Genomic DNA, 144,179 nt, shown 5'->3' on the forward strand with positions numbered 1-144,179 from the left:
TTCTAAGCTTTGCACCACTACTGTACTCTGCAAAGCACCACAGAGGACAAGGCTACAAAAGCTTTTATTTATGTATTTATTCATGCGAATGAATATTATATTATTATGAGAATAGTAATATATTGTAACCTGATTCATTATTCTGGAATCTATCTAGATACTGTATTACACTGTACATAGTAAACTATGTTTAAAACTATATGTGTGTATTGCTCACCAGTGTATGTGAATAAACAAACCGTTGCATGATGACAAAGAAACATGAGTATTCACCCGCACTCTGTCACTTTTTCTACATTTTGTTAATTATTGCCATTTTACAAATAAATCAACATCACATGTGCATAAGTGTTCATCTCCCCTGCTCATGCACAGTATGTTTCCGTGGATCCTTCTTGAGCAGTTTCCACATCTGCAGTGAATTCTATTCATTGGATATGGCACACAACTGCCTATAGAACATCGTAGAGTGGGAAAATATGCAAAGGCACTGGAGTTGTACAAAACCTGTACAGTATAAAAATGATTCCTGTATCTGGATCAATGTGAACATGACTCCTGCATTTGTATAGCCCTTAATCACAAAAGAGTCTCAAAGGGCTATTCAGCTGTAGTCTGAAGTGTAACATGCTGACTGGAACTTGTTAGGATTTCCTACGCAAGAATGAATTTGTGTCGACAATGTGATGGTAAACAGACGGATAGTGAGTAACGTGTTGACAGGTTAGTTTCTTTTCGTGACAATTATTTTGCTGACAGGGTAGGGTTTCTATTAGCAGTAATGTAGGGATCTACATGTCCAAGAGTTAGAGATGCAAATACGTTCACACCACACTGTTGCTAACTGGTTCAGGAGGCGCTATGCACCCAGCCAGTTTCTGCAAAGATTCGGTCCAAATGTCTTTTCCCACCCTAAAGAGCCAACGGATGATTTAAACGCTCACAGATCCACAAAGGCAAGTCAGACTCACGTTCACAGTTCAATCAATACTTCTCTTTCTTTGACCCCTGTGTCAAGGTCATGCATACTGCAATAGCGCTTGCCGGCATCCAAAGGGACGGTGGCCGGTTATGGTAGGTAGGGGCTTAGAGATGGTTAGTTATGAAATCGTGGCTTTCAATATATCTACGTCATGATCGTCATTTTAATCTCCAATATCATAAAAACTGTCTCCTGAAACATTGGTGCAAAGTGAGTTGAGGGATGATGGCTTGGAAAATAAAAACTGTTCTAAATGGCATCTCTAGGATTCTGTAAATATGAAGGATCACTTTTTCATTACAAAGAGCACAGAGGGATGTGCACTTAAGCCCCATTATTAAACCCACAAATGATATTTCATGTTTGTGCCCAACTTATGGTGGTCACGTTTCAAAATGTTCCAAGAAAACAGTGTTAATGGTGCCTAAAAGCAGCAACACGGTAATTTCGGCTCAATTATGACATTTAGTGGATATACAAAGTTTACACATCCCTGTTCAAATGCCAGATTTTTGTGATATAGAAAAATTAGCCCAAGTTAAATAATTTCAAAACTTTTTTCACCATTGTGAGTTATAACCTGTATAACTCAATTGGGGAGGGGGGAGTGCACACTATTTTGTGTGCAGGGGATTTTTCTTCATTGCCCCAAGTACTTTTGCTACCTCAGACGCAACCCAAGAGCTGTTTCAGAAATTCCAACTCATTAGTCGTGTTTTAGTTCTCCTGCTCTGCGACCTGTTTCAGGTGTTCTATTTCTTAGCTTCACGAAAGGCTCTAACTATGGAAACATACTGTATTTCAGAGTGATGCAGAGGAACCACGTTGTAAGAAACATACAAATATTGTTAAATTAACTCACCAAAATGACGACTGCTATTGTCTGCTAAAGCTCCATTTTTGATACAGCTAGCTGTTGTATTTAGATTATTATTATAATAATGTATAGCCTGGGGCACATTGGAAACATATTGTGCCCCCCACACCCCACAATTTTAACTTACTACATTACTAGAACAGCTTAACTCTATTTTGGGTTCATCGAAATAAGGGGAGTGTGTTGAATTTCATTTCACATGAGTTTTAATGTGATTGGTTATTTCTGAACATAGCCACACCCTTAATGTAATCATTTAAATAGCTCCCATAGTGCCCCTGCGTTAGTGTACCTAATGAGTGACGTTTCCTCTCCTTCGTCTTGTTCGCCAACTCGCGTTCTCCATCTTTTCGGCCCTCGTCAGCTTCCGTTCGATGACGTAGGGTCGGCTGACGTGTACAGGAAGCAACACACACAGTGGGCTGATAACGCTTCACAGTATTTTTCATGACTCTTCATATAAATTACTCACACAAAGACTGCGAGACAGCGTTAACGTCAAAGTAGCACAATGAGGCGCGCCGGCTTGGGTAAGTCAAGCCCGTACTTATGTTGACGTTTTAAGAATATACATGATTTCTGCGTAGGCTACCTCGCAGGTGCCTTGCTAATAACGTGGAAAGTGCTTATTGAGGGCCCACGTTTATCTCATTGAGTCAGATTCCACATGTGTTTGTGAAATTAAACAACAACCCTACTCATTGTTTAATTTCATCAAGGTGACGGAGCATCTGGGAACTATGTAGCAAGTGGCTACAGTGTGTACGAAGAGGAAAATGAACTTTTACAGGAGGGACTGAGAGCCAAAGTCACCGCTTTGAAAAGTGTAAGAACGTCAAAACTCACAGTTTTCAAGAGTTCCGTGCTATGCGTCTCTTAGATGTTTACTTTTTGTGCCAATTTCGTACTGCAACTTTGACTTTTGTTTGCAGTTGTCCATCGACATAGGAACGGAAGTGAAGTACCATAATAAAATGCTGGATGAGATGGTGAGTTTTTAGCTTCGTAACCAAAATAAAAGCACGACTGATTGGTCCACATGAAACTCATAACTCTGCATGCGTTATTTAAGGAAGGTGGTGGGAAAAAGTTAAGTTTACTCATTTGTAACTCAAGGGAGACATAATGGAAAATATTATGTTTCCAGAGAGTCTGTTCATCCATCAATTGTAGAATTAAACAACCAAGTAAATCTTTCGCTAGCTGCCCATTTTCGAAAATGTCTGTGAGGGAGCAGTCGTGAATTTTGCTCCACCGTGATGTCATAATTTGGCAAATTTATGTAATATTGCCTCCACATGGAATTTCTTCACACATGCCTTGGTGGCTAAACAGAACTCGGCTGTTGGATTCACAGTTATCAGCGTTATCTTCGAAGTCAGAGGACTACGAAAATTGTTAGAACTAAAGACGAGAAGCTCGGAGACACCAATGATATATTAGGACTATTTATTGAGTCTTTGTTTTTTTATAGAGTAAATTATTGAAGTGTCAGTGAAATAAATGGGGGAAAAAAACTATTATTAACTATTAAAACTATTGGGAGTTGATAAAGCGTCCTATGAACTTATCAACATTTTCAACGTTGGAGAAGCTCAAATCAGCAGCGCGCTCGTCCGGCTTTTGTTCTTTCCACATACAAATGCTATACATATTTTACAGGAGTGATTAATAAACATCTTGAAGCAAGCAAGCATATTTTGTAAGTGAAGCTGTTGAAGTTGTTTTCTAATCAGACATTACACAGTTCAAGCAGGCAGTAGGTTGTGCTGGTAGATTGTTACTCTTGACCAGTGTCTAGCTGTGTGAGTTGAATTGTTTGGCTTGAGGATTTCTTTTGTGCCCAATTTCCACACTAGGACACGGACTTCGACTCAACAGGCGGCCTGCTCGGCGCCACCATCGGCCGAGTCAAACAGCTGTCCAGAGGCAGTCAGACTAAACTGCTGTGCTACATGCTGCTCTTCTGCCTTTTTGTCTTCTTTGTACTCTACTGGTTCATCAAGTTGAGGTGACAGCTGGATCTTGTCGGACTTTGAATGGCCCATCACACACCTCAGAATAACTTAAGTTAGCTGAAAAACTGTGTGATATGATTCATGAAAGTGAATGATTTACATCCCCAAATAAACACTGCTGACGTTGAAAAATTAGATGCATGTACAGGGACTGATGTGACGAGATTCAGCTTCGTACCATAGAAGATAAGTCGATTACGAGATGAGAAATGCCGTAGTTGACAAATTGAATAATGAGTGCTCTGTATGTATTCGAATCGGTTTATTATGCGACCTGCATAACATTGAATGCAAAGAAGTTCTACAATTCTCTGAGAGACATTTAGTTCAATTGCTTACAGGAATTAATGCGTATATCACAGACTATGCCACATATGGAGAAAAGCAGTGTAAATAAACTGTTAGATATATTGTAGAAGTTATCATTTATTTGCTTAGCTTGCATTAGTATTATGGACAATGTTTAGAAAGAAAGATGTCTCGCCTTCAAGAAGATGACTCAGCAGGAATCATCTGAGAGAAGGACGTGGCCGGGACGTGGCAGGTGCCATGTTTTCACCTTGAAACCCTACCCTTAGTGTGTTGTGTCTTGTAGCTTAGTACGTTATGTCTTGTAAACTTAGAAACCTCCCTATTTTCAAATAAATGCAGGAGCGACGGGAGAGATTGTTTAGAGCGTGTTGAGAGGCTGTAACCTGAACAATCTCCCATGCGCCCTCCTCATGAGTAAAATGACCAACGTCTTCATTCCTTTTGTGTTTATTCATTATAATGTTTGGTGAGATAAATCCAACATAAACTGTTTATGAACTTTTTACCCAATAAACAGGTGTTTCCTTCAGTTAACACTGATGCTTTTTTTTTTTCTTAAAACACAAAGAAAAAAATGTCACCATGGAAAACATTTTCCAGGGATGAAAATATTTGCACAAAATCGATGCAAATTGAAAGCCTTAAAGTTCACTGACGTATTCAAACATCACGTTAAATATAAGGTTTTCTTATGACCATAAAGTCAAAACGACCCGACTTCTTGTGATCTCTACGTAATAGCACTTAGGTGATTGGCTCTGTTGCTCATCAAAAGGAGTTCAGTAGATCATGTTATCAAGCTAATTGATGAGAAAGTCATTGCTGACATCATTTCTTGGGTAGCGTGTCCATGAATTTGCAGATGATGCCGAGCATGACCTCGTCAGCCCCTGCGCCAATTGACATTAACCTGGAGTCCCTGTGGAAAAGGCAACGTTAATAAAAAGGAAGTTTTGTGTTATCGTGTACGCTGCCACGCACCCTTCTAACTACATTCGTGCCCCATCACTAGATGTCAGTACAAATCAGGCCCACATTTACTTTTCTCTATAAAGAGCTTCTCACAAACTGCATAAAGCCCAACGTTAAGGGCCGGGCCCCACAAAAAGGCATATATGGTAGTTAGCAACCACCTATAATAACAGTTGCCTAGCAACATGAGTTAGTGGCTGTTTTTTTGGGGTATGAGTGAGATAAGAAGCGTAAACAAGGTTGCTACAGAATATGCTGTGGGAATCAATGTCATAAACCAGTGGCTCTCAAACTTTTTACACCAAGTACCACCTAAAAACAAACCTCTCTCTCCTAGTACCACGATGATGACCAACATTACAGTAACATAGTTGGCCTAAGTGTTCATCAAAAACCAAGGCAGAGATTTTATTCCTAAAAAGTACATTTATTCTTGTAAGCCACTTTAACAGTGTTAATCAAAGATGAGGCAGGTTTTATTGCTAAAAGGTATATTTAATATTGTAAACCATCATGCACTTTTAACATTAACACTGTGGTTCAACATAGAATAATAATTAAAAAAATATTTTCAACTAAAATGTACTGCGCCTAAATAAATGTATATTTAAAAAAGTTCTTAAAGATTAAATTCAAATGTATTACATGTATATTTAAATACAACTGAACTGTTAAGTTAATTTATTTATATTTAAAAAAAAGTTTAAATAGGATGTATGCATAGCTACAAGCTACACTAATGTGTGTAGTTTTAAATTGAATTTGTATTTTTTTTTTTTATTTTATTTGTATTTAATTCAGTGATTCTATTACATACCATGAGAGGGAGCCCCATTTACCACACTTTGTCACCTATTGCCTTAAGCTATCGTACATAAATACACATTTGTATTTACATAATATTAAGGGCACAGCTTCAAATTTCCTAAAAATACATACCTGTAGAACCTGCTGACCAGCACATCACTGGTGAAGCCCATGCCTCCCCAATACTGAAGACAGCTGTCACTCACTTCTCTGGCCAAACGGCCCCCCTTCAATTTGGCCATGGAAGCCATCTTGGTGACATCATTTCCTTTGATATACAATGCTGAAACCAACGCAAAACATAGATATTCAGGTCTTTTCTTCATTATTTGAGATATGGATTGGAAGGTAAATTCCACCTTACCTGTGGCCTGGTAGAGGAGAGCACGCAGCAGCTCCACCTCCGTCTGCAGCTCGGCCAGCCTGAAATGGACCGCCTGGTGGTAGAGGACCGGCTGATTGAAGATCTGCCTCTGCCGAGTGTAGTCGATGGTCTCCTGAATGATGATGTCCATTGTGGTCAGGACTAGAGGTTTTCACAGACATTAGGGGAGAGATATGCAGTTATTTTTCGCAAGAACATTCTGCTTAGGACTGGTTTCCTTTATTAACAGTTTGAGCTCAGACGTTCCCAGCAATGCCCCGAAAGTCTGCCAATAAAAACATTATGCTCAGTTGTAGTTTAAGAAACACATCTTAGTATTACTGCAGAATTTTTCTTTCATAAACACACCTCTCAACTAAAATTCCATCCTGAACCATTTCACTTTTGCTTCTTTTTTTTTGCTTCCTTCAGATAATATTTTCTTCATTATCTGACGCTTGTCAAAATTAAACGCAAACAAACCTCCTTACACAAGATTAATGTTTTGACCTAAGTGAACTGAACCTCCTTGTTGATTTGATTTGCAGCGCAAAGGAAACCATCATAAAATGTACCACTGACAGTAACATAGGTGGGAAACGGATGACGTAAGACTAAAGGACAAATAGAAAGAAAGTGATGAAAGATGAGGAGTAAAGTTCTCTCACTATTGGCCACAGCCCAGAGCCTTTCTTCTTGGAACTGCAGCATCTGATAAGTAAAGCCCATGCCTTCCTGGCCAATGACGTTCTTGCAAGGAACTCTGACGTCCTCGAAAAACACTTCAGCCGTGTCTGATGACCACATGCCCAATTTGTCGATCTTGCGGGCAATGTGCACTCCTAAAACGGGGAGGCGAGAAAAGACAATAATCAGCCCCACGCCGATGACAACTTGTTTTGATAGTGCCTTTGTTATACGCTGATCCTACCTGGCAGGTTCATGGGCAAACAAATGAGGGATTTGTTCCTGTGTGGAGGGTCGCAACTAGTGTTGGCGAGGAGACACATCCAGTCCGCCTGGGTGCCGTTGGTGGTCCACATCTTGCCGCCATTGATCACGTATTCATCCCCCTTTCTCACCGCCTTGGTCTTAATGTCTGGATCAACGTGAGGTGGAGCATGAAAAGACGTGATGTTAGAAGGCGCAATGAAGGGTGTATCTCTGCTTTTCTTTACGGTTTGAAGACGATGAAACAGGAACCTACTCGACACATCAGAACCTGCCCCGACTTCGCTAACTCCAAGGCAGGCAACTTTGTCCCCCAGGATGCTCGGAAGCAGAAACTCTTGCTTGAGCTCAGCTGAACCAAACCTGCACAAACAGTTGACAAGTTACTCTTTTGGTTTCTGAAGTCAACAAGACTGACATTCAGGCAAAAAAAACAACAACACTGAATATTAAGACAACTCTGGCCTGCTTAAGGCAATTATAGCTGAATCCATTTTTTCAATGTTCTCTTCTTATTTTAACATCGTTTCGGGTAAAAATTCTTCCTCTAATTATACTCATGAGACGGTACTTGTCTATTTCTATGAGCTCCATCTCATGTCACTAGAAGTCACTTTATTGCAAGAGAATAAATAACAGAAGGCAACCGAAGGGAACATGTTCACATATATAGTTCATCATATAACAGTCTGGGGTGAGGGGAGGTTAATTAAGGTTCAAACAACAGGCTGTATTTTCAAGTGCACCAGCAAAACATGAGACCCATTAATCTGCACAGTTGCTAATTTACACACAATGCAATCATACTTGTGGCAATCACAACTCTTTCACAGCTACGTTTTAGAGATGGTTGCTAATATGGTTTTAATCTCCATCAAATTTGGTCCAGTTTCTGTGATACAGGTGTTGTACTTGTTGCTTGGAATACATCCTATGTCTATGTATGGAAACATAGCCTGGCTCCTGCTCTATCAGTGTTGTGAAAGAAAAGAAAAAGACAAAGCTGACATAGAGTGTTGTGATCCTTGCAGTAAAAGAAGCCAGAGTTAGAGGCAGATTAGCTCCACGGCGAAATATGCATCACCACACAGACAATGCCAAAGTAAACTGTAGGTGGATGATGAGAACAAAGGATTTAAGCCGTGCAATGCAGGAGGTTTATGGAATTGTTACCTGGCCAGTGCAGGCGTGGTCATGTCGGTCTGAACGCCGATGGCCATGGGGATGCCTCCACAGCGGATGTGACCGAGCTGCTCGGACACGGCCACGCTGTAGCTGTAGTCGAGCCCTAAGCCGCCATACTCTACCAAAAACGAAATACACACAGTTGAAAATTGTCATAGACATATAATCTCTTAGTAGACATATTGGACCATTCACCAAAGCAATTTATGTATGCACCCATCATCATTAACCATCAAGAAAAGAAGATATAGTTATGCAGGAAACCACTTCCCACACACAACACTGTTAAACATAGACTTTTAGCAGTAATTTAGAGTTGTTACGACAAGTCAAAGCATCATTGGGATTATGCACATATGTGAGACTCATGGTTACCTGCAATTTGTAGTAGTTTAAAAGAAGAAAAATCTAAATGTGTATTTCTTACAAAGCGCTCAGGTCCTTATGGACTTAAATAGTGTGAAATAAAAAAATCACCTTCAGGCAGTTATCAACGTCCTGTTCTTTCAAGCCATCATCGTTAAAGCACCTCGCATACAGTAAACAGCCCGTTTTCTTACTAAACAAACAACCTGCATTTACACAAACACACTGTATTACTTCTAAGGGATAGTTTTGTGCCTGCATCTCACGGCATTAGCTGGATTTAACTTTCACAATATACACTCTCTTAGATACACGAGCGCAATCTAATTAAAAAAAAAAAAAATATGCTGTTTTGTGTATTGAAGGCTATTGTGCACTTTGTCTATCTACTGTTATGGCTGGTGAGTGCATTTCTCTCAAGCTACCATGCACACTTCCACACCCCGAATAAAAACAACGCAACCAAGCACAAATTGACATCATAATCTAATGCTGGCATGGCAAATATAACCTGGCACTAAAAAAAAGTGACTGAAGCCATCCAATGCATGATGGACATTAGCACTGACTGACAATGAACAATTCGGGGCAAATTTACCACGCAGTTCTGCAACCAACCCTCGCATAAGTACCACCCGCCTGACTAGTTATTTAATAATGAACACTGTCAGGGATAGAAGGATAATGGGACAATAGGGAAAATTGGGGACAGGCATAAGAGTGAGCGATAGTAGGCCAAGCGAATTCAACTGTGGGGGTAGGAAGAGGGATAGCCAAAACTAAGAGGAAACAGGTGCAGCTGTAGCTAGATAGTGCATGCTGGAAGCCCTGCGGTGGATCATGTGGACAGAAGGAAGCGTTGAGGTTTATCCCGCTTAAAACTGAACAGCGGGCTGTCTAGTTGAAGAAACAAGCAAAAGAAAAACAAACAAGTATGCTTCAAATGTCAAATTTCAATCCTAAACCATCATGCTTCTCCTGGGCAGCAGATGTTCCTCAGCGTCGGCTCTCATCTGCTGTTGTCCCACCATCAAACAAATATTCTCCGATGTGAAGTGAGGGAATTTCATGGTGAAGCTCACGCATACAATATCTGCATTGTACTTCATCATTTAATCAGTTAGGGACTGGACTTTTATTTTAGTTTATTTTTTTACATCCTCTTACCAAGACATTGCAGAAAATTGTATGATTCCAACTCAGCGGGAACAGTTTCTGTTCCCGTGTGACCCTAGTGGTCAATAAAGAAATAATGGAGGAGTTCGGTGTTTGAAGAACCGGACTTGACTCAACCCCATCGAACACCTTTAGGTTGAACTAGAACAGAGGTTGTGACCTAAAAGTGGCAGTCGACAGGAATTCAGGGGAGGGTCATAAGTTTGAGAAAAATGAAGAGCAAAAAATAAACATTCAAAACTGACTGGGCTGACCTAAGTCATCAAAACTGGTAAATTAAGTAATTAATAAATGTATTTGATTTGGAAAAGGTAAATAATAAAACCATACGCAGTCAAAGTCACAAATACTACAGTAGAAAGTGAGGATGGTGACCGAGTGGACAAAAATAATAACTGTACCTCACATCCACGTTATTGTACTTAATAATGCCGTCATTTTTTTTATCTGATTACTTGATTAATTGGTGACATAATCGGAAGACTTTCATAGATGCAGCTCTCCTATACAGTTTATCCCCCCCAAGTGTAATTGTAAAGTGTCTCAATACCTTTGTCCATAAAGCATACGTATATATTGCACAACACAATGTGCGAACCAATAACACGGATCATTTGCATGCATCACTATCACAATCGTATCAAATATGAAACGTCACAGTGTTAGTCATGTGTCAGTGGGGGGAGAGGGGGAACCAAACAATGAAATCCATTCGTCAGAGTATTACTAAAGCAGCAATCATACAAGCTTATTTATCGAGACGGATGGGAAACAACTTTGGCTGCCAGTTCCTATCTGTCAACCGGGTTGGCGTTGCCATGGTGTGAAAGACGGGTTCTTCCCTGTCAGGGCAGAGGAAGCCAGGCAGTGCGCCAAGGGTCATCACTGTCTTCTCCCCCGACACGGTTGGCTTAGGAAAACTTCCTGTTCCCGTGTTTTGACAGGTAATGTGGACTTTCCATGCACACGTAAATCATAGCTGGAAAAGTCATAAACGGGCCCTTTTTGAACGGTTTCATCTAACTATATTGTCACAAGTATATTTTAGAGACTTATTTCAACATCATTTATAATTCATAAGCGGTAGCGGTAATGAATGAATGAATGCTCAAGGCCTTAACACAGAAACCTGTGCAAAAATTATTCCAAACAGGGCAAACTCAGATTCATCAATCCCATACTGAGACATCAATGCACCCAGACAAGATTTTTGGGGGGAAGCAACAGGACCTGTCTGCTCAAGACTTTCCATCTAGTTTAAATTAGATTATGTCAAATGTAGGTCATGTCAAAATGCCGGTTGTTTCACAAAGTAACAGTAAGAGAGGAGAGCGCTCGAAGGCTTCAAAACATTTTATCTGCATCCATATTTTTTGCTGGATTAAATTACAAATGAACACTTTGCAATTAGATGTCACAGAGAAAAAAAACAAATGACCGCCTGATATGATACATACATAACATCCTGAGATACTGTATTAGTGTCTGAACATGTTGACTAGGATTTTCCAAGTTAAATACAAATTGCTGGGAAATTGGATAAACAGTTCTGCTAAATTGTGAACTACTCTAATGGAATACTGTACTACATATTGTTACTTTAATTACCTGACATAATTCTGAGTGTCATTGTATAAATATGAATTCAACATCATTGTTACAGTTGCTTTCGCTTGGCTTGTCACCTTGTTTACACCCTTCGAGGTACTGTAGCCACATCTGAGTCCTTTCTACCTGCAGTAGCCTGTATTTGTGCAGATTGCAAATATCTAAAATATCTTGATGTGTTTGTTTTGAGGTGCATCACTTCAAAGGCTCTTTGCTGATAATTGAATTGAGTCTTTGCGCAGTCGCCCCCCAGGTCGTCGCGCTCTAATCCTGTCAACTAATGCTCAGGGTGTGTGTACTCAGCACATTTTAAATCCCTCGCCCGCCCTCTCCACTGACCTGCACACTCCTGGTGAAATCTTCTTCCGCAGACTTAAAGTGTTTGAACTGTTTACGGTTTATGTTGTGAAGTAAAGCAACACATTCATGTGATTACAGTGAAACAAAACAAGCGATTCCCCATAGAAATGCTGCAAAAAAGCTATTGCTGAGCTGAAAGGCTTTGGCCTTACTATAACTACACCATACTGCTGGTTATTAATATCATAGCAAATCCGCAATACCATGCAAATATGCACCTATGAGCAATGTAGTGATGCCATCTAATTGTATGATTGTGGTGATGGCTGACATGCAGACTGGCTAATGAGTTAACGGATTTGTGTTTGGGCGCATAAACCCTCACCAACCCCAAATACATGAAGTGTTTTCCATCCATCCATCCATTTTCTGAGCCGCTTCTCCTCACTAGGGTCGCGGGCGTGCTGGAGCCTATCCCAGCTGTCATCGGGCAGGAGGCGGGGTACACCCTGAACTGGTTGCCAGCCAATCGCAGGGCACATACAAACAGACAACCATTCCCACTCACAGTCATGCCTACGGGCAATTTAGAGTCTCCAATTAATGCATGTTTTTTTGGGATGTGGGAGGAAAGCGGAGTGCCCGGAGAAAACCCACGCAGGCACGGGGAGAACATGCAAACTCCACACAGGCGGGGCCGGAGATTGAACCCGCGTCCTCAGAACTGTGAGGCTGACGCTCTAACCAGTCGACCACCGTGCCGCCATAAAGTGTTTTGTGCCCGAAATTAAACAATTACAATAATAAAAAATATGCATACAAAATCGTAATAAAATGGTATATTGTACTTAGAATGAATAAAAATTGTATTAAAATGTGAACGAATGCATTGAAATGTCCTTTAATTAGTTTAAATGTCAAATCTAATCTTAATTGAATTTATTTATTTATATAGACAGAATAATTCCCATTTTAATAATTTTTTTCCATTGACTATATTACATTTTTACGGAGCCCCCCTGGTGCCAAAGTATGAGAAAAATAAAATTCATTGATAATCCGTTCCCTCAATTTAGTAATCTGTACCCTCAGTTTAGCAAATGTCTGGGGCTCCGTATACCGACGTATATCTGTCAAGTGAAGTAAATTCTATTTGTATGTTATATTCTTACTCGTGTGAATTCTGTGTATAAATTGTCATGTCGTGATATATCCCACATCCCATTTTTTCAACTGAAAGGCAAGATTGCTGTAGTTCGAGGGGGTTGATCATTATATAGCAGTACTAGCAGGACTGGCTACAATTAGCCTGCGTGTTTCCTAAACACAGTACTAAATTGAGGGTATGGATTACTAAACTGAGGGTACAGATTACTAAATTGAGGGTACAGTTTACAAAACTGAGGGAACGGATTACTAAATTGAGGGAACAGATTATCAATGAATTTTATTTTTCTCATACCTTGGCACCAGGGGGGCTCCGTACATTTTTCACGTCAGTATCAACACAAAAAAAACATTTTGAACTTTGTCTGAGTTTAGGAAATGTTGAGTTTTTGCCTGAATTGTGCAGATCTCACGTCGTGAAAGCACGAAGCTTTCTTGTTGCAGAATCACAGTTGCGTGAACGCTTGACTTTCAGCATTTGAAAAAATTCGGAAAGAAATCCTTCACAATCCCCGAATCCATCAGTAACACATCTGCATGCACATGCACATCTGGTTCCACTGTTAGACAACAGCTGTTGAAGGAAGCTCGTGCGATGCGTCAAAGCGATAGTCATTAGAATGCTTGAGAGTCAAAGAAATAAAAAAATAAAATGCAAGGACCAGTGAAAGGCTCCACTGCAGCGAGCTGCTTTTATGGTCCAATCGTCATAAATTACTGAGTAATCATCGTTTTTAAAGTCTTTTTTAGATTAAATGTTTGCATGTGTTATTTATGTTGGCTCCTTTTCAATTCCTAGATATGCTGTTGCACATTAATCATGAAAATGACAAGTGATCCATACAACATACGTCACTGGGATGGAGGCACCAATGAGTAATCGCTCTCATTAATGACTACTTTTTGAATCATTCCCCCTGAATTAAATGTGTCAGAAAATGTCTCAGCACTATTGCAGAGCCATACACTTGTGACGGACACATACAAACACGGCTCCAGTTGACATTTGAAAAGCAGTTTGACTTGTTCAAATATATTTTGCAGTTTGCCAACAAACATGTCTTAACAAGGTTATAGTCATTAAGTCTCACCAACCTGACAAGCGTGGACTGCTAATACAGCCCCAAAAAAATGAAATAAAAAATGTCTCCTAAAATGAAAATGTTGTTTGAAAAATCTGCTTTATCGAAAGGTAAACCTCAAAACATCCCGGAGACACTGAAACCTCATCATGTTTTTTTTGTTTTTTTTTTGTTCCCCCCACAATCCATCTCGTGCAGGGTATCCAAGATCCAGAGATGGAAGTTAAGCTATCCCTTCTGTTTTTTGTATTGATAAGCAATTGTTGATTAACCATGTCTTGACTCAATTGAGGCAAAATGGAGAGTAACACTTGACTGCAATCAGCAGAGGCACTTTTGATTCAGTGTTACTTCGTTTGCGGTCTAAAGAAGGGGACTTACACAATGGCAACTCGCCACAGTATTATTCTCAACATTGGCATGAAAAAAGTGTTCAGAATATTTAGAGTCTCCCATGGTGATATTATAAAAAGATACCAATTAATAGATTAATTGATCGATAATTGTTGTTACTATTCCTAACAACATATTCAAGTGCATCTACTGTAATCAGTGTTACAGCATGACTACATGTACTGTATATCAGGAATCACAGATTGCTGGGAATTAAGAACTGATCATATTGGAGACAGACAAAGTTGCGCATCTCACCAACTGGCTTGTTGACCCCAAGAAAACCAGCATTTCCTAGGACCTTGAAAATTTTATGGGCTGGAAAATTTCCCTCCGCTTCCCACTGATCCACGTATGGGTTGATCTCCTGGTCGATGATCTATGGGAAACAGATGGATTTGTGTGAACATTCAGCGTATGTGATATCTTCATCGTACACGTGTGTGCATAAGCTTTCATTTGACCAACAAATGACCACATTGCCATCCTATCTCTTCTCCTAACCCAAAGGAATCTCCATTACAAGAGGAAAATCACATGCAATGGCATCACATACATACATTTCCTACTGTGTGGTGCACACAACCCCTTAAAGTCTATGTAATCTATCTTTAGCAGCCAGCCGCAAAATGCATTATATATCAATGAATACAGAGCAGCTAGGGAAAATCCATTACACGGTGAATCTATAAAGCTGGTGGTGATGGATACAGTGACAGCATACATGGGTATTCTCCTGTGTGTATACATTTTAAATGGCTTGGCTGGTGACATGCAATACGGCAGAAGCAGATGTGTGATTTGGCCCAAATCCCAACCCAGAACATTGAAGTGTTAAATACATGCTCAAAAAAGAGAGATGTGGGTCAACCATTCAAACAGGTACACGTATGATAAACAAGACACAGGAAAACAATCTACAAGACTTATGTTCTTTCAGTCATCTTGACATACATTTTCTAACAGCATCATGTTCGCTTGTATAACAATTATGTCAAAAACTGACTCACAAACAATGGATTGTAGTCCTCGTTCCATTGAATTTTGCATAATATTCTTCAACCCGGGAAGCAATCATTCTTCAGTAGTAAAGTGCCATCGTGATTCATCTTGTCTTTATAGTGCTGTGAGTCAGGAACCAAAGTCCGACAAGAGCGAAAAGCAGGTGGACAATTTATATTTAAAATTATCTCTGGAGCAGGTAAACTTTGGCAACATGACTCATCTTAGGAATCGGGAAGTGGTCCACAGCTGGAGGAGTGCTTAGAAATGACCAACCTATTTTGAAATTCCGACAGCACTATTTCTGTGGCCACTCATAGGCCACTTTGCTCAACATGACTTCCTAGCATACTACTGTAGGTCAGTATGAAATATTACTGTGCAGTGTCTCTATTTTTTGATTCTTGAGATATCAAACTGGTTATATACACTTTTCAGCTGCCAAAAACAGGATGTTTCGAAAACCTGTACATATATAAAGTCACGTCATACCTTGCTCTTCATATGCCACGATACTGGTTTCCCTTTGAATTTTATCCAAGAGGAACAACTAAATGAATGTAGTTTTTAAAAATGTCTCAAGGTATTAGATAATTGACCTAAGTTTCCTTGTTTATCTATGTTTAAAATTGATTAAAAATTGATAAAAAAATCTTCTTTGGGTCACCAACAAATTGTGAGTTATGTTTGGGTTACAATTTATTAGTAATATTCCCTTCTAAATTCCAAGCACAAATATTTCAAATGCTCAAAGGTGTCCCATAAACTGTGACAAAGCTCTCCATTGTTGTGTTCCTTGCAAAAAGACAGCCTGCTCTCAATGATGACCAATGACGTACATAGAACTGACATTTAGTTGCGATGGAAATCATCAATTAAGCTTCACCCAATAATACGAGGTAAATGAGGCGTCCGCATTATGGAGGATTATGGACTACCTTCTTTATTGTTCTTTCATTAAGCCGTTAAGACAAGTCTGCACTAGCGAGTGAAAGCGTAACCTTGAAAAACCCGGGCTCCCAACAAACCTGCTTTTATACTCGTGAGAGCAAACAGTATAAAACACAAGCAGTGGCTGCCATTATTCTAAGGTTAAGTCATCCATGTTCAAAGTTCAGATCCTGAGGAGGGAAAGGGCGGGACAAACGTGCGCTGGAACGGGAAACATACGGCCCATTAGGGTGGAGGGGGGAGGGGGGGGGGGTGGGGGGGTGCTGTATGGTTTCACAAAGGTTATTGTGGACTATTTGTGTTACATACCAGGATGCTTTCACATCAGCAGAATCGTGTGCTAAGCCAGGGTGAAGAACATTGCATTATCAGGTCCTGCAGAAAGATCACTCTGCGGAGTGTCAGCCAGACATAAAACACAACAGTGACCTTTCCCTTTGAAAATTGTTATGCCAACTTAACAGTTCAGCCTTCAAAAACAAGGCAAATCCAAAGTGGCTCTGAATATATATGCACTTCCCTTTAAATTAATAAAGCACTTCATAGGACCTGATAATACTAGCACAACTAACTGTTAAGAATGTGATTCAATTATGAAACAATAAGCGGTACCCCCATTCCGATTTGATAACCAGCTACCGTAAGAAGCTAACATAGCAGTCTACAGCTGTGGCCTAACTGTTAAGATCATCACCTGCTACTGTGAGGACCCCGGTTCAAGTCACCGACCGGCGGAAAAATGTGGGCAAAAAGAAAAAAAATTATCTTGACACAGCTTGAGAGGATGCGGCAACACAACATCCCCCAGTCCCATGGCTGTGGTGTCCTTGAGCAAGACAAGGATGCCCCAGACTTGTCTTGCTCAAGGACGCCGCAGAGGAATCATTTTGTGTGCATGTGTTCACAACGAATAAAGAGTATTCTTCTACTACTACTACAGTCACTTAGTCCTCCTCATTATCAAATCAAAGTAATTTGTTCACAAAAAGCTTGATACTGTTGAATGAACGGCAATAAACCAAAAAAGGGAAGTAGAAACCTAACAAAATAAAACAGTAAGGTGCTAAACATTGCTTAACAGAAACAACAGTTAAGTCATCCACATGGCTTTTGGCAATCATCTCCGCCGTCTATTATAATATTAAAAAGCTCTGTAACATCAGGCCCAAGTACTTGGACCCGGACCTTGGTCTTTTCTGCTTCGAATTTGAGTCGGCTTACTTCACGGAAAAACCCGGGACACACTTTGAGAATCTGATTCTTCTTCCAATCAAAGTCAGCAATGGCCTGATTATTGGATGTTTCTAAAGATGATCCTGACCGACTATCCTGCATTGCTCAGTGTGTTGAGAGTGATTTTTCCAAAGAAATATTCATCATCTATGATGACAAATGCTTGTGTGTGGTCAAGCCACAGACTCCATCATGGTGAAGTCCACTGGAAAGATAACCAAAGAGAAGTAACTGGTCGTGTTGAGTGTTTGTATAAGACGCCTCCCAAGTCATTCACCTCAAGTTTGCAACCACAATGTAGTAACCAGATAAGCTAAAAGTTAGCCGAGTTTCTTACAGTTCTTCTATTATTCTGTCCTCTTCTTTGTATTTTCCATCAGTCTGGATGCACTGTGGCATACTTCCTATCACAGGTCAGCCCGGGTACTCCATCAAACATCTGGTTTGGCCGACAAGACTGATTATCAGTGGAGATATTCTTTGCGTGGTGTGCTCGGGTACACCACACACTACAAGAGCAGTAAGAACATATTGAGAGTTTTGTGTGGGATCTTCTTTATGTGTGTTCCAGATTTAAAATCCAGTAGATAATCTTCTTTTACCAATCATCCTTTCAGAATAACTGTTACAAAAAAATCCACAAAATGGGAAGAGCTAAGAAATGGTGCAGCAGACAAGACAAAAGTCATTTCTAAGGTAAGTATGTCCCATACTTCATCTATGGATTGTTTTTGTAACACACTCTGCAAACACTTCCGCGCTAATAGCACGTGGAGTGAAAACATTGGCACGGTGCAAGCCTGACCTTGAATACTCACTGAGGGATTTCCTATGACTCAATTTATATACAGTAACAACTTTTAGAAACTCCCATTATGCTACAGACTGAGGATTCTTTTAATAAACCACGCTGCCTCCAGTTCCTTTTCCCAGCCTAACAGCATATTGTTCTGTTTCCCTTCACATTTTCATCCTTCCCATATTCCCTGTGCTAGTTTATTTTCAACCTCCTGGCGTCCTTTGAAGGTTTAGTCACACAGTACGCTTCCCTCCATTTACCGCAACATCTCTGCCGTCTGCCCTAAATTAGGCTGCTGTTGTTATTTTTGCCCGTCTTATCAACGTCTGTCTGCTTTTTAAAATAGACAGTGATTACTGAGGCTTTGTTTTTTGACATTTCCATAACTTCTACAAAATATTCAACTACAATAAGAAAATGGTATACCCTTCTAATACCAGAGAATGAAAGACTAAAGATTTTTTTGTACTACAATGTGATGAAAGTTAAATGAAAGTTAATCTTTCAGCAACAGACAGGCATAGAAACAAATAAAAACCAATGACAGAAAAAATCATTTGTTTTCAATGAATTACCATTTACCATTCCGCTAACTGTAATTAGTGTAAGTCCTGCGCACGTTTCTTGTCAACAAACCGGCCGGTCTCATCTTGTGTTATATATAGCATAGTGTCTTCGTAGCTAGGTTTATATGTTTCGCTGTTTCGATTTCACTTGTGCTTTTATTGCCGTGTATTTGAGGATAGACTTACATATCTTGCAAAGGCCTTTGCAACCAGTCTTATTTTTGGTATTTAAAAAAAAAAATAAAAAATTAAAAATCACCACACGCTTGTTACGACACAGTGTCGTAAAGTGACATGTCGTGATGTTGCTGAATGTTGTGATAGAAATAAAGTTCTTATAATTACATTGGTTTACCCACACTATACTGGACATAATACAGTATATTGGCGACAAAGATGGAGCTTCACTTCGCACCACTGCTCTCGCTCTTCAACGCCTGTCCCGTGACCCCGCTAGTAGTCTGAATAATTTAAGACTAGCGGCAACTGGAAGAGCTGAAGCTGACAAGGCTAACCGCTTTTCTCCTTCACTGCCAGCTTATTTTCGTACTCTCTGACCCACGCAGATAGAGCAAGGCTGCGTCGCCTTGTTGGACGGACCTTTCGATGCTCCACAGAATGCTGTAGTCTGATGATGGCAGCAGGCGGGCGTGTTTCAAGTCCTCTATAAATTGTCCGATTGGAAGACGAGACGCCAAAAACGTTATTAGCGATTAGTTGATTTCAAGCTTTCAACGTTGATGCGGAGTAGATGTTGACTTATCGACGAGTTCAACTCCTACCCAATACGCCACTATACAAGTCTAAAAGTCCAATCAAGGTTTTTAATTTTCCTTAAATATGTACTATTAGAGATATACAGTATATAGTCCCTGTTTACACAAGACAACGACATGCAGAAAAATTTCAAATAGTTACAAATTGAATGTACAAAATACTTTTTTTGGGTAACCTTATGACTTTGTTCTTGTAACTTTGTCTTGTTCTCATACTTAAACGTTTTTTTTCTCTTTACTGCATGGCCCAAATAACAAATGGTATGAATGTCTGTACTGGGGGCGCGGGGGGGATGCTATCACCCATAAATAAAACAAACAGAACCCTTATATACGCAACAAGATCTCTTAGAGCAGATTTCTACTAATAATTCCTGCACCTTCCAAGTCTGACAAAACAAACAAGTTGTGCGCAGCCACCTAAACTATCTGATGGGCACTTTCACAAAACCCAGAGTCCCACGCACTCAACACAACCGTCTATCTGACAGAAAACACAAGCAAACGCAACATACTGTTGCCTCATTACACATTTAGGATGAAGATGTACACTGCATTGATTTAAGTTAGCACTGTGGGAGTGAGACCATCAATAGACAATGGAAAGAGGAGGGCACTCACACAACCTCACTGCTAATGTTAAAAACACTAAAAATAAAATATTTATTTGGATGCAGTCATAGTTTTCTTAAACCACACGCTAGGTGCTATAAAGCACATTAGCTGATGTCTGTTAAGTGGAATGATGCAATATTACATGTTAAACCTGTAAATGGGTATCGTTTGTTGCTGAAAAAGAAACTGTAGTTGGTTTCTGATGCAATTAACTGTACATACTGTACACTCAATGGCCACAACATAGGTACCTATATAAACACCTGTATAAGCCAAAAACATTCAACACAGGTTACAGCACTGAACTATACAGTGAGGGAAATAATTATTTGATCTCCTGCTGAAATTGTAAGTTTGCTTACTATTAACGTCATTATTTGAAAGTGGAAAACATAAAATGACCATCAACTGCCCTTGGTTTGGAACTCCATGCAAGATCCCGCCTGGTAGAGAGAGGATGATCGTGAGAAAGCTACTGTATGGGGGCAGCCTCAAGAATTGCCAATTGTGACCTAAGTCACCAAGAAAACAGTTAGTAACACACTGCAGCAATAACGGACTAAAAGGTTGCACATGCGTCAGCATCTGCTTAACAAGTAACGTGTACAGGCCTGCTTTAAGAATGACTCAAAAAACTTTGGAGAAAGTACTGCGGTCAGATGAGACAAAAGTTGAGCTATTTGGCATCAAATTGTATGGAAGATGGAAAAGAAGTATGAGTATGACCCAAAGAACACCCTCCACACAGTCAAGAATGCATCTGGAAATGCATTTGGAAACATCTTTGGGGAATTTTGGGGCTGTTTTCTCCAAAGGGTACAAAGATGGCTTCACCACATTAAGAAGCCAATGAACTGGCGTGTGACTAGGGTTGGCCATGGAGAATCAAAAACAGATTGGAAGCGGGACTAACATTCCGGTTCTCCCGGAATCGTTAAAATGTAAAAAAAATGGCGGTTACCAGTTTCGATGCCTACAGTCCGCTGAACCCGAAGAAGAAAATGGCAAAAACCAACGAAGAAGTGGGCGAAAACCAACGAAGAAGAACGCGCACGAAGACGTGCTTGTGCCTAATGGCAAAATGCTGAGTTCCGGTGCGAACCCTTCAAAATAAAGGGCTACATTATCAAAACACAAAGTCAAATTAAAACTTGCACGCATAAACCATCTGATGTGATAAAACTGTCGCAAATAACTATTTTAACAATGCTATATTTAACTTTTAGCTGAAACAATTAATGAATATTAAGTCAATTGGGTTAGTTCCACACATATTGTCTTTTATTTCATAGGTTTAATATTGATACTGGTTATAAAGAACCCTGAGTCAAATGTTCATTTTAGTTTAGTTTTAAGAAAATGGATGTTCATAATTTGGACACCCTTTATTTAAACCATGCAAACGTTTTTGACTCAGCCCCCTAAAAGAATCGGAATTGGGAATCGTTTGGAACCGGAATCGGGACCAGAATCACTCAAATTCCAGCGATGCCCAACCCTAGGTGTGACCTGTAAAATATTGGATTAAGAAATTTATTTCCTCAGCAAGAACCACGCTGGATTGGCCAGCATGGCAATGACCCAAAGCACAGAGCAACCAAAGTAGTGGCACAAGAAGAAGCTTTTCATGTCATGGAGTGGTCTAGTCTCCAGACCTCAACCCAATAGAAAACCTCTGGAGGCAGCTAAAACTTCCAAATTTCCAAGCGGCAACTGAGAAACATGAAGGATTTAGACTATCTGTAAAAAAAAAAAAAAAAAAAAAATACAAATAAAAATAAAAAAGACTGGGCCACAACTGTGTGTTTGAGCTGTGTGCAAGCCAACTACAAGAAATATCTCATTGCTGTGATTGCCAACAAGGATTTCTCCACCAAGCCGAGACGCTGCAACAGGGCCCCAAGCTGAAGGGGCCCAGAGAGATAGCTGACATGGGACCAAATCAGTGACAAAACAATGGCTTTTCGACACTGCAACGACAGCATGTAAGGAAACCCCCGCATGGGGCCCTTTTACTAGCTGTTGATGGCTGGTGACAAGACGAGGGCCCCGAGAAACAGCTGATATTGGTCCATATCAATGACACGCTGGGATTTGAGAATCTCCCTCAAAACTAAGTAAAATGAAGGAAACAATTTTATTGATACATTTTTGATGAAGTTTGGTTTTAGTGCTAGTAGTTATTCATTTTATGTCAACTATTTAATAAAAGATATATTTGCTTACTTATTGCCCTGTTTTTCCATTCTGGGGACTCCATGGTCCTTGCCTGGGGGCCCCATGGGGGCTAGAAATCGAGTAATGTTTTTGCTTGGGGATCAAACATTTATTCCAGCCAATAAATACATTTCAGGCAATTTTTTTTTTTTTTTTTTTTTTTACTCGAGCTCTTGTATATGATCTTATTAGATTTGTGCAAGTGTACCAAATGTTGTAACCTGTGAGTGTGTCTTTTCAAAGTGACTGGCCACAGTGACCTCTCACCCACTTTTAATGCTGTGCAGCTGGTTTGCAGCAACGTTGGACACTACATCGTTGTGACACACACGGGCATAAAGAGTCACTAATACAACACCAACATTTGTTTTCATGACACTTAGAGCGTGGTAATTGTCGTTAGCAGCCAGTCATACCTTTTTGAGGGATTCCTTTAGGGCAAAGTGATCTGGTGTGTAGACTAAATGGTCGACCGAAGTCTCTGGGGCGCTGCTTGCGACTCTTTTGGACGACGCGTGGTCAGCAAACGAACGGACGCTAAACGAAGCACATTTAACAAGCGGGTTCAGACGCACAGACCCACAGCGAAGCGCCATTGTTGTTTGGGTTATGACGCGCATGCGCAGAATCACTTCATGGCGCTAAAGCGAATAGTTCTGAATTTCGGAAATATATGTAAAATACAATTGAAAAAATAAATGTTAGAAATATTTGCTTGGATTCACATGGATATACTGCTTGCGAATAATAATAATTTTAATTTTATTATTATTATTTGATCATAATAATAGAGTTTTAATATAATTGTTTAACATTTAATTGAAGAAAGATCATGGGAAAATTATTCTTCAAATAGAATTTTGTAGAACAAGTCACACCTTTTACATTTGTGTCATCATAATGAGTGTAAAGGTCTGCAAAATTAGTCACGATGACGAGTACTGCTAAACTGTAACATTCATTCAGAAATGATTTATGGAGTCAGGCTGAGGTATAAACAAGCACATTTAATGAGAGGGGACCATGTGTGAACATTGCGTGGGATAGTTTTATTCTGTTTACACATGAAAGGGAAGCATTAAACATACCACTTGCGAAAAAACATAATTCCAGTAAACTTAAAAAGATACCCTGTAAGTCTGGCTAGAAGCCGAGGAATATAATTTACAAGGAAGTTGTATCAATTCTTCTGTTCATTATGCCCTTCTAGGGTTCTCAGTCTGCAAATCCATTGTGGGAGGGCAGGAAAAATGTCCTTGGCTGCTAATCGGAGCTATGAAGAACACTTCATGTTCAGTCTAACAAAGGACGCAGCCACCTTTCTCCTTAAAGGGGTTCTTCTCCTCTGAAATGCCTTTGACAAGAGTGTCCTCATCCACTCCGGCCTGAATGTAGTCCTTGATCTCCTCGCAGCATTTAGATGTCTAAAGGGAACACATATCATTTCACACGATCCACCAATTTATTCTACTTTAAATATTCCTCCTGCCTGTCCCTCTCAATAGAGGTCATGGTCATAAAGGATAAAAAGCCTGGGCACATCACACCGAGCAAGCACAGAATTATTCATTGAGTCTGTTAAAAAAAGAAAAACATACCATCCACCTCTCAAGCTTCACCTCAATTTTAAGTTGGTTAACTGCCATCAGAGCCTTGTCCTTGTCTGTCAGGTCCTCCACATTTATGACCGGCATTGTCTAGAAGGGGGAAACGCGTGACCATCGGTGAACTCAGGATGCAAAGGTTTCTATAAATCATAGAAAAGCATCCAGGAATAATCTCTAGAATACTACTCACGATTGCTTGCAGGCAGCAGTCTTTCGATGTCCTGCTGAAGAATCCCTCTCCTCTGCTAAATCTGGTTTATAAAGTAATCTGCATACATGATCCTAATCTCCTAATCTGATTGAAACAAGACCCCTGTGAGAACATGCCTGGCTCTTAAGGATGTTTTTGACAGGAGGATGAATCGTCATCATTTGGGTTTATTTTGGGACTCTTCGTTGTATGATGTTTTAAGGCTGGGAAATATTTTGACCTTCTTGAGAACAGTAATTTTATTTTTGGACTATCTAGATATGAGTCACATGTGGTATGCCATTTTATCATTTTGATAAGAGGGCTAATAAGTCGTTAACCTTCCCCTGTCAAGGTAGACAAGTATTCTTGTCTCCCGAATGGCTGCATGCATGTGCATCAATGTTGTGACATCGAGGAATATCACACATTTTTTAATAATGACATGTAATTAAAAGGTAATCTGAGCAACTTTGTTAACCCAGAGGTATGTGACAAACTGGTAGCCCTTCACATGAATCAGTACCCAAGAAGCAGCTCTCAGTTTCAAAACTATTGGTGACCCCTGGCCTCCTGACTCTAGGTTTGACTTCAGTTTCCACTCAGATGTTGTGAATGGAAATGGTCGTCGACGTCGACGGTATATGCGATGAACCGGCAAGCAGCCCGGAGTGCAGTGTGCTTATCTCCTTAATCAGCCGGGACTGGCTCCAGCTCCATGCAACCCTAAACAGAAAAAGCAGTATCGAAAATAGAGGATGATATGTTCGGATGGATTTACAATTACTGGATAGTATTGGGGGGGTTTGTATTTTGCACTCTCTGAAGTTGCATTTTGTTTTAAATTTGCGCAAGAGACATTTTTTTGTTCTATTGTTTAATTCCGCCATTTTATTTATTAATATTTCAAACCAAATTCAACATGTACACCTCACTTAGGACAAACAAAAAACAAACAAAATGAAGCAAACCTATCACTCAATGTATGTAAGGAAAAAACAAGCAAGAGGATGATAAAAAAACAAAAAAACGTGACAGTAGTCAGTGAATGTTTATGTCTATTACAAAAAATAGTGATGCCAGTTTGTCCCTGCTTTCCAGCACCAAGCATCCAAATAGGTTGCAGCACATTATTAGTTAACGTTAAACATACAACAGACCAGCTATTAAACTAGTTGAAACATAATATAGATGCTTTCCGTTCCATTTTTAAAAATTTGTGTTTTTATCATTCTCCAAATTGAGCACATTTATTTTTCGGGGGAATTGACTGTATATATATATATATATATATATATATATATATATACAATGTATATGTGAAGTTTGCCATCAGTGTCTATAGTTCTTCATTCATTAGATATGTCAAGCTTTTTATAAAATACATGTGCTTATCCATAATCCTGTCTTATTTTTTATCTTATTTTGCGTAGTGGCTGTGGTGGGTGTGGCTCCATGGTCCTTCTTTCCTTGGGGCCACCATGGGGTTTAGAAACCCCCCTTGCATGGAGGAGAACTTTACTTTCTCCCGTTTACTTTCACATGTCTTAAATATGCAATTAGTCGTTGCTTTTCCGTAATGATTGCAACAGCCACGTGGTGTCATCTATGAATTCCGCTTGGCACTAGACCAGTCCCGAGTGCGAAGATCACACTGAGTCACCGCATCTCCGCCCCTGAGCTTCCCCACCCTTGTGGGGAAACAAAAAGCTATAAAACAGGCGTTGGCGCTTGGAGAGTCACAGCAGCAGGGGCACACACGGGAGCACGATGGAGTTTTGCTCACTGGCCTTACTTGCTTTTTTGTCCTCTTTTTACAAGGTGTTGGCGCTGCGCCCTCAAGGTAATACGCACGCAGCGATCATGCACTCGGGCGAACACGCAATGTGTGCACTTCACATGCAGTTGTCAATATTTGGACTAGAGCGTGTGTGTGTCTTGTTGTGCTTGTTTCAGGTGTGTGCCTCCTCCAAGTGGACGAGGGTCCCTGCAGAGCCGAAATGGGACGTTATTACTACAACACCATCAGTCAAAAGTGCGAGCTTTTCTACTACGGAGGGTGCCAAGGCAACGCCAACAACTTCAGGACTTATCACGAGTGCCACAAAACCTGCTTTAGAATACCAAGTGAGTTGGTATACTACGGAAGCGTATTGCATTCACTTGGATTAAAAAAAAAAAAAAAACAAAACAAAAAACCTCCTGTTTTTATGAGTAAAAACAGCTGCACACCAAAAGCAGCTGCACACCATGTGGGTCCAGTATTTCCATCAGTCTCCTGATCGTCTCTTGAGTCACCACGTAGCCAGCTTGAATGCACTTTAAAGGCATTATCTTGTATCCATGGAGCATACCATATGTGTCCAACTGATTCTGGACAAACATTGCTGTATCTAGCCTGATCTGAATGGGCTTTCCTCCTGAACAAACGCAAAGTCAGCAGGTGCCTGCGTAATGTCGACAAACTAATAACAATACCATCTATGTGACTCAAAGACAGGAGTATCTCCCAATGTCTTAAACCCATATCAAAATAAAACTTGATCAAACTGAATAAGCCGGTCATGTTTCTTACTACGGATTCCGCAAAGAGTCACTTGCAGTTCGCAGGTTCTCGCGTGAGTTCGATGTGTCCCGATAACTCAGGAAAAAAATTGTCAGAAAAACAGGTGGAAAAAAATTTGTCCGAAAAACAGAAAAAAATAGTCAGAAAAACAGAAAAAAAATTGTCAGAAAAACAGGTGGAAAATTTTTTTGTCAGAAAAACAGAAAAAAAAAAGTCAGAAAAACAGGTGGGAAAAAAATGTGTCCGAAAAACAGAAAAAAATTGTCAGAAAAACAGAATAAAATAGTCAGAAAAACAGCCCTCAAAGAAATTACTCAGAAAAACAGGAGTTTTCTTTTTTTTTTTATCCAAATGAATGCAATATATATACGTTGTCTAAAGTTTTGTAAACTTGGCGCATCTGCAAATTCACTTTATTGGGTACCCTAGCACAATTTGATGCACGATATACAGCAGAGGGATTATAATGGTAGAACAAAGCCCATCTTTAACAAAGGGTTTGTAGTTTGTTGTTCGTAACTGCACTGCTCTAATTATTTTGGTTACCTTATGACATAGTAATTTGTTTCCATTCATTTAATCAAATGGTTATGACTTTTTTTTCTGATAGGATAACATCAAGGGGAAATTAAAAAACACTGCTCTATATTTTGTGTTACACACACACACACACACGCAGGCAGGCATTCAAAAAGTGTCAGAGTCAAGGGTCACGCCTGGCTGCAGCTGAGCTGGCCGTGATTTGCTCAAGAGCATCTTGAAAGCAGTCGGGAAGCAGACTGGCATCTCTCCTCTGACTATAGTTGCCAGTTAAATTATTGTCAGCAGCAGGACTCAAACTGAGACCCTCTGATTCCTAAGCCCAGAGTTGAAATGTTTATCTTAATACCTCTGAAAATGTCACCCAAATAAGCATTCTTGTCTTTATAAAGGCATAGCGTTCCAAATATTGTGGGCAACCAGTTTCGATTGCGCCAACCTCTTGTTTTTTCTCCTCCAACCAGAGATCCCTCAGAAGTGTAGGTTTCCCATGGAGGAGGGGCCCTGCCGAGCCCTCTTCAGCCGCTATTTCTTCAACATGACCACCATGCGGTGCGAGCTTTTTTACTACGGCGGCTGCCAGGGCAATGATAACCGCTTCCCAGATTTGGCTTCCTGCAAAGAGTACTGCAGCCCACGAAAAAGTGAGTGATTTAAGAGGTCTTGATTACGCACGTTGTGTTGAGTGATTTGATGAACACAGAATATTTCTATTTTGTCTCTCATTTTGCAGCGGTTCCTGTGCTGTGCCTGGACCCTCTGGACAAAGGCAAATGTTCCGCCTCCATACCGCGCTACTACTACAACAAGACCACCAAGATGTGTGAGGAGTTCATGTACTCAGGGTGCGGCGGGAGCAGCAACAATTTCGTCTCCAGGCACAGCTGCATGGACGTGTGTGTTAAAGGTGTGAACTGATAGAAATTCCAGAAATCTTATTACTGATGCTCGGCTATTGTGCATTCAGGGCTCAAAAGCACTTTGCTACTGAGGAAATCCACTTTATCAGTGTAATGCTAATGTGTTTCAAAAAACTTTGTTTGTTTCAGGAGGGAAAAAGAGAACTGGCCGAGACAAAATACGTCGCTTGAGACGAAATCGCATCACTTTCTTGCAAGCATAGACTTAATGAGAGAATATCCCTCGGATTGATGTTACACAGTACACACACATTTCTCTATTTTGATTACGACTGCAACATGTTTCTGTTGTATTTTTGAGACTGTATTTAATGTATGTTTTATATGACTGTAATTGTCTGAAGCACAATTTTGTATAAATATTATCTATTTTATAAAGTATTTTTTTTCAATTTGTTTGTATATTGGCCTTGTGTTATTTTCTGCAAGAAAAGGCCTGCGAAGGTCTGCGCAATGGAACCTCTCAAGTCAAACACAGCAAAAGTGGTACTGTTTGTAGTTCAACAAACATCTGGAAAAATACTGTATGTCTCAAAAGTCAAACAAACACACCAACATGCATGACATCAACAAATCTTGTAGCAAGTTTTTTTTTTGAATACCAAGAGAGTACAAGTGATGACATGTACTGATAACCATAGACCAGCTCAGATCATCCATCCATCCATCCCTCCATCCATCCATTTTCCTTGCCGCTTATCCTCACTAGGGTCACGGGCTGCTGGAGCCTATCCCAGATATCTTCGGGCGGGAGGCGGGGTACACCCTGAACCGGTCGCCAGCCAATCGCAGGGCACATAGATCACATCAAGTTTACTTTTAAAGCGTTTCATCACTAAACACTCTCGAAGGGCTTCACGAGCCCACAGTTCATAAAAATCAATGACATTCCCTGGTCTAGATGCTAATGCGAATGCATTTATTACATGCTGCACCAGTGTTTTCCAACTTTTATTGAGCCATGGCACACAATTTGCACGAGAAAAATCTCAACACAACACCAAACAAAGCATTCCTGTACAGATGGAATGTGGGTTAGTGTGTGTAATACATAGCAAATTGATTAGATTTTTACAAGTCTAGTGCATTTGACAGTTTAGATTTCTCAACTGTGACACATGAGAAATCTCCTATTAATGGAAGGGGGATATTCCCTCAGAGCTCCGATTCATTCCTCATAATATCTGAAGGACTGTGAGATTTTATCATAGCCGCAAATATTTACAGACAATACGAAAGGAAAGTCCTCTCCCTGTTCGACTGGGTATAAATAGTCATATCTGCTCATAAATTTCTCTTGAAATGAAGAAACATCGCAAAGTTATTTACAGATAGGGCATAACGAGACAAGGAGTGTCCCTTCTGCTGCTGAGCTCCTCAACACCAGAATGGTGTTTAAATTGTTGCATGATGGTTTTAGAATCCTCCCATGTAGGGCAAACATTTCCTTCCTGTCTGTATTTTCCTTTCAATAAATATAATGGTAACTGTGTATTCAGGCGCTGTGGGGATGTTATCTGATAAGCCAGCGTGGTTCTCTCTAAGGTTCCAAAACAACTCTACTATTTTAATTATGACGAATAATAAAGGTGCGATTATTGCACCGCTCTGTCTCCCAACTTAAATGTAGTGATCAGAAAAGATCTGGTGTGTATTTGAGGCAACGTGATGACTCGATACCACTTTCATTAGGCGCTGTAGTACATTAGGCAGCAGACTGTTGCCCTCGTTAAGCGATAATTAATAGACACTTGCAATGGGGAACATTTTTCTTATTATCCCAGGCATGATGACAGCTTGCTATCTGGTTGTATGGGTTTATGCGGTTACTCGTGTAAAAAGCATGCAATGACGATGCATCCAGAGATTTTTTACTTAACCATAAAGCAGTTGCCAATTCATGAAATTATATGATAAATGACACATTTGAGAAATGCTTCAGCACACTATGTACAGTACATAGTACTTTTACAAAGGGAAAGACTCCTTGCTACCCCCTGGTGGCACTGTCATTTAATTGCCATTAATAATTACATTTCTTTAAAATTAATTACATTGATTTGAATTAAATGTATTTTATTTCAGTACGCAAACTAAATGTGTAGATAATCATTTATTTGTTTTGTTGAACTGACAGATTTTGTATCCCCTTGTTAGTTTGTACTCCACCATCGAGATAATGAAAAACTGTTCAGGTGTTGACTCATCGCAGCGATTACTTTGAACAATTGGGTTTTGGAGGTGGATCTTTTTTCCTCTTTTATATGCATCTTTCTTTTTTACAGCACCACTTTTTCAGAGTTGTCCCTGCTTTGGCATTAAAAAAAAAAAAAAAAAGAAAAAAAAGAATGAAACCCCCCAAATTGTTCACTAGTTTTAATGGGATGTCAGTCATATTTTGTGTATATATTTTTTTAGCCAATATTCACAGGCGATTTGTTGACCATTTTGTGCAAAAGAGATTTCTGGCTGACCGCATTCACTAGATTTTAAACATCGGTTTGCCCTCAAGCAGGGATATGATCCCAAATGTAGCATCAAAGTTTTCCTAGTATAAATCAGATCATATCAAAGACTAATGATTGATATATTTGGTGATCAAACTATGCACTGTTCTTCACTAGTCACCTGCTGCCATAATCATGTTGTCTACATGGAAAAAGGCCAGCCCATACCGCACCGTTTTACAGGCACATTTTTAAATGATTAAAAGATAGACTTGTTTGTGGTTCCAGTTTAATTTTTAATGCATGAGCACCTTTATGCAGTAGTTATTGAACTTCTCATGAGGCACAACATCCTCCTTAAATCCTAAAGTGATTACACCGTACTTTGCCTTCAGTATTGACGCAGCAATTGATTTCTTTAAGCTAAGTTCCTGCAGTTCCAACTCCTGCATTCTATCTGCTTCTCTGCATTCTGTGGACTTGACTGCAACGATCAGTCTGTTGTTTGTTTGTGACAATATAGCAGACAACCCAAGGCTGTAAACACATCCGCTGCTTTCACTCCGGTGTCGGAATCATTTGTTATTCACGACTGGTATGAAAATGAAAAGTTACAGATGCCTACAACTTCTCTAATCAGATCAGTTAGAGTCACTGGCGCAAAGGACAACTGTTCAGTTAAAAATAATAATAATAACAATAAAAATGCAGATGACCACAACATATCTTGGATTTTCTCATGAATTGTTATTCAGTGATCGATATAAAGAAAGATTACGGTCAAAAGTTCATCCATTTGTCAAAAGGTAAAAAATGACATGTTCTATTGTTCTAAACAGGCGGACACTTCAAGATGACAGAATAGGACTCCCTGAACAAGCAGATAGGAAAAGGGGTGAACAGGTGAGGAAACGTTCTTTTGTCGTGCCTGCAGCAACTGCATTGAACAACAGAGGGGCAGCAAAATGTTTAAGCTCTTATCTACTTTGCCTGGTGAGAACCAGCAGAGATGCAACTCACCACCATCAGATATCTACAGTATATTGCACTCCTTCTTCAGTGGGATCACCGAATGCGCCATGATACGCTTCTCACAAAAAGCTCGAAGAATTTGGGTTTTGCGTGAAATTTCAGGATAAACGTGAAATGCACTACGTATAACCTTTACAGGTAAACGTAATTTGACCTTCTCCACTGAATGTCCAGCTATTTAATGTCTCAGTACTTTTATTTATTATTTATTAATTTTTTAAAGAACTTGCTGTTCTCAAACAAGGAGCTAATGGATGGACGTAGGGATGAATGGTTACTACTGTTCATTTGCAGTTACAAATGTAGCTTTGAAGTCAACCACACTCCACTGGATAGTCCTGGAGCAAAAACAACAACAACAACAATCTGCTAAACAACAAAAACAAAACAGAAGAGTAAATGTATGCTATAACACAACCCACCAGCATGACTGACCAAATGAGTACATTTTCTACAAGGATCTCCTAGCTGGTGTCTGAAAGCCTAGCCAGGATTTCCTTTTGGTAAACAGCTTAGAGAAAGTCCACAAAAGCCTGAGAAACAAACATAATGTGATTGTTACTGTGACAAATTCTCAAACAAAGTGGCGATGACAGCAACGGCGTGGTTAAACTGGGACACGGACATATTCCCCTATTTACCAAAAACACGCATTCAAATCAGACATACTGTATATTTCAAAGGCAAACACAATGAGACATCAGGATGGGAAACGAGACTACATTACACCAGATGTCAGTTTCAATGTACATTTCAAGTTTCATGTCATCCCTGATATCACTTTTAGATCCAGTGAACACATGAAATAACACACGGTGGCAGACGTCTACATATGCAGCAGGCAGCGACAACAACAAAACCTTTCTTGGTACTCATTACAATGCATCTGTTGACAAACACATTAGTCATTGCTTCTGATTAAATCTCAAACCTGAGAAAATACGGCTGCTCTACAACTCTATCTATTTTTGTGCACGTGCATCCACACAGTTAGAGCAAATGACAGCAGCCCAACAACACGATGGCACCTGTTTTCAGTGTTCGCTGTCTCACTGGTGGTTCCAGTTTCTCTCTTCTGCTGTATGGCAATGGTGGAAAGTAACTCAGTACAAATACATAGTTACTGTACTTAAGTAGATTTTTCAGGTTTCAGGTTTTAGTTAGCTCTTAAACAACATTATCTGAACTTGATTTTTTTCCCTTCTTTGAAACAATTGTGTGTATCAAAAACTGGGTACTAGTGACAATAAAACATGTTTTACTTTTTACTTTTGGAGTAGATTTCTGTCTGTACTTTTTAAATTTTTTTAACTTAAATACTGAATCAGTAGTTCTACTTTTACCAGTCTTTTTTTATGAAAGTATGCATACTTGTACTTCAGTACACAGTGAGTACTTTAGCCACCTCTGTGTGGTGTCCCACAAGGTTCAGTTTTGGGTCCCCCCCACCTTTTGTCTATTTATCTGCTGCCTTTGGGTCTGACCATCAGTGGTATCAATAGTCCATCCGCAGACAACTACAGCAACTATATACCCATTCAGTCCTTGCGGTATCCTTTAGCTGCCCAAGCTCCTTGGCTGTGCCATTGCTATTAGCAACTTCCTACAACTGAACTCTGACAAGACTGAAACACTTATTATTGCCCGTGATCATTTACAACCCTTAATTAAAAACAGATTACGTTCTCATCTACGTCTCATCTTATGTTCAGCCCTGTCCATGTAACATTTCTTCCACCTGTGCAACCTCAATAAAATCCAATAAGTAGTCTCCACTCAGGAAACAGAGATGCTCAGTCATGCCTTTGTCTACTACCGCTTTTGACTATGGCAATATTTTTTCTTCCTTCTCAGCAAAACCGTCCGGGATTGCCTGCAAGACACCTAGAATGCAGCCGCTCGGGTACACACACAGTCTCAAAATAATCTCATGTTACCCCTGTTCTCAATTCCATTCTCTACCTAATCCACACATAAATTAAAAAAACAACGTACTATGTCCCAACACCTATTCTTCTTGCTTAAGGTCAACAATCTCAATCTATTAAGTGTTCCACGCACCCACCTAAAAACATGTGGTGACCACGCTTCCCCAACAGCCGCTCCCAATCTGTGGAACATTTTTCCACCAAAGTTTGCAGAGTCGGTGGAAAGACGTTAATAGGATTTAAAGACTTGGCTCTTTAACCATGGTTTTTTTTCTTACTTTTTACTTTCATATCATGTGTGTTTGATATGTATTTTGTGGCCTTTGTCTGTGAAAGGTGCTTTATGAATGCATTTCGCTTGCACCGCATCTTTTCATCACCGATGTGCATGATCAGTCACGCCTCATCTGCCGGCGTCTCCGACACAAAAATAAAAAGGTGTTTCTTCGTGCCAGAAAGTGACACTGACAAAGCTGCCGCCATGCTCCCTCAGCCTTTTCGTGTGCATCATTATTCCCCAGAATCAAAGACGAAACAGCGCAGTTCTCCTCATTGATTCACCCGCCATCAACTCAACAACGAGGCATAATGAGGGGTTTTGGACTACTCTTGGCAGCAAATGTGACTAATCTAAGTGCGGCTATGCCAGCAGGCATAGCTAATGAGATAATGGTGCTGCGTGATCAGAATGACTTTATTGCAGATTTTGTTTGAGAAGCAGGAGTAGCACTCAGTAGAGTGCAGACAAGAAAATCTGTTGGTTGCCATTCTACTTCCTGATTCATGGAGGATGTAAGGCAACGGGAGAGTACCTTTTTTTTTTTTTTTTCCCGAGGGAAGGCGAAACTGTTCCATTGTGATACAAGGGGAAATAATTGATCAATTTCTGTATTGCCAGATTTCTGTTTGACTGTGCATTACCAGCTTACTTCCTGGCTCGTGGAGGACATTGAAGGTAACAAGAACATTCCATTTTTCAGTTTGGGAGTGCGAAAATGGTTCTATTATTTGCCTCAAACGGCAAAAAGAGAAAATAAAATACAACAACAACAAAAACTGTCATTTTTCTCTGTGTGTGTGTCCATCTGGTTTTTAATTACTAGTCTAATTCCTGGTTAGTCGATAAAACAACAGGATCATACCTTTCTTTATTCTTGGGTGGAAATTAATGTTTCCATAGTCGCTGTAAACGCCAAAACAGAAAATAAATTCCTCTAACAAAAGTGAAAAGGGTAATTAGGCTACATTTTTGTTTATTATCCTGTATGTGGCAGGCTTCTTTCTGGTTTATGTACGTAAATGGAAGGGACTACCATTTGCAAGCCGTCAGGAGGGAAGTGTTTCATTGTCGAAGGGGGGGGGGGAAAAAGAGAAAAATTAATTCTACTATTTGGCTGCATTTTTATCTATCAAAACAATATTACTAATCTTTAGACTTCGCCTCATCAAAAAATAGCAAAATGTAAGGAAGTTAGGAGTTAAGAACCAAAGCTGTTTTCCATTTTTCTGAATGTACTATTCATGGTTTAGCAATCAGAGTTGCTCTCTATGTATACAATATGAATGGTGGAAGATGACAAACATTCCCTTATCTCATCATCACGGCTCATCATCCTGGCTAAAGAGCCGGCGCAGTAATAATACTTTATAAATATGCAGCCACATGTCCACCAGCGTGTGTGTGTGTGTGTGTGTGTGCCGGTGTGCGTCTGCGAGAGAGCCTTTGTGTATGCGTGTGCATGCGAGCAAAACGGATTAATGTTACATTTGTGATGACGGACAAACACCTGGTTGTGAAGTCATTACGTTGGGAAACAAAAAGACAGCAGTAAGATGAGATTTTAAATGTTGGTTTAACAGATGTTCTGCTTTTGTCTCTTCTCCAGCAATTTAATTTCCACTATGGAATAGCAGACAACCAAAAATAGCCTGTTATTACACACAATCTATTTGGGGGACTAACTAGACTCTTGTCTTGACTGATGAATTCACACTTGTGAGGAAGATGATTGGATGGCAGTCAACTTGTCATAAGACCCACAGGAATTAAATTTGTTACTTTGTTTACACTATTAATCAATTTTGTGCTTTAGCAAAATGCAACAAAGATGAATAATCTGGAAAGAAATGACCAGAATGACAGAGTTGCTTAATTTCCTTCTCATTTTAGTCCCATCTCATCTTTTACTTGTCACAATGGTGAAAAATATTTTTTCAAGACACGATTTAGTATCGCTGATCAACATCAACTCCAATGCCACCCAAGTCCTTCCAATTTCATGAGAAAATCAGATTCCAGGTGTTTCTTGTCTTTCCTCTGTTGCTTTTAAGCCCTCACCCACACAAAAGAGTGCTTCAGTCATATGTTTGACCTTCAAAGTGTTGAATGCAAAGCCAAGCGCTCGCTGCCATTGGCCAAAACCTGAACTAAAAATACTCAGAGCAGTCAAAGATGGCAAATGAATGTGAGGGTATCTGGGAAAAAAAAACATCTGTTATTGAGACATTGGGACTATCATTTGTGAAAGAGTGATGTCACACAACTAATTCAGCATGATGCTCAATCAATGTATTGTGCGATATTTGACAAATAATTGAAATGGATTTGATAAAGACCTGAGTCACTCGTTAGTCAGTGGATCACACAGCTGGGTTTATCATCCTTGAAAAAGAGCATCCAGCAACAAATTATCTACCAATTATCCGACCATCTGACCCAGTTTCTTAATCCATCGCCATCTATCGATAAATTGAATTACTATCACCGTCCATTTAAATGAACAATACCCCCGTCTTTCCATCCATTAATTGTCTGTAGCGCTTGTCCTCATTAGGGTCTCTTTCCACAAGGTTAAGGAATGCGTTTATGGGGATTTTTGACCAATCCTCCAGAGGCACATTTGGAAATATTGGACGAGAAGGCCTGGCTCCCAGTCGCCACTAATTCATCCCAAAGTTGTTTTATCGTGTTGAGGTCAGGACTCTGTGCGGGCCAGTCAATTTCACTTCCACCAAACTGGAGCTTGGATGGAGCTTGCTTTGTGCACTGTTGTATAGTCATTTTGGAACAGGAGAGGGCCCAACCCGGAATTGTCCAAAATGTTGGATCCTTAGTTCCAGTAAAATGAACTCTGAATGCTTCAGCATAACAAGAGATTCTGGACGATCTAACAGTTTGGGGATCACCACTTCCTGCTCCGACATGAAGCAAGGTCCATTAAGACATGAATAAGACAGTTTGTTGTGTGTGAACTTGACTGGCCTGCACAGAGTCCTGACTTGCAGAACCTTGTGCTCAGAAAAGATGAAAGTGTTACATAGCTGCAAAGGGTGGACTGATATCATATTAAACCCTATGGATTAAGAATCGGATGACACTTAAATTGGCGGCACGGTGGGCGACTGGTTAGAGCGTCAGCCTCACAGTTCTGAGGAGCGGGGTTCAATCCCCGGCCCCGCCTGTGTGGAGTTTGCATGTTTTCCCCGTGCCTGCGTGGGTTTTCTCCGGGCACTCCGGTTTCCTCCCACATCCCAAAAACATGCATTAATTGGAGACTCTAAATTGCCCGTAGGTGTGAATGTGAGTGCGAATGGTTGTTTGTTTCTATGTGCCCTGCGATTGGCTGGCAACCAGTTCAGGGTGTACCCCGCCTCCTGCCCGATGACAGCTGGGATGGGCTCCAGCACGCCCGCGACCCTAGTGAGGAGAAGCGGCTCAGAAAATGGATGGATGGACATTCACAGAAAGGGGGGAAAGCATTCATGTATACACATATACAATAAATGTATTACTGAAAACATTATACGGTAGATGGTGTATCAAAGAGGCAAGCCAGTTGACTTTACATCACAATGTAAATCGTGCTGTTTGTAAGTCATTGTTTTTTAATTCAGGTGTGATGTGGCACACTTGCAATCACTCCAGGCTCCCTGCAGGTTTATTTCAACTAAATGCCAGTGGGCGTGTTCACCGCGCGCATGCACCCACGCACTTACACGCGCATAAACGCTCACTGGGAGCCGAGACGAGGAGGAGCTCCCGTTTCAAGTGGAGGCTGCTGATTGCCGGTGCAAGAGGAGCGGCCAGTCAGGAGCTGTCACAGCTCCTCGCGGCCACACATTGGCGCCCTGCTCCGTGCACGCGGACCCGAAGCTCCTCTCATTGCAAGGTAGACAGACACTTGCAATACAACTGAATAATTGCTTTGCAATTGGGGCTTTTTAATCACTCCGGAGGACAAAAACCTTTGTTTGCGATTTTCTGGGAGGGGACGCTTTTTACCCCCCCCCAAGTGTTCTTGTGGCTGCCATTTGTATCCATTGGCGTAAGGTAAGTCGTATTTCTGTTGTTAAAATGAAACCGAATTCATTTAGTTGGATCATGTGTGTGTGCAACAAAATCCCCCTTTGCCTGGCAAGATTACTAAAATTAGTATGATAATAATTTATCTCCATTTTATTGTTATATGAGAGGAAACATTGTTTTAGCAAAGTAAAAACAGAGAATGTGACTCATCATGCTGTGTCTTATTCATGAAGATGGATAAGTAAAACTTATACAGCATTGTATTGCAGGAATACAATCAACTCTTATTGATCTGGACATAGTTTAATACGGAAATACTGGCGAGACTACTTGATTTCTAGTCAACATAAATAGCTTTTTTCAGAGGTGGAGTGCAATATGTAAATTTGATTATATTTTGAGTGCATCCCTTGCTTTCCAAGAATACTGTAACTAAACTACAAATAATAAGAGACCTTGAGCACCTAGCTATAAGATGAATGATGCAAGCACTAAGCTAAAAAGATCAATAGATGATTTTGACTTCAGATGCCGAAGATGGTATTATGCCAAATCGAACAGCCTGCATGCGTCCACTTTACACCGATAACACAGTTACAAGGTGAGAAAAATGTTAAATTATTCTTTCATGGCTCCACACACAAATTTGGGCATCCCCTGAGGTGGCTTAACCATTTTAACTGGCCGCTGTCATGACATACAACAGGAGTGTAGTCCAAGGTTTCAAGCACATCCCCAACACTTATGTATGCACGATACAGAAGACAATAATAGCCGCAGGCTGTCGTAGGAAGAAAAGAAGGAAGAGGGCGATGAGAGTAATAGCTCAAAATGAGGGAGACATGAATGAGGAGATCCATGGTGACAGGCAGATGAAGATATGTGCAGCGCCCTGCAGTCAATCGGGCCGACTTGCCGACGTGTCTCTCTGTTTTCTGTGCCTCCAAGACAAGTTTGTCATTCGTCGTCCCCGGTCTATCTATAGCCATTCCAAGACAGGTGAATGTGCTCCCTCATTGGAGAGGTCAGAGAAGGACACCTAGAGAGGTCAAATGAAAAGACAACAACAACAACAAAAAAACAGACATGCAGGCTGTTGAGAATGTATCATCTGTGTGATACATTTCAGTGGCACCAAATGTAAGAAATGGACAAATGTGCAGGAATGGTCACTCACACGTACACAGTAATTGAGATACATTACACAGTGAAGGTCAGCAGAGTACCTGGTACCTTATTTCTCCCTCGTAATCACGCTAATGCCGGATCTTTTATTCATCAGCAGTGCTGAATGTCACTCTTCCTGTCTGTGCTGCCATCTTAATTGGCTCGATTGACACACGGCTTAATTGACTCGGTAGCCACGACCCGTTGAACAAATCAGAGCTCATCAAGAACACCACAATGTCGGAACATGCCACAGTAGAAAAGCCCTCACCTTTGACCCCGCCCCCATGCTAATAGGCCATTCTGATGACATAAACACAGTGAACAGCTCACTGATTGTTCTGCAGATGTGTTATTCTATGATAAGAGGACTGCATATATATATATATATATATACACACACACACACATACACACACACAGTGGGTACGGAAAGTTTTCAGACCCCCTTAAATCTTTCACTCTTTGTTATATTGCAGCCATTTATTAAAATAATTGAAATTCATTTTTTTCCTCATTAATGTACACACAGCACCCCATATTGACAGAAAAAAACATAATTGTTGACATTTTTGCTAATTTATTAAAAAAGAAAAACTGAAAATATTCAGACCCTGTGACACTCATTTAACTCGGGTGCTGTCCATTTCTTCTGATCATCCTTAAGATGGTTCTCCATCTTTATTGGAGTCCAGCTGTGTTTGATTATACTGATTGGACTTCATTAGGAAAGCCACAAGTTACAGTTCACAGTGCATGTCAGAGCAAATGAGAATCATGAGGTCAAAGGAACTGCCTGAAGAGCTCAGAGACAGAATTGTGGCAAGCCACAGATCTGACCAAGGTTACAAAAACATTTCTGCTGCACTTAAGGTTCCTAAGAGCACAGTGGCCTCCATAATCCTGAAATTGAAGACTTTTGGGACGATCAGAACCCTGCTCTAGAGATGCAGTTGGGAGATGAACGAAAGTTCTAGAAAGTCAACCATCACTGCAGCCCCTCCACCAGTCGGGACTTTATGGCAGAGTGGCCCGACGGAAGTCTCTCCTCAGTGCAAGACATGAACGCCTGCATGGAGCTTGCTAAAAAAAAACACCTGAAGGACTCCAAGATGGTTAGAAATAAGATTCTCTGGTCTGATGAGACCAAGATAGAAATTGTTGACCTTAATTCTAAGTGGGATGCGTGGAGAAAACCAGGCACTGCTCATCACCTGTCCAATACAGTCCCAACAGTGAAGCATGGCGGTGGCAGCATCATGCTGTGGGTGTGTTTTCAGCTGCAGGAACAGGGAGACTGGTTGCAAGAAAAGATGAATGCAGCGAAGTACAGGGATAACCTGGACGAAAACCTTCTCCAGAGTGCTCAGAACCTCAGACTGGGCCGAAGGTTCACATTAAAATAAGACAATGACCCTAAGCACACAGCTAAAATACCGAAGGAGTGGCTTCAGAACAACTCTGTAACTGTTTTTGAATGGTCCAGAGGGAGCCCTGACTTAAACCCAATTGCGCATCTCTGGAAAGACCTGAAAATGGCTGCCCACCAACGTTCACCATCCAACCTGACAGAACTGGAGAGGAGGGTTAGGTCTGCAAGGAGCAATGGCAGATGATCCCCAAATCCAGGTGTGAAAAACGTCCCAAAAGACTCATAGCTGTGTTAGCTCAAAAGGGTGCTTCTACTAAATACTGAGCAAAGGGTCTGAATACTTATGGCTGCGTGATATTTCAGTTTTTCTTTTTTAACAAATCTGTAAATATTTCAACAATTCAGTTTTTTTTCTGTCAATATGGGGTGCTGTGTGTACATTAATGTGGCAAAAAATTAACAAATGACTTTAGCAAATGGCTGCAATATAAAAGAGTGAAAAATTTAAGGGAGTCTGAATACTTTCCGTACCCACTGTGTGTGTGTGTGTGTGTGTGTGTGTGTGTGTGTGTGTGTATATATATATATATATATATATATATATATATATATATATATATATTCCAGAAGGAATTGTGTGTGTAATGATAAAAGACACTAATAGACATTTTCTAAAGTCTGCTTTGCTATTGAGCAAGTTGAACCTGTTAGTGTTTGTGCATTTGCAGACCTTGTCCATCTGGTATGTTCCTCAACTACGCGCTTCATTCAAAGCAAATGAGCTCCTTGAGACTCTGTTGTCATAATATTGAATTTCATGGTCACCTGTTGCAGTTATTTGAGCGCCCTTATGCCGTTTACGGTATCAAGTGCTGGACAGTGGTCGAAAGTAAAGTACAAATACTTTGTGAGTCTATTTAAGCGGCCGCTTATTCATTGCCTTATTTAAGATGTTTGTTTGATGTTGTCGGCTACCGGAATGAAGGACAAAAAGTGGCTTGTCTTGTGTCAGCGTAAAAACCACAAACCTCCAGGTTCTGGCATTCCAGAAATTTTCCATTTAACCTGAAAAAATACATACTGGTAAGGTATATTTTTTCAGTTATCTAGTTTAGCTCTCCCCCTTGTCATTATTACTATGCAAGTTAATAAAAGAGGGAAACTATTTGGCTTTCCCCCACCCCATAAATCTTAATCATAAATCTTAATCATCCACCCAATCACCGAGAACGCTGTACAGTGAACTCCTCAAGCATTCAATAGATGGTGCCAGAACAGAGCTGACAGATGTGTGTGTTTTTTTAGGCATCTTTCTGTGTGTTAAAGAGAGAGAGAAAAAAGACAAACGACAGCGTTGGAGAGAAAATGTATTGTTAGGGATTATATTCACAATGTTCAAGTGATAATAGCAGAATACAGAATATAATACATTTACTATTTACTGACAGTGCATATAACAATGAACAATCACTCCGCTAAATGGTTATGAAAAATGCATGTAGCTAGGATATGGCTGTGGACATGCGGAAATGAATTCATGATATAACTAGAAGCCAATGCAAAAACCAGACGAATTCAACAAAGAACATTTCTGTCTGTCTACTGATGCAATTGACAAAAACCTTCAAACACAATGGATGCTGCTTATCTTCCTTCTTTTTTTTTTTTTTTGCATCTATTATTTTCGGCTTTTAAATTCTCTTTTTTACTTTTACTTTCAAAGTATCACATTTCTGTGTTGTTTTATCTCATCTCATACCGTATATGAGGGACCTACCTGAAAGGCACAAAGCTGCCTTCTCTTCTTCGATTTTACTTCCTTTGTCGGTCTATCTCAAGGACTGACAACTTAGAAGATTGCAAGGCTCCCATTTGGATTAGTCATACCCCCTTGATGACCAGAGCGAACATGCACCCTTTAATGCCCTACAATGAAAAAAAACTACTTACTTTCCAGTTGTACATGATTAAAATGTGGTAAGTTGATGTAATTTTCCCCTTTTCCATGAAAATCCATCTATCCATTTTCTGAATCGCTTATCCTCACTAGGGTCGCAGGTGTGCTGGCGTCTATCTCAGCTTACTTTGGGCGAGAGACGGGGCACACCCAGCCAATTGCAGGGCACATATAGACAACAAATTAAATATTCAAATAATATATGTTCATTTAACACATTTTAATTGTGCAATCGATGTACTGTACATGTTCGAATTTAAAAAAATTCAAAGGACTTTTTTTTTTTCCATTGAAGGAGAGTCGTGACTTTTTTTTTTTTTTTTTAATGAAAATCAAATTTAAAAAATATTTACTTTAGTTACACTCAAAACTATTAAATCCCCATAGCAAATGATACATATATGCAAATATTAGAAATTTAATTTACAATGGGGAATGACTGCAATTGTATATATCCATCCATCCATTTTCTGAGCCGCTTCTCCTCACTAGGGTTGCGGGAGTGCTGGAGCCAATCCCAGCTATCATCGGGTAGGAGGCGGGGTACACCCTGAACTGGTTGCCAGCCAATCGCAGGGCACATCCAAACAAACAACTATTCACACTCACATTCACGGAGTGCCCGGAGAAAACCCACGCAGGGGATTGAACCCGGGTCCTCAGAACTGTGAGGCAGACGCTCTAACCAGTCGCCCACCGTGCTGCCACAATTGTATATATTAAAACTTATTTACTATTAATTCAAATGGATGATGCCAGCATTCATATAGAATGTGCACAATGCTTCTTTTGACATGATTTCGAGTTGTGTCATTGTGGCGAGTTGGTCAAATGTTCTTCTAAGAGAGTAAAGTATAGCCAATTATGGCCAGGGCGATGAAAACATTGGCATGTGCCAGTCATGGCTCGTTAGACTCGAAATGGTACGCCATAAGGAGGATTATGAGACATTTCTTTAAAAAGGCTTCATTACATGCATTCCCTCTCTTTAATAAGCCATTCACAAAAAGTTAGGTACTTTCGGATTAAATGTCAGGGTGACTATAACTCTTACCGGTAAACTTAATTTGACTTTCTCACCTCTTAATCATGATGTTCATATTTTGACATGAGACCAAGGTGATCAACAGTAACTTAACTATAAAAACAAAGTCATGGCAATCAAATAGAAGATGAAGAATTAAACAGTTTTTGCCACATTTGTTTTTACTCCAATTCAATGGACATGGTGCTGCTCCTTCTGGTGTGCTCACCATGGCCACCCGGGGCAGTATAATATACAAATACAGATAGACATGTAGACAGTCACAGCTTCTGAGTAAGCCACAGTAATATTAGTTGTTTTTTGCTGAGCCCAATTATGCCATTGTTTTTTGTAAGCAATTGGTAGCTTTCCTAAGGCAAAGCTATGTGGTTGTTTTAAATACACAATGTGCAAATGTAGCGGCTCAGAAAATGGATGGATGGATGTGCAATTGTGTTTGTGCTTATTTTAACAGCAAACTTCAAATGGAAGTGGGAATAAAAAAATAATTGTTCACTGTCTGCCAAATTGCTGCTTGTGGTGAAACAAGTTGAGCTCACTGCCATCAAATATCAGCAGTTTCTCCAATGTTTGCTCATAAGTCAAAGCAATCAAACAAACAAAATATGTTTCAAGTCATCACTGTATTGGGGAAAAAGCAGCATGGGGGATATGATGCAGCACGCCTCCCCCCCCCACCACTATTTGTATGTGTTGACATCTAATCCTCAACATGCTGAAAGTTAGTTTCTAGATCTTTCCCCCCCACGTTATCATCACTATTATCAGCAATGACACAAAGTATATGCCAGACGTACCAGTATTGCATCTGTCTATATACGTGCCCCCAAAATGTCCAAACAATTTAAAAATGATCACCTTTTAGTACGTACCCATTTGCTTCATGTGGAGGAAAACATGAAAGGTCACATGAGGAATTGTTTAACACTCAGTAGTGTTGGTTTATCACTGTCAACACAAGAATGTGAAAACTGGTGTTAGAGCATTGTTACTCAGCAAAAATGACTTTTACTCAGAAAGTAAAGAAACTTGCTTGGTATTTTGCAGTGAAAGCAAAAAGAAAGGTTAGGGTGAACAGGATTGGAAGAACTTTAACCACAGGGGTAAATTAAAAATAAATAAATAATCAAGAAGGAGATATTACAGTTGGCGGACAACTAGATGATCATTTTGGCCCCAAGAAATATTGGCGAAAGAGCATAAGTGAAATCTTGGGCTTGTCTAAATTGCAGGAGCCCTTTGAGGAAGGCTTGAATCGAAGGAAGCAATGAATGTTACTAACGTTCCTCCCCCAAGTGCAGATCTGTGTGTGCTGGACATTGGTCATTTTGACTGAGTACACTATCCCAGACGGCATATTGATTTCCTTTGCCATTCAGCTCTCTTTCATCCTTCTTTTTTTTCTTTTCTTTCCCCCGATCATTTAAGTTTGTTCTCGTCCCCTCATTATCGCTAGCAGGGTCAACTGTAAACGCACGTGTATTAAGGATTGTAGGATTGATTTCTCGCATCCGGGGAAACTGCTGAGCTGCCTTTCTAAGAAGTCAGTTGTGGATGACAATGACAATCTCCCAAAAGCAATCAGTATGGAGCAGTAAAGAAAACAAGAAAAAAAAACTGAAGTGAGTCGAGGCCATACCTACAAGCAGCTTCTATATAACTTGTCCTGATTCTTGCTATGTATACAACACTTTCATTTGCAAAAGATTTTGGTGAAATCGTGACAGGAAGGGGCTGGAAAGTAGCATGTAATGACCATAAGTTACGTTTCTACTACATTTCGACTAGATATAGCATATGCATACAATTAATGTACAATGTATTATGACATATTGTACATAAAAAACCATGACTTAATCCTCAGATTCCCAACCATGGTGCCGTGGCAAACTAGTGAGGAACCAGTGGTGCCGACAGAGACCATCCAATTTTGTTTGAAAATGATGAATAAATTACAAATGTATCTTTGTTCATTTATCTATGGCAGTGACATACATTGACTGTCAGAAAAATTAAATGCACTTCCATTAGAAGGCAGAAGGTACAATAAACCCGTGTATCCACCTGTTGCTATTCATACAACAAAATAAGTCCTGGTTTCAGCATTGGGTTCTGTTTAAAAGTCCCAGATTTTACACTGATATGTCAATATGTGAGTAAATTGATATAAGATCATTTTTTTCACTGTTCATAATTTTTGTGATTCTTCTTGGGGGTTGCTGAGTGATTTTTCTAATGTAAACTGGGTGCCTTGGCTCAATCAAAGCTGAGAAACAATCAATCTGGGGTTGCGCCAAGCTCCTTGGTCCACCCTGTAATTCTTCATCCTACCAAATAAAATTTTGGGATATTACTATGCTGCCAATTTTGTGGGAATAGTTTGTAAAAAGAGTTTTTCTGTTCCACAGTGCACAAAGTAAAGTGACTAAGGTCCGACGCCAAGGCATGCGTGGAAGAGGTTGGTGTGGAAGAACTCGAACTCGAGAGCTCTGTCCTCGACACCAATAAAAATCTTTGGGTTGAACCATAACAGATAGTGAGAGAAAATGGGAATTCAAAAAAATAAAATAACATAAAACAAGACAAAAGACCTGCGATTTGCTGGCAACCAGTTCAGGGTGTACCCCGCCTCCTGCCCGATGATAGCTGGGATAGGCTCCAGCACGCCCGCGACCCTAGTGAGGAGAAAACGGCTCAGAAAATGGATGGATGGATGGAAGACAAAAGACAACAAAACCTTGAAGAAAGTAACCCTTCTCTTTATCACTCTCCTTTTCTGAGTGATTTCCACGTTTCTGGTTTCCATCTCAAGGTTAGACAGTATAAAGAACATGTGCTGCTTGTGATTCATACACTTAATACAGCAGCAGTGGAAGATGTTTAGTCTTTATGACCGACTGGAGGAACTCCAAAAGATACTTCAGGGGCTTTCTGTGCCAAGAGATTAATCTGCAGCGTTCCTGCAATGTCCTCCAAAAAGCTTCTCTCTCTCTCTCTCACTTAGCCTCATCTTTTGTTCATGTTTATTCCCATTGATGTGCTTTTCTTTTTATCCCTTATCTCTCGTAATGGTAATTAAAATATTATTGTGGTTGCTAATTTTCTCTCTCTCGCTTTCAACTATTTTAGACTCATTTCCCTTTTGTGGAAAGACTGTTGGATTGCTTGTTTCATTATTATGATAATGATGTTTATAGCCATCCTTTTGGTTACAGTGCAGTCTTGTAATAAGGGCGCACATCAGCCTGCTTTTGCCCATCTTGCCGTCTGTTTGCAGTCAGAAGCCATCCCACCCAGTAGCGTGGACACAGTGGTCTGAGGGGAACTGTAGTTAATGACTTTCGGCTGAGGTCCAGCAACAAAATACTTTGCTCGCTGCTTTCCCATAGCTCTGCTGTGCATCAGTGTCAATGACAGATCAATGGAATTGGGGACCAACGGTGTGAGCGTCCAAATGGAAGCTGAAATCCAAAGCCTTTGATGAGGGCTTTGCAGATCTCTAGTCATTCTGTTATTCTGCCCTAAGTTGTCGCTGCAATAAGTAAAAAAAAAAAAAAAAAAAAACTTTTTATATATATATATATATATTTTTTTTTTTTAATTCCCCCCCCCCCCCTACATCTTATTAAAGTAATACAACATGACAAACAGCTGCTTTTCACCATTTAGGTTCTTTGGCACAATACTGGGGCCCTAGACTTTGGAACTCCCTCCAGGGAGATCTGAGCCAGGAAAACTTAGTGTCTGCTTTTAAATCTCTTCTTAAGAGTCACTTTTATAGTTTGGCCTTTTCTTAATGTTGTTAGTTTTATTCGATTTAATTAAAATTCTTTCGTATTTGTTTTTTTATTTTCCATTCATTTACTTATTTTCTATTGCATTCTAGTATGCCTGTCTGAATTGCTTAATAGTTGTATATTGTTTTATTAGTATTAGTATAATTATAGTAATTTAAGTAATAATAATAACACACTCAAAGCACACATAAAAGGATATAAAAGCGCTGTAAAATTTCAAACTTGGGTCTAATGATATAGTCCAAGGAAGTGATTACATTTAAAAAAAAGAAAACACTGTTGAAAATGATGTAAATTATCCTGCACGATTAAAATCACCCATCACTTTACAGAACACAAAAATGCAGGTGATTATGCAAAGAAGCGATGAAAATGTAATCTATTAAGGAATATCTGAGGGAAAGTGCATATAACATGACATTAAAAATGAATATGGAATAGTAATTAGTGATTACCTCCACAGTCACTGAACAATTACTTCCTAATTACCAAATTACAAATAGCAGTGCTCTCTCATGGATTATTTTACTTGCCGTATTTGCTGCACTAATGATGCTGCTGGCTGAAAAATAAATGCAACAAGCACCTCATGTCTGTTAAATGAAGCATCATGATGTCCCAGAGTCTGTGTGAGGCTATGTACATATTTGGACAAGATTAAGAAACCGTAAATTGATGATTTTCTGACAGTTATTTAATGTGAATAACTTTTTGTCAGTGGGCACATTAGTGGTCTTTGCAAAATGTCAATGCAGCATAAGTACCAGAGAGAAGTACTGATTGTCATCCACCGAAACTGTTGGATTTGTCTGTTATTGTGACGAAAAGAAATCACAAGTACGGTAAGTGGAAAACATGCTATGGCTCCAATATGAACACATAAACTGTAATGAAAAACAACAACAAAACCAAACAAACAAACTAAAAGAGTATTTTAGTGCCATAATGACTTCAATGTGTTGGGATCATTCATGTGTGGTGTGTTCTTAACATAATTATTTAAAACCCATCTAAAATGTCAAACTATATATGGAGGTTTGCATACTGTTTGTTATTTGTCTGTATTGCAGTTTCAACATCACAAAATGTACAAACATCCTTTTAATTTAGTTTGGGTTTAATTTACATTTGTTTAATTTCTCCTGGGTGGTAGCAATTAAAACAATGTGATACATATTTAATGGGTTAATTTTCTTAATAAAACCCATTAAAATGTTACAACAACCATCATCATAAGCCCTCAAGGAACATTCCTTTTTTTCATTTCACGCAAGGTTGGAGGTGGTTAAGCAGCTTTTTCTTTTAAAGAAGAACGGAACCATATTCCCTTCCCACCATCCAGTTCAACAAAGACACTTTCAAATGTGATTTAGTATGAAAGAAAAAGTAAAAGGACCAAAGTTCACCAATAATTAAATGTGTCCATGAAGCAGTGTGTTGGGAATGAGTTTCTTTATAGTGAAACTTAATTTCGATAGAGCTGAGAGATTGTAATCAGCCAGGCTGTGGCATTGGCTGGAGAGAGTATTACGCATGTGCACATCTCGCCACGTCTCAGCTAATAGTGTGGTAATTTTCAGTGTGTTTTGCGGGCCTGCCTTCTTGTGAGTTCTAAGCGGTTGTCATGGATATGACACATGTAATGGTAATGCTGTCAGACACACAAAAAAACAGAGGTGATGTGTGCGTGCGCGTGTGAGTGAGTGTCCATTAAAGAGCATTGTGGCGTACGATAGAACACCTTCAGCAGCTGACCATAAGCAGACGGAACTCATCAAGAGCTTTAACTGATTCAATTATTTCAATACAAATAGTCTTGCGAAGATAATTTAAAATGCAAAATACTGAAAGACACAGTGAGCACTCCTGTTGAGTTAATTTTAGATTGCCAATGCCGTCAGGTTGAGTGGTTAAACAGAGATTTTGTTACTTTCCTTTGCATAACTTCATTCATAAGAAAAACCTCCGCCGCATAGTAATGAAATATCCATGTAACAGATCTTTTATAGTTCTTATATTAACCATCAATAATGTTCTTATAGCACCTGTGGGTTCTATTGCACTGTGTACCAAAAATATCCTCAAAGGAAAATAAAGAAATGGATTTGAGATTTGAACTCAAGATGTACTAAACAGAGGTGGCAAAAGTACTCACACTATGTCTCTGTTTTCCCACATAATTCCCAAATGTGTGAATCAATCATGATCTTGGGACTAATATACTTTCCATCTCCATATTTACGTCATTTTTTAACATCATGCCATATCCGTAGATGTTGACAAAAGTAACAGGCCTATTTTGACAAATTAAGGAGTAGAAAGTACAGATATCTGTTTTCAAAAGTAGTGAGTAAAAGTAAAACATTTTATGATATTTATCTGAAAAATCTACTTCAGTACAGTAACACAGAATTTTTATTTTGTTACTTCCCGTTACTGGCATTAAACATGTTCAGTCATCATGTCAACCTCCATATTACAATAGGATATCATTATACAGGAAAAAAAGGAACATTGACATGAATTAGTTTCTTGTCAACCTGTTCACCATTTGTGGGGCATGCCAAGTTGGGATCATGTGACATGCTTGTAGGTCACTGGACAACTTCAGACATGCTGTCGCCAGTGCGCCGAGGTTATCTGTCCATTTTTGGGTCCATATTTAGATGTATCATGGCTTTTATTTCAAGTAATACTGTACTGAAAGTTAATCATGTGTCCCCAAATGTCAAACCCTTTCTTTGATAAAAGACTATGTCTTGACAACGCAGTGTGCAGCCATCAGTTCCAAACGTAATCTGGGAGGGTCGTGGAAATGAATGTTAGAAAGTTAAGGATTTACAAAGGGTACATTTGTCACAGTCATCACTCGGAACGCCAATCATTAATCCGCGCTTTGCTACAGCCAACATATTGAGCTTTTTTTGTAAATGCAAGGGTGCCACAAGCGTAATAGGGTACGCACACACCTACTGAAAGGCCTTATATAAACACTAGTCAAACATGCTCATGAACACTTGTCAAGCGCTCTTATAAACACTTGTCAAACACTCATACACACATGTGAAAGGCTTGCTCTCATTAACACTACTCAAACATGCTCATGAACACTTGTTAAATGTTCTTATAAACACTACTGAAAGTGAACATAATCGATGTGCGCATGAGCGTGATTGACATGCACTCGTAAATGTTATTGTGTGCCTGAACATGATTGACATGCGTGCATGACTGTCAGTGACATGAACGCATGCTCGTCAGTGACGTGTGCATGAGCGCCAGTGACATACACACACGAACGTGATTGACGTGTGCGTGAGTATAGTGACATGCTCGCGTGACCCCGATTGATTAGTTTATGAGAGCAGTAGTATTTGCATTTTAACTAGTGTTTAAGAGCATTTGATAAGTATTCATGACAGTGTTTGACTCGTGTTTATGAGAGCTTTTCAGTAGTTTGTGTGTGTGAGAGCATTTGAATAGTAAGTGCTAATCTAAGCTAAGCTAATCTGAATAATGTCCCTAACAGCCCCTAATACTTTACTCCTCTGTTTAGTCAGGTTAGATTTAGTCTGACAAATGCAGTCTGAAAATGTACTGAATACATGATATGAATCAGAAATGAAAATCAGTACATCACTTGATATGATTGAAAACAGTTTCGCCACTGCATATTTAACACTTCTTATACATGTACTACTTTTGGGAAAACAAGTTGTAACACCACAAAAACAGATAGTTTCTGGAAAAGAAATGTGTACTTGTGCACAAGAGATGCATCCAAAGTGAGTGTAAGTAAATTTGTTATTCAGAGGAAATAAAAAAATCAGTTTAGTGGTGTACGGAAATAGTTTGAGAAATATATCAACCCACATTCATTCTAAAAAAATAAATAAATAAAATGTGCTCAGGCAGCACCAATCAAAATGGAATTAAAAATGATAATTTACTGTTTTTTTCCCCCAAAACCACATTTTTTTTAGTTATTATTCCTTGACTTTGCCTAGTGATGTAATCACTCAAACATTGGCATGGTGGCAATTATGGCATGCGTGAAGAGTGAGTCGGAGAAATGCGTGTGTGTTTCTGCGTGTTCTGATATTCATCACTTGAACAGGGATTTGGATCCCTATGAAATATCAATTTGTGCCCCACCAGTTTAATACTGCAGAAACATTTAAAAGAGCCCCTGTTAGTAGTGGACCCTTTGAATAGTCACTTTCCTGCCCCTTACAGCACCCCTGGGGATAAAAAACAATCCTATTTTTATTCTATTGCTATTCATAAGGTCTCTGGCAAGTCTTTAGCACTGGCCCATTAGGCAAGTCTGTGTGTGTGTGTGTGTGTGTGTGTGTGTGCGTGTGAACATTATCTAAGTGGTCCTAACAGGACATTAAACAGCATGAATGCTGCTTCCGCCGGATCACACGATATAATACATTTGAATGGAGTAACTTATCACTTTAAAGAAGCGATAAAGGATAAAAAGCCTTAGTAAAATAAATGATTTCCCCTGAAAATAAACAAATAAATAAATAAATAAAATAGAGATTAAATACATTTCGGTCTTTCCAAATGACTGCTGTGGCTGCTAAATCCATCTGCTCATTATTTATGAGCTTCTTGATCCATATCTGTAACACATCCTGGTTTTTAAAAACATTAAATCAGTAAAATGTGATTATAGAAAGGAGTACCAACATCTTGGTACTCCTTTCTATAATCACATTTTACTGATTTACAACATCTACCTGTATCGTTTGTGTGTGTTTGGGTTTGACAAAAGACTTCTGGTTATCGATAACTCTTATCTAATTCATGTAGCAACCTTCAAATTACAAGACTGATAAAACGTTTGTCGTCACTTTGTCCTGAAGTTTTATACATCTAAAAGTGACATGGTGCCTTTTTACGAGACAAAATAGCTTGATTTATAACGCTGAGAATTAAAATCACGCTAAACCGGAAGTAACGCAGGCGTCACTTCCGGCTTACTCTTTTTCCAAATTAATTACATTTTTATTTAACCCTCATATATGCTACACAAGTGTAAAGTTTTAGTTCTTTTTAGATATGTACAGTAACTTACCCAAGTAGTTGGTGTCCTACTAATATTTCTAATATAAAAGAAGACCACTGTTTCTGTGTGCATCTTCATGGTTATGTGTTTAACGATGCAATTGGTTTTATCAGACACTATGCAGAGATGTGTTTAGTGTGGAACACCTTGGAGAAGTTCAGGAATTATGGGGAGGCGTTACCCGAGTTATACCACTGTGGTCATAAGCAGCAGACACACAGCAGGCCCACTGTAAAAGCTTTTATAACTGAGCTACTATTTCCACCCTCCTAGCTTGATTTGTTTGCTCCGTTCCAGTGTACAGAGGTGGTACGTTGGTTTCCCCCTCAGTGCCCATCATGCTCCATGCGGATAAGCCCATTCTCACCGCTGGTTTTCAATTGCCTTAAATTGAAGATTGAGTAGAAGGATTTGGTTGGATGTCTGCCTTCAGGGTCTCTGATCTCCCCCACGGGATTCATTTTCCCTTTGAATATCGTTGAGCCAGAGGGGCTTCTCTTTTATCTCAGTCTTGTACAATACCTCTCTTCTCTGCCAATACTAGGATGTTACACCTGTGGAATGCTTCTCTTCAATATAGTTTTCAGTGTTGTGATATCCTTTTACCGATTGATGGGAAAATGAGAAGAGAAACGATTTCTATGTTGGTTAGGATGGCTCAATTTGTAACAACAGCGTGTTTGTGTTCATTTGGGATTGGGAAAATACCCCTTTCATGCCTGTATCTTGCTGGTTTGTATTTGTTTTTAATCAAACATTTCAACATAGATATTCGTCTTTGGTCTCCAAGCAAACTGTGGTCCTTTTTCAAAAAACATTATATGACTGTGCAGCAATAATCTCGTTACGAGACTGTGACTTTTCCTGTAATGGCAGATGCCATCTGTTGCTTTGATGAGAGTTTGACAGGCAAAGAATGCATTTTTCTTTTCGTTTTTTAATCCCCGGAGTGGGGAAAATACTGTATGTGTTTTATGTCGGCATGTCCTGGAAAATGGAGAGAAATTTGAGTTTGCCTTGATAGATGTCAAATCGTCACACACTGTCTTTAGTCTGCTTGTGGTACATGAGGGGGAGTAGATATCAGTGGTTACCTCACAGATTGGTAATCTTGGGACAGTCAAGTGGATTTTGGTGAGAATAAAAATGGTCAAAGAACAAATTCTCTTCTTTTGACACAAAGTACTTTCTTTTTCCTGCTATGAGATACTTTGCTGGAAATGAACAATGTCAATGTCAGGGAGTCTGGCTTTTAAGGCAGCTGTATTAGCAAATGTCTTTGTTTACCGGTAACAGGGTGAGGAACTCTCACAGAAGGGATTATGCTGTACAATATGGTGAATATGGTTGGGAAAAAAACAACAACAGATGAGTCGCTACATATTGTCCTGTAGCTGACCTGGTGGTCCATTCTCAGTTAAACAAAGCTTATGAACCCTGTCGAATTAAATACGTTTTTATGTGATTTACAGAGTAAAAAAGGTTCAAATCTGTCGCACAATCTTTGTTAGCATTTGTTGTACATAAAAATTCCCAAGTGTCCTCTATCAAGGAAATACAGCCTTATTGTTATACAAAGAAGGTCCTATAGATTTATTAGACATTATCTTCATGTTTGAGTATTCCAAATTGAACAGTGTTTACCACTTCAGACATGAATCTTTTACCTACACAATCTTAGTGGCCCCAGGATTTGCTGACATTAAAATGAATTTGTTACATGTATGCAAATCCCGCATTTCACTTTTCTGCTGCAGCTTGCACAGCAAACAAGACTAAACAGCTGAGCAAGATATTTTATCCATCCATCCATCCATTGTCTGAGCCGTTTTCTCCTCACTAGGGTCGCGGGCGTGCTGGAGCCTCTCCCAGCTATCATCGGGCAAGAGGCGGGAACAGGTTGCCAGTCAATCGCTGAACTGGTTGCCAGCCACCCTGAACTGGTTGCCAGCCAATCGCAGGGCACATAGAAACAAACAACCATTCGCACTCACAGTCACACCTACGGGCAATTTAGAGTCTCCAATTAATGCAGGTTTTTGGGATGTGGGAGGAAATCGGAGTGCCCGGAGAACATGCAAACTCCACACAGGCAGAACCCTGGACCTCAGAACTGTGAGGCTGACGCTCTAACTAGTCGTCCACCGTGCCGCCCAAGATATTTTAATGAAGCTTAATTTGCTATAGCCAAACACAGCGCATAAACACAATATATAAACAACATAAACACCTTTGGACACCAGTCAGTTTTTAACCAAGAAAGGGAGGGATTCTCTTCCTCTTTAAAAGGCAGCAGGTTCTGTCGTTGACTTTTTGTGACCCACATCATCACTCTTACATGTGACACCTTGAAAGGTTCACAATGTGATCAATTTGTGCTGTCTGAGAAGCAGCAGTGTGAGCCAAGCTTTTAGTTGTGCTATATAATAAACCACACACAGCGCTGTGTGCAAGACACATCGCCTGTAAATTAAAGGATGCTACATTAATGAAGCATGTTCACTTTGGCATGTTGCATACTTGATAAATGAGCACACCGAAGGTTGTTTAGCCTATTTGTCTGCTAGCATTGAAGTGTGGTTCGGGACGTGATTAAAATGGGGAAAAGGCAATGATAAGATGTCACCCATTAGTCTGGCAGTCCAGTTCACAATTGATGGACTGTATGCTTGATAAGATCTGAAGCTTGAAGAGAGCCAGACTGAAAGATGAATTTTAAAAAAAGAAAAAAAGGCACAACACCAGCATGGACATTTTAATACTCCATCTGAATGAGGTCCCAGCAGATAACCAAAAGAATGTTTCTGTACTACAACCATCTCTTTCCTTTTAATCCCTTTAAAAACCTCAACTTCTGCCACAAACTTCTGCCTGTCCTTACATTTTTAAATCAAGTGTTTACTTATTCGCCAAAGAGTTCTTTTGTCACAGGTGGCTCACTTTGAGCATCTGGAACACAAAAGCGTACATTGCTCTTCTGCTTCACCGCTTCCAACCACTCTTTCATGCTCACCAGAGAATAAATGACAGGCTTTGAGGATGCTCAAATGCTGGAAGAAAATGTTTTCCTTTAGAGTTCCCTAAAGTAAGACAACACAAATAAAGCACTGTAGCTTTTAATTTTAAGTTCTATTAATCTCCTGGGAAACGTAATAAAAACTACATTTTCAACTCTTGTTGTTATGTTATGTTGTCAGGTATGTTATGCTGGAGGAGATGACTGTCCAGTCAATTTATCCATCTTAACATTTCAAATAGTTTTACTCCCTGGAAATAATCTTACACTGGTCAGCCTTTCTTGCGGTCATTGTTGTGATGGTTACCCAGGAATTGGAATGTTTCTTTGAGACAACATAACACTGCACCTAATAGGCTATTAGTCACCTGAAGATTATGGTTGAAAGACAATCAAGTTCACAAGACAAATGGAAAAGGAGAAAATGACTAAGAGATTAAATGTGATCATTTATTTATTTACTTATTTATTTAATATGTTTTAGCTTTAGCTGTCTAGTAGGCATAGGAACATTAACGAGCAGAATTGCTCCTGCTCACACTATACATTTGCCAGGCCACTTGTTGCTTCATAAGGCTACATTAGAAGTGTGACATAAGTCAATGAAATAAATAACAAGCAGGACATCAGACACAAAAGAAATAGCAAAAATAAAATAATAATAATAATAAAGTTCATGCATATACATTTTGCAATTGCATCACTACTCTGAATTACGTTAAATATTGGAAGGGGTGGGGGGGTGTTGACATTGGTGGGGCACTTCCTCCCCTGCCCCAATTGCAGAGTTGATACTGCCCGGTTGTGTAGTAAGATACATTACTGTAGAAGACAAGAAACAGCAATACAGTACGGTATGTCAAGCTGCAGTGAGTTGCCCAACCGAAACACTTGACTATGCGTCTGGTGAAAATAGGTCTTACGTTAAGTACATGTCACTCAGAGGCGACGGTGATTGCTGAAACCTTTCAGTCAATACAGCTTTAAGGTCCGGCTAAACACACATCATACGACACGCGGGTGGGTGACATCCACAATCTGTCAATGTTCATTCACTCATCAAACTAATCCAAGTGTAGTTCAAGTGTACTTCATCAAAGCCTGGAAAAGTGATGTCACTTTACTTTATCCAGAGTGATGGGGCCGTGATTGTGACATACGAAAGACCCTGCTGCAGCGCTCCCCCCGTCGCTAACACAAATGTGCTGTCACGGTGCATGTCAGCGCACACTATAACGCGAGTAGAAATAAAACGCATGAGTGGCTTTGTCTGCTTTGGTCAGCATAATCAAAGAGATGAAATAGAAAAAGATATGAAAATGTATTGATGCATCTTTACTGTGAATTAGTGCTGTATAGATGAAAAGGAAACGGGCGGGAAAATATCCTACGCTCCAAGCAACACAGTAGAAACGCCTCTTAACATTTTGCAGTGCAGTTGTACATCACAGCAAACTACAACCACAATTATAAACATGACAAATGGGCAATAATAAATGTAAAAGATTTATTGGGTGAAGAGTAGTTTTTCTTTTTTTCCTTGATTTTGATTACTAATTTTGGTTCTGGAACAATAAAATGGACAAGATACTGTACAATTTATCACGTAATCAGAGTCACTCAGTTAAGGAGACAAGGCATTCATTACCATCATTATTTTTCATTCTTCTAAGTCACGTACTTTCCATTTTGCACTTGTTCCCCCAAGTACTTTCCTTTGACTCCTCTTAAGTTTTTGTCTCCCATATGTCCTCTTAAATACATTCCGTCACATTTTCCCATGCATACAGCACCGGGCATAAGGTGGTCTGGGGTCATCGTGTGATATATAAGGAATGAAGGAGAGTAATGTGGTGAGACAGTCCAATGCCGAGGGCCATCTTAGCTCAACTGTCACATGCACAGCCTAATCAATTATTGATAGACCGTGAGTGAGTCATAGTAGAAATGTTCCCAGAGTCTTAAATCCTAACTGCTAAATTTCTCCAATCCTGAAAAGATCAATGCTATCAAGTTACCCGAATCTGGTATTTTTCTGGGAATTCCAATACAACCTTAATGGAGTAAACAATGACCGGACAGGCAGGCGACACAATGGTCTGCGACGTCATGTCTGATTACCTCAAAGCATTCTCTTTGTCATTCTCATTTCAATCTGCCCCTTAGTTTCCTAACAAATGTCTGGCCTCAATCTTTAGTTGCAAGCCATCTTTAATACAGCGTCACGTTCCTTTTGGACATAGTTCCATGACGATTCATCTTTGTATTCACATCCAAGCATTAATACTCTTCATGTCATTTCATACATCCTCTGGTGGAACCTTGATGGCTTTGCTTAAGTATAGACTTGTGGTTTTGTCAGTTAATGTGATGTCATCGATTCTACAAATTCACGTAAGTAAGATGGCGAGGAAGATATTTCACGGTAATACAGTTAGATAATGTCACAACTCCATTATGCTTGACATAGGACGCAATTTCATCTGGCCAAAACAAAAACACAAGTTTGTAGAGTCGCCATGCTTGATTGAGCACTCCAGGGCTCTCTAGATCTACAAGTGTATAATTCCCCTTAAAGCTAAAAACAGAGTCCTGGATACTTGGGTGTGAATAATTTTTTTTTTTTTTTTTACATCTAAATGTGTAGCTTCTCTGACGATTATCTATGCATCCATTGGTTTTCAGTTATCCGGGAAAGATCATCTTATTTAAGCACAAAAACCCGGATTCAACCTCCTGTTTTGCCAAGGTGGGCACCGAGGCATTCCCAGGGTAGCTGAGAGACATCGGTCGTTCAAACATGTCCTAGGTATCCCCAAGGTCTGCTCCCAGTTTCCCAGAACACTTACCAGGAGGAATGCATAGAAGATACCTGAGCCATCTTTGCTGGTTTTCAGATTAGCCTGTCTCTAAGAGTGAAAACACACTCTCAGTCACTACCCAATGCTTGTGACTAAAGTTGAGCGCAGAGACATAGATTGGCTGTTAAAATCTGAGCTTCACCTTTGCGCTCAACTCTTACCAATTAGGCTGTCATTCTCTTATCCTTCCTTCTCCCCACCTGAGGCAGAACCTCTCTGAAAAGGTTTGCCTTTAAAATATCCGAAAATAAGCTTTTTGGGGGCCATCAACTCTAAGTGACCACTTTAATTTGCAGACAGATTTTCAATGCTTACTCTTAATTTGTTTGGTATGTGAAGTAATCATAAATAAAGAATTAAAAATGTGTTTCGTCTGCAATCAGTGAGTTCCTCTATGGATGTCTCTGTAAATAAGGCTAGACTTTTACCCTTCCCGGTGTTTGATAAGCAATCTGCTCAGAAAAGAGATTTTCACAAAATTCATCTGCCAAGGGCAAACCCATTTATATTTGGGGATAGAGGATGCAACATTTTTAAGAAAGTCTTTTGGACAGGGCAGGGGTCTTTCCTTTGTCCTCCTCAGTGCTCTATTATGACTGAGAGGCTTTCAGCCACAAAGATCCTTGTTACTGTCCTTTTCACAGTGACTTACAAGAGTTGCCCATGCTGAACAGGCGGATTATTGGGTCGCCACGGCCAATTGATAACCCCGTGATCATCTTAACGGTTTCCCACAGTATGTTGATGGGCTTCCTATGTCGAAACTGTCTGACATGGAAAAAGTGACCAGAATGTGAATTCTAACAGCGTAAACTGTCAGATTTCTTGAAGCCCAGCATCAGATGATTCATGACTGTCTGCTCCAACTTGTCTCTGTTTGTGCTCCCTCTTTTTACTCGACATTTAACGTTGGCTCCGTTTCTCCCCCTTAACGATAGATACGCTTTGTCTCTGTCTCGCACACACTGAGGGCCTTCAACTTCACTGCTTTGCATTTCAGATTAATGATTCCCACTTAGACTTTTATCCGAGAGGCCATAATCGCGATCTGAAACAACATTATGTTTGCCCAGTCAGTCACTTTCACGGTTCACAAGCAGGTCGATGAACATTGCAATTGTCCTTCTTTTCCTGTTACAGACATCGGAGAGGAAGATATGAAATTAGCCGTTTGCTGCAATTGGATCCTTTGCTGTCTTTCAGTGGTAAGTCAGTCTAATATGCAATCAAAATCTTATCATGGAATTAAATTTTCAGTAAACATGTAATACGTTGTGGTCTAATGACTTTCTTTTCTCAGCAAAAATCTGATAATGGCTATTCACTCAACCCTAATAAGTTATAATTATACAGTAGATTATAACAGGTTTGGAATCAAGAGTGTATGTGTGGTTTGTATTTGTCATCTTTTTAACTTAGACACAAAATATTTAATAGATTATTTCAGGGTGTATGTATATGTCTCACATTATTCAAGTTGAGAGGAGACTAAACGGTTTTTCATTCTTACTGAAGCACACGGTCTAATTCATTTTAAGGATGCTGCCAATTTGAAATGTTACTTAAAAGTTGCATGGTAAATTTTTAACAAAAGGAGGCAGCGGAAGTACGTAACCGGCTGTGCGTGTCTTTCTTTAGCAGAGCAGAATATTCGATTCACACTTGAATGAGATTGCTTGTAAAATAGCAAGGTTTAAGTCAAGGGCACCCATCCAGAATTTAGTTTTTTTAAAGGTGTTCACTGGAGGGAAAGAATATTGTTCTGTCATCTCCATTCTTTCAAGTTTACTGCATTAATGTTTTATTGCCGGATGTGCTTTACAGATTTCTATTTTATTTATTATAATATCATTATTAGAGTTATAAAATGATGTAATAGGAATAAAGTACAGGATGCTCTATAACAAGGAACTGAAATGTTTTTGAAAACAAACATCCTGCTCACTGATGTTGGTTAAAACTAAATTTGAAGCAAATTCAGTTAGTGAATGTTCATCCCTCCATCCCTCAGCACACAATTTACTCATGACACGCAAGTAGTGTAAAATGTAATTCAATTGCAGTGTGATGTGTCCAACTTGAATATTTCCAATATTCTTCTGGCTAAATTTCATGTGAAAAGTTTATTATTGTATTTTAAGTCTCATTGCCTTTATTTCATTGGTAAAAATATTCCTTGGTACTTTTCCCCTCTCAGTCAGCGCTTCAGTTGATCTTGGTGGTGGCCTGGTGGTCGTATGTATGACGTCATTTACTTCAATGTTTGGAGTGACATCATATGTACGGCTGCTAAACCGCTACATGGGACGTCTGCGCACCATCAACAGCTTTGCTCAACGCTTGCAAGATTCCATTCATTCCAGTACAATTTGCGGTCGTCCAAACAGAAGCCGTCCAAAAGACGTTCAAACTGTGTGCCTACTGTGATAAGGGATGTGGAAAATGGCTTCCAATGTGTTCAAATTTCTGAACTATGTGAGAGAAAAGAAGTGCTTGTGATTAGTCCTTTAAGAAGCTTTTTTTTCCCCCTCTCAGACTGAAACTTTGCAAGATAAGTCATAAATAAATGACTTTTTTTTTTCCCCCTTCAGTGAGCTCCATATCAAAATCAGTATTTATCCCTTCAGGCTTTTTCGTCTATTGCTACCTCCAAATGCAAACAATACAGCCCAAGATAAGAGTCCTTTGAAGGAAAGTGGTTTCTTTGGCAAACAAATTGGTGGAACATCATAAATGGCGAATGATGAAAGTTTCAAATCGGAGAGAAATCCTTCAATCAGCTTTGAAACATTCCATTAGACTTTTTAGATTACACAAGAACAGAAATCTCATTATCACAGAGGTGTGAAATTGACACATTTAGATAACATCATTACTGCTATCATTTACATATCAACATGGATACCATGAGGACGCGTTTTCTTTCTGCCTGATCTCAGTCCTTCATGTCGTCTCTATAGTGCACGGTGTCAGCTGGCACCGAGTCTGTTCCGGAATCATCACTCAAGCCGGGAATGAGCAATGAGAGATGGAACGAGGCGAAACAGAGTCAATACAAATGTCTCAATACGGCCAATGGAGATCGGCTGCAAAACAGAAGCGGTGAGAGGCCCAAATTGACTGCTACATCAGGCTGGGAATCCAGACTACCTCCTGATGACATTCACCTGTCAAACTCAAGGCCCATATCCGCCCCTGAATTTTCCCTTGACTTCTGTTCAAAATTGGCTATTTATCATGAAACCGATAACAACCAAATTTAAGGGTAACGGTGTGATATGATGGGGAAATTATTAGTGTTCCAGCACATACTCATTAAGGGACAAGAAGTGTAAGTGCCTCACCATCTAGCCACAGCTTCTGGCTGGAATTTATGGTTAGAGATGTTAACCCTCCAGCCAATGTGAAACGAACTGTGATTTTTTTTTTTTTCTACTTTCCCCAATCACATGGCACTAGAAAACGTGCTCTATGCTGACATGAACTGAGGGCATCTGCCAGTGCCAAACCCTAAAATTGTTGTTTCTGTCCTTAGCGGGTAACTTCTGTGGAAAAATGTGGGATGGCTTTTTGTGCTGGGAAGAAACACCACCGGGTACATCCATAACACAGAGATGTCCCAATCACAATCCCGCTGGTAAGAATCTCACATCGGTTCAAATGAAGTGGAGTTGTTTTTGATCAAGGTCTGTTTACCACCAAGCAACACGTTTGATGTTTTTCTATTGTCAATAATAGTTAAAGGCTGGTGACTGATCTGTACACCAACTTTAGGCATGCTTCAGTTCAGGTACAAACTGCATTGGTAAAGAGTGGAGCTGGACACACTACAGTCACTCGATTGGGTGATGAACCATCGCTTCAGGAACAGAGTGGAAAGAACCCAAGATGCCTTTCCTCCTATCAGTCTTTTCCTCATTGCTGTGGTGCACCTACTAAGTTGAATTAGTGAAGCTTGGTGCAAAGGTGCCTTTAGAATCATGAATCATGGTTTGTACAACTGATAAGCTGTCAAAAAGATGGGGCTACCCTTTTGATAGATGAGCCCTGAACATGTTTGTAGGATATGACTTGAGCATTTCCCCCAGAAAATGTTCCAACATTGGGGATTTTGTTTGTTTGTTATTTTAAATGGACATAGCGATCTGTGTCAAGTTGAGGAGAGTTGTTTAGGACAAGATTGAAGTACGCACTGTTACTGAGGGGTTCTGAACATGAACGGTCGCTATGCCATAGAATATACAGTTTTAGAGAATCCCGTCATGATTTTAGAGATTATATTTTTTTGCTCATAAATCCTTGATGACCCCAGTAATCAATAACACCTTTTTTTTGTTGGAATCCCTTTGCAGGAAACGTGACTAAATTTTGTGACCAATGGGGTAAGTGGGTCCATACAGAGTCCACATGCCAAGAAGCTACAAAGGACATAATCGAGGTGTTTATCTATGAGTTGTTATGGTTCCAAGTACTGAAAGAAGCCGCTACTGTCGTTCTGTGACAAGTGTGTTTTTGCTTAGTCTTTTGGTTTCTTCGTTCCTGCAGGATATTTACAATGTTTCCAAGGATGTTATCGATGAACCAATGACAGAACATATCAGAAACATAGGGAAGAAAATACTTGACAACAAAGAGAAATGCCTGGTGAAAATGAAACAAAATCCACCTCATAATAAAACGGGTACTGTATTTGCAGCCAATGTATTCATAATAATTTGTAAAGACTGAGTTCTGACTTCAGCTTTACAATGCGGCAGGGTTGTTCTGCAGTCATATTTGGGATGGTAGGCTTTGTTGGGATGACACCCCAGCGCAAACCTATGCCACGCAGAACTGTCCTGATTATTTTCCCAACTTTGAACCCTCAGGTGAACGTTTGATTTTATGTCTTCATGTTCATGTGTTTGACACAAACCTCAATGTTATGCAGATATGAAGTAGTTTACATGTAAAGCTGGGAATCTTTTTTCCATCGCTAGGAAAGGCAAGTAAATACTGTGGGGAGGGCGGAGAGTGGTTCCGTCATCCAGAGGGCGACCGATTTTCGACCAACTACTCCCTCTGCACCAACAACTATGAGAAGACATCAAGGGTAATGGCTTGCTCATTTTATACTGCACATTTTATTCAAGGTCAACTCTAGTAATGCAGAACCAACGTGTCACTGCACAATGTGTGAGGACAGCACACAGTTATAAAGTCTGTTAAATAAGTCTGAGATATACTTGCACTTGTAGGTCAAGGTCCATTTGAATTTTATGCACGTAACAGATTGTAGTGCAAATACATTTCCTTTCATTCCAAAAGAAATACAAGAATAAAGAGTAGTTTCAAGAAATACGTTGTTACCAGTCACCAATGAGGAAATTGATTTTTGCTTTTTTTTGTCCGCATTGCTCGACTTTGACGTCACATTTCCTGTCAGAGATTGTAATGTTAAGTCTGAGTGCACCTGCTTATATCCATACCTTTCCAGAGAAATATTGATTTCCCGATTTTTTGTAAATAACCAAAAATAGCTCAGGAGGAATTATACTTTTTTTTAAACATATATAACTTTTTTTCATCCAACAGAAGCAGAAGTTGCTTCAGAGTGAATACAAATGCCTTCTGAAAATGAGCCAAGACCTTTCCTTTAATGAACCAGGTAACCAAGCTGTTGAAATGTTACGATTTAATATGCCTTTTTTGTTATAATGCATGTCACATAGAATGCATGTTTATGTTTATGGTGGTGCCGCAGGGCTCTACTGCAGTCGGAACTGGGACGGCTGGCTGTGCTGGGACGATACTGCAGCAGGAACCTACGCCACTCAGAACTGTCCTGAATACTTTTCGTATGCACAGCCCACAGGTGAGTGGTACATTGTCCTTTTTCAGCTAGCATTTTTAAATATACAATTCTCAGCAACATTAACCCGTGATTCCAAGTCATGTGCAATAGGCAGGTTGAGGTTCGCAGCGGAACCTATAAGATTCAACAGTCTTTACGGGAATACTGGTTAACCTCTAATTTAATTGGACAGTTTTTCCTCATAAATGCAGTGGTGTCATGACATATAAGTGACCCAACCTATATGAGCTACAAGCTGTCGCTAGGTGTGTTTATTTATTTATTTATTTATTTATTTTATTGTGAGCCCAAATTTGAGTTACAAGCGAGCGTCAGATACGCCACTGGATACAAATACACAGGGTTTCTTTCAGCCATTTATTGAATGGGACAGACAGTCACAGTGTCAGGTGTATTATGTGATTGATGAGTCTCTGCTACATTAAAGGGAAAGTCTCATAAGGCTGGTGTGACAAGCTGTGATGTTCATCTTCAAGACCGTGGCACTGAGGAGACGACAGGAGGCACAGCTGAAGTTGGTGGAGATAAAGACATTGACGTTGTCTTTAGACGTCACCAGGGTGGGATTGGAAGATTAGAAAATGAGCGCAGAGGGCCGGCCAGTGTTAGATGTTTTGGAAATAAAGTTAGAGAGAGCGTAGACTTTGATGTTAAAAGGAGATATTGTGTATGTATTTGTACACGATAAGGATGGAGCTACCAGTGATGAAAAAAGCTAGAGGAAGACCTAAGAGGAGGTTGATAAATGTAGTGAAGAAAGGCATGAGGGCAGTTGTTGTTAGAAAAGAGGATGCAGAAAATGGTAAAGGATCACGCTCAGTAGTGAAAGATAAGGTTTCCTGTGATGACATGCATGACCCTGCCAAATCTTTTAGAATACTGTACATGTTGCAAAAAAAAGCTAAAAAGTCAGATAAAAAGTAAAACACACACAGCATTAATCCTTTGCCTGTCTAAACTGAGGTCTCGCAAGGTTTCCCATTGTCCAAATAAGTCTTTTACAATTTTAGAGACTGAAGAATGTTGGTTCAATTCTGAATTATATGACCTCTATGTGGTTTGATACGTTTTTTTTGCATTATTGTCCTCTCTTTAGAAAAGGCGACCAAGTACTGTGGAGAAGACGGACAATGGTATCGCCACCCAGAAACCAACACCACATGGACCAACTTCACACTCTGTGCCATCAACATTCAGGAAAAGCTAGAGGTGACTCATGCATAGGATTACTAGTGTGCTTAATATACAATGTTCTTTATAACTGAGCTTTTTAGGGCATTGAATCGATTGCAACAGGACTGTTCTGGTTCCCGTAGAACAGCGGTCACTAACCACCGTGCCGATCCGTGGCCCAATTGTTTTTTTTTCTATTTTTTCTTCCGATCGTGAAGGTCTGTCAGCACACACCGCCACACACAAAAACTATCCATCTGATAAATATCTGCTTCTCTACGTGCATGAGCTGATCAAGAAGCCTGCTCAGATGTGAAACAAAAGGTCTAAGACAACGAGACCAGTCCAGTTGCGATCCATGTCATGCACCGAGAATGAAGACTACCGGAGTAATGCAAATATTAATAAGCAATACTGAGGCTATTATTGATCAGATTAAGGTCTATGTGTGATGCTGATTGACCACGCAGGGGGCGAGTGCACAACTCTCAGGGGATACGGTGCAAAACTTTGCCGACGAGAGCACAGCGGGGCCCCTGGTGAACCCCGAGGAGCAGGATCTTGGGAGGAATAAAATCCTTGACAGCCAGTATAAATGCTTTGAAAAAATGAAGAGCGATCCTCCTTATAACAAATCAAGTAATGACCTCGCCGCTCTCAGCTTTGGTAGCCTATAAATAACCTTAAGTCAAGTTTTTCCTCACTCTTTGATGCGGCAGGAGTGTACTGCAGTCGGAACTGGGATGGCTGGTTGTGCTGGGGAGATACTCCGGCCGGAACCTACACCTCTCAAAACTGCCCCAATTATTTTGTTGACTTTGACCCTACAGGTACGCATTATGCCAGTATTAGTAGTTATAGTTAGTCAATAAGGAAAACATGTATTTTCATATTTTTATTTGATTGTTGTGTACAGAAAAGGCAACCAAGTACTGTGGGGAGGATGGGCAGTGGTTTCGCCACCCTGACACCAACAGGACCTGGTCTAACTATACACTCTGCAATGAAAACACTAAAGCAAAGTTGAAGGTAATATTGAGGCTGTGAGCAATTAGCAACACTGTAAGAGATTCTTTTATGGGTCTTTCTTCAAGTTACTTATAATGCACTTTTATTTTGTATTTTTTAAATCTAAAACTGACAGGTATTTAATAACAGTGCTGGGAAGTAATGAAATACAAATACATTGTAACTGTATTTGTTGATTTTTCAGTATTTTTCTGAAGACTAATTTTACTGCCCAGATTTGAAAACAGATGTGTACTTTCGAGCACTTTGTCAAAATAGACTTATTACATTTTCATCCAATGTAAAAAAAAAAAAAAAAACTTAACCTAAACAGCAGACTTAAGTCAACCTAAGTTGAGCTTTTGATTGACTGAGAATTTGTGGACTTAAGAACCATAAAGAAACAGGGACAGCATGGTTAAACATGAATCCTTAATGATGATGACGCACTAGTTTCGGAGAATCAAGTTAGTCCCCATCCAAGGCTTTCCTTATTTTGTAGAATTTTGTTTTGATGCACATGCTAATTTAGCTTTTTTTGTTACTCAGTTTACATTATCGAAGCCATGGTAACATGTTTTGATGGCATAGAAATCGATCAAATACTAGTTAGCCATTTCTTTTTTCGACATTTTTTTTCATGAAAATGAGAACTGTATATAATTGACAGTAAAAATACATTTTTACTTTTTTTTTTACCGAATTACGACTACTTAGTTGAGTACTTTTGCCACCTGTTTAGCAATGAACATAACACATTGGATAACAAAAAAAATCATGTCACCCACAGACCTCCATATTTTAAAAATTAAGCTGCTGACTGTTCAACACCAAAAGTAAATACAATATACTGTAAGATGACATGTTTGCCAATGAATTAAAGAGGGACCTTTGTGTCATTTTATTAAAGAACTTGTCCTTCATTTTCATTCCACTTTACACAATGACTGTACCAAAAATAGAATGATTTATGCTTCAGGGAATATCTTTTTCAGTGCTGTGCCTGTAACATTGAATCACTCGTTTGTGTGTTTGTTCCCAGTCGGCGTACATCCTGTTTTACATGGCGATTGTCGGTCACGCCTTATCTATAGTCTCCCTGCTCATCTCTTTGACCATCTTCTTCTACTTCAGGTATTGTGATATCCCTGACCTGGCTCCCCTTCTTTAACCATATCACATTGATCAGTTTGACGCGAGCATCGAAATCTGTACCACCATCGAGATTATGCTATGTCGTAACGTCGAGATGATAATTGGAGCTTTTGCCGCTCATTGCTCGCTATCTTTTGCAAGGACGGGATTTGTGTTGCCGCCACCGTCTTTTAAATTCGCCTGCTTCAAAGAAGATTTTGTTGATGTGTTAGAGGAAAGGTTAGCCATTGTTAATTTTAGCTGACCCAAATCACTGCGCGCTGTTCATGCTGCTTTACTGGCTGTGCTCAATTTTATTTAACTACTTAATTTAATGGCAACTGGGGTAACTTTTGCTGTTCAGTAATACATTGGTAATAGCTCTCCATTGGTCCTGCTATTACTGATCTCTGGACTTCTAAACCTTGTTTGTTGCCGTTTTAAAAGCACCCTCGGTGTGCTGCAAAACCTTCGACACCATCGTGTATATCTTAACGGATGCGGGATCACTAATCATCGGGACCTGCTTGGGGAAAATTAATCAACCTGACAAATTGGATCTCTGCTCGTTTCTGCTTTCTTCTAACTTCAGTGTACTTAGAACAGAAGAATCCTTTCAAGTATTGGAGGCCTGATATGTTATAGGATCCAGATGTGAGGCTTGCATGGGAACGTGTACATCTACGTTGTACAACGTCAAGTAGAAATAAGTCACAAAATGCACAACTGCCCCCGTCTTTACATGCTTCTCAAAAAGTCTACATAAATATATAATACATACAGTATACAGTAGTTACTTCAACAATAACAAAATACGTTTATAGGAGGCTATTTGGGGGAGAGTACATCAGCTCAAGTTTTCACAAGGTTTGCTGTTGTGAAGAACAATTAAATTAATTTGGTTACATGTAACAGTTTTTTAGAAAAGGGCGAGGGCTCATGTTTTTTTGATGACTAACCCAATAAAACAATGCGTGATAGCAGTATCAATTCATTAAATTTATTTTCAGTTTATTGTACTCATGATAATCCCTCAAGTGGAAATTCAACCCACACTCTGCTGTATAGTTGTGTTGCACAACACACAGATTTCACATTTCCTACCAGATTATAACAAGAATAACAAAGTGTGCTCATTTTTAACAAAGCTACTGTGCTTCTTAAACAGAGATGGAACAAGGGAGTGCAAAATGGTAAAAAGCGAGAGGGAGGAATGATTTTGGGAGAGAGGCGGGATACGTCCAGGACTGGTTGCCAGTAAATCGCAGGGTACACATACACAACCATTCACATTGACATTCACACCTTTGGGGAATTTTCATTCAATTAACCTAAGAAGCATGTTTTGGTGACGTGGGAGGAAACCAGAAACTCTGGAGAAAACCCACGCAAGCGCGGGGAACACATAACTCCATGCAACTAAAGGCTCCATCGTTCCACAAACAAAGTACCTTTTTCTGCTAAAAGATTAAAAGGTGAGACCATGGACAGAAAATTAATTATGTGGCTCTGGAAAAAAATAATTATCAAGCAGCCCCTTGGGGCATATTTAAATGTTTTCTTTTTTTTTGGTATTTCCATACAATGATACGTTAACCTGCATGAGTCCTCAATTCAACTTTTTCTTTGCCATCTCACAGCATGCACGCATTGCTCTAGGTTCAGATAAGACTGTACCGTAAATATTTGCTGCAACTGCAAAATGTCGTCCTCGGGCATCATCATGCGGACATATCAGTCCTAATCATTTCTTCACGCAGGAGTCTGAGCTGCCAAAGGATCACACTGCACAAGAACCTTTTCTGCTCCTACGTGCTCAATTCCGCCCTAACCATCATCTACCTGGTCGCTGTGGTCAACAATCCTGAAGTGGTGGACAGAAACCCTGTGAGTTTCACCACGCATTGAATATTGTGATGCAGCACAAAGGATGAAACGTTCGTGCTGCGGCATTTCCACAGTGCTGTTCGATAAAAGAATGCCATTGCTGAAAAAGGAAGATTAGCTCTACCGTGGGAAATTGGTTGACACAATAACTAAATGAGCACACAAGACATGAACAACATGGGACACAGGAAAAGATTAAACAAAACTAAATATAATCTAAACTAAAACACAGACCATGACAGTACCCCCTCTACTTAAGGGACAGATCCCAGACGTCCACAAAAGTCCAAAAATTTCCCACAAAACTGGGCGGGTGGAAGGGGGCCTGGAAGAGGGTTCAGGGTATGCCCATCAGGGTTAGTCTGGTGGCCGTCCAGGACTCCAGACGTGCGGTGCTCGGCTGGGCAGTTCAGGAGCTCGGCCAGGACGCCAAGCACAAGGGTTTCTAATGGGCTGTTCAGGCGGACGGCCATGATGCCGGACCCAGTGGCAGTGCAGGGGCCAGGCAAGAGTGTCGGGTGGCGGCCGCTGGACGAGGGGCGCTGGAGCGGGGTCGGGTGGTGGTAAAACACAGACCATGACAGTTTGTCTATATTTGGAATTTTCCAAGTAGAACGAGTAGAAGGCGTAATTATTTTTCTCCAGCAAAGAGTGATGTTTTAGCTGTGTGTCATTGGACTACGTCTCTTTTTTTTGTTTTGGAAAATCCCTGGATGCTTCTGAGTTATTCAAATCTCCAAGTTTTCTGTGTACTTGATGATAAATCTGTCTTGCAGGAATGCCTCACTACCACGACAGAACATAAATAAACCTTTTAGGAACTAATCCTGTTTGGAATAAGTCAAAGATGTTAGTCAGCTCTCAAAATGATCTTCCCTTTTCTTTTTCTTGTGTTTTTGTTCCAAAAAAATAAATAAATAAATGAACAAATACATTAAGTCCAACACTTGAATGCAAATGTGAGGAGGGGAGAGATTTTAGGAGTTGGCACACTGCCATTACAATCTTTGGCCAGACAAAGACAAGCCTCCTGACAGCACATGCATCTGCGTTTGATACGAAAACCTGCTGCTATAATGTCATCATAGCTTTAGTCACAAAGTGTTTCTCAACAAACTGGAAGCAGTTAGGAAAAGTGTTTTTATGCACTAGTTCCAGTTTTACAAATCTCCTCTCCGCCCTTCATCGAGAGAATTTAATTTGTAAACTTGTTTCAAAATGTGAAACGGGACATTTTTGTCAAGAAAAATCATACAAAGCAATCACATTCATCATTTCAAGAGACGCAGACAACCATTTTTGTATTTACGAACTAAAAATTGAAATTAGTACGTTTTCTCAGCTTGTGATTTAGTAGCAGTACACATTTTCCTTCACTTGACTATATTTTGCTGCGAGAAATCCTTCACAATTTCCAAGCAGCCAGGACTCTGACAACACGAGGAGAATAGATCAACATGATCCACAGCGGCTTGATTTGCAAAGCAGAACATTGTTTGTGGCTGCAGTCAAATCTTGCTCATCTGCAATTCAGAAAAGGTTCAGAAGGGAACATCTGCATTCTGTTTGGAGTCCACAGAAATGTGATTAAGGGAGGAGAACATTTGAGTAAAAGGTTGAAGCAGTGTGAGTAATTGTCTGTTTTGGACCAAAAAAAAGACCCCTGAGAGAAGCAATTAGTTGTGTTGTCCGAAAAGTGGAATCCAACTTTTCTTAAAATTGAGAGCAAAACATCCATCCATCTCTTCTGTACCGCTTAGTCTCACTATTGTCACTGACTTTGGGTGAGAGGTAGGTTATGTACAAGGTGAACTGGTCACCAGTTCACCTGGTCACCAGTTCACCTCGTACCTGCAGAAAACCCATGCAACCACTGGGAGAACATAAATCCACACAAGAAGCTTCGAACGCCACCAGATGCGCAAAATAAGAAACAAAAGAGCAGTTCTGCACCGTTACAAATTGTTCAGCAAAAGTATATTTCTAGTTGAAAAGAATATTCAAGTTCTTTGTGGTAGATTTTAGTTAATTGATAGGATCAAACAGTCATTGGACAAATTTACATCCATTAAGCCTTGTAATTATATCATCGGAAGAACACTGAGATAATAGTGATGTGATAATATCCCATTAAACCATCAGTTCGCTCACAGAAAGAATTATTATGCTTCTAATTAAGTCACACATTTGTACAGTGGATATAAAAAGTCTACACATCCCTGTTCAAAATGCCCCATTTTTGTGATATAAAGATTCTGTAAATCGATCAAAAACGTTTTCCACCATTAAATCTGACCTCTAACCTGTACATCTCATTTGAAAAAATACACTTGAACGCTGCCAAATGTATGCGGGAAATATTATGGTCCGATCAAACCAAGTTTGACGTTTTTGGCCATCACGCTCGCGGCCATTATAAGTATAAGCGGTCAAGAAAATGGATGGAAGTTGAAATGGAACTACCTGACAAAAGGCTTTATATATCCCTGTGTGGGCCATCTCTGCAGGTAGGCTGCAAACTGTTGCACTTCTTCCACATGTACATGCTGGGATGCAATTATTTCTGGATGCTCTGTGAAGGAATCTACCTACACACGCTCATCGTGGTGGCTGTGTTTGCAGAGGAGCAGCATTTGCACTGGTACTACCTCCTGGGCTGGGGTGAGTCTGCTTCTGTCTGCTTAGGCAACCTGCTCTTATTTTGCTTTCATTTTGAAAGGCTGCTCATGCAAACAAAATAGTGCTAGACCTGCTTTCGATTTGAAGTGTGTGGTGGCCAGTGGAACCTCCAAGGCAGAAAATCTAATATGGAAAGTTTTATACAGTTTTACAATAAGTTTGACAGTTTTATAATAGGAAATGTGCAGTTAATTATTTCTTGCTCTCTGAGTTGAGGTCTCATGAAGTACACAAAGGCGTGCAAGGTCATTCATGCTGCTGGCTCCAACACAAGTTTTGTGCGACTTTAGCGGTGCATTTCTTGTCAAATTACAAATTGTCTGTCCTCAGATCGACTTCAGAGGTTCCACTCTTGTGACTAATCAACAATGTATTTTTTAGCATTTGTATATATGTGAATTATTTGCACTGCTGTAATCCAGCACCACTGCTTCTTTCGAATAAATACAAATGCAATATGTTAAACTCATAAGAAATCATGTAATCATTTCATTTGTAAATCAAAAGCTGGCGCTGTGCTTGTAACAAACAAAGAAAAAAAGGTGCAGGCTCTCTTGGAAAAATATATGCCTTTGCCCTTATAAAATGTATTCTGTTAATTCAGTCACATCAGCCTTTTTCAAAGCAGAGTTTCCCATATTTGCAGCCATTTTAGAATGTTTGGACTGCACTTTCAAGACCCACAGAATATTGTGCTGCACTACCAATAGAAAGAAGACTTTCTTCTTTCACCAGAAAAAGTTTTCTAGCTTTTTCCATTCTGTAGTAAAAACATCTGTTTCTGACTAAAAACAATTGACTTTGATGCTAATATTCCTTTGTGACACTTCAAATTGCAAGACAGCAAAAACAAGATTGAGAAAGGACTTTTGAAGTCTAAAAGTATTGACAGATTTACAACTCTGAAACGCGCCGTGAGCAACGCTGACTCAATTGCATGTCTGGAGCTAAACGTCAGTGGGTTTTTTTTTTTTTTTTTTTTTTAATGGCACTTGTCATTCTCTCCATAAACTGTCATCTTTCTCTCATGAGCACAACACACACTTTGTACTTGTCATGACAAGCCAAGATTCACAACATAATCTTCGTCTTCTACGCAAAAGCTGCACTGATCTGAAAAAAATCCAAGGCGATGCAACACTGCCGTCTACAGTGCTCTGCCAGTCATTACAGGGGTTTACAAACCTGAGTTTCACAGACAAGCTTGGCAAGACCCTTTTCCACGCATTCCCATTGAAAAATGTACTTGGGTATATGTCGGTGGCTGTAAACGATTGTATTCCTGCTGAAGAATGTAAACATCCACGGAAGTGAATGAGTTAATTACAACCTCAAAATCTTTTGAGTGCAAGGATAGGAAAGTAGAGCTTGTTGGTCTCTGACATTGATTTATTACTTTTCTGTGAGACACAGCAAGATATCTGTGGTTTGGAGGCGCAGTTGCATGAGACAGATGATAACTGTGTATATACAGTATGACCTCGCTTATGGAGAAATCTATCGGGTGTATTTGAACTATCCACTCGCATACAAGTTTTTGTTACATTGTCTCTCTCATTCTCAAAGGGCTTGTCCTGCCGCTTGTCTACTAAAGGGTTACCATTTTCCCCTTAACAGGACTGATGCAGGAAATTGTGTAGTGTTGTTCTGTTTGGAACAATAAAAATAGAAGTACGTAGAAGTGCTCTATCAGGGTTGCTTCATTATTTCCACAGAATGCATAAACAGTATTCTTCCATCAATACATGAAAAGTACTTACTGCTAGGGGTTGCCTTGATGACAAATAGAACCATTTCCCTTGAGCCCTCATGTGCCTGCTGTCTTTTCACTCCAAGGTTTTCCTCTTGTGCCCGCATCAATCCATGCTGTGGCAAGAAAAACATTTTTTGATGACAAGTGAGTATATTGCCAAACCTGTCGACGTTGAGATACATGCTTGATTTTGTGTGCGCATTCATGTATGCTTTGGACTGCACACTGCGCTGATTGATGTTTTGTTTTTGTACTCTTTCTGTAGCTGTTGGATGAGTGTGGAAACCCATCTGCTGTATGCAGTTCATGGTCCTATAGTGGCAGCTCTACTTGTAAGTCTACTCTGTTCTATTTACAAAATTTTTTGAGTCTCCTTATATCCGATGTGAATGTTCCTTCTGCTGCAGGTGAATCTCTTCTTCTTGCTCAACATCATCCGAGTTCTGGTCACCAAGCTAAGAGACACACATCGTGCAGAGTCCAACATGTACATGAAGGCTGTGAGAGCCACTCTGATCCTTGTGCCCCTTCTGGGGATACAATTTGTCATTTTTCCCTGGAGGCCTGAGAACAGGCTGGCAGGGGAGGTCTACGAGTACATCATGCACATACTCATGCACTACCAGGTACGTAGACCTCACGCAGCGCAAAGGCCAAAGTTATTGCCTCCAAACGATGATTAATTGGCAGAACAATCTCTAAACAATGTCCAATGCTGAGGGACTTATTAATCTTGAAAGAACCATTTACGGGCTCAATGTCGTGGAGCAAAAAGGGAGAAAGTCATTTAACTCGTCACGCCCTTTACATTCACGTAAACACAGTACAACCAACCGTGTTAAATTTTGATCTTCCATAATGCTGAAAAGTCCCCTTGGGTTTGCATTAAAAGTATCCAATTTCAAGGTCTTTACGGTTGCTAGAATTTTGGAAAGTTCTTGAAATTATGCTTAAATCTGACTAGGCATGTCCATACAAACATGTTTCTGCCCTTCACTATTTTAAAACTGAATTCTGTATGTTGTAAGCATGAGCCTTTAATGTACTAAGAATGTTCCGTAAAAACAAAAAAACTATTTGACCTTGAAAGTATGGAGATGTGAATTTAATTGGAAAAACTGCATATTATTGTGCCATTTGATATCAAATATGTAAAACTTAATTGCTTTGCAGGGTTTATTGGTGGCAACCATATTCTGCTTCTTCAATGGAGAGGTGAGTGATATTCGTGCACAGTATTCCTGAATTCATATAACAGAGCAGAGTGCAAGACTTCCATTAGTACAGTACTTAAATATAATTAAGGGGTTCAAAATGCCATGAAAAATGATCCACTAATATGTTACGAAAGGAATCAATTTACCACATATGGGTGCGTCATTTTAGATTAGAATCATTTTAAAGGGGAAGTTTCCAGTGTTAAAACTGCTGGCAAGCTTTTAAATGTAGCCTCACTTCACTAATTCCTCGCCCTTCACCAAAGTGCAATTCTCAAACATGGCCTTTCCTAATGATATGCGATTATGAAAGCGCGTAGTCATGATAAGTAGTCACAAAGAACACAAACCCAGCTTCAACAAAATAGCAGTGCTAGCAACAAACACTAAGCTAGCATTAGCAATGTAAACAAGCCAACGTTAGCCACAACTGCTATGTTGGTAGCATGACATTCATAATAGAGTGTTACAATAAACGTTAACAGTTTGAATTGATTTATTTTTTTAAAAGGTGACGTATATCATACCTATCAAGCAGAAATGTTAACGCTGCATTGCTTCTGAATCCTCTCAGCTGCCTGAGGTCCCTTTGCTCAGTTTCTGTTCACTATGACCATCCATCCATCCATCCATCCATTTTCTGAGCCCCTTCTCCTCACTAGGGTCGCGGGCGTGCTGGAGCCTATCCCAGCTGTCATCGGGCAGGAGGCGGGGTACACCCTGAACAGGTTGCCAGCCAATCGCAGGGCACATACAAACAAACAACCATTCGCACTCACAGTCACGCCTACGGGCAATTTAGAGTCTCCAATGCATGCATGTTTTTGGGATGTGGGAGGAAACCGGAGTGCCCGGAGAAAATCCACGCAGGCACGGGGAGAACATGCAAACTCCACACAGTCGGGGCCGGGGAGAACTCGGGTCCTCAGAACCATGAGGCCGACGCTCTAACCGGTCGGCCACCGTGCCGCTTCACTATGACCAGTTTTTTGAAAATGAGGGCTGGGCTTTCCCCTCCCGGGTGAAGTGGTTTAGGGCGAAGGGCACCACAGATACGAGTCAAACCGAGCTGCAAACTGACTGACTGTGGGAGGTTGTCATTTTGTTCACACCTTGTTCAAATGAATAGACTCGATTAATCCATTAAACCTGAGCTCGAGGTGGTAAATGATGTTGGAGACCTTTCAGCTCTCTCATTGCACAACAGCTGCTTTCAAGCTCAAGATCTCGGTGCATGTCAAAATTAAACCTGGTAAGGTTTACGGTAGTCCGAGTGTTTGAAACTGAAATGGAAAAGCTGTAAGAAAAACATGCAAGGAAATGTTCGAGAATAATGTAGTTGTGAGTACATAACCGGGAAGAGGTGCAGATTTGAGCTATTTTACAGTTGTTGTGTTCTCACGTACATAAAAACATTTTCTCTAATACTCCATAAAGCTCGCGCGAACATGTGAGACACATGCGTCTCTCGGAGGACAACCCTGAAGGTGGGTGATCCTAACACACTACCTGTCGCTATCGAATCAAAGTGTTTGTTTGCTTTAACTGACCAATTGGAGTCCCTTAATAAGGACATGGGCTACTGCCGCTGTGGTCCATTGTGCCCTTTTTATTAGTTTTTTTTATGTCAAGGCCAAATTGCACAACCTGCATTATGTCCCACAATGGCGCCTTTGTGGTGCGAGGTCACTGAGACAAACAGCGTCCACGCTGTCTTTGTGATGCCAAGCGCGATGCTCTCCATCGACGTGCTCGTCGTTCTCTTGGCTCATTATAACAATTAGTTTTAGTCATTTTTATAATTAGGCCATTTTACATGAGTGTTCTTGCACCATCAGGGATGTCAGCATTAGGAGGGTCGCACATGCAGTACAAGATAATTCCCATTTCACTAATGGGAGAGTGCTTATTTCTTTCATGAATGAAACCCTTTGACAAAATTGCTTGTCCTTAAGCAACTTAAAAAAAACAACTTTTAATTCGATGTTTAGTCAACGAGTTTAAGCAAAAATGTGCAATCATTATTAGCTGAAGCACATAGATGGGCAGCTGTACTACTATATATGAATGTATTGTTTTGGTTGGCGTTTGTGATGGTGTAGAATTGCAGAATTTGGATAGAGCTCTTTGACACTCAAAAGATGCACCACAGATGTTGTGGCTGGGAACGGCCTGCAACATTACGAAAGAAATGTCTCCCCTTTAGACCGTGGGTCAAGTCTCTTATTTGAAACCCTCCTTCCTCCTCAAAGCTTTAACCACAACCTGGAAATGGTTCTCACACTGCAATATTATCAAGGATCTCAATTGTCTTGAATGAGGACAGGAGCGAGGAGGTTCTACGGAGGAGCTATAATCCAAAAAACACTGATGTAAGGTTTCCTTTGCGGAAGTATTTTTGCACCTCACTAGTGACAGAAATGGCCGTATGCCAGCTAGATTTTAAATGGAGCAGGACTTCGCAAATTAAATAGTTCATCATTCGTTTATGTAATTTCTTGACTACTTTAAAAAAAATACCTTCTTTTACTGAGTGTTTTATTTTTAATTCAATCACACTGGTTTGAGTTTGCTATTCGATGAACGTTTCGAAATGTATTTAGCCACATCTAGATAAGGCTGAGGGTTGAGGCTGGGGAAGCCCACTCACGATCGCCTCTGCTTTTACCAGTAACGCATACAGTTACATATGTCGATCAAGCATGTACAAACGTTTTGGGTCCAGGGATCCCTTGCAGGGGAGACATTTTTCCATTATAAGTTATGATCAGGATAAATCAAAAGTGAAACAACTTCCTAAAAAGGGATTTTGTTCCACTGCTGAATCCAATGTTGTTTTGCATATGGCCATCTGGCGGTGATCAAAATTTGACTAACAAATTTTACAGTTGTGTGTTGTTGCACCCCGTTTGTTCAGATAAATTGAATCTTTGTGTCCAGGTGCAGGCCGCTCTGAAGAGACAGTGGATGCAGTACAAAACCGAGTGGGGTCAGAGACGGAAGGACCACTGTTCAATGCGCTCCACGTCGTACACGGCCACCTCTATCACAGAGGTCCCTCCCTTTATGTACCACCAAGACGGCAACAGCGAACACTTGAACGGGCGCCACACGGACGACTCTGAACTGGTGGCGCTGAAAGTGGCCGAGATCCCCTAAGCGCCATAGAGGAGAAAAACAACACGGAAACAGTGTTCTGTTTGACAAAAAAAAAAAATGCTACGTGGACAGTACTAAATCTCAGAGGCTAGTTTCTTCAGTCGTCTTCGCCGTAATAGGGACGAGGGGACTGAAGACCGACTGGGAAGGAGAGGGAGTCACTTCCATCACTTTATTGCAGCTGCTTTGTGACAACGCCGATGCTTGTGAGACTTTCGACGTGTTACGCTGCTGGCGATGAGACGGAAATACCTGTGATGACAACTGTTGGAGAGGGTGTGATGTTCATATTGACGTTTTTGTGATGATCATCAACAGCAAATGAGCGACACAATCTTTTCTATTCTCACCTACGATACCAAAGGGTACAAGATGTTGGTCAAAGACTCGATGGGGGCGTTCTGTGTCCGATTGAGCACAGATGGGGTACCCTAACACACACACACACACACACACACACGCAGTGGATATAAAAGGTCTACACAAAAAGCAAGATGAATGATTTAAAAACCTTTTCCACCATTTTGACCTATATCCAGAACGAGAATTAAAATTAAAAAAATGAACGACCGAGATAACAGGGGATGTGGGTGTGTTCATGCTAAACAGGAGTCACCATACACCTGACCCAATTTAATGCGCCTCTGATTAACCCCAAATAAAGTTCGGTGGTTCGAGTGGGCTGTTACTGTTTTTATTTTATTTTATTTTATCCTCACCCCCCTCTTTCGTGCAGAAGCCTGAAGGTTTTGTGCTATCATTGACAGGTATTTTGAACTGGTAATAATTCCCTCTACCTTGCCCAAGGCCCCATTTACATCTGAAGAAAGCCATCTCCGAAAAATGATGCTGCCACCACCATGCTTCACTGTATGCACCAAACATACCTTCTGTATTTATCGCCAAAACGTTCAATCCTGCTTCCATAACAAAATCACCCAAACAGATGTGGGAAAATGTGTGCCAAATAGAACAGCCGAACCTTATTTGGGGTTAATCAGAGGCGTTTTAAATCAGAATCAGAATCATCTTTATTTGCCAAGTATGTCCAAAACACACAAGGAATTTGTCTCCGGTAGTTGGAGCCGCTCTAGTACAACAGACAGTCAATTTACAGAACACTTTGGAGACATAAAAGACATTGACAAAAAACAATTGTGCAAAAAGATGCAGAGTCCTCTTGCACTTCGAGCAGTTCGAATGACTAATATTGCAATAGTCCGGTGCAACGACCATTGTGCAAAGGGCGCCGAGACTTCAAGGAGTGTATGCGGTTTAAAGTGACGAGTAGTGCGATCATCTGGGACAATTGTTGGTTGTGCAAATGTTACAGATACTCCTCAACCAGTGTGCAAATGGAGCAGATTCTACTCTGGCATGAGTGGCCAGTATTGGTCAAATGGTGGCAGATGTGTGCTGACTCCTATTTAACATGATGTTGAATCTGATTGGTTAATCTGAACACAACCACATGCTCAGTTATAAGAGTGTGTGCACACTTATGTAACCTTATTTATTGTTTATTTATATATATATATATATATATATATATATTCGAAAAGGTTTTGGATTTATCTTGCCCTCACTTTTCTCACAATAACCTGGCATTTGGTCATGGATGTGTAGAATTCTTCTATCCACTGTCCACACATGCACACAGTTACAATATACCAGCATCACCAGTCTGGTCACGTGCCACGAAAAGTTACCAATTAATCATTCATGTTTGAAGCTCTGGAATTGTGTACATAGAAATTAGCAGTCCAAAAGTATTGGAATGGCAGGGTCAATTCCTTTGTTTTTGCTGTATACTGAAGACATTTGGGTTTCAGATCAAAAGATGAATACGAGACAAACGTTCAGAATTCCAGCCTTTATTTCATGGTATTTACATCTAGATGTGTTAAACAACTCAGGACAAAGCACGTTTTGTTTGAAGCCACCCACTTTTCAAGTGAGCAAAAGTATTGGAACAGATGTTATTGAAACTTAAAGTGAATAACATTTAATATTGGGTGGCATAACCCTTACTTGCAATAACTGCATCAAGCCTGTGACGCATTGACTTCACCAGACTGTTGCATTCTTCATTTGAAATGCTACATGTTTACATCTAGATGTAAATACCATCAAATAAAAGCTGGAATTCTGAACTTTTGTCCCGTAATCATCTTTTGATGTGAATCTCAAATGTCTTCATTATGCAACAAAAACAAAGGAACTGACCTTGCCGTTCCAATACTTTTGGAGAGGACTGTAGAGTTTAAAAAATGAATTTGTTTTCTCTTAATATTTCATTATCATTTCTCATTCCTGAGTATAGTGCTCCATGTCTGTCCTGTGATGCTACAAGCAAAACTGCTTTGCTCTTTTACTGATGCTCCACATCACAGGCCTGAGAAGCCAGCAGAAGCTTAATGTGCAAAAAAGCATACATAACTAAGTAATATCAATAAATATACTGTCCTCCTAAAAATTGGAACAGTGATGCCAATTTCTTTATTTTTACAGTAGAATGAACTTGTTGGGGCTTGATTTCAGAAGATGAATATGACAAGAGTTGAACAGTTCAGCGTTTATTTCCAGGTATTTACATCTGGAGTCGATACACAACTTAAGAAAAGAAAGGTCAGGCTGGAATTTGCCAAAAAGTACAGAAACAGAAACCTTTTATGGGCTGACGAGCCAAAGATGAACCTTTATCAGAGTGATGGCAAAGCAAAATAGTGGCGAAAAGAAAGCATCTGCTCATGATTGTAAAGATACAAGCTCATCTGTTACTACAACTCAGTTGAGGTAATGTCATGGCCTGGTTGCTTACAGGAAGAGCTCACTAGTCTAAATTGCAGTAACACAATGTCAGCAGGGAATCAAAAGTCGACAGAAACTGACTGTGAGATCTTTCATCATGCAGTAAAAAAAAATAAAAAATAAGTCCATAGGGGGCAAAAAGTGGAATGTTTTAGATTGTTCAAGGCAATCTCCAGACTTAAATCCTATAAAACATGTATTTTAACTGATAAAGAGGAGACTGAAGAGAGAAAACGGAACACAAATCTATCTTCCAATCTTTTCCTCTAAGTGTATCAGATTAAGATTTCAATAACTGCAAACACAAGCTGAACATTGATCTTTTTCTCATATTCATCTTTTGATGACAAAGGCACATATTTTCTGATTTGACTAATATCCTTTACAAATTAAGGAGAGGGAGCTTTTCGGTTTTGAACAGCAGTAAAAACTTTGAGCGCTTTATCAGACGACCATGTCATGGAAATATTTGCTCATACAATACTCATTGTAATGTATTTTGTTGCAGGCTAGAAAGAAGACAGTGACAATCAATCTTAGGGAATGACGCTCATTCTGTGATGATAAAGAATTTACGAAGGTATTTATTTGAGTATATTTCTCACTCATTTTTAAAATAAGGGTCTGTTTGAGATGTGCATCTATGTAGTTTATCTGTATATGTGGAAGTTGCCGCACTTTTTTAGTAAAGCCGAAATGCATACAGTATATGATTTCTGCACTGTGAAACCAGTTTGGTGAATTTCTGTGGTTCATTTTGTCTCCTGGTCTCACTAAGCTTTGACTGACATCATTGCTAATGTGATGTTAAAAATGTACTTTGTAAAAGCCTGGCTGGGTCATGTTTTTCCATACCATATAAGTATATTTAGCACATGAATTGAAAAATGACTCTTTTTTTTTTGCTGCCTGCCTTTCAAGCTTGTAGAAGAAGAGATAAAAGAAGATACTTCATGAATACCGTATTGTAAATTTTCACCAGTTATGATTAGACGGGCTATTTTTCATTGTAGGCCACTTCACTACCACAGTACAGTGGTGCCTTGAGATACAAGTTTAATGCATTCAGCGACCATGTTCTTATCTCTACACGTATCGCAAATCATTGTTCCCCATTGAAATCAATGCAAATGCCATTAATCCGTTCCAGATGTTCAAAAAATATTTGTTTTAAATTCTTGTAATACGGTTTTAATAAAATAACATTATAATATTGAACTTTATAAAAGCATAGTTATAATAAATAGAATGTAAAGAATCCAACTTTTGCATCATGATTAATTCATTGTGACTCCTGGTTGCATGACGTGACCACTTGGGGGCAGTTATGCAGACAAACGAAGAAGGGTTTCACAACCACTCTGACTCAGTAAACTGCAGTAATAATCGTTTTTCGAAAAGGATAAAGAATACGCCAGTGAGTATTGTTATATTGTCTATCTACATGTGTTGCTGCACCTTTTGTGTTCAAATATCAGCCTTATCAGAATAGAAGACTTGCGACACCAACACAGATGCTATTTGTTCGCCTGTCTATGGCATTCCACAATGTGTTAGCATTGAGCTAGCAGACTAAGGCAGTTATGTGGTTGTTTTAAGTACACAATATGTAATTTTCTTTGTCTGATGGTTAGTATGACAGTAAACTTCAACTGGGAGCGGCAACAAACAGCTTGAAGTCTTTTTGGAAAAATTGTTCCCTATCTGCCAAACTGCCACTTGTCGAGAAGAGAGTTGAGTTTACTGGCACCATACGGCGCTCATCCCAAATGTTTGCTCGCAAGTCAAAGCAAGAAAAACAACGAAAAAAACTGACCAAGTGACAGCTTGTATCTCCGGTCAGTCATATCTCAAGGCACCACTGTATTTCATGTTTCAGGTCTGAGGGGTCCCGTATGCTGCGCAAACAAAAGGTGGTCTTACTCCACTTGGTCTACCGCTTTGTAAACCAGCCTCTTTTATACTAAAGGTTCCTTTCATACCATCAGCGCCTGCATCTGATGTCTGAAGCAGGTCAGTATTGACTGGCATTTCATCGAAACACTTCATGTCCCAGTTGTTGTTGTCCTAAAGGCACTCGCTGTATTCACTCGTTTTATGCCTAAAATTTCTGCCTTGCTAGAGATGTCAGTGTAAAATACGCAATTTCAGGCTCTGCTGCATCCTAATGACACCACCAAGAGAAGGAGACAAACCGTCCTCCTTTGAATTCATTCACTGGTCCTATGAGCTTGATGAAGTGATGATGATGATGATGATGCTGATGGTGATGAGGTTTGACGCCTGTGGAGCTGTTTCTTCATTCCTCTGATAAATATTGTCTCTGAGCTCTCACCATAAAAAAAAAAATCCTGGTACAGATCTAGTGTAATAATATTCAAGTCTAATTGTATGCAAAGTGTCTTAGTTATGAGGGCTTGGATGGAGGACTTTTGATACAATGAGGAGGAAATCTCCCTAATTGCATGCGCATACCCCTTCATCATGTTTTTCTGCGCGAGACGGATGGATGAGTGCAACCGCATTCTGCACAAAGTCACAGTGTATTCCTTGGAATTACGTCCATGTTGTTTTAAGGTATACTTGTGACAGCGCTCGGCTTCGTCTGGTGTTTAATGGAGGCTCCGGATGGCTTCAGTGTGACAGCAACCTGCAGAGAAATTGGCCATAAAAGTAATCTTGTGTTCTTTGAGCAGATAAGAACAGGAGTTTTAAAACAGAAAAAGTGAATTTCACCAAGCAAGTGTATGTCTGCTTCATCCATCTGAATCAATGTAAATATTTAGAGGAATTGGTTATTTTTTGGTGTGGTCTGATAAAGTAGCTCTAATAAGCAGCAATCCCAGCAAAATGAAAAGAAACCTTTATATTTGCAGAAAATCACCTTCTGGGTGCATAATTTGTGCCAACAGGCTAAATGACCTTTTCCAATATACTGCAGCTCTAATTATGGCCAGAATTGAACTGAGGGCAGAGCACAAATGAGTTTAGTCAGTGTGTTATGCACGCTATTTTGGTTGACTGCGATGTTTTGATAATTTTATTCATTTCCATGCCCTATTAATGAGGGGCTGTCAAAAAGTAATGAGCCCAGTTGTACTCTTGTAAAATGTAAAACCATTTTAAGGATATTACAAGCAAGGGCACGAGAAGATCCCTCACATCTAAATTCGTTCAAAAAGACTATTTGTTATTGGTGTAAAGAGACCAATCCACTTAGTCATTATGCATAAATGTATAGCAGCCATATAATGTGCGTAATGTGAGAGACGAGTCCCCCGCCGGGCTCAGTGCAGCTGCTTTAAAGAGAACAAAATCAAACCATCGAAGTCTTTTCTCACTCGGCCTAATCTTCAGCACAGCCGCTATCTGCTCACGAGAGATAGCCCGACTGAGTTGGAACTTGACAATTGTGGCCGGGTGCCTTCAAAGAATCGACTGTACTGGCCACATAGCGAGCCAGGCTCGCTTGTAAAGACGCGTATGAAGTGCATTCACTGTTTCCGTGCAGGAATCGTCAAGTGTTGCTCTGTGAGCTTGCTCGACAACGTCATGTGAATTCATTGATCGTTACCAAAAGGTCAAAATCAACAAAGCACACAACAATCAATATTTTTATTGGATCTTTGCATTGGACTTGATCCCACAAGTCTATGCAGACAGCATTAGAGATTACTTAATGAAATATCTCGTCCTTCAGCATTATGTGGCAACACTCAACTTATCTTAAATGAGCTTTGTGTGCGCAAACCCCCGTTGATGTATTACTGAAAGAAAATGCTCTCAGCATGATCGTCATCTAAAGCTTGATATTATGAACACATTATGATTCCCCAAAGCTGATCGTGGACCTGCCACATTCATCTTCATCTGCGATGAAGCGGGGAATGACACACCCGAGGCATTCTCATCTTCCCAAAGTGGCTGTGACAGAAATGAAGAAAAAAGGAGTTTTTCCTACAGTGTGTATTTTTCCAACGATCTATGGAGGAGGGTAAAGGCCAGACATTTTCTTATATTTATCAATTCTAAAAGTATTTTCTTTTCGTGCCTTTCAGGACGGGATGAGTACAACCTGAGCGTCCAGACCCCAGTCCCGTTGGATACTTATCCCGATTTATATACAAATACAAAAAGAGACCTGGGTCAGATTTTGGTGGGGGAAAAAATATATATAAATAAAAAAGGACAAAAGCGTAATTGCACACATGGAAAAACCAGATACAAGTCACATTCGAGAAAAAAAATTGAAATTGACCAGCAGTCTGACCATCGCCTTCGTGATTTCTTCACCAAACAACTGTAGGTGCAACACATTGTTTTTAAATGATCCCCCCCCCCACCACCCCAAAAAAAAAAAAAAAAATAAATAAAAAAATCTAAAACAAAACTTTCAATTCACTTTAGCAGTTATATACAGACCGTGCGTTCTTTTAATTGTGTGACAAAATGTTGTGACATCCTTAAGGGGAAATAAGTGCATTTCAGCATTTGAGTCACTTTTCAAAAGGTACAGAAAGTTTCCTAATTTTTAAAATTGCTCGATTTGTTGCTAGGTGCTTTTTCAGGCGAAAACGTTGCTATGTTAGTCTGTTGTCATTCATCAGTGCCTGTTGCCACACTAAACGACAGTACATTCCTATGACGTCACAAGCAGGGCAGAGGCCTTAGTTGAGAGTTTGATTTTCTTTTTTACATTGGTTGTATTACTACCGTTGTACAAGGCCTGCAACTTCTGAAAAGTGACAACCTCTGTTGGACTGGGTAAGATATGCGGTTAAGTTAATTTTTTTTTTCCCCCCCACAGACCAGACTTGTACTAATGTAATGTGTTGTCATTCAAATGTAGTCAAGGCTTTAAGCGCTCATGTTATATGAAGTCTGTGCAGCAGTCTTCCTGATAAACTTATGTTTTATATATTGGGATGGCATTATAATGCTTGCAAAATGCCTGTATTCATTTCTAATCAATTCTCTCATCCAGTATGAATTTCTAATCAATTTAAGCAATGGGTTTTGTGGTGTGAGGATTGGTACATTTTGCTGTTCAGGCTTTCTCTGTGTATTTCATAAAGGAGATAACCTCCTCAATCACTTCTTGGCTTCAGCACTTGTTCCCTTGTTAGATGCTGATGAGATTTGTAATGTAAAATGCTAATTATTTGGGCCCTGCAGCACTTGCTTCTGCTGGTGGAGGTTTCCCATGAAACGACTTGCTAGCCCACCCGCTTGGATTGAACTTTCACGCACAACTCATCTAAAAAATAAAAATCCCATGTACATTAAAGATGGATGATGCAGGCTTCTTCTTTCGGTGCTGTTCGCAAAGTGAAAAGGTTTAAGTCATCACCGTGATTCGTGCAGAACTTGTGAAGAGTGAGGGTGAGTCGGCTCTCTGGATAACAAAAATATATGAATATACTACGGGATGCCTATAAACAAAACATAGGGGAACACTCCACAAAAGGGGCTGTCGGATTGAATATGAGACAGTTAAGACACATGGGCATAAGGCATAAGATAACCATTTGTTCTCCAGATTGCTGTACAATGACATTTTATGGATTTCCATGAGTCAAAGCCATATTTACTTTCTGAAGTGAGATGAAACCAGCAAAATCAATTGTAGCTAAACATAATGAAAGTTATTTTTAATCTAGCAGAATCAAGAATGATATTGTATTGTCATGACATGCACACACACGTTGACAAAATGGGTTCTTCGCTTTTGATGACCTCATCACAATATTGAACACAAACATCCACATTCAATGGCACACACTGGAGCAGACCACGGTATTACACGGTCTTGCTCGTAGACACCACAGCCGTGGGTCCAGGGAATGTTGTCAATTGTTGCATTCTCTCCAGCACTGTCTGTCCGCACTTGCCAAATCTTTTTTTTTTTTTTTTTGCCCACATTCTTCTGCCGGGCAACGGCTTAAAGCAGGATCCCCGTAGTGGCTATTTAGTACCATTGGTGATCGAGCTGCCTGACAGAAAGAAATATCAAGATCAAGCCTGTCACTGTAAACATTAGCAGCTCTTCGAAGGTAAATTGCAAGAAACCTTAATAAAAAATAAAAAAACATTTACAATTATAATGTATACTGAACAAAAACACTTATTTGCTCCAATTTTTCATGAGCTGAACTCTCACTTTCCTTGTACACAAAGGCCTATTTCTCTCAAATATTGTTCACAAATGTATGTTAGTCAGCACTTCCTCTTTGCCGAGATAATACACCCACCTCACGGGTGTTGCATATCAAGATGCTGATGAAAGTGTCCCTTAGATTGCCCACAGTTAAAGGCCACTCTAAAATGGGTTGTTTTGCTGTACTAGGAGTCCAGAAGAATTCAGTTAGCATCTGGCGCGACCACCATTTGCCGCACATAGCGGTAGTGCATATAGCCTGAACAATTGGAGTGCGCATATGGCAAAAACAACAATTCATTCTCACGTTCACGCTTATTGAAAATTTAGCGTCATGCATTAACAGAAAATGCATGTTTTTAGAATGTGAGAGGAAATCAGAGCCGTCTGAAAAAACCCACTCAAGCACCATGCTGTTCTAACAAAATGGATGGTACCAAAATGCAAAAACTTTCAACTTGAGTTTGCTGTCATTAATCACCTCAAGCCAATCTTGGTGGCAAAATTGGTCCAGAAGAAATGGATGTGGGTGTTATGTTGACACAATACTGTAACAACACAGCTTTTGCAAGGTGGATATATTTTTTTTCCTTCTAAATTTCTCTCTTTTTTTTTTTTTTTTTAAACTAAATATTACTATTGCTTGTGTATGATTCATTCTGCTGATGAATGAGAGGTGCAGGCCAAGAAAGCTAAAGCATGAGTTAGTTTTTAGTTGAAAGTGAACAGCGTCGCTTCCTGCTGCTTGTGCATTGGAGCCAAACCAAAAGCTGTCACCAGCTTCCCCCCCCCAAAAAAAAAAAATAAATAAAAAATTTCTAGAAATTGGGACAACTGACTGAAGCACACATGCGACCGAATGCATAATATAGCTACTTTTAGCCAGTCGGCCGGAGGGACCTCAAAACTAAGCCTATGTTAATTTAAAATCTGTAATTATAAAAGTGCTTGGCGGCCATGTGAGAAGCGTTCATTTATTCTGTGTTGGTCTTTGAACTCTCTGTTCTTCATTCATTGTAGGTGTATCCAGAAAGAACAACATTGAGGCCTGCTGTGTCTGTATTTCGGAAATGAGCTCCATTTTCTAAGGGTGTGCATATTTAGATTACCAGTAGCGCAATTAAATAAACATCACGTAAACATCCAATAAGGGCCGTTGATGGCAATACAGAATGGGAAAACTGGCTGACAAGCATGAAGAATAATTTTTGATAGTTTTAGTGATTGATTGCTTTAGTTCACAAAACAATGTTGCTGCTTTGCCTTAAGGTAAAACCAAATCAATAAGATGCACAGCAGGTTTAATAAATTCTGTAGTCACACAATTCTAACACAAAAAAATACAACAAAAAGCTAAAATATGGTAAACTCACCACTGACCTGCCTTTTGTCTAATAGTGCTCCAAAATGTCAACTCCACTGGAATCCTTTTAACTGTCTTGCTTTTTTCATTATATTCACTACTGTGGCTTTTATTAACATCGGGATGCAAAATGGTTTGGTGTCCTTTCTTACTGCAGCTGCCATTTTGGAAACACAGGTGCTCCTAATCACATGCGGCGTGTGTGTCTGGGGGGCGGGAGGGTGCAGAGTGTGATTGAATGCAACACACCCATAAGCCATCCTGGCCACTGGACCAAAACATTGACTTTGTGTCACTTTGTGATCTACTTTATTCCCTAAAAAAATCCAGACAATGATATTTCTATGCTTTTTGACGGTAGGTGCACTTGCACAGTAAGTCAAATGTGATTCAATAAAAGTGCTTGTTATCATTCACGATTGAGTTGAAGCCTATCCCAGCTGACTACGTTATACATATACAGTACATACAGTATATATACTGTATAAAGTGGTGTCTTGAGATACGAAGAAGTGCCCCGACTTACCAATTTTTCGACATACAAGCCGACGTTCAGCTGTTTACTGCTTTGACTTGCGAGCAAAAGTTGGAGATATGAGCACTGTGTGGTGGTAGCAAAGTGAACTCGACTCACTAGATAGTGAAGAATGTGTCAAAAGAGGCTTCAAGCTGTTTATTGCCCAGTTAAACTTTAGCCATCCAGCCATCCATCCATTTTTCGGTACTGTTTATCCTCACTAGCATCGCGGGTGTGCTGAAGCCTATCCCAGCTGACTCCGGGCGAGAGGTGGGGTACACCCTGAACCATTCGCACAACGGGCAATTTAGAGTTTTCAATGAACCGAGCATGCGTGTTTTGGGATGTGGGAGGAAACCGCAGCAGCCGGAAAAAACCCACACAGTCACGGGGAGAACGTGTAAACTCCAGATAGGCGAGGCCGGATTTGAACCCCGGTCCTCAAAACTGTGAGGCAGATGTGCTAATCCACCGTTTCCCCTAGTTTAACTTTATTGTTTAACTAAATGTTAAACACATTGCATGTTGTGTATTTTAAACAACCACATCACTTTGACTGAAAATCCACTAGCTTTATGCTAACATAATGGAAAATGCCATAGATGGGCAAACTAATAGCATGGGTGGTGCAGTGTTACGACCTTTTAAGCAATGGATATTTGAATGCAAATACTGAAGCGACACATGTAGACAGATAATATTATTTTATCTATATACTCATAGGCATATATTCTTGATCCTCTGCAAAGTATGACTACTATTATTGTGGCTTATTGAGAAGTTTTGACTGGCTCGATGTTGATCCGAATGTCTGCATTATACTGCCCCTAGGTGACCAAGGTGCACACACCAGAAGGAGCAGCACAACGTCCATAGAATTCAAGCTAAAAATGTGGCAAAAACGGTTGAATTCTTTTTCAATCGTATAATGAATGAATGAATGAAATACACTTACCTGACATCTAAATGAATTCAATTTTCATAAAAAGAATATTCCATTAGTAATAGATACATGGAAATGTATTAACCATCATTGTTTAACTATCCATCCATCCATTTTCTGTACCGCTTCTCCTCACTAGAGTCGCGGGGGTGCTGGAGCCTATCACTATATCTCATTAAAACTGAGGACTCGAAAGCCAGTTTTAGTTTTGTCTTTTCAATTTGGAGAATCCTAGCTCACTGTGTTTTTTTTACTCAGTAGTACACTCACATAAAGTATCTTCTGATGTATCTTTGTGTCTGGGAGAGACCATGTTTTTCCTTTATAACAAATAAAACATCCTAGATGGCTGCTTTTTGTGTGCATTTGCCATCGCCATGTGGTTGACCACATTAGCTTGGTCTCTAATGGAGAGAAGCCAAGATGGCGATGGTAATTGTCAATTGAAGATAAGATGTGGCAGTGCGAGGTGGGCTCAGGCTGCGTTAAACCTTCAATTGATGCTGACGTCGACTTTCTGGCTTCTTTCGACAAACAGCGTGTAGGCCCCAGCTTGAACTTTTTGCGGTAATGAAGCCTGGAGCGTTCCCAGCCTTATCATGATAACGCATACAACATGCGCACATATAATAAGACCAATGCGAGAGAACAGAAATCGGTGTGTGAAATATTGGTCTATATGGTAATGCTGGACGTGAAGCACATTCTCAACACGACAAAGAGATTTGTTACACGACCTTACTGTATGTGATGATGTATTGCTTTCATGACATTGCCATCCGCTAGAAATGGAAACCACTTCTTGGTTACTCTGAGATTTCTCTTCTCTGCTTCAGGTTCAAATAGAGAAATGTTTTTCTCTGTAATTCCTAATTGAAAAACGTAAATGTAAATATATTTCATGTTGTTGTTTCCCCCCCCCCCCCCCCCCACAGTTGAGAAAATCAAATGAAAAATTCATTTTGAAAATAAAAATCGTTTTTTTTAAGACTCTATTTCATTGATTCTTATTCAAGGCACTCGAAGAAATATTATCACATCTTGGATATCCGGCTTCCTCCCACCTTCCAAAAACAGGCATGCAAATTCAAGACTAAATTGCCCACACAATAGTTGTGAATGTGAGTGTGAATGATTATTTGTCTATATGCGCACTGCAATTAGCCGGTAACCAGTCCCGGGTGTACCCCGCCTCTCGTCCAAAGTCAGCTGGGATAGGCTCCAGCTCACCCACAACCGTCATGAGGACAAGCGCAACTGAAAATGCGCGGCAGGACGGGAACACAAATGAACCGTCAAGCTATTTGTTATGCCGATTGTCCAGTTTGCAATGAGGAAGAGGGGTCAGGACATTGACTATGATGTGGAATTATTATTTGTGAAGACTCTTTTGTTCTGTTTCGCGGTCTCATAGAGAGATTCACATTCTCTCACCTTTACTCGCGGATGTGAGTCACATGGTACTGTGAGCAAAACGATTGGAGCTGCAAATGCACTGAGAAAGACACTGCATTTGGTAAGCATACACAATATAGTGAAACCAAATTCAAAAAAGGAATATCAAAAAGTCTAAATAAGGAAACCAAAATTAGAATCACTGTAAACTAGTCAGACAATGGAATATGTATAATATGTATATGATTGTAGTCATAATATTATGAGTAAATAGTTGTTATTGCAAGACAAAAAGGTAACATCATTGAAAAGATTGCAATTAAAGGAGAATAAATTCAAAATTTTAGGAATCATGTGCAAATAAAGTTAGAATTTCATGAGAAGAAAGCTTTAATATGACAAGCATGAATGTATATCGCTGTTAAAAATCAACAGCAGGCTGCTGGTGGAACAGCAGGTGGCCAACAATTTGGTTTAAAGACAGTGGAAGTGCTGCAGGAGTGTTTCGATGTGACTGACTGCTTTTATGTTTTCAAAGAGGTATATTCTATTAAAAAGTTGGTTTTTTTAATTGTTTCGTGCTTACTTTTTTTCTATATACAGCACTTTGTCTGCGGTTGTTAACTACACTATCAAAAAAACGTTTTTCCTTTACCTTTTCTTTTCTTTACTTTTGACTGGTAACACGATCGGTCAAAGGTTTTACGACATGTCAATTTTAAATTGAAAGTCAACTAGTTCAAGTCCCATGAATAGCTTGAAATGGTACAAAACGAAGATAAGTAGTGAACATCCAGAGGGTGAAAAACTAAACTAAAAACACTAAACTAAACTAAACATGAACCGGTCCGTGGCAGAAAAAAGGTTGGGGAACACTGGTTTCCAATACATGTTTGTTTGTAGATTGATTCTATGACTTACTTTTGTAACTTGAATAGTTTATTTGTTCTGTGCTTTCATTGCAGAGTAAAATGAGAAATTGAACTGCGTGAAAATTGGGGTAATCTAAAACGTTTGACCGGTAGTGTACAAGTAAATTGAGTTACAACGTTAAGTCAAGGTACCACTTTGCAAAAAGATGCCGGTGACACAGTGTAGAGAATGTTATGATGGACAGAATATGTTGTTGATGGTAAATGGTTAGTTTCAGGGGAGAACAAGGTCCCCGTTTACAGATAACGAGGAATCTCGAATCCAGTTGAACCTGAAGTGTTTGCTCGTGTTGTCAGCGTTGAGCGGAGCGCCGCGCTCAAGCGCTCTCGCCGCTTTGCTCACGTCGACGAGCACACGCAACATTTGTTCCGCCCGAGCTCAGCTAGTCAGGCAGCAAATTAGCAGTGGCTGCTTGCTGGAGCAACATTCTCAAGGCTCCGTCTTCACAGTTGAAGCAGCGCATCCAATTAGCTGTCTTCATCGATGCCAGTCAACGAGACAGGGAATCACTGTCATTATTTAAATACGGCCAAATAACAATGTTTATTGAATGAACCAGAGCTGCGTATGTGCGTAACACAAAGTAGTGTACGAGATGGTGCACATTATTCCCTCGCTCTGAACGGTTTGTTTAGCGGCTTCACTCGGTGTGAAGGTCAGACATTCACATTTATCAGGGCGCATTAGAAAAGCCGTGCAAGCACTAGCCTCGCCTCGGAGGCATGCAGTCAATTGTTGACGTGTTAATACAAAGTCAAACTCAAGGCCCGGGGGCCAAACACGGTCTGCCACATCATGTTTTGTGGCACACTAAAGCAAATCAAGTGTGTCTACTACATGTTTCTTGCTGGATGGATTTGGTCTTTTCATTTTGGCAGCAAAGCTGGACCAAAATTGCAAATTGTCTTTCACTTTTTTTGGTGGGGGGGAGTTCAAAAGTCTGCATGCTATCAAGATGCCCTTGACAAAGGCTATGAACCCTGCGAAACCTCAGCTCAGGGGCAGAAGCAGAAGCAGTAAGCAGCATTTGCGCACGCCATCATTCTCACATCTCTTCAACAAATATAGACAGCAAAGTGTAAATTGAATGATAAAAATCGACCAATTTTCTGTCCCGCTTATCCTCGTTGAGGTCCTCCCTGGACTGGTCGGCAGCCAATCAGACAGGCACAATAATTACAGACAAATGGAAACATTTGTCTATAAGGAAACAATGTTATTTGTCTTTTGGCGAAAACAGCACATGGTTCAGCGGTGAGGTTATTGTCATACACCGTCATAGAGCATGCCTCAAGTGTGTAAATAATTGTATGTTTGCAACCCGGAGGCGGCTCTTGTTTAGTATCGGGGTGACGGCAGCTGTCGTGTTAGTCAGAAAACTTTGGAGCCTATAATGCATTCTACATGTCTGCGCAACAAAAGCGTTCCTTTTTCCATCCATTTTCTATACCGCTTTTCCTCTTTGGGGTCGCGGGTGAGCTGGAGCCGATCCCAGTTGACTTTGGTGAGAGGCGGGGGCAAGCCCTGGACCAGTTGCCAGTCAATTGCAGGAGAGACCTCTCAACGGTGAGGCAGACGTGCTAACCACAAGTGCACTACACTCTTGCTTGCGTATAAACTCGAAAGACACCTGTTGAGGTATTTACCAATGTTGTGCGTCATTCAGTGTTATTTAATACCTGACTTAATCCACCTCTGCCACCATTATCACATCACAATTCTAGAAAACATCAATACTATACAAGGGGGATTTGAAGATGGATTTGAAATCGGATTGGTTAAACAGTCCCATTGCTAATTTAATTTACATGACATGGGCCAGCACTACGGATTCTGAAGGCCCTGACATGGCAGCACATACAGGCTGAAATCTGATTGGACCAAAAAAAAAAAAAAACATCAAAAATATACGTGCACATACTAAAAGCAACGAAGCAAAGAATAACACTATGAAATGAACACAATAGACTGTTGGGAATAAATTAATGCAATTCCAATTGTAAATGTAGGTCAATGCGCTTCTGATAGCTGACCGCCCACCACTGATGTCATTTCTGCAACAGCCATTGTTAAACGACAGAACAATGCTAGTGGAATAATGCCATGACCACAAATGCGAGGGTGCAACCATTTTTCCAAGCACAGAAATGATGTTTTCACTCCGGCTGTCTGCGATCTTCCATATAAAATCAACTCGACGAATGATCTCAACAGTGTGTTCTATGCATTATATCCAGTTGTTGTTGCGAAGAAGGTGCAAAAGTCATCCTAGTTTATATTCTCCTGAGCTTCGAGGCTTGACAAAGAATGGGTGAAGTGCTGCAAGTATCTCAAGGTATACATTTGCTCGAGGAGAGATTGAAACCGTGAGGGTCACAAGCGACGACTTAGTGAGCCTCTCAAGATGTGCAACATGAATCATGCACGGCCTCCTCCATCATAATGGAGGTGGTGACCTGTGCGAATTCTCCGCATGTCGCTCACCATTTTCAGCCTGATAAAAGCTTTGACTGCGCAAGCAACTTTCAAATACCATGTGGTGGAGAGCGCGACTGGAAGGAGAGGAAAAAAAAAAACAAAAAAAAGTTCTTCTGTACCGCGTGGATTCAAATAGTTGCCTCCGCTGTAATACTGTAGTGCCTCAGTTAATGGGAGGGTTCTTCCCAAATAGCACACAGTGCTGCGAATGACTTAATTGCAGAAGAAACCAGGGAGAAGAAAAGCACATTTAAATTGTAGCGGCTAATGTGTGGCAGTTCAGTAGTGTACACACACAGCAATTACTGGGCCAAATTTGAGACCGGATTGAAAAGTTTTTAATCAAAACCCGGCAACATGTGCCAGTGCTCCCTAAGTGCACCGTGGCAACACATACACAACGAATAGGCCTTATAGTCCATTAGTTATTGTAATCCAGTCACTACTATCAGTCATGTTATTCAAAACATGTTGATTTTATCCAAACCGTCTTGCTATTTTACTTGCAGTGTATGCCATCTGCTGTTGTTATGTCTAATTGTTATTCCTACAGTTCATGAATATGTGTGAATGTGGGGACAATAGAGGTCAGCTGCAGTGATTCTTTTCAAAGGGCTCATGGATTTTGGCTGAGGACAGACAATGCAGGTGCAAAGAGCACTTGGTCGCTCTCTTTTTTTTTTTGTTTTTATCTACAAATGTAACAAGCACCATTGCACTGCAGGAAGAGGAAAAGCCTTTCAAGCCACCAGCATGTGCACAAGAATAGAAATCAGAAATTTGGCCATACAATCTACAGAATGTGAAAATGGAAAAAAATATATATACTAAGGAATGGAAATCATGGATGCAATGCAGTAAGGCGCGACTATAACCTAACTTCATTCAATTAAAAAAAAACACAAAAAAAAACAACACACACTTAGCTATGTTAGTCTTTCGCTGTGCTTTTACTTGAACGTGACCAGCAGGCACCCAAATTAGCCAAATAAGTCTGCCTCCGAAAGCCCCATTAATTGGTCTGACGGCATCCGGCTCCTGGTCGAGGGGAGCATCATTAGAATGGATCGCAGCGTTATTAAACGGTAACGCCTGTATACGGTATTTTGATGAGACTGCTGCCACACACGCACACACAAAAAATACCCACGAATCCTGGAATTTAGTCTCATCATTGGAAGAATAGAAGCAAACAATTCAGTACAGCATGTGTGCATTTCTAATGTTTATTATGGTGGAATTACTCTGGTTCAACCATAATTTCAGCAGTGACAAATTGTTAAATGGTTAAATACTATTTGCATTTGATGTATTACATGATATAGACAGTGAAACAGCACATCACACATCCGCTGGTTATCATATAAAACACCAAAACGAACCCAGAGAGCCGGAAATAAATACAGACATTGTTCAAAACATTCACATTTGCACTATTCTCCTCTGACGATGATGCACAATGAGGAATACATACATCTATAGATTCTTTTTGCTTATCACAATACACCAACCGGGCATTTTGCAGTATTCCATTGAAAAGTCATAATATGGAGCCTGGACGGTGAAACCACGTCATTCCCACATAATAGTGAACATAGTCAATTCTAGGTGGTGCAACTAACTAACTGTAAATTGTAATTATATTAAAAGATTCTTCTACAAAACAAACTAACAAGAAGGCAAGCAGGAGCCATTCAGGCACAAATATACATTTGTATGTTTGCATGAGCTGGAGTGCATAATGAATAACTAGTCAATTTTATCTAAAAACACATGTGCAATCATTTTATTTTCTAACTTACTGCATGATTAATTCCAGTTATTCTTGTAGTTAATTGGACAGGAAGAGAGCAACTGCATGGAAATCACATGATTTAAAAAAAAAAAAAAAAAAAAAAAAAAAAAGGTTAATGTGAGTTGTGGTACAGATATGAATTATTACATCCATCCTACAAAGCATTTGGTTAATATCAGAGGATTCACTTGTTTTACTGTTTTTACATCTCATCAAGCTGCATGGTACATTTGGATGGGATCTATCTCTTGGGTCTGTCAATGTCATCAATGGCGGCCAGAAGTTTCTGGCGGGCCTTCTTGTTTATGTGAGAGCCCAAACAAACGTTCACCAGGTTTGCTAGCTGCTTCATAGAGTACTCCTGAAGAGAACAGAAACAAAACATAGACTGTAGACTGACGCAGACTGGGACTGAAAAAAAAAAATGTCCAGGATTTTTTTTTTATCCAAAACTGCATCATACACAAAAAACACCAGCTCTTAAATGCATCACGTCACACTGCTCCAACATGAAGAACAATTTACTTAGTTGAGCATCATAATCTTAAGACTTAGAACCTTAGAATAACCTGAAGTCGGCCCAGATAAAGCGTTATCATTCTCGGAAGCATCCGCTGAATCGAGCTTTTGTCGATGCTGAGTTCAAGTGCAGCCCTCCGGAGAGACTTTCCCTGGCTTTGCGCAAACGCCTGCTCAAGGAGTTTTTCATTTTTAGTGGTAGTAGTAGCAGGCTTTCCGCTGTGTCGTTTGTCAAGAACTGATTCGGTTTCAAGACACATGCCATGGACATTGTAAATTGTACAACATTGGAGCAGTGTGATGGCCATAAAGCTTCTCAAACTCGCGCTGAACTGCATTCAGAAAGATTAGCCAGGTGGAAATTTTGCAACCCTGCTCCAATTGAGTCATGGGTATTTTTACAAAAACTGCAAAGCCTAAACTGTCAAATGCTGATGGCCTCGCGTCTGTTCGAATGACACCTGGTACGAAACAGACCGAGAAAGAGTATTGTGACTTTCGGGACACCCTGGAGATGCCAGGTCCTCTCTGCAGAGTCAATAAATGCCACCGGCCACTACATGAGGAAATACTGAAAGTCGGAATAACGGAGATATACAAGTGACAGTACTTAACCACGAGACATTTGACCGGCATCGTCAAATAATGTTTTTAAATGCTTACATTATCTGGTGGGCAGACGTTTGTGCTAAAGGGCTACATTTGATTTTTAAAAAGATAGTTAAAATGTGATTGCCATATATGTAAAAATCACTTGCTTTGACCAAATGTGGATGTCCCATTTTTTTATTTTTTGCAAATGACAACTTGATTATCATGAACTAACAATTGCTTCATTGATATGTAAAACTGGTTATTTTAATAATAATTTTCATATTTTTGAATAACTCAATTAACCAATTACTAATTGAGAAAAATGAATAAAATGGTTAAAAATGTATAAATACATCTTAACTACGGTGGCCAATTCTAAGGAAAAAATGGATTAAGGGCCGTATGTCATGTGTGCTTATGTGTGCTTCTCGCACACCTGTGCTATATAACTTTCAAACAGCAGGTCTACTTTAGTACGCACAGTTGAACTTAAGCATGAACCCGATTACAAGAGTTTGTTCGTCACCGACACGCTTGAAGTCGACAGCTAAAAGAGCAACAATGGCCTCCAGGTAAACTGCCAGTCAATCTCAGGAAGAAAGCGATATATGTGTCGTATACGTCTACGTATACGAACATGAGGGCAGATGCCTTACCCTGTGGTTCTTGATGAACTGCTCCATATCGTTCTCTGTCAGGTAGTAGGCTTTGATGTAGATCTCGACAAACTCCTTATCAGGAATGGGCCTGAGGTCGGTCAGCTTCTCCAACTTCATCAAAAACTGTTGGAAGTCCAGCTGCATCAGGGCTCGGCCCTCGTTGCTGCATTTCTTCACATTAGCGTAGCTACAAAAGAGGGCAGGAAAAAGGAAATTCACGTTGTTGTGTCTGGCCACTGGAGATCGTCTCATTATTTTACTTTTGCCACCTAAACGACGGCAGTCCCCATTCTGACTCGCCAGCCGCAATTGACGGCGCTCGCGTTGCCAGATGGCACGCCGCTACTTTCATTTTCAAGCGGCAAATCACAGACACCCTTGCGCCACGGAGGCGCCAAGAGCCAAATGGTGCTCGGAATTGCAGCTGCATATCATCGGAAAGCTGACATGAGCCAAACTTGGACTGACTGCATAAAAATGTTATGTAGTGTTTTTAATGTGACAAATAAAGAGGTTTTAAATGGCAAACTTTGAAGGAACGTGAATGTTCTTTTAAAGTTGAATTTGAGATTAAGTTACCCTGGACTGGTTGCCACCCAATCGCAAGTAATTGAGATTAGGTGTGATAATTTATCTCAGTGGACTACAAATACGTTTCACATAGTTATGTTTATGGGTTTTTACAGTATACACCAAGTCTGAATTTAAGGTTGCGTGCCTTTAGTAGTACCACCTTGTGCTGCAACATGCCGAGCAGCACTGTACTCTACCGGAAGAGATGCAATTTAAGAGCAAGAAGAAGAGGCAAGAGAAAACTCCCAACCTCCAGTAATCGCCATTGTTCCCACAGAGCAGAGAGAATAGATGGCTGTGAGCATTGTTGTATACTCTGTAGGTGTTGCTCCTCTGTGTGATCAAGTCGCAGTTGTTTGAAGTTTATATGTATAGTAATATATATGCTAATTTAATTTGTCGAGACTCAGTGTCGGGATTCAGAGGAAAGTTAAATCGTCAAGCATTTGTCAGTTGAAACAGTAAATGTTGCAGTTTGTATATAAAAAAAAAAAAAAAAAAAAAAAGAAAAAAAGAAAAAAACGCACACTACTTGATATTCCCTTTTCTTCACTTTCCGAAAAGGAAGAACACGTTTGATAAATTTTTGTTCATGTGTGGATTTTGAATAGAATGTGCAGTGTTCCAAATGCATTTATGTGTCTGCAAATTATAAATATATAAATATTATAGGGATTTTGAGCTTTACCCACTTTTTTAAATGCACTGCCATTATTCTGACAGTTTCACGACAGGACTATCTCACCGCATAATGAAGTGCATAATGAACAACCTCAGAGCAGTGGGAGCCTCGTGCTTGGTCTCCATGTGGCAAAGCACTTTTCAGGGCACATTGGACTCCTTGGATAGTAAATTGCAGCATATAACCCAAAATTGGTTCAGAGCATGCGAATCAAACTAAGTGATAAAATTGTAATTTAACTTGCTTTCAATGCTTTATATTTCTCAGCTGTATTAAAGTCTTGTTTCCTCACCACAGGGCCTTTAAAAAAAAAGGTAAATAAAAAAAAGTACTCCAGAAGAATCTTGTATTTTTGCTTTTCAATCATTCTAGTAAGGTTTATTGGAGTTGGATTAAATGACCAGGCATCAAAACTGTAACAAATACGGGGGGGGGGGGGGGGGGGGTAAGGCACCGAGGTGATAACGAGAGGACCTTATAATTTCGTTAACCTTCAATGTTTAGGTCCCATTTAGGTCTTATCTTCTAATGTTAAAATAACTCAGGATGGCTTCGACCTTGCTTGGAGCATCACTGAGGTTCATGTTTGATCAGCATATGCTTTTAACTCCTCGTAAGGAAGAGCTTTGATCAGCTGAAGGGGAACTGGAGCAAAATGGTGCCTTCCTTACCGGTTTCAAATATATGTAGGAAAAAAACATTTGCAACATTTTTTTATTGTGAAAATGCAAAAAGAAACATTTGAGTGTCAAAGAAATGAGAGCGCTGGGTAGACAATGTGAATGCAGGCAGAAAAGTAGAAAAATTGACGATTGGTGTGCCAGAAATGGGATGGATGCGAGACTTCCAATGAGCCAGGTTCAAAAATGAATTTACTCAATGTGAGGAAAAGTGAAAAACGTTCCCCTTTCCTGAGATATGCCCCATGGTGTAATGTAGATTTTTATTCCACTAATGCACTTTTTTCCACCCTCAACTCCTAAATGCACCCGTCGACATAAGTCATTCAAACTGAGGTTGACTGCAAACTCTCATCATGATAAAGCCGGTATAGACTCAGAAATGTGCCGTGAGAGATGAGAGGGCTTCATCACACCTCCAATGTAACAAGCCACTCCACACATCCACTCGACCACAAGGACGCAGGTAGTGTAAAAAAAAAAAAAAAAAAAAAAAACACATGGCGTATGGCGCTTACAAGCGAAAAAGTGATGAAATGCATTGCAAAGGGATGTGTCAAGAGCATTTTACAGTTAGTGCGAGTGGCCTGTGTCATGCAATTCCCAAATGAGGCTGGAAAAGACAGCAGTAGAGCAAAGCAAGGGAGAACGGACGAATGTAGAGTTGTTTTGTGGCAGGGTAATCCCAAAGGAAGGTGCAAAGTAAGTCTGCACCACTCTTATGTAGGCTGGACGTATACTGTATACGCCTGTTCTTCTTGGTGCATGACAGCATCATCTTTGGGAGGATTTCTGAATGTTTATGTTGTGTGGATGTCAAAATATGTAAATGCCGATTGCTCTTCTTTCATATATGTAGGCTTTCTTGTAATAGTTTATGGCTGTGGATACCATGAATGTTTTATTTGCCAAGAAGGAAAAAAGGTAATGCATTGCTGAATCCCTTGTCGTTCTAAGAAATATTATGAGAAACACTCACCGGACATGTCATTGGATAAACCCTGTCAACTGCTCATCAGAGTCAACAAATGATGCATGGAACTTTTTTGCGTCAATATGGACTAAATCCTCACACAATGCCACTATTTTGTGCATGTGTTAAAAATTGGATTTTTATAGTCAGTCTCGCTATCTCATATACATCAGAACAGCAACAATCTGAAGCACATACAGTATATTTGACATGTCTCAAAGTGTTTCGCTCGGGTAGGATGGTAGAGCTGACTCAGACTTCAGAATGCACATTAAAAAGTGTCCATGCATGTTCATAGATGACCACAATGTACAGAAAGTAATCTCAAATGAAAATGCTACCTTTCTTATTGATGAGGAAAATAGAATAAGAGAGATTTTTGGAATTCCTCAAATACTGCATAGCTGGACTGACTCGGATTAAAATAGTCACTGTAGATATTTCATGAGATGATAGAAATGACATTACTTTCTTACCCCTCAACAAGAGTCCTGTTGGCCAAGCGGATGCAGTGCTCCCACAGGACATTGGACACGGGCAGTGGGATACGCACGTGTCTTGAGACATCACCAAGCCGCTCGTTGAACATCTCAAACTCCTTTCGTTTAAGAAGAAAACAGACATAAGCACAATCAAAAGCCATATATTGTTAACTTAGACTTAGACTTAGACTTTTTTGAAGCGCCTTTTGCAGTCATACTAGAACATACTTTTCAACACCGCTTATCCTGGTTAGGGTCACGGGTCGCTGGAGCCTATCCCAGCTGACTTCGGGCAAAAGGCGGACTCCACCCTGAACTGGTCGCCAGTCAGTCGCAGGGCACATATAGACGCGGACAACCATTCGCACTCACATTCACACTGTCACTGAGTGGGAACTGAACCTACGCTGCCCGCACCAAAGTCAGGCGAGTGTACCACTAAACCATCAGTGACTTGTTCTCGAAACTATTCCCATTAATTAGAAGATTTAAGGTCTAGTGTTCCCCAGCATTTTTGCAATTTGTGACTTACGGATTCACCTATTTACTGATTGTATCCTCTGTTATCCACTGAAAAACAAGCCAATTTGCTGTTTTTTTTCCTCAGGCCAATGCAATACTTTCATTGCTTTGGTCATAGCATCTTGATGTCAAGGAACTATGTTGAAGAGAGTTGAGGAGCTTCATTTAGACAAAAGTAGTATTTTGCTGTCTTCTTGTGGCATCTTGGCAATTATAAACCTTTTTTTTTTTGTTTTTTTGGGTAGGTGGATCTTTTTCTATTTGTGGCAGGGCTCTGTTCCAACCCCACTGTACTTTACTCCTTATACAGTAAACATGGTATAACAATACAGTTTAATAGAGGCTAAAAGATTTGTTCTCTGAAGGCAGTATCTTACAGTGTGACTGGAATATTTCCCCTAAAATTCTATTTTTCTAAATAAACCAATTTAATGGGAAAACACTGGGTGAACGCCAGGGTCTACAGCATGCTGTCCGTCTTACCGTGTTTACAGGGAAATAATGCATTTGTACATCGCTATTTTTATCTCACCCTTTTTTACCTGCCGTATGTGCATGTCCTCATCCATTTACTGTATATGTATTTATAAATTCATATATATATATCCGGAAGCCACAATTTCCTTCTTTTTAAGACTGTAAAGTACAGTAAGAAAATATGTCTATGTAGATTCTCAGTCATCCAGGTCATGGCAAGCCGCAACAGTTGAATCGAGGCAACTGGACTCTTCTTGGTTGTTGAACACGGTGTCACGGTTTAATCCAAAATGCTTCTTAAATACTTATTTTTTCATTCACCACCTACATCTGCCGACAATAACAAACCTCACCAGAGACGTACATAAATGGCGGACTCCACAGTTAAAATTTAGAACTGAAGAAGCCTTTTGGATTAAACAGTGATAGGTCTTCAACGACCAAGAAGAGTGCAGTTCAATTATTTGGGATTACGAGATGAAAGAAGACAAATCCTGAGTAGCCATATCCTATTGGTAGATGCTGTGATGAATCATATTGGTAGGAATACATTGCTTAACACAGAACTTTTACAGTGTTAGTTTTAGGCAAGAGCTCTCCATCCACCAATCCATAGCACTTGTTCTCATTTGGCTCGCGGGTGTGCTCGAGCCTCTCCCAGCTCACTTTGGGCGAGAGCCATGGTACACCATGGACTAGTCGTCAGTCATCGCAGGTCACAGTATAGACAACATTCACACCAATGGACAATTTAGAGTCTTCAATTCAATCTAAGTACCTGGAGAAAATCCAAACAAGCAAATTCCACAAAGGAGGGCCAGAGCTGTGGTGTCCTTGAGCAAGACACTGATACCCAGAAATGCTCCCCGGGCGCTTCAGCTGCCCCCTGCTCCAGTGTGTTCCACTAATGTGTATGTGTTCACTGTGATGGGTTAAATGCAGAGAACACATTTCGTGTGCATGCATACATGTTCATGACAATAAAAGATCTTCTTCTTCTGTGATTCCAACCCATACCTTACTATTTTTTATTCGAACAATAGAAAAGCTGAAACTTGATAGCTGGCACACACAAATGTATTTAATTTGGCATCATAGAATGAAATGTTACTTACTCTTAAACGGCATCACAATAGTTTCCTACGTCAGCATTTTCTCAATGAAGTAATTTCGAGGCCACAGCATCTCCGTGCCACTTTATATGCAAATCAATGTCATTGTTGAATGCTGGTGATAAACCTGAATTCATGAATAAAATATCTCCATCTGTGCAGTATAACAAAAAAAATGTGGCACGCTCCTTTCAATCAATGCACACGGCACAATGTGCATGCATTATGCGTATCTGACAAGTTGTTAGAGTGGGTTATTAGCGCCCGATGGGGAAAGGTACATGCTAGTTGTAATATGCACCATGTCAGTCGATCAAGTGGACCATTTTGACACCGTAAGGGATTTAACGCTGGCCAGTGACTCTGGGATTTGTCCCCAAAGCAATTTGGCCCATAAGCTAAATTAGTTAGGCTTAAGTGCAGCGCTTCCAGAGTCGGACAAAGATCTGTGAGCCACGTGGGAATTCAAGAGGTGAGTTGAAGTTCTTTTTCAGGACAAAATAACTTTTCCCTCTGAGTAGAATATTTTATTATGTATGATTCCATTCATAAATATGTAATCCATGGACTTTTAGGAGGAGATGTGATTTAACACATACCTTCACAGGTATGTGGGTCTTGTTCACAATTGCACACCCCGCTAACCTTTTCTGACCTCTCGGTCTCAGTCCCTCAAATGCAAAATGCATGCTGAGCATGCATAGAGGTGCATATTTAGTGGGTTACTTTCACTTCAGTGACGAGACAAAAAAAACTTTAGTGGCGATCTAAATTCTACTCAGTAGCTCACCCTGCATTTAAACAGTTTGCACCATCCAAAGTAATAGTTTTTGGAAGTCAACTTGAATTGCACATTTCTGCTGACTTTTGTCCAAGTACGAACATGAAAAAAGACAGGGGGGTGAGACTTTTTATTTTGACTCACGTGATCACACCTTGGTGCCACAATTTATTAAATTTGTATATGCTGTTTGCTTAATATTCTGCAAAGAAATGCAAGACTGATGTCGTCCACTATAGTATGTGAACACAGGCACAAATCAGAATAAAACAAAACAAAAAACAGACTATATTTGATTGGAAATCATACATCATCTTTGACAACAAATCCAATTTATCCCCAAGTAGAAAAAAAAAAAGTTTGCTCAGCATTACGTGTTGCCTTTTAGCTCAGTGTCAGTAATCAAATTTCCAGTTTGTTTTCAGTCAGTGTGACAGAAGCTAGTGTTCTCGTCGAAGGAGAAGAATAAGTACGTTACAGCAAACATAACAGCTAATGCATATTTGTTGTAAAAACCTACATTTTATGTTTGTCGAGTAAAATGAATCCAGTTGAGCTAAAGGTACAGTCAAGAAGTAGAATACTGTACATCTGAAATTGGTTAAATGATCCCATTTGTATAAGATGACAATGCATTTCACTTTACTATGTACTATAAATGTTATTCAACACAACAATCAGGTTCCAATAATAATAGTTATCAAATTAAGGGAAGCACAGTGAAATAGTGGTTAGCAATAGGGTTTGAATCTTGGCTCGGGCCCTCCTGCTTTTATGTTTTGTTTTTTGTTTTTTTGGGTACTCTGGCTTCCTCCTGCATTCCAAAAACATGCATGTTAGGTTCATTAATGACTAACTTGTCCATAAGGGTGAATGAATGGTTGTCCAAATATCAGCTGGGATAAGTTCCAGCTCATTCGTGACAATATTGAGGACACGCAGCACAGAAAATGGATGAAACCCAATGTGGGACACAATAATGGACAAGAGTCAGTGACAACACCACATGCACATTTCTTTAGGAACATTACCTTTAAGAGAACATCCACATATATGTTATGCTGGGACATGATCTCTCTAATGTCCCATTTAACGCCAGACATCAGGAGCAACATCTGCTCATAGTCGATGGCCTTGGCTGCCACGATCCAGTATATGGGCTTCCGCAGTTCACTTGCCGTTGACACCGTCTGAGAGAAGGACGAGTGAATTGTCAATATGTACATAAGCCATCCATCCATCCATCCATCCATCCATTCTTTTCCGCTTATCCGAGGTCGGGTCACAGGGGCAGTAGCAATGACTACAGCAAAACATGGGTCCCAGTGTGGTTGAATTTGAGAACCCCTAATATAAGCAGTATGGGACAGACGTAAGGCAATCCCCATCACTCCATGCATGCATATAGTCTGTCTGTATGCAAAAACATTGTCATAACATAGCATTCAATCATCATTTAAACATCTCAAATGTCAAGTTCCTGCAAAAGGAAGTGCTAGGAAAAAAGCAGCTGGATAGTTTTTGAGTGACATAACATAATTTTCATTGCTGAAGGCAGAGAGAATGGCACATGATTGGTGCCTTCGCCGTTGCTCCCTGAGGAGAAATTGGTTTCTCAAGAAATAAAAGCCAGTGCTGGTTGAAAATGGAGTGAGTGCCTATACTTCACAGGGAGCAACTTCCAAGTGCACCATATAGGTTTTTAGACCTAACTGTCAAGGTGTGCCCTGCTTTGTTCTAAAATATGGCACAAAAAAAACTGCAGCATTAAAACTCAAAAGAGCAAAAAACATTGAACATAATTATCACCTAATTTTATAATAAGGTGCTTAGCTATTTAAATGTCGTCTATCACGTTTTGTCATGATTGAAGGTTTGGTTGGTTAGCGATTTGCATCAACTCATGCTGACAGTGACAAATAACATTTATAGTAATTACACAAAGAGGTGCAGGATTTTGTGTGTTCTACCTGGGAATAGAACTGCTGCAGAAAAGGCTTCTTGGCAGCAGGCATCATTGTGTCCAAATGGGACTGAAGCGACTCAAACTGCTCAGCCAAAAACACACTGAGAAAGAAAAACACCAGAAATGTTGTTTTTATTACAAACAGCTACATTCTGAAACCAGTCTACAACTCTAATTCTAATTTATAATAGACAACCATATCCTATCCCATAATATTCACCCTTAGTAATAGTCCTCTGGACCTTCTGAATCATTAGGTAAGCAGTTATCACACTTTTGTAGAAATGAACAGTTGCCCAGTTACCAACAGTTTGATCTGGAAAAAAAAATTACTCCAAGGTTGTCAAAAAATTACCTTCTGCTGCCTTTACTCTAATACACACTATAGCTCTCAAATAACTTTTAATATCCTCCAACAAATCAGGCAACGCTTTTCCCACTAACACTTTATGGCCCTTGAGGTAGGTAGGTAAGTAGGGGGGTGGGGGGGGGAATTAAAAAAATAATAATAATAATAATAAAATCAATGTGATGAGAACTACAATATTTCACTGAATCAACCAAAAACTAAATAAATAACTGAGGATGTGTGGCTATAACACATTACTTTATACTGAATTAAAAAAACCTGCCAATTTGAGTTGGCTGAAACAAAATAGGAATAAAGGTCCACTGGAACTGTTAAAAAAAAGGTAACTTGTTGTGCTGTTGTGTGTGTTTTTGGTTCCTTGATGAGAGAAGTAATTCTGAACGTGAAACTAAATGAATGTGGGTTTATTCTCATTAACAACTGTAACCACCAAATTAATGGTTGTGGTACACAAATGTAAGCCGCATTATTGTTACGTCATAATTCAACTTGTGAACATAGCAGTGTAATATGGGTATTTATTCATTTAAAGGCAGTGCATTAGTCAAAAGGCCCAACTATTGTATATTAGTGTTAAAGGGAGAAATGCAAACATGAAACTACTGTTTATGCAACTTCTATTTTAACATTTCAGTTAAACAACAATCATGCCTGAAACAATTATTAGCGCCTTGCCTAACCTGTATACAATTCCAATGATATATAATGTAACATCGGTGAGATAAAATATTTTGAGGGGGTACTTACAGGGACTCGGTGGCAACCACTCTCTGTGCCAGCCCATATAGAGTGCCACTGTTGGTGAGGACCACCATTTGGCTGAGGTGGGGGCTCGGCACCTTCTCCTTCCTGTCCTCTGTGGGACCATGCATACTAGGATTTTCACTCCCTGCCTCCTGCAAGACACAGAGACGGACAATCAGTTTTTTTTTTTTTTTTTTAAACGCTTCATTTTTTTTCTTCAGTGATATATTTGTGGTAATAGTGAAAACTGTGCTGTGGAACGTCATCCTCTTACTTAACCCTATGTGACAACAATGTGAACTTTGCAAAATGTTCACAAGCAAACATGAATTGAAAGTACAATAAAAAAAATAAAATCAAAAAAATCTGCTGACCAAACAGAAGCTCCCTTTGGATACATTCTGTAAAAAAAAAAAAAAAAATCATTAATACCATTACATACACAAGAGGAAAAGATTTCAAATGAAACACAACTCCTCCCCTCTTAACACACATTGAAATTACCCCGTGAAATACTGTCTGGGAAACCAGCGGGGTAATAATCTGAACCCAATTTTCTTATCAGAGGAGAGGGTCTAACAGATGAAAATGTTCATTCCAGAAAAACTCTCACAATCCTCTGATGAGAACATGGCAAGGCGGATTGGGTCGCCTTCAAATAAACCCTGTCGTGCACTGGGCAGCAGCAGTGCAATATCTGCACCTGGCAGAAGACACAAACCTGGCCAACAAATACTATACAGCAACAGAGGGCAGAACAGCAATCTTTATGCACTGCAAAGAGTGCAAAGCAACTGGAACTACTACAACAACACTTTTCTTGGTCGAACTACATGGAATGACATCTAAAACAAGTGACGTGACCGATGTAAATGGGTATGGCGGCACTGCAGGAAGGGCCGTGCAAGGCGGCGGTACAGACAAGAGCTCCTCGAATGCACCGGACAAACAACACGTTTACGAATAGGAACATAGTATGTGAGAACCATTAATACTAGCGGGGAACTGGAAAAGAAAGACACAAATGGAAAATACTAATGTAGCCATCCTGAGTTCATGTGAAGTGAGATGGAAAGGAATGGGGGATTTAACAAGTGACATCAATAATTCAAGTATGTACCAACAACAGACTAACCAGATTAAAAAAAAATAGAACTGGAATATGCTAAGTAAGACAATTCGACTGCAGAGGAAGCAAATAATTTTGATGGGAGATTGGAATAGCAGTGTTGGAAAAAGCAGTGATGGCAAGAAAGTTGGCGAATACAGCTTTGGAAACAGGAATAAACAGCTTGAAAAGATTGAAGGTACACATGGAACAACATCAAATTGCTTATATCTTTGTAAAAAAGATGAACAGAAATACAAAAGAAGAAAAAACTAAAACTCACCCAGCAGCTGCTGTTATTTTATGTAAGCTAACTCTTAATTAGAAAGAAAACTACATTGAAATACTCAACTAAATTGTGAGCGATAAATATGGAAAGAGGAAAAATTAAATACAGTATTGAAAACTAAAGAAGAAAGCAACTTCAATAATATTGGAAAAAGATGGAATAACCTTAAAGGGAGTATAAAGCAAAATGCAAAGGAGGAAAATGGCTATAGTAAACAGAAAGGAACAAACCGGAAGAACGAAAGAAGACGGAGTTCCTTTGAAACACGTCTATGCAAAGCAATATGGCCGTGCGAGAACCTTCTCTGAAAAAGCCTCTGGTCGATCGATGGCAATCACGCATCTCATAAATGACTGAACTCCGCTGCTATCAGGAGTGTTCCATACTCACTAAGCACACTCCAGAGCATAGTGGCTCCACAGTGTAAAGGTTTTTAAACAAATGAAATAATGAATTATTGAATTATGTTGAAATGCAAAGGGTGGACAAAAAAAATAAATCTAGAAATAAATGTTGCCTCACAGCGAGGTCATCAAAAGCACGTCTGCCTCACAGTCGAGAGGCATCGTGGGGCTGATTTGTGGAGTTTGCTTGTTTTCCTTGTGCTTGTGTGGGTTTTTTCCGGGTACTCCAGTTGTGACCACACTAGTACCTCAAAACGCACGTCTCGAATCGCCTTTCTGCAATTAATGAAAATGCTATTAATCCATTTCAGCCTCTCCCAAATTAAACAAAATTTTTTGTAATATGTTTTTTATTAAGAAACATAACACTATAATATTGCACTTTAAAAAAATACTATGTATAGAATGTAAAGAATTAAAGTTTGTGCATCATAATTAATTAATTGTGGCTTCTTCTGGTGTGTGCAACGTGGCCATTCAGGGACAGTATAATACAATCACGCAGACACAAATGAAGAAGAGATTCATAACTACTGTAAGTGACCTACTAAGATGCAGTAATATCAGTCAAAGAATATATACCTGTGAGTATTGTTTTATTATCTGTCTACATGTGTCACTCCACCGTTTGCTTTCAAATATCAGTTGCTTAAAGCATTCTAAAACTGCAACTACCGATCCTAAACGTTAGCGTGTCAATGGCATATTCCAGGATATGTTAGCTTTAAGCTAGTGGGCTATTCTTAAGGCAACATTGTTTTAAATACACAACGTGTAACTGTCTTTTGTTTTATGATTAGTTTGAAAGTAAACTTCAATTGGGAGTGGCATTATACAGCTTGAAGGCTTTTTTGAAGAATTGTTCAGTCCCGGTATATGCCCAACTGCTGCTTGTTGTGATCTTTACTCGCACATCAAAGCAAAAAAATTAATAATAATATGGTCGAGCGAAGGCTCATAACTCGAAAGACGAAGTCAGGTCACTCGTATTTTAAGACACCACTGGAAAAAAAATTATACCTTAGAGAGAGAAAAAAAACAAAAGATAGCGGTGGTGCAAACGATGAATTGTGGTATCGTGGAGGGACACTGAAATGAGACTATTTTTTTCAACACAATACCATATTTTCATTTTGATTCGTCCTCTGTATACACTACTCTCTTTTTTTCAAAGACAGAAATAAAGTGCACTCAATGGGAAATTTTGGGGGGGATTTTTGTAATGTATTTTCTCAACACACTGTGCTTGAAACAATAACTTTTTTTAAAAAATATTTGCTTTGTAGTGGTTGGTCATTTTGTAATGTTTAAGAAAAAAAAATCTAGGAAAGGACTGCAAATATCTTTTGTACTGTAGTTTCTGTGTTGTGTTTGTGCATTCTGTTTACTAGAGAGTATAACTGCATTTCTCTCCTCTTGTGAGGAATAAACTAGAAAGAGGATTAGTGTCATAGAAAATAATGCCATAACAGTTTATATCCTGACTGCAGGGATATTCATATATTGCCAGTATTTGACACAACATCATCCATCCATTACATCTTTAACATCTCTACTTTTATTAGTTATAAATAACTATTCTTAACCCCCAGAAGAAACATCCAAAAGTCATAGAGAAGGAAACCTGATTTAACAAGCTAACATAATTTTCAGACGGGAAAGAGATTTATATCCAAGGTGTTCAAAGTCATGACTCATGAGACACTAAAACTGCATCACAATCTTTATTTTGCACACCAATGAATGTAATTGAAACGTTGATTTTAACCTAACATGCATGTTTTTGGGATGTGGGAGGAAACCGGAGTGCCCGGAGAAGACCCACGCAGGCACTGGGAGGACATACAAACTCCACACGGGCGGGGCCGGGGATTGAACCCCGGTCCTTAGAACTGTGAGGCAGACGCTCAAACCAGTCGTCCACCGTGCCTACCACAGAAAATATTGTACTATTTATGTTGAGCGCAGCATATCGGAAACAAATAAATATCTCGACGAGGGGGAAAGAAATCTGTTAGAAAAGGCAATAATTACGACTGTACACGGACACGACTGTGAGTTAAGGAATTAATTATGGATTCGGTTCCAGAGAAGTCTATGCAAATATTATAACCATCTAATCAGGACAGAAAGTAGCAGGAGATCATTACTGATAAGAACAATGATTAAGAATTGTCTTGTTCTATAATTGAAGTCTGTTCCCATTGAAACACTTTCAGAGAAAAGGAACATAATGAGTAAAATAAATATAAAAAACTGACAGATATTAAGATGATTTATATTTGCAATGCATACTATATGCCTATATTAAATTCCTTTGTATATTATATTTTCTTCTTGTCCACCTCATTCACAATAGGTAATGCTCAAGCTGTAGAATGTATGGCTGTTTCATGTTTTATAATTACAAGCATTACTTAATTGCATACTTAATTTAGCTTCTATTTTTTAAACCAAGATACAAACATTTTTTATTTTTCTTTGTGGTCTGACTACTTAGAAGTGCCTCTTGAGTAAACTATGTACACTCCCCTCCAGATGTCTTGGAACAGAGAGACCAATTATTTTATTTTTTTCTATAAAAGACTGAAAACATTTTAGTCAAAAGTATCTTGACAAGAGATCAAAAGTTCAGCTTTTATTTTCAGGTATTTACATTTGCATTGGATAGACTAATTAGCTAATTACATTATTTGTAACAAACGTGCAATTATTTCATCATGGCTTACCAAACTTATCTCTATATTGTTTACTCAAACGTGAACAGAAAAATGAAGTCTGAGTTTATTTATCCAAATGTGCTTCATCATCATGTCACATTTTAAAACAGAAGTATGAAATGTTTTCCTTCCATGCATAAAAATATTGACTTCTTAACTGATGTAGCATAAATTCATGTCCTTTTCTGTCCAAACATCCCCATGTTTTCTTCTTTAGGACATTCCAAACGGTTGGCCAAATGGCTAAGTGTAGACCACCTTTGTTATTTATTATTGGAATAATCAATGCAATAGGACCACCAGCGCAACAAAACACACCTATCAGTACGCTGACATCTATGATCGACTGGGGGAGGGAGGCTTGATGTCTGTATGTTTATGGTTCTTTTTTTTGGTATTGTTTTTGTAACAGGGGCCTCTTGAAAAGCAATTTTGGCCCTCTGTATGTTCCACATACTGTATATTGAGGACTAACAATAAACCGATACCATACCATACATGTTCCAATACTTGCGCTCACAGAAATAATGAGGAATTCAAAACAAATGGTGCTAAAAAAAAAAATCTCCTGTCTCCTATTAATGGGCATAAGAAAAGTTTATGAAAAGAACAAATACAACTGTTTTGTCATATATAAACTGCATGAACGGTGTTTCCCTTCATACAAATGGTTGTCCTCTCCTAGTGATACATAATGAAGTTATACACTTTTGATCACACACGTCAATGTTTTCCCTGCAATCGCATAACATCCATCTCAAAGCCTCTGGAAAGAATTATTTACCTGAGACTGTCAGTGAGGAGTAAGGAAGAGCTTTCCTGAACATTCGTCTCAATATTCTTACGGTCATTTCGATTCAGTAGATGTGCAAAATGGAAAGTTGTTTTGTTTCTGTCTTTAAGCATTAATGCCACACGCACGCACACTTCTCCCATGTGGACCATGCACCAGCACAGTAAAAGATGAGGCCATCAAAGCTTGGGAGCTTATCTCCACTTGTGGAATGATTAGAAAATAAGGGATTGAATTCCCAATGGAAATAAAGAGTACATACGGAGAATGTGCTTCTATCAATTTCAAAACAGATAGGAGTAAAACACTGAATGAGGAGGGAGATCAGGCATGGGATAACAGTGTATGCCTGTTGTTTCTCCTAAAACAGATCAAAAGACGAGGCAGCGGGATTTGCTTACTTGAACATGATACTTTGAGTACAAATGTACAATATGAGAATACCATGACTTTCTGAAGTGCTTTATGGTATCCGCTGCACTTGGACTCTCTTCCACATAGTGCTTTTGTTACAATGATACAGGAAAGTCAGGATCAAGATGAACAGATTGCACATGGACAGGGAACAAAACCACTGTCTTCAACTCCAAGCTGACTTGAACACAACAAAATGAGTGAGCGCCGGAGAACGCTCTGGTTTTACCAAATACATTTCTCAAATTTGGAGGCATTTATGTACAGGGCCACTGAGTGATTGGCTGCAATTTTGAGATGACTATTAAAACTTATTCAAGACCTGACTGTACTGTATGTTTGTGTGTATGGGTCCCAAACTTCTTTTGCAGGACCTACTTTTTTTTTAGGTAGGTTTAGGGCAGCCGTGGCCCAATGGTCAAAGATCATCGCCTACCACCGTGGGGGACCTAGGTTCAAGACCCCGACTGGACCATCCGCCAACATCTCCCGGACTCAACGCTGCGGTGTCCTAGAGCAAGACACTGATACCCCGAAATGCTCCCCGGGCGCTTCAGCTGCCCCCTGCTCCAGTGTGTTCCACTAACTTGTGTATGTGTTCACTGTGATGGGTTAAATGCAGAGAACAAATTTCGTGTGCGTGCATACATGTTCATGACAATAAAAGGTGATTCTATCAAAATTCTCACGCAAGAAAGGATATTTCTTGCACTGGACGCTGTTTTAACTGTACTTTTATTTTTTTAATCTCTTTTTTTTAAATGTTTCTAAGCTTTTTTTCCCCTATTTGTTTTTAAACGCTTTTAATCATGTAAAGCACATTGTGTATGAAAATACATTTTCTTTGCTTTGCTTTGCTCCACCAATTGCCAAACTAGATGACAACCTTCTGTTTCTGTGTAAGAAAATCATTAAAACTAATCAGAACTTTCAAACTTAACCATCTCATCGATTGTTAAAAAATATACCCGGACATCTGCACGTACGCACACACAGACACAGATGTCGATCAAATATTAACAAATACGCTGCGAATTAAATTCACTTAAACTAATACTCCAAGTCTCTACAACAGTTACCACTACATTATTTTTTTAGGGGGGCTGGTGACCAGTACTTCGTAACAATATACAGCATTTTTCATATAGAGGTACATGCCAATATACCGGAGCATCATTTTAAAAAAAAAGTTTGTCTTTTAATAATTCAATTGAAAAACTGAAACAGATATACAGATTCATCAAAGACATAGCAAAATACTTTTCAGAAGGCCCATTTCTTCCTTAAATCTTTTATTGTTTCTGATGTTATTCATTAAATAGTAAAAAAAACAAAAAACAAAAACATTTTTCACAACATATGTACATATCAATAAAGGTTGGCAAACTGTTGATGTATGCCACCGATGTATAGTGACAGGCTAAACAATTGAATTCTCTTTCACTAGATGGCAGAAGGTAAAATTAACATGTATCCACCTGATGCCATTCATAATTCATATTCAGAATAATGTTGTGTTCAACTAGTAAGTCCCAGATTTCACATTAAGTAGATGTGTGATTAAATTAAGACATCATTTATCTGTTTACCTGTATACAGTGGAGCCCGCATACCCCGCAAACCCTGTTTTCAGCACCCGCGGATTCGAGATAGTGAATTTGCAATTCACCGTCTTGAGGAATGAGAATACTGTTTTTATTAGCTGTAAATTATAATCATCCAAATTATAAAGAAAATAAGACCATAAAATATTTCAGTCTGTGTACAGTGAATTTACTACACATAATCTGTTGTAGTATTACTTCCCACTTCCGGTAAAGGAGGAAACGAAGCAACTGATACAAAAGATAAAACTTCAACAAACACATGGTCAGATTTTGCCATTTACAAAGAACAAGCTATTATTCATTAATTGAATTCAAACAATTTGATCGCAGTTGTCATAAATGAGGCTTTCGGTGGGGGATTATCAACATGATCTCTCAGGTTAGGTGTCTCAATCTAGCATGATTGACTGCTTATTCCTCTTCAGTGCATTCCATGGAGATTTATGGTCAGCTCGAGTGGACTGGCTGCAAGGCAATTACTGTCAAGTGGCTCTTTTTGCACCTCTTTGTCACACAATTACCCGGAATTTTGTTCTCATTAGACGCATGTTAAATGGAAGGCCTTCCTTTATTTAAAAAATAAATATTATTTTTTATATATTATATATAAATATATATATATTTTTTTTTATATATAAATATTATTTTTTAAATAATATTTATTTTTTAAATAAATATCCATTTTTGGATATTAATAAATATTAATATCCAAAAATGGTTAAAATCCTGATCGATTTAAAAAAAACAAAAAATCCTTATTTAGTTGAACTGGTATACTTTTACCTTTAATTCAGGTAACTGTTTAGAAAGAAATTCCCAGGACCGAAATTTTCACCCAAAAATAGGAGCCACTGATGTTTGTACAGCATCATGTTGTAAAATATGTTGTGGTGCATAAACAAGTCAAGAAGAGAATATAATTCCTTGGTTCTGAAGCCAATAATGTAAAGATACTTCAACATATGGATGGCTAACCCTGACACTGATCATTCAAGCTGTCTCGGGATGACTAAAACAAAGGTGTAAGGAGTAAGTGTTTAAAATATTGAATTTACAGTGCATTTATGCATAGCAATATGTTCTTCCCACGTGAGCTGTGTTGAGTCACCCATGGAAATTTAGGGAACTTTGAAGAAACAGAAAATGGCTCCTCATCACAGCCAAGGAACATGACCTACAGCTGAACCTTTCAGTGAGGAGGCGTCGTGCACTCCACCAGAACCCCTCCAAATATGTCAAAACCTGGATATTCTGACAAATGCAGTGGTACCGCAGAGCTTAATTATGATCCATAAGCCCTGTCAAAATCCAGTCCCTTCTGGCTTGTTGGGCCATTCACGAGAAGCAATGAACGGGCCACAACAAAGACACTGATCTCGACAGTGATGCGTTCTGAGAGGCGACGATCCAATTACTGGGTTCAGAGTACAACGTGTGACTGAATATGTGTGTGTATGGTTTGTATACAGTATGACACGCAAGCAGTGCCTCATATGAGAGGTGGCTTACCAGTCTGTCATCTGTGCCAAACCTCAGCTACAAAATATTATTATTACATACTAAAGACATTTCCGCAAGACATTAAGAGTAAAAGTGTATAGGATTGCAAACATACTGGATGAGGGTGCCATTTCTCAAGATATATTTTAACAAAATGTTCGTATTCCAATTGATTCCAGAATATATTTCACACCTTCTTAGCCCTAAATTTTGGGCGAGATTCAACATACCCAGAAGCCCACTCGAGACTAAAAACTGAGCATCCAGAAATTAACACAAGCAAGGCTACACATACGCAAACATCTTCCCAACACATCAAAATGCAGCTATCACAAGCTCCATATCAAAAAGGAAACTATGGAATTTCTAAGCCTACGAATGACCATCTCATGGTCAGAGGTGGGTCGTTGCGTACTACATTTACTATTTGGATAAACTGTACTTGTCAGTAGTTTTAATTCAAAATACTTTTATTTGAGTATTATTGCTACAAAGAAACACTACTTTAACTCTGTTACACTGAGTTACATTCTGCTCGCTACTTTAATTTTTATCTCTCTATTATTGTGCAGGATAACATAGGATTTTATATTATGCGGAGATGATTTTCCAGTGATTTGTGTTCTGGTCTCCTCTGTGCTTGCTCCAAAGTGTTGTGTGTGCATCAATGTTTATGTTCTGGGCACACTCCTGCAGCTTAGTTTCATCCAGCCTATCTAGGTACTTCTGTAATATTGATTATTTAGTCACAAATGTGTAAAATATGAGGGCAAATGCAGTATCTATCCAATGAGCCAATACAGTGCTGGGACTAATACATGCGATTGCTGTTCTAAAAGCCTATAATCATTAACATACGGCATCCAATAACAAAGAATGGAAATAAAGGAAAGACGACAATAAGAAATAAAAGCAAGAAAAATGGTCACACTGATTGAATGGAGAAAAAGGAATGGTGCATCAGAGCTGTTGTTCATTGAAAATCCAAGTGTGTGACAGCTCGAAATGTTGCCTACAGCAAAGGGCTCGCAACAGCTGTCACAGCTGAACTTTTAAACAGCGACAGTGTGGACACAGATGGTTCTTGGCCATGAATTTGATATGGCGGTGTCATCAAATCTGGCCCCAGAAACATAATGGACGACACCATTAGTTTACACAGTACAGCTGATCCCTTCCAAACAACAACCAAAATCCGAGTAGGACGACATATACGGAGGAAAATGGAATTTAAATCAGCGAATATGAGTGAAACAATGACTATTTGACTCACGCTCCATAAACTTCTTTAAATAAAAGGGCATTAAATAAAAAATGTCAACAAGCTATCAGGATGGAAAATATAATTTTATTTATTTTTCAATGTAGGGAGGCAAAGAAATACAGGCACAAACTCGGAGATGACATTTTTACTTTTTTTCCCTGCGGATCTTCCAATTTAAGAGGAGGCCACTCTGTACCTGAGACAAAATGAGATGGTACCTCACCACTGCTCATGTGGGACTTTGAGTCATTACCAGCACACTGGCTCTAGAATCAAACCGCTGCGACGTCAAATCAGGGGAGCACAACCGCAAGGATTTGACAGCTCGAATGGAATGCTATGTATAATTACCTTTATAATCTGTTTACAAATGAGGTCTACCCTGCCCAATCTCTGGAGTATGTGGTGTGTGCATTTGCATGCAAGTGTAAGACTCAACCACAGTTCTTCTGGGTGGAAGCAAAGTCCCCTGCCCTACAAAGGGAGGATAGCGAGAGAGAGAGAGAGAGAACTATATGCCAAATAAAAGAATTGAAACAGGGATCAAGGACATTTTTCTATACAGCACTCCTGATTATTTTACACAGAACTAAATAATTTGATGAATTATGCAATATGTCAACGTTCATCATCCTCCAAACACCACCAAGATGAAGTATTTTTGTTTGAAAGATTTATACCTATTCATTGGAAATGGCCACGAAGTGCACCAAGAAGATTTAGAATGTTTACTGCAGATTGAGAGAGTGCACTAGCACTCAAAGAAATCCCTTCATCTCAGGCAATTACTCTCTCCTCTCAGCAGTGTTGTGTAATTCACAGAGTATTATTTGCATTCTAATGTTGAAAAAAAAAAGTTTTGCTGTGTGCTCTAAGTTTTTTGCTCTTCGATAATTTGCGAAAAGCATTTCAAATGATTGAAACTTTGATCTAAGCAGGCTCCTGTGATTATTGAATACACAAATAAATTGAGCCCATTCATATTGTTTGAGTTTAAAATACTTGTGATATATAATAAACAAGTCGATATTACTTATTATAGTTATGAATATATTATAACTATTTTTACAAACACTTCACATATACTAAATGTAAAAATCAATAAATGTGAATTTTATTATGTTGCGTTAACATGGCATCTTTACGCTTTCTTTTAACATTGTGCATGTGAATTGTCACAATTCTGAAGCTATTATCCACACTGATGTCTGAAAATTGGAGCAAAGTTAGTTAATTACTGAGGTGAACCTATCACACAGTATGTCTCCTGAGGAATGAAAGCATCTTCATATTACAATTCTTGAAACAAGTTACCCCCCCCCCCCCCCCTTCTCAGTGGTTTTTGCTCAGTTTTATTTATTCTGCAATTTTTACCTTCTTTTCTTTTACAGTCTCCTCCTCAGGGGATACCTGAAGCTGTGAACATTGCAGTGAAGTAGCCTACATTGCTGTCACAGCAAAATGCCATTGTGCTGCACTGTCAAAGATGTTATTTATTTATTTATTTCGGGTGGGGGGTGCTTGCATCTGCAGGATACTCCACATTCTATAATTCAGTGTACATGCAGGGAATTTTGGAAATGCTTTTCTTCTTTTTCCTTTTCTCCTATAGCCAGACATGTGGCAAAACCGTTTACATAATTTGCAGTTGTGTGAGTAAAGGTTTTAAAATTATTTTCTTAACACAGGAGCTATGTATATTTTCCAGTGTTTCTAATCATAACATGTATAGTAATTAAATTATAAATAATAAAACATGCTCCGCACAGATCATTTTACACTCGAGACAATGTGAGTCCTGAGATGCCCACGTCATGCAAACAATAAGTGGCTGCAACTTATTATCACGGAATAGAGATGCAGTAATCCTCCGCTATATATCATGGTTCTGGCTTTGCGGTCCCACTATACTGCAGATTTTTATTTCAGTTGTTACTCTATTTTTTTTTTAAATATTGTTTGTACAATATTTTTGTGTTATCCATTGCTCTTGCTCTCTTTCAATATTATTATGTGTTTAGACCTGTCAAATTTTTTTCAAACGATATATTTTCCCAAAAACTTTCATGACAAACGATAGTATCCTTGTTTTTTTATACGACTGATATAATGATTTTAGGGCATAATAATGCAAGTACATCCCTTTTAAGAACAATTCACTTTTAAATTAAATTCTCAGCATAATGAACATTGACAGCGTAATGTAGCGCAATAAATAAAATATGTTAGCTAAAAAATATAAATAAAAAAACTCGGGCTCTGTTCCCAAAAACCGCACTTGCCAAGTAGCAACATTAATGACAACACAAGTAGACAACACAAGTAGAGAAAAAAAAGCAACCCGTTTTGATTCAAGATTTGTACTACTTTTCAAAAGTCTGCAGCCTTTCTTTAAACGCTTCTCTTACAATAGTAACACTATAGTGTATATAGTGTGAGCATACGTGCATCATATTGGCTGTCATGTTTGTATTTGCGTTGTTGGGCAAAGGGTTCCATAATTGCAATTGATTGTACTTTATGCATCCCTGCTCATTTTTGTGCGTCTCAGACGCGGGACGCACACCAAATGAGATCCCTGGTCCCATAGATTCATACAAGTTGAAAAAAATCATTCCACATGCCCCCCACACCTGTGATTTAGCCTCCCCCCAAAAAACTGAAATTAATACAAAAAATTAAATAAGTGATAGCCCACAGGGGACCCATTTTAGAACCAAGCCAAAAATGCCATCAGAAGTTCTCATTTTTCAGAGAGAAAACAAAACTTCGGTGGCAACGCAGATGCAGCCCAGATTAAAACCCGGAATAGGGAGACAAATGAAAAGCAGAAGTGAAAAAGATGGCATAGCGGTCATCATAGATCAGATGAGCCAGGCTGCAGGGGAAAAAAGCTCTGGTATCATGGGAGTATGGTACAGCATCAGACTAATTGTCATCATTGAAGGCCCTAATGGAACAACACGTACGAATCCAGCCTGCTCTGGACACTTAGAGAGAGGGAGGTATGCGTGGGTGACTGACCACTGCCCACATAATGACAACCCATAATGTATTTGGTGGCCACATAGGCTGTGAGCTCTGTGGGCAATAAGGCCACGCGTATGGCCAGGATGGTGAGACAGAATAGAGGGGAAAAAAACATAAAAAGGAGAGAAATGTAGAGGCCATAGAGGAGAGAGCATGTTTGTGTCAGAAAATGAGGTAATGAGCAATTGTTAAAGAGAAATAGGAAGCATGAGAGTGAGGATACGGTGTGTTACAGTCATACCATGTCAATGAGGCTCTCCTGGATCCGGTTCAGTGTGGTTCTCAGTCTGCTGCTGATAAGGCCCAGACCCGATGATTCATACTGTGAAATAAATGCACACATATATTCGCACTATGTTAGTGTCAGAAACACCTTCCTGTATGAGAGCACACACTTCAGGAAAGTGTGAAGGCATGCCACACGCATACACATCTGCGCTCATCTCATGTAGTTCGAGATGAGAGAATCTTAACTCTGGGCTTCAAGCTGTCTCTAGTTCAACAGGGGGAGGGGTAACTAGAAGGAGCAGACATCAAAATAAAACAGTTACACAAACTATTGCAGAAGACGAGTAAAAATAAGAAGGTGAAGAGGGTGGAAGCACTACAAAAAAAAAGTCAATCGCCTCAAGAAGTTACTTTCAGATGCACTTGGTGTCACTTGAGGAAGCAGATCACGCACACCTTCAAATCACCACACAAGTGCTGACTAGGGTGTGGACTTGCAAGGCAGGCCTCATTCTACCCTTACCAAACAAGCAGGGCCCATCACTCGGGCCGTGCCCGACTCTCTGCCACCATGAGTTAGCAAAGATGGGCTTGGGACAGGCTACAGATCACATAGGGACCACAGAAATTGGGAAAGAAAAGAAATAGTAAAATTAAAACAATGGGTATGAAGTCAGAACTGCAAAAAAATTGAATCCACTCCACATGGAAATAAATAAAGCAATTTTAATTTCAATGTGCCTTATAACTGACAATCATCAAAAAGACAAAGAGAAGTAACCTTAATAATAATTAAACAGGACAAATGTGAAAATGTGACATGAAAACTTGATAGAGAATAAAGACTCAATGTGGCAAACTATTCAGGAAAAACTAATGTTTCAGCCTCACTTTAAAGATTAGCATGCCCTAAATTATTTTCCCTTTTTCATAAACTATCTTTTAAGAAGAAGACATCGTGTAAACACCGCAATCACTTGTGCCTGTTATGTAGGACAAAATTGATTGCAATTACTACCCTGGCAAACCTCACAATAAATTGGAGCATACGAGCAAATTGGTAAATAGTTAATCGGAAGTACAGATGCAACGGCAGAAGGGCGGCCCAAATCAGCTAACATTATTAGCAATGACAGTAATGTAGAAAAAAAAATGGAAAAATAGTCATTCAAATCTGACGATATTATTATGGGAAAAGATTCAAAACAATTTGTATAAAATCTTTTCCAAAAGTTTTACAATAAGTTCACTGAATAAAAATGACAAATGTCATATATATTGAGGAATCTGTCAATTTTTGAAGTTTATTCCAAATCTTCATTCTGAAGTGCTTTTTGTTTTTTTTTGTATCTCTGCCATCACAGCAACATTGTGGGATTCAGTTAATATTAGCCATCTCAATGTACACAGTACACATCCATCTCCTTTGTTTAGTCTCTCATAATAGGGGATATTTTACTGAAGCATGCAAGTCTCAAATGGGGAGTCCAAAACTGTCTTTCCACACAGTCCAAACAGATGAACGGCTGATTATTTATGAAGTCTGTTCTGGGAAAATAATGCATCTTTAGCATATGTGTGACAGTCTTAGTTCAGCAGTTTCTCTGAGCCAATACGAACACATAATGAGGTATTTACCCTTTTGAATATTAATGTCAGCCATGACTCTTGAAGCAGAGAAGTCAAACAGATCCATCTTGGTTACGGCAGAGCAAAAAGAGCAGTTCCCGGGTCAAAATAGCAGCATATGTGCATAGCATAGCGGCTTTTTAAAGATTGATGGAGTGATAAGCATTTGACTGTAGGTGCCACTCTACGTGAGACCATTAATGAATTGGAAAAGTTCATAAAATGGCACTCAATGAGGGCAGAAAATAGCAGGAACAATGCGACGCAGTGGGTGGAAGACAGATATACAAGTTTGACGGTACAGCTGGTAAGTTAGTTTCTTTTACCGCCACATGACACACGCATAGAAGGTTTAGTCATTTGTATTAGAGGACAAACACTCCACAGGGGTGTTTGTCTCTCTATCTCTTCCAACTCAAAAGGATAGAAGTCATTTTCCTCTTGTTATCATTACATTTTCCCTCAAGGATGACACCACACAAATGTGTTTTGTTTTATGGCGAAGCAAAAATATATAAAAGACATGGCTGGGTTCGGGGTAGCTTGTAAACTTTTATTTAGATTGAGGTTTTATGTTCGTTGGATTATAAACTCCATCTATCCTTTTTCTACTGCATATCTTTTTCAGGGTCACGGGGAGCTGTGGAGCCTATCCCACCCGACATTGGCTGAAGGATTAGACCTTGGACTGGTCAACAGTCAATAAGAGAGTGCATATAAAAACAGAGAACCATTCACAATCACAATCACACTTATGGACAACAAGAACATATTGTACCTATCGTTGTCACATCAGACTTTCTCATTGCATTTAACTTTCGTTCCCTTTCAATCATCTCAGACACATTAAGAATTAATAAGCCTCAAAAGACATTTGTATAGCGGTAATGCATGACCAGAGGACCGCAAATGAACCCTACACAATAATGTAATTTTTTGTTAAGCATTTACATAGTTTAAGCTACTCTGTATTTTCCTTTATTTGACAACATTTCCTCTTCTGCTTATGTGGCTCTGTACAGTGGCCTTGGCCTCTGTCTAGCTTTCAAACTGAAAATACATTGCTATATATGTAGCTTGTTTCGGGAAGTATGGAGGATAATTTGTTTCCCTCTAGAATTTATGGATGTAGTTGTATCGGATGAATATCACAGACCATTTATGCCATTAATTATTAGGCCCCAAGGTAATAATAGACCAAGGGTAAATGTGTTTCTCTGCGTGGGCAAGTTGAACATTGTTCTGAAGTCAGAACCTGTGCTCTGAGACATAATGCAGACTGGAGTCACCGGAGGGAGTGAGAGTTTTGGAATAAGGGGCTACTTGTGACTGTTACGGCACACTAATCTGTCAAAATGAGCGAGAGCCTTCAGGTCACTCTGTCAAAAATTCATGTCAGTGGTGCAGAATATTCAGTTCACGCAACCTCTATCGGTACGCGTACCACGCCACTGAGTTCTGACTGGAAAAAAACAACAACAACAAAAGCCAAAACAAACGCAGAGCAATTCTACAGAAGAGTCACTATATCGTACCGTGTCATTTCGTCCAAAGAAGGCGTAAACAGCATAGAGGTAGTAGTCAAAGAGCTGGGACACACAGTGGATGACATCGAAGGCAATCGGCTTCAGAATGCTCATCATCTGCATGTATTTCCCTGACAGAACAGGACATAAAACATCAGCAGTTCGAAAGTGTTTGAGTCTAAAATTCTTTTGCATTTTTGAAACACCCAAAAAGGACAACAGTATCTTAAACAATTCATAGATCATCAATCAGGGATTGAGAGTCTAATTGCATCATAAAGCTTCAGGTCAAGACAAAATCTTATACAATAACATACTTTTTTCTTTTTTGGTAACGGTTTGAGGGAGGACTTTTTCTGTTCAAGCATGAGTATGACCAGGAGCACAAAGCAACGTCCATTTGGGAAAAATAATGGTACCCACAACCACATGGTCCAAAATAAAGTCTTCCCCAAAAAAGAACTATTTGTAGCATTGCTACAAATGCTGGACCAGCTCAAAATTGTATTCCATTTTCAGTTCCTGCAGGGTCCCAATATTTTTGTCGAAATATTTCATCCCGTTATCAAGCAGTGGGCATTCTCTCATAAATGAAAAGTTCCTGCTATTTAATACAATTTGCAGGAGATTAAAAGTGTGAAATTACAGTAAATTACATCCCGGTGGAGCCATGAGGACCTTAGCTGCATCAGATGCATTTGCATACTTAGTAATGTCACACCAAACTCTAAGTACCTCTTTGAAAGTGCAAGGTCAGAGCTCAGGGCAAAGGCTAACCATTATTGCTGCTTCTCAGTCACACAAGCGGCAACAGAGAGCACAACGTGGTGATGTGCAAAAGACTTAATTAGTAAGAATATCGGGGGCCAGAGAGGAGCAAACTAATGAAATGAATCTGTCCACACTGATTCCCAAGAGCATGCCGAGCATAGTATGTGTACGCATGTACTCACCGACAAGCCGGATGACGTTGAGAGTTGTGTTAGTAAGGATTGGGGCGTTGGTCTTATTCAGGTTGTAATCTGACCTCTTCTTGCCCTTTATAGTCTCCCGAGACACACTGTTACAAGAAGGAAACAAGACAACATAGGTTCTAACATTATTATTCCTTGGTAAAAGAGAAGCACAACAACCTCAGTGGGGGTCAAAATTGTTCTAATTGATCCATCAGAACCCATTACACGATGCCGGCGACACAGAAGGACCCCTAGGGTGAGGTCTCTGAACTGGTGAGCATGAGGAACTAGACCCATGACACCTATCATTGAGCTATATTGTCTAGCAATCATTACATGGGGCATTTAATTACTGGATGTGACCACACGACCCAGTTGATAATTAACCATTAGCTATTCTTGCTTAAAATAATGGGATATTAGCATTTTAGTGGCGTTGAGCTAATACACACAACGGAAATTGTGAGGGGTTGAGCGATGGTAAGTGCTTTGGCAAAACAGCTAGGCGTGTCAGACCTGCAAAAGAATGAAATTCTACTCTGAGCGCACACATAATGGTGCAATTAATATCTGAGTTTGCATTTCATGACAGGACATTTTCAATGTAACATATCATAACAATGCCTCTGTACTGATAAGCTCCCGAATAAGTAATAGCATTGCATGTTTTTTTCTCTGAGAAAGTAACCCTACTTAATTACATTGTATTTGAAAACATGTACAGTATCTTAACTCACTGACTAACATTATACGGTATACATTTGCACTATAAGGATATATCCAATGCAAGAGCTGGTTTTGTAAGTATTCCATCAAAGATAACAATGCTTGCTTTCGATTAACATTGCTATAAAATCAAAGCAGCACTCTTTCAGTTGCTACGGGCCCACTCTGACAGGCAATATACACAATGATCATAATAATGACAAAGTAATCTCAAACCTACTTTCAATTGCTATTTCAAAGAAAAATATGAGAGAGCCATCTCGATTATAGCGAATACAGTACTGTAATTAGTCCATAATCCCTAATGTGAGACGAAATAGAATTTTTCATGATTTCATGGTAAGCTTTCTGCCTACTGAGCAGGGTTAGGAGGAGGTGAGCTAAAATTATGCATAGAAAGTGTGAAAAGAAAAAAAAATAGTGGGTGACATGAAATAACAACCAATACATCCATTTTCCGCTTATCCTCCATAGAGTCACAGGCTGAGCTTGATCATTTTATTTTTGGACCCTAGTGAGGATAAGCAGTAAAGCAAATGGATGGATGGATGGATGGAGTCTGTCTGTAAATGTCAAATACCTGGGAGCAGAAATGATAGACACCTGGACTTATCATGAAATTACATTCATGGTCGGTCCCCCGTGTGTCACCACACAGCTCACACAGCATGAAACAGTGCATCTGACCTCTTGAGGGGGACATCTCCCGTCTGCTCGTCAACGTAGTCCTGCTTGAGCTCCTCGGGGACGTCACTATCGCTGTCGTAATCCTGATACGCGCTCTTCTCCAGCTCATCAGACTCATACTTTAAAAATGCAAAAAGAATGTGACACAAAAAAGAAAGATCAGCGCTACGAAAAAAGAGCAAGGCCAAATGGAACAATACACAAGGTGAACCTTTTGTAGAGAAGTGGCTCTTAAGGAATTGCATTAACACCTGTAACGTTTCTAAACTAAAATTGCATTGCTATAGATGACCATATTGTAACTCAACTGAAATATTTAGGGTTTTCTCTTTCAATGGGCAATTAGATAAAAGCACAACCAAAAACAGCTTCTAAGGCACTTAATTTAATAAATGTCTAGTTAGCAAAAAGACAAATCTTACATCCCGGTGTCATAAATCTGCAAAAAATGTTTAGATTCAATCCGTATTGAGAGTAAATTGGTTGAGGCTTATCAGAAATAATTTTAAAAAAAAATGTTAACTGTGAGCTCAGGCATCACACCAGCTCGAGTATTACAGGCTTATGCACAAGGAACGCTTGGGCTTTGAAAGCCTGACACATTAGATCAGGCAATATGGCTTTAAACAGATAATATAGCCGTATAAAAATAATCTGTGTAATAGAAAGAGAAATGGAGTAGCATTCACAAATAAACCTTGACAGAACAACTGAATGCTTTTTAAGGAGATGGTAGAAAATGGTGCACAGTGAACCTCTGTGCCTCTATTAGTGTGATATTTAGGAGCAAACACAGAAGGGCAACTCTTCTCAGGCTGAGAGACTGTACAGGGAACCATTCATTCCACCACTACACCTGGCTCTTTAGTGTAGCTGTCAACTTGAATGTTTTGTACACTGAAGGACAACGGCTGTGCCCCTCTGCTTCATATGGGTCAATATCACTCTAAATAGTTCATCATGAAAATGTAGCAGAACAATGAAACTGGTGTTATTATGAGTAGCGTAACATTTGCACACTTACCAGTCTTTTATAATGCGTTTCCTTCATTTTATACATCCCCCACCCCCCATTGGATATATGTGATTTTGACATGTCCCACACACTGCCCTGCTAACAACAGTGTGTGTACTAATTTTTTTATACGACTTCTATTGTTTTATAAAGTTATTTGATAAAGCAAGTCATTTGATCATGTATATTTAATTATCATCATGAAATTGAACATTTTGCAAGAGTCCCTAAACTTAGGGTCCACCCTATGACTATGGCGCAACTGCCCATTTAAGAAACCCTCTGACGTTTTCAGTGACATTATGACCAGCATTACTGTATACTGTATCTTCCTTCATTGGAGGCTGAAACAGTGAGTAGTTGCAGAATAAATATTTACACTTATGTTTTGCAATTTTCATCATATTACTGTATGTGTGTAGTTGGATGTTGACAAGCTTGTCCCCTTTGTCATGGGGAAATACTGTATCAATTGATATAAAAACCTTTAAAAAATTCAAAATATATTTGTTCAACAGTCCACAGTCAGCTTGCTTACTCAATCACGTTGCAAAGTCCGCCATGTCCTCATTAAAAGCTAATATTAGCAAAAAAAAAAAAAAAAAAAAAAGGCCACCCTGTCATTGTCCACTCTATCAGCAAGCTCACATATTTTGCTGTTTGCATGTTAGTTTATCAAATAAAAGTGTGGGAGCTTGACTAATATGTATTTCTAACAGCATAACATCTACATAAAATTAATATGAAGTTCAATGGATTTCACCTTTTGGGGGGTAAAACAGGGACATTTCAAAGACAACTTACAGTATGTTGACACTGACTCGCATACCCTCACACAAGGCAGGCAGCTGAGATGCCATGTTGACAGGATAAGTTATCCTGTGTTTTACATTGGTTGACTTTTCCTAATTTGGGCTTCATGTTCAGACAAGGGGGCACGGTGAGCGACTGGTTTAGAGCGTCTGCTTCACAGTTCTGAGGACTGGGGTTCAATCCCCGGCCCCGTCTGTGCGGAGTTTGCATGTTCTCCCCGTGCCTGCGTGGGTTTTCTCCGGGAACTCCGATTTCCTCCCACATCCCAAAAAACATGCGCGGTAGGTTAATTGACATCTCTGAATTGCTGGAGGTGTGAATGTGAGTGCGAATGGTTGTTTGTTTGTATGTGCCCTGCAATTGGCTGGCACCCCGCCTCCTGCCCGATAATAGCTGGGATAGGCTCCAGCACGCCTGCGACCCGAGTGAGGTGAAGCGGTTCAGAAAATGGATAGATGGATGGATGCTCAGACAATCTTGTCGAATATTTAATCTTAGTGTTTCGGCCTCCAAAGAAACAGTGAAACTATTTTAAAAGCTTTGTCTTTATACACTATACAAAGTGCCTGAAAAACACGTCATTCAAAGTTTCAATAGGCTGGCGGGGGCTGATGCAACCTCCTAAAGACCCACAGTGATTGTACGCCAATTAATCAACTTGTCTTTTCATAAACACGGTGGTGTATCTCCACAGGTTGTCTCATTAATTAGTCATAGCCATCTCACTGATGTTGATGTAGACTTGACTCAATCAGAGGGTAGAAGCTGTCAACAAGAAAAATGACTATACAGTATAGTGTACATAATGGATGGTGAACAATCATAAGGACATATAAATAATGTATATATAATTCTGAGTGGGTTTTCTCCAGGCACTCCGGTTTCTTCCCACCTCCCAAAAACATCCGTAGTAGGTTGATTGAAGACTCTAAATTGCCCGTACGTGTGAATGTTAGTGCGAATGGTTGTTTGTTTCTATGTGCCCTGCGATTGGCTGGCAACCGGTTCAGGGTGTGCCGCGCCTCCCGCCCGAAGATAGCTGGGATAGGCTCCAGCAGCCCGCGACCCTAGTGAGGATGAGCGGTAATGAAAATGGATGGATGTTTTACATTTTAACAAAATGCTGAATTTCACTTTTCGGGATAATGAAGTAGAGGATAAGCGGTAAAGAAAATGGATGGATGCATTCTCGCTAATTATTCTATCATAGTGGTTGTGTTCAAACTAAAAATGAATGCAAATGTTGCACTGAGCAACACAATAATGACAATGAGCAGAATCATGGTCTACTTTGCACAATTTTGCATATAGGATGTATTATTAAGGGAAATGAAAAAAACAAGCCAGAGGAAACCAGACTTTCATTACCTGAACCTAAAGTTGTTATTGTCGATGTCTCAGACAGAAAACTTTCAACTACAAAGGAAGAGTCCATTGTTGTTTTGGTAAGAGACCACACATTGGTGAGTACATAAAATTGCCTCAAATTTATAATGGGTAGATAGGAAAAATCATTCCTCTGTTAAATCGTATCGAATTAAAAGACATTTTCCAAAGTGTATGCAGTTCATAGTCTCGACACTTATCAAGGCATTCTGGAGCGAAATGTGCTGCACAGTGTCAGAAAGCTTGATCTCAGCCTCTGTTTCATGTGTCCTCCAACAGCATAAAAACCCAAAACACATAACTGAAAACACAGACGAATGCCATCCATAAAGTGGTATCTGTAGAGCCTTGATGTGAAGCCTCTTGAACATCTGTGAAAGGAGCTGAAACAGGAGTCTAGAAAAGGCAGCCTGCAAACATGAGAGAGCCTGAGCAGTTTGCTCACAAGGAGTGGGGCCATTCATTCATTATACTAGTCGATAGGTGGACAAGTCTCACTAAGAGTTACGGAAATTATTTCATTGCAGCGATTGCCTTACTGTTGTGCAACAAAATATAAATTTAAGGGTACGATCACTTTTGTACAGTTTCATTTGTTTGTACAAGAAAAAACCAATGTGTGATTTTCATTTGTTAATTTTCAGTACATGTTACTTCATTATTACAGTTTCTGGAGCTGGAGAAGAGCGCAGTTTCAGTTACAGTGTCAGTTTCAAGTTATTTCAGTGACCACTGAGGGCTTGTCTTTCTTTTACAGAAGGGCACAAAATATTTTTTCCCCCTACCCTAACCCTGCAGATACAATATGTTTAGCACTCACCCCATTAGATGCCAGCACATCCTCTGTCTCCTCCTCTTTCTGCTCAAAGTGCATCTCAAAGGGGTTTCCCTCTTGCAGGTACTGCTGGAACAGAGACAGCTCCTCTTGGATTTGAATGGAAGAGGACACACCCTGTCTGCTCGGGGAAAGTGAAGGGGAGCGACACTGGTCCATGAACTGAAACTCCTGGTTTATGAAAGATGTGATAGGAAAACAATGATTGAAACGTAGCAAAGTGATTTGTTTTTCAATACTTGTCTTATGCATAAACCATATGTACAGCATTAACTGGGATACGCATGTTTAATTTCCTTATATACTGTATATATCACAGAGCTGGCGAGGATAAATTCAAACCCACATGGAGCTGTGAGATGTTGAAGTTAGACTTGACAGGGCAAAGTTCCCATGTTTCATTCTCAAGAAACATACGCAGCTCCTCCAGCCGTGCCCTAAGAAATTGTAAAAGAAAGGAGGAAAAAGGAATGAGTCACATCTTTTCTAATAGTTTTAACAGCCTCCACAGTCAAAATAGAGAATAACCTGACTGGGGCATGAATTTAAAAAAGTTGTTCATTTAATCCTTTTTCAACTAGCTCAAGACACTAGACAATGCACGTTGAAGGCCTTGCAAAAGGAGAAAGGAAATGTGTCATAAAATGAAAACATCAAACATATGTTCACTGAGAGTTCAGTTCATGGAAATATCAAAAGGCACCCTGGGGTTCACCTGAGTGGTCTGTATGGTGTCAATAAAGTGTTCATTCCCAATACTTCATGTTAGGACAAGATATTGCAATGGATTTACTACAATTCAATGTCATTGATCAACCCTAACAATGATATATTCCTGTTGAATGCATGTGTCATTGCAATAACTTTACAGACATGAAACATGGAGCAGGAAAAAAAAAAATGCCACATCGATTCACACCGTGTGTGTGCACGTGTGTGTTTGTGTGTGATGTTGCTGCAATTACTACAATTGGTTAAAGACTTGGTACACCATCTAACAAATTTAGTTTCTGTCGTCTCATTCACCTTGAGATCACTACTTAATACATCTCCCTAATTCAAGCATGCATCCCCATCACACAAACGTGCCACCTTGCACTCCAATTTTCTGTCATAGTGAGAAATATTAATGACATTCTGATAAACGATTATCAATGACTCTTCATTATCAATGATTGAATTGAGGTAGTGCTGTCTTAGTCAAAGCACAGATATTCAAGCAGTTGGCAGGGGGTTATATAATCAAGACATAAATGTGCTTCTATAATTTATCAACTTGTACAGTACGTCAACTATGTCGCACCGGGAACAGAGTTCAGTCAAGGCTGTGGCAGTTATGATCATTTGCTGTTTTCAAAATGACACCACAAGCACCAACATCAATGTTTGTCATAGCGTTAGCTCACCTGTGATAGTTTTTAAAATAGTTGACACTCTGGCGCTTAATGGATTCTTGCAGGAGCTCCGACTTACTCCTACAGAACTCCTCACCCACCTGCATCAATCTACGGAAGAATACTGAGAGTGAGAGAAATAACGACAGCAACTAGAAGAGATGGAAGGGAAGGAGAAATGTATGAGTGGCCGTTAGGGACCTTATTCAGGATTAGCTCTTACACTTACTATTCAAATGCTTTCACACACATACAAACTTCTCAAAGGCTCTCATAAGGACTACTCATACACTCCCATACGCACGAGTCTTGCTCTTATTAGCACTACTCAAACACTCTGATACGCATTAATCTTGCTCTCATTAACACTATTCAACTGCTCTCATTAACACTACTCAAACACACATACACACGAGTGTTGCGCTCATTAACAATACTCAAATGCTCTCATTACTACTACTCAAACACTCTCATAGACACGAGTGTTGCGGTCATTAACACTACTCAAACACGCTCATACGCATGAGTCTTGCTCTCAACACAACTCAAACACACTCATACACAAGAGTCTTGCTCTCATTAACTACTCAAATGCTCTCATACATACATTCATACAATTTCCCAAGATTTTTTTTTTTTTCACAAGCATGTATGCGAGCATTTGAGATGGAAATGTGAAAGGATTAGAGTATAGTTTATGAATGGATTTGAGGATGGTATGTGAATAGATTTGACATGTTCATGCGAGTGTATTTGACCTGTATGTGTGCAGACATTTGACGTGTGTATGTGAGCGCGTGTGTGTGTGTGTGTGTGTGTATATATATATATATATATATATATATATATATATATATATATATATATAAATAAAGCATTTGAATAGTAAGTGTGAGAGCTATTCCTGAATGGCGGGCATGAGGACGAAAATGTGAATCCTTTGGTCAGTAACTTGACTGCTAATACAGCAAACGGTCCAATTTAGGACAGTTGAAAGTGCAACAGTATAGATGTCAATGATTGCCCAAAATTGTTATGGTTTGAATGTGTGCATGAGTTCCCTGATGGTTTTTTTAGCGGGTCTCCATCAAGAAATTCCATCTTGAACCTGATTCTAGTGTTAGTGCAGATCTCTGCCACATTCAGTACAAAACAGCATACTGTATGTTTGATGATGTTCAATAGCAGAGGGAGCAAGTGCAAAGTTGCACTGTATGGAATTGACTGACAACTGAGCCAGTCAACAGACACGGGTGGTATTTGCAAGTTGTCACTCATAAGACAGTAATCCTGAGGATGTGAAACTGAGGAAATGGCACAAATGCTTCAGAAATTAAACGAAAGGGATTTATCTTGAATGTAGATGTATGTATTCGTGTCATGGACAGCATGCTACATTAAATGGCATAAATCATATATTAAATCCAAACATCTTCATTTGGGAATCTATTCACCATCCATCAATTTTCTGTGCCGCTTCTCCTCACTAGGGTCGCGGGCGTGCTGGAGCCTATCCCAGCTATCATTGGGCAGGAGGCGGGGTACACCCTGAACTTATGTATTCCCAAGAATGATGACTCCTTTCACACACATTTATCTCATGATGCGCTTGACTAGTTTCTGAAACCCTGAGCAGCTGTGCCTATTTTTGCCTCTATCAGTTAAAGTTAATTGAGGTTAAGTAACAAATAATAACAAGGCTTGTATGGTTGGATCATTGTTTGAGTCTGAGTCCAAAGGTGTTCTGTGTTTATCTGACATTGTGAATAAATATGTTTAACTGAGGACTGTTTTTTTTTTTTAAGAATTCCACAGTCGTTGAATAGTACAGAGTATCCCACCTAGAATTATGATTTCAGTGTACCATAAAAGTTGCTCAACAATACAATCAGATTGTAATAACAAGTTCAGCATAAAAGTCTTTTCAAATGTATGACCAAAAATAAATACTTTAAGAGAAGGGGGAGCAAGCGTGTTGAGATTTGAAATACGGTTCAAAATATGACTTATAACAAATACAAATGTGACGAGTTTTCTGCAGGCCAAAAAATGCTGTGATGGGTGCAATAGATGCAGCAGACGAATGAATAGGAATCAAATATTTCCTAGTTTCCCCTGGTGGGGTACCGTAATGATGAAACACAACGCAAGAGCTACTTGCACTGGCATTAAACAATACCTGCTGATGACATCCAATACCACGATGAAGTCATCATATTTGAAGTTAGACATGTCGGTACCAAGGATATAGGCCTTCACCTTTAACTGGACATCCTGATGAAATGAGAAAATAGGTCATTTGTGGGAACAAAATTTCAATTTGAAGAGACTAGGTAGCCAACCTGCCAGATCCGTGTCAGTCCGTGTGCCAGCTTCTTCTTCACATAGCTGTGGTCCACCACCAACTCATCAGACTCTGCTGCCACTGCGTCCTCTGCATTTACATTTAAAATGGGAATGGAGAAAGGCTGAGGAATAAAACGTTTTTCCCCCATATTTCTATTCTTTGGTTGTGTCTTTTCAACGACTGAAAGGAATTCATTATTGTATTTCGATATGAGATAATGCAAGTGCAGCCTGAGAGACTATATAAATATATAAATATTAGAGAATGCAAAATATTTGATATTTCTTTTTTGTTTTTTAAAACCAATTTCTTCTTGTGCATTCAAGTATGAAGTCATTGAACCTTTCAGATTGGAAAAGTGTCACAATTTGAAGTTGCGCTACCACTGGAGGTACCCATCAATCAGCAATAGAGGGGAGTGTAAGAATGATTCCTCTTGACTGACATGCCCAAAACTGGACAACAGTCAGCTAAGATCTCTGCCTTGTTTGTTGATAGGTGGGGCAATGAAACCAACGTCTTTAGTGAGTCTGGCCCACCCCCTCACGTCGGCCGAGTACACTCATAATGGAGCGCTGGATGCAAGAGTGATTGATGAAAGGACCTGGAGATGGGGCTGTCAAGGTCGTTTTCGATAGGCAAAGAAACTTGAAACTGTGAAACTTTGGTTCAGCAGGGATCAGTGAGTATTGATTTGTCAAATCCCACAGGAAACCATCGGAGCCCTTGATGTTGTTCTTTGATCCCAATACACAAAACAATATATAAATTGCGCCACTAAAAAGCAGACTTTACTTTAAACTTGACTTTAAATATATAAATTGCGCCACTAAAAAGCAGACTTCACTTTAAACTGCATACATTCCTTGAAGTCTCGGCGCCCTTTGGACAATGGTCATTGCACCAGACTATTGGTATATTAGTCATTCAAACTGCTCTAAGTGCTAGAGGACTGCATCCCTTTGCACAATTGTCAAAAGGTAAATAAATAAATATCGTACCGGCATTACCAGATTACTAGCAACCTTTTATTGCTCAGTGACTGTTTTTCTCAATGTCTTTATGTCTCAAAAGTGTTCTCTGTCAATTGACTGACTGTTGTCGTACTAGAGCAGCTCCAACTACCGGAGACAAATTCCTTGTGTGTTTTTTGTACATAGTTACACATCCTTGACCTCTGTGCCTGATGTCTTTCAGTGTGAATGAAACATGTCCAGGTATGAGCTACAGGAGCAAATCTATCTCGTCAACTAGAAAAAAGAATGACTCCAGGCGGGAGGACGGAGTAACATCCAATGACAACCTCTCCTTTCATCAAGCGACAAGATTAATCAGTGAAACATTACAGTGAACAACTCAATACATTAAGTGCCAGAATTAGACCAAAGAGGATGTACAGTGGGGGACGATCTTTAGTAGGCCTGACTGCTATGACACAGTTGGCCTCTAGTGTGAGCTGGAGGTCAAAGTCACCTCAAATTACTGTTGAACAAATGAGACGGCACATGCACACCAAATCATGACAACGACAGACCACGCACACATCAGGAGAAACTGTGAATGCAAGACAAAGTAATCGCCAGGAACACCTTTACACAGAGGTGAAAAATCAATCAACTATTGAGATGATGGATGACACTCTTGGCAGTAAACAAGGTGTATATCCTTTCCCATAAAGGGGAAGATGGCATTTAATGAAATATCCAAAGAATGTTTCCAATCATTCAGAACCACAGGATATCCCCATCCAGCTAATGGAATGTGGGTAATGTAAATATGACATCTGATTCAACAAAGAAAAGGAAAAACTGTTACATTGACACTTCATTTCAAGAAGAAATGGGGCACGTTTTTATGCTTATCTGTAATTTTTTTATTTATTTATTTTTTAAAGACGGGTGTGAAGAATTTTGGAATGTAGATGGCAGTTGCTAAAAATGTGAAATCTTTTTTTTTCTTTTTTTTTTTTTAAATCAAACATACTATATGAATGTAAACCATTTTCTAAGTAGCAATAACAAATGATCAGAGCTGAATGTGTTGATTACAATTAGCACTGAAATGGAGCAAAACCAAAGTCATATACGACACATTTCCACAAAAAAGAAATGCATCATTCACAGTTCATCCACTGCTCATATAGTTATCATAAAACACTTGCAAATGGGTCATAACAATTACAGAAATCATTGATGTGTGCCTGTACCTACATTTACAGAGCTTAACATATTTATTAGACCACCGGCCATTTTATGGTTGATGCCATTGCTGCCATAAATTATCAGTATTGAGAATCATCAAAATTTGTTTTTATAAACCTAGAATGGTTTATACAATGGTATAAAAATTATTATTCTAATTTTACGAGATAATAAAACAACTATCTGAAGACCTGAGATTTCTGAGTGGTTTAAGTTAAAAGCAAATTTCTGTTGCCTTCGTAGAGGGGATGAATTGTGCACAGAAATGTATGTTATGTTTGATCAATTTCTGACTTGAAATTTATCTCAAACTTGTGTATAAAAAGTAATTCATTTGAAACAACTTAGAATTGTAAAATGTTTAGAAATCACTGAAATTCAGAGTGCATTAAAGCACTTCATGATGCTGGATGCTCTCTTAAAATTACACTGTATAATGATGCAATAACAACAGACTGGTAACCTATGAATGTTTGGCAATGCTACAACAATGAATGTAAGTAAAACATAAGCATTGCAACTATTTAATTGTTCAGTGACCACTGAACCAAAAGGCAACAACATAAATGCCAGTGGCTGTATCGCAATGGTGTTCAAAAGCACAAAAACAAATAAATACACTGTAATTAACTTTGGTTGTGTGATTCTTCTCAGCAAGCTGCAGACCTGGCCAAGCTGTGTATTACAGGGATATCAAACATCCAGAAATGATTAGTGAACTGACCCCATTTTTACCAAGCCTTTGAAGTCAAACTTATTCGGTGACTTATTCATTCATCTCGGAGTACTGGAAGAAGATTTACCCTTTTACCACTAACTTATAACTCAAGAAAAATAGTCAGAACGAAGGGAAGATAACGAGATTAGGAGTTGAAAATGACGACGGTTGTGTGAGAAAAAAGAAATGATGTGTTGATTGGGATTGTTTTGGAAGTGTTTGCTTCAAATGCAGAACATAAAATCGAACATATAAGGTGGCAGTGCAGTACCTGGAGTGGGTGTGGTCGCCTGCTTATCATGCTCTTCGTGCCACTGCATCGTGCGATGGTAACTCAACATCACCTCCCACAATGCCTTGCATAGATCAGTCAGACACGGAATGTAGCTGTCCAGGGTGATATGCTGCAAACAGAGAGGTAATGTGGTCACTGGTGCCATTTTGTGTATTAATTGCTAAAAGGGTATAATCTACTTTAGCATAGCCTGAAGGAAAAGGGGAGAAAGAAGGAAATGGAACACCCAGAAGTTAAAATAAAATTACAATATAAGCTGCTGTGCTTCATATTATATCTAATTCATGCTTGGGCTTGTTATTCAGAGACACTGTGGGGAAACCTCTAATTTCTGTGTCACAAGAAATGTACTGATGGAAGAGCTATGCATTAAGCATGGTACCAAATTAACCTATATCTGATTTGTCCTTTCAGTGGGGTAACACAAAATAAAGCATTTTAAATGTCTGTTAATGAAGTACATTTTAATATGAATTAAATGAAAGTATCGTGACCATATTTAAGCTTCAGTGGACACTTTTGTACAAACAGACTGAGGAAAACGCTTACAACAAATAAATGTTGGCATCTAATGACCAACAACTCAAAATTAGACAGTATGGCATCAATGGTGAATTGAGAGCCCCAAAAAATTTAACCAGTAATTCATTCCTATGGATTTTCTTTTCTTATTTGGGGGTGGAGGGACACCGGACTGATGCGATATAAAATAAATAAATAAATACTATTTAAATACCAGATGGGATAGGCTCCAAGTTCCAACCTTGGCCATCATAATGAATAGATGGAATACTTGGGCATGCAACATATAGAGACACAATGTGAGAGGCCGTTTAACGAACAAGATATACCATACATTTGACGCTCCATATTCTCCACAAGTCAACCATGTCAGCAGCATGTTGCCAAGCAACTGGGCCACAGGAAGAGAAAATGTGCATGAAAATGGGTCTGTGGGTTTGATGAGGAATACAACTCCAGTTACACCTACACACAACCACTTTTGTGTACTAGTGAGCATTTGGGTGAGGTGGAACATATATGCCGCTCTTTAAAGAACTGTCGCTAGAATCAACCTTTGTTGACAGAGCCGCCACAATAACTCCACAATTCGATTTTACCTGCGCTTCAAATCTGCCAAGCTTCAGTGTTGATTTTATGGATGCCTGTGGGTATGCATGGGAGTAAACTTGTAATAAGATAAAGGTAGACGAAACTTATTTTTATTAGTTTTTTTTGTTTAAAAAAATGTTAAGATGCAAAAGATCAGAAACAGTGTGTAATCTATAAGCCTTCCCTCCAGCAGTTGAGTTCAGATTGCTATATATGACATGTATTTTTGTTGCTATTTTTATGTTCATTTCAATGGTCAAAAAGTCTTAAGGGGTCAAAAAAATATTTGAAAAATTATCTGGAACTTAGTACGCTTTTTACACCTTTTATTTATGATACCAGTCACATGGGTGACACTTTAGTCACTCCAGTGATTGGTTGGAAGAGAATCATCAATTTTGAGCACCAAAAAAAATAAAGCAAACAGAATGGGAGGATTTGGGTGTCCTACTGTTCTTTACATTACAACACCAATTCCAATGAAGTTGGGATGTTGTGTTAAACATAAATAAAAACAGAATACAATGATTTGCAAATCATGTTCAACCTATATTTAATTGAATACACTACAAAGACAAGATATTTAAGGAAGAAACTGATAAATCTTATTGGGTTCAGTGGAATTCTTTCCCATTCTTGCTTGATGTACAGTTTCAGCTGTTCAACAGTCCGGGGTCTCCATTGTCGTATTTTACGCTTCATAATACGCCACACATGTTCAATGGGAGACAGGTCTGGAGTCCAGGCAGGCCAGTCTAGTACCCGCACTCTTTGACTACGAAGCCACGCTGTTGTAACACATGCAGAATGTGGTTTGGCATTGTCTTGCTGAAATAATTTGGGGCGTCCATGAAAAAGACGTTGCTTGGATGGCAGCATATGTTTCTCCATGTACCTTTCAGCATTAATGGTGGTTCTTTTCTTTTTTTTTTTTTTAAATGATGGTTCTTTTCCTTTTTGGCCCGGAGGACACGACGTGCACAATTTCCAAAAACAATTTAAAATGTGGACTCGTCGGACCACAGAACACTTTTCCACTCTGCATCAGTCCATCTTAGATGTGCTTGGGCCCAGAGAAGCCGGCGGCATTTCTGGGTGTTGTTGATAAATGGCTTTTGCTTTTCAAGTTGCACTTATGGCTGTAGCGTTTAACTGTATTTACTAACATTGGTTTGACATTGAAAGTGTTTCTGAACCCATGTGGTGATATCCTTTACACATTTATGTTGTTTTTTGATGCAGTGCCGCCTGATGGATCGAAGGTCACGGGCATTCAATGTTGGTTTTCGGCCTTGCCGCTTACATGCAGTGATTTCTCCAGATTCTCTGAACCTTTTGATGATATTATGGACCGTAGATGATGAAACCCCTAAATTCCTTGCAATTGTACGTTGAGGAACATTGTCCTTAAACTGTTCGACTATTTTCTCACGCACTTGTTCATAAAGAGGTGAACCTCACCCCATCTTTGCTAGTGAATGCCTGAGCAATTCAGGGAAGCTCCTTTTATACCCAATCATGGCACCCACCTGTTCCCAATTAGCCTGTTCACCTGTGGGATGTTTCAAACAGGTGTTTGATGAGCATTCCTCAACTTTCTCAGTCTTTTTTGCCACCTCTCCCAGCTTTTTTGGAACGTGTTGCAGCCATAAAATTCTAAGTTAATGATTATTTGCTAAAAACAATAAAGTTTATCAGTTTGAACATTAAATTTCATCTTTGTAGTGTATTCAATTAAATATAGGTTGAACATGATTTGCAAAGCATTCATTGTATTCTGTTTTTATTTGTTTACCAAAACGTCCCAAAAAAAAAAAATTTTTTTATATTTCATCATTTTATATTAGTGTGCTCCTTAAACTTGGCATCGTTTAGCCTTCACAAGTGGATCAATGTCATTTAAGTGTTGTCAGTGTCAGTGCCACCCTCCAGTGGACAAAATTAGCAACAAAAGTTACTTTATTGAAAAATTGCAGTGAATGTGTTCTCCATCTTTACGGGCCGGATTGGACCCCCTGAAGGGCCGTATGTTTGACACCACTGCATTAGAGGGAATCAGAGTGTGGGACTGAAGTCACCTACTCGTATTGTTGTGAGTGAAAACCTCACCTATTCAACAAAAAGGCAATGGCCACCATTTACTGTAAGAGTGCTTTGATTATTCAATAACCTGAAGCTTCATCATCAAAGTGCTTTGATGAAGCCTAAACCAGATTAGAGAATTGGCAAGGAGATGAAGATCTCCCACGGGAACATAGTTATAAACTCTCCATTTCATTCTGGATTACCTTTAACATGCATCCTCTCAAAAACTAGCCACATAACAGCAAGGTTCATTGAAGGTTTATCATAGTGAGAGCACTAAAAACAAAGACATCCATCAAGCTAAAAAAATGCTGACGTAGGTTTAATATGAATAAGCAACTCCATCTGCATGAACCCCAAAGCCTTGGAGTAACTTCAAGACAAAGAAAGGTCAAGCTTATTGAAATATGAACACACACAGCAGTTGAGTGAAAGTAGTAGTTTGGTATAACTGGATGCCATTTCGCCAAGCTTTCAAGAATTAATGAAGAACTGTTTATACTATGAACCAAAATCTGAACCCCAAACAAAAATATAGCATTGCATCTGCTGAGCTCCCTTTTTTCATTTTCATTATTTTTGCCCCGGTCTCATTAGTTTGCCATATACCTCCTCCTCCAATCAGCTCCTTGCCTGCTCTTCTCTTCTACCAATAGTGTCTACTGTCCAGTGAAGCCTTTATGTCTGTTTGGATGTCTTGTTTATCTTTGTTCAGTTTAATTGTGATCCCATGCTTTTAAATGGCATTTCTTTCCTGTGTTCTGTTTCTTCAGCAATTGTTCCCTCCAATGACTAGAATGAGTGAATTCTATCAAGACCACGGACCAGGGGATTGATACAGAGTCTGGCCAATAATGATGAGATGCTGCTGTAAAATTAATATGGCCTTTCCAAAATCCTAATTGACCTCTCAGAGAGTTCCCGTTCCTCTTGAATTTTAAGTAACATAATTTAAAAGGTGAGTTTAGAGGGTCTAATATGAGCTTTCACATCGTTCAACCTTTGCTTATCGTGGGAACCGAGAATCAACCCGTTTACTCCTCCTCGTGTACTTTTTTGACCAAGTGAAAGGGATAAAAGTTTCCCTTTTCAAGACAGGTAGAAAACTGCCCACTTAGATTTGTGAGGTGCTAAAACAGACGAGCAAGAGTAAAAGCAAATCAGATCTTGAGCTTTCCATACAACAGACAAAATGTTATCCCTTCATGTAGCTTACTGGAACCAGTTACTATTTCACCAAAACACTTGTAAGTTACATTACAGCTTCCCACCACTGCAAACTACAATAAAAATACCAAACACTGTATGATGGGTAATGTATCCATTATACACTGTTTGTCTGCTATACAGTATTCAAGAAAGAATACTGTATAGCAAATAAAATATCGGTTCTAGTCGAGCCCAGTCAGAGCAGGTGTACCTAATGTTGTAGCTGGTCAGAGTTCAACATGAATATTAAATAAAAAGCAGTTTAAGTGCTGAAATACTGCTTCTTGTTATTCCTGTGCAGTCTTTGTCTGTTATTCCTTCAATACATCATCATTGTCATGCCTGTGGATCTACATGTGCAAAAAATATGCTTTGACCCAGTCCTTTCTAAAAGCAGTGTAGTGTCTATGAAAATTTACTGCATATAGAGGAAAACAAATCAAGTTGGTGATGAAAAGACCAGAAAAAACTGAGAGGCCGCGCTGAGGGGACAGATAAAGGGCAGAGGATTGGATATCTACCGCATGACAGCCGAACAACAAGATATCATAACTTGAATATGGCGTGAAATGGGACAGAAACACATTGTCCACTGCACACATAGGGAAACCTTTACCAATAACCTTCCACAGCATAATCTCTGGGGGAGACTCAGCAATTCACCCCAGAAAGTTCATGATAAATTGACCAAGCTATAGCTTCTAAATCAGCATGATGGGATTTATTTCAAAGTGGAATCAAGATGATACAAGCTCAGACACATAAAAACAACAAGAACAAGGACAGTAAGGGGCCAGTGTGTACACTAAAAGTGATTATATTTATCATGAGCAAGACTAATTCGACTTGGTCACAGGTGAAATGCATACCGAACGAGCAACCTTTGGGTTGAGAGACCACCAGCGTAGCACTCGAGCCACACTACCCCGTTTCTAAATCATATTCTTTAAGTTGTCCTCCTCTGTTTCACTTCAATCTTTATGAATTAGATTTGCAGTCAATAGGATGTGCTCCGATTTCAGCAGAATAATTGACGTTGTGTAACTCATTACACATCCACTATTTACAAAGAAAGTAAGATGTAAGAAAAAATTCAAATAAAAAAAAAAAAAGAGCATACAGATCTTGTATGTAAACATTTTCCTTACACACGTGCGCGTGCGCGCGCACACACACACACACACACACACACACACACACACACACACACACACACACACAGTGTTTGTGGACAGTCTCTTACCGTACAGAGATCCTTATATTGCATTTTCTGAAACTTGGTATCAGCATTGCCTGCACAGAGCTCGACGTATCCCAGCACAACTTGGAACACAGTGTTGTGGATGGCCTGGGTGAAGTGCATGTGCAACTGGTCCATAGCAGTCTGCAAAGAAATCCAAACACACAGTTATGAAAATGATTATATCAAGATGTCATTTTTATTTGCCCGTGTGGATCTGTGAAGAAAACAGCTCACAGCAGCTTGCACACAGCATTGCAATCACTGGCAGTCGACATACACAGTACGCTTGGTCTTTGGAAGGATTTGAAGATGTATTCGGGGAAGTAAATAAAATTTGTTGTATGATGGGGCTTTTAACAATTCCTACTTGTGGGTTCAATGAAAAATGTCAGTATTTTGTTTAAATTTTCTGACATCAGGCCTGGAAGACCTGGAAGGTAGAGTTAGGTCACTGTGCGCTGATTCTTGTTGCAAGCATCTGTCAATCAATTTTTCATCACTTATCCAAATATGCATGTTTTTGGAATGTAGGAGGAAACCGGACACCCACAGAAAAAACAAAGGTCTGAGCAAAGACTGAAACCCAGAACCTTTGAATTCGAGGCAGATGTGTTAACCACATCTTCAAAATGTCACAAATTTCTCCAACTATAAATACACCTCCTAAGACGGCACTTTTAAAATTTACAACTGCAAGGCCATAG

General features: G+C 39.5%; 6 protein-coding genes across 9 annotated transcripts in view; 3 read left to right on the forward strand and 3 right to left on the reverse strand.

Moving 5' to 3' along the window:
* The first annotated feature begins 2,230 nt into the window (after window positions 1-2,230).
* Window positions 2,231-4,287, forward strand: bet1 (Bet1 golgi vesicular membrane trafficking protein). Its single transcript, XM_061664340.1, has 4 exons — window positions 2,231-2,389; window positions 2,579-2,685; window positions 2,792-2,848; window positions 3,719-4,287. The coding sequence occupies exons 1-4, from the start codon at window positions 2,371-2,373 to the stop codon at window positions 3,872-3,874; spliced, it is 339 nt and encodes a 112-aa protein (XP_061520324.1). The 5' UTR covers window positions 2,231-2,370; the 3' UTR covers window positions 3,875-4,287.
* zgc:85777 (uncharacterized protein LOC405871 homolog) lies at window positions 4,135-23,339 on the reverse strand. The gene is made up of 9 exons (XM_061664339.1): window positions 23,136-23,339; window positions 14,819-14,939; window positions 8,457-8,586; window positions 7,540-7,646; window positions 7,264-7,431; window positions 7,001-7,174; window positions 6,333-6,494; window positions 6,101-6,251; window positions 4,135-5,108 (listed from the first exon to the last, which is right to left on the reverse strand). Exons 1-9 carry the CDS (start codon window positions 23,337-23,339, stop codon window positions 5,018-5,020), a joined length of 1,308 nt encoding a protein of 435 aa, XP_061520323.1. The 3' UTR covers window positions 4,135-5,017.
* Window positions 23,340-23,706: 367 nt separating this feature from the next.
* On the reverse strand, window positions 23,707-24,625 carry gngt1 (guanine nucleotide binding protein (G protein), gamma transducing activity polypeptide 1). The gene is made up of 3 exons (XM_061665006.1): window positions 24,517-24,625; window positions 24,318-24,416; window positions 23,707-24,143 (listed from the first exon to the last, which is right to left on the reverse strand). The coding sequence occupies exons 2-3, from the start codon at window positions 24,411-24,413 to the stop codon at window positions 24,018-24,020; spliced, it is 222 nt and encodes a 73-aa protein (XP_061520990.1). The 5' UTR covers window positions 24,414-24,416; window positions 24,517-24,625; the 3' UTR covers window positions 23,707-24,017.
* A 1,619-nt stretch (window positions 24,626-26,244) lies between these two features.
* On the forward strand, window positions 26,245-28,934 carry tfpi2 (tissue factor pathway inhibitor 2). Its single transcript, XM_061664904.1, has 5 exons — window positions 26,245-26,359; window positions 26,473-26,643; window positions 28,087-28,266; window positions 28,356-28,529; window positions 28,672-28,934. Exons 1-5 carry the CDS (start codon window positions 26,287-26,289, stop codon window positions 28,743-28,745), a joined length of 672 nt encoding a protein of 223 aa, XP_061520888.1. The 5' UTR covers window positions 26,245-26,286; the 3' UTR covers window positions 28,746-28,934.
* A 9,043-nt stretch (window positions 28,935-37,977) lies between these two features.
* On the forward strand, window positions 37,978-78,498 carry calcr (calcitonin receptor). The gene is made up of 22 exons (XM_061664842.1): window positions 37,978-38,279; window positions 59,691-59,755; window positions 61,511-61,652; window positions 62,086-62,187; window positions 62,903-62,988; window positions 63,096-63,231; window positions 63,308-63,418; window positions 63,530-63,642; window positions 64,125-64,197; window positions 64,294-64,404; window positions 65,501-65,613; window positions 66,048-66,216; window positions 66,297-66,407; window positions 66,494-66,606; window positions 67,628-67,719; window positions 69,480-69,606; window positions 72,114-72,267; window positions 74,122-74,182; window positions 74,304-74,370; window positions 74,446-74,664; window positions 75,212-75,253; window positions 78,196-78,498. The coding sequence occupies exons 2-22, from the start codon at window positions 59,708-59,710 to the stop codon at window positions 78,412-78,414; spliced, it is 2,409 nt and encodes an 802-aa protein (XP_061520826.1). The 5' UTR covers window positions 37,978-38,279; window positions 59,691-59,707; the 3' UTR covers window positions 78,415-78,498.
* Window positions 78,499-96,212: 17,714 nt separating this feature from the next.
* Window positions 96,213-144,179, reverse strand: part of vps50 (VPS50 EARP/GARPII complex subunit) — an 81,951-nt gene continuing 33,984 nt past the window's right edge. For 2 of the 4 annotated variants that reach the window (XM_061664481.1, XM_061664480.1), the window contains exons 12-29: window positions 143,476-143,616; window positions 137,802-137,934; window positions 134,607-134,698; window positions 134,444-134,538; window positions 132,277-132,375; window positions 131,217-131,307; window positions 130,856-131,041; window positions 126,822-126,940; window positions 125,406-125,512; window positions 124,462-124,583; window positions 121,821-121,898; window positions 121,311-121,391; window positions 107,944-108,092; window positions 106,831-106,927; window positions 105,892-106,050; window positions 101,963-102,084; window positions 98,576-98,765; window positions 96,213-97,167 (exon numbers count right to left, since the gene is read on the reverse strand). In XM_061664481.1, coding sequence (XP_061520465.1) covers window positions 97,048-97,167; window positions 98,576-98,765; window positions 101,963-102,084; window positions 105,892-106,050; window positions 106,831-106,927; window positions 107,944-108,092; window positions 121,311-121,391; window positions 121,821-121,898; window positions 124,462-124,583; window positions 125,406-125,512; window positions 126,822-126,940; window positions 130,856-131,041; window positions 131,217-131,307; window positions 132,277-132,375; window positions 134,444-134,538; window positions 134,607-134,698; window positions 137,802-137,934; window positions 143,476-143,616 — 2,181 coding nt within the window. In that variant the 3' untranslated portion in view covers window positions 96,213-97,047. The remainder of the gene's footprint in view (window positions 97,168-98,575; window positions 98,766-101,962; window positions 102,085-105,891; window positions 106,051-106,830; window positions 106,928-107,943; window positions 108,093-121,310; window positions 121,392-121,820; window positions 121,899-124,461; window positions 124,584-125,405; window positions 125,513-126,821; window positions 126,941-130,855; window positions 131,042-131,216; window positions 131,308-132,276; window positions 132,376-134,443; window positions 134,539-134,606; window positions 134,699-137,801; window positions 137,935-143,475; window positions 143,617-144,179) is intronic. The other 2 variants (XM_061664483.1, XM_061664482.1) reach the window with 1 other exon arrangement.

Source organism: Phycodurus eques, chromosome 20 (assembly GCF_024500275.1).
Source record: "Phycodurus eques isolate BA_2022a chromosome 20, UOR_Pequ_1.1, whole genome shotgun sequence".
Classification (NCBI taxonomy): Eukaryota; Metazoa; Chordata; class Actinopteri; order Syngnathiformes; family Syngnathidae; genus Phycodurus; species Phycodurus eques.

Coding starts and splice junctions, on each gene's coding strand:
- bet1 (XM_061664340.1), top strand. Junction 2,686..2,791: donor AAGTCACCGCTTTGAAAAGT/GTAAGAACGTCA, acceptor TTTTGTTTGCAG/TTGTCCATCGACATAGGAAC. Junction 2,849..3,718: donor ATAAAATGCTGGATGAGATG/GTGAGTTTTTAG, acceptor TTTCCACACTAG/GACACGGACTTCGACTCAAC.
- zgc:85777 (XM_061664339.1), bottom strand. CDS start 23,339: ATGCGCGTCATAACCCAAACAACAATGGCGCTTCGCTGTGGGTCTGTG. Junction 14,940..23,135: donor TAAAGGAATCCCTCAAAAAG/GTATGACTGGCT, acceptor TGTTTCCCATAG/ATCATCGACCAGGAGATCAA. Junction 7,647..8,456: donor ACCACGCCTGCACTGGCCAG/GTAACAATTCCA, acceptor CTGTTTGTGCAG/GTTTGGTTCAGCTGAGCTCA.
- gngt1 (XM_061665006.1), bottom strand. CDS start 24,413: ATGCCGGTCATAAATGTGGAGGACCTGACAGACAAGGACAAGGCTCTG. Junction 24,144..24,317: donor TGAAGCTTGAGAGGTGGATG/GTATGTTTTTCT, acceptor TGTTCCCTTTAG/ACATCTAAATGCTGCGAGGA.
- tfpi2 (XM_061664904.1), top strand. CDS start 26,287: ATGGAGTTTTGCTCACTGGCCTTACTTGCTTTTTTGTCCTCTTTTTAC. Junction 26,360..26,472: donor GTTGGCGCTGCGCCCTCAAG/GTAATACGCACG, acceptor TGCTTGTTTCAG/GTGTGTGCCTCCTCCAAGTG. Junction 26,644..28,086: donor AACCTGCTTTAGAATACCAA/GTGAGTTGGTAT, acceptor TCCTCCAACCAG/AGATCCCTCAGAAGTGTAGG.
- calcr (XM_061664842.1), top strand. CDS start 59,708: ATGAAATTAGCCGTTTGCTGCAATTGGATCCTTTGCTGTCTTTCAGTG. Junction 63,232..63,307: donor TCCACCTCATAATAAAACGG/GTACTGTATTTG, acceptor ACAATGCGGCAG/GGTTGTTCTGCAGTCATATT. Junction 72,268..74,121: donor GTACTACCTCCTGGGCTGGG/GTGAGTCTGCTT, acceptor TTTCACTCCAAG/GTTTTCCTCTTGTGCCCGCA.